Source organism: Lacerta agilis, chromosome 15 (assembly GCF_009819535.1).
Source record: "Lacerta agilis isolate rLacAgi1 chromosome 15, rLacAgi1.pri, whole genome shotgun sequence".
NCBI lineage: Eukaryota > Metazoa > Chordata > Lepidosauria > Squamata > Lacertidae > Lacerta > Lacerta agilis.
In genome coordinates this window covers 1,395,992-1,525,382 of record NC_046326.1, presented here as the reverse complement: position 1 = coordinate 1,525,382, position 129,391 = coordinate 1,395,992, and the positions used below count along the sequence as shown (strand labels likewise).

Below are 129,391 nucleotides of genomic sequence, written 5' to 3'. Positions count from 1 at the left end.
TTCTCGAGAAGCCCCATTTCACATTCAGATCTTCGCTTCATAAAACCATTTAACACATCCTTCTTTCACCAAGTCTTGAATTTCTTATTGGTTTTTAAGCTTATATTCACTTTCAGTGTAACTTAATATATCTCTGTAAGTCCCCCAGTTCTCCTTCATATTTATTTATTTATTTTAGAGCGCAAGCCTCTATGGGGGAATAACCACAATGATGTTTTCCTTTCCAGCAGGTTTTGAAAAGCATATTTTGGTTTTCCAGCATATTTTGAAAGCAAGGCCCTAGAAGAAGTCTGTAGATACTTTAAACAAATAATGCAATATGGGTTTTCTAAAGCTGAAGAAAGTAAGCCAGGAGCCCTCCTGAGGTTGCTGGATTAGACTGCCCATCATCACTGGTAAGGTACGTTTGTCTCAATCATTATTAACTTCCAGGAAGAATGTAAGACCATTCTGGTCTATTCAGCATTTGATGGCTGAAAGATTTAAAAGAGCAACCTTGAAATTATTAGTTATTATGCTAGGTGATGGTTTTAAATTATTTTTGATGTTTTTAGATTTTTTTAAAAAAATTATTATCACTGATGTTTTTTTATAACCTGGGCTCCTTTTGGGGGAGGGTGGGATCTTAAATACATAAATAATCTGGAGGGCCACAGTTTTCCCACCTCCCATTTTAAGTCATGTATTTTCTTTGGATTCAGAAGTAACTGCATGTATATTGTGCAGGACACTGCTGTAATAAACAAAATCTGCTCTTATTCCCTTTTGGGGTACACAGGAGCCCTTGTAGAGTCCTTTACAGGTTCTCCATCGGTAGGACTAAAATAACAGAGGCCAACCAGAGAATATTTAGAAGCAAAGCAGCTAGTAAACGTGATCTTTATTGTTCTGTTGCAACAGGGTGCTTACGAGGCCCAGGCCAGGTAGATAATGTGCCCTCCCCCTTTTTTACCCTGGGGATTTCAAGGCTTGAACTGTGTCTGCATATAAAGACAAAATGGAAAATATAGATATGCAATAGTGCTTTTTAAAAAATACATAGGGGAAAGGATTATTTTAAGTATTTACATTTAAATAATGGTGAGCGATTGTGAATATGCTGACAGAGGCCCCCTTTGGAATCAGAGGCCCAGGCTAAGTGGGCCATATGAACCCCCCCCCCTCTGTTTGGGCCTGCTTACCCCACACACAGGAGAGCAGGGAAGAACCTAGAACAAAGGAGCGCCTGGCCTTATATAGAAATTTGAAATTGCCCACACTGGAGTTCAAGACCACCCCCAGAAGCATCACACATACGTCACAGAAGAAGGCAGTCTCCAACAGATTTCAACAGAAATCTGAGTGCCCTTGTTTACCTTCTGTCTGCCAGTTTACCTGGTAATGCCTTCTCTGATTGCCCTTCCTGGTATGTGTGGCCATTCCTTTGAAATGGTAATCATTTTAATTCTCTCACCACCACCCCTCCTTCCTTGCAGAGAAACATTTTGTCAGTTTTGGAGTGAAAATTGGTTTCAGGGTGTGGAGAACTAGCCCAAAGCCAGGACTAAGCAAGGTAGGGGTTAAATTTTGTGTCAGTTAGAACCCAAAGGGGCGGGCTCAGCCTGGGTATAAAAAACCCCTCCCCATGGTCAGTTGGAGAGAGTTGGTGGGAGAAGTAAGTTGAGCAGGGAGTGAGTCAGGAGTGAGAGCTGGGTCAAGCGTCTGAGGTGTAGCATTGGTGGAAGTTAGCAGCGAGGATAAACAGTTACAGCAGGCAGGTTCCTGTTAGCAGTCTGGTGGGTTGCAGCTGGGGACCGTTTGTCCATTGGTGCAACAGGGTTGAAGTGCCCGCGACATGAAGTGGTGGCAGAGGTGGGATAAAAGATAGATCTAAAGTGTTAGCAAGAAGTGTCAGGATACGAGAAAGATTTAAAGGGTGACGCATTGTGTGAAGTGTGAGGCTTAAAGAGGATTTAAGCAAACTACAATCTAGTCAGAAAGGGGATCGCATACACCTGGAAAGGGAGAGGGGGAATTCAGTGAAGAATTACCTGGCCCTAGGGTGTGATGTGATAGCTCCTAAAGCTGTGAGATTGTGAGAGGATTACAGATATACTTTGCAACTATTTCAGGCAGAAAGGTTTATAGTGAGAGGTCAGGAAAGTACACTGGACAAAGTACACTGAGGTAACTTTAGGCGTGACTTTGGACCTAAGCTAAGGAAACCAAGCCTGAAGAAATAGTTTAACAGAAACATCCTTGATTTAAGTAAAGATATAATACCACCAAATCAATAGAAAATGCCACCTAGGAAGACGAAAACAGCTCTTAGAGACTCACACTTCACACAATGCGTCACCCTTTAAATCTTTTTTGTATCCTGACACTTCTTGCTAACACTATTTCCAGTGTGCTACTTCACACATGTGGCCCATACACTTGTGTACATGTCTGCTTGGTAGATTAATGAACAATTCACACACACACACACACACACACACACATATATATATATATATATATATATATATATATATATATATATACATACATATATATATATACACATATATATAACCTTAATTTGTTTATTTCACTGCAGAGGAAGATACTGATGTCCAATTCTGACCAAAGGACAAGTGGTGGTGGGCAGGGGAGTGAAAGGAAGAAATATCTGGATCTTTCACTTGGAGGCGAAGTGCTACTCAAAGAATTAAGCTGAAAGCACTGGAGCTGGTGGAAACTCACAACAGCAAAGCTTTCCAAGAGTGGGTTAACCATTAAACTAAATAAGCTACAGTATAACACCCCAGTAGAGGAGTTGCTAAGTCTATATAGTTTTGATGAGTGGTGAGATTCCCCCCTCCCCCGATCCACACCAAAACAGATTACCTGGGTACACTAGGCAAGACTTCTCAGGACTTGTCAGAGAACCAGCTTCCTCATACACACGTCATATAAATATGCAGTGGTAGGTCCGTATGAGCAAATGGCATACAGCCCCGCCCCCCGCCCCCCGGGCATCTCAGTCTGTGTTCAGCCTGCGCCCACCCACCTCCCTTACTGACATCCTGCCCAAGGAGTAGCACTGGCTGCTGCTGCCGTCTCCTCCTTAGCACCAGTGTCGTCATTGTAGGGCTCAGCTGGGAAGAGCATTGGGGGAAACCGGAGGGTTGGTTCTGCCTGCCAATGGGCACCAGCCAGCCACCCCTGTAAAATGGCAAGCCAGATCATTGGTGCAACTAGCCCACTAGTATTGATTGTGCTGACCAGCAGATATTCTTCAAGGTTTCGGCTTCCTAAGATTATTTTTGTTGAACATTACATGTTTTCTCACCGTGGTTCTCCATCCTGGAGCTATGGGTCATCCCCTAACCCGGGGCAGGCAACCTTTTCTCTTTCTACAGTGGTGGGTGAGGAAGGAGGGTTGGGCCACCTTCTCTCTCTGGTTACATCCACACGACACATTTAAAGCCCTCTTGTGTCACGTTAACTTAACAACCATAGCTTCCCCCCCAACAATCCTGGGAACTGTAGTTTGTTAAGGTGCTAAAAGTTAAACCCAAAGTACGTCTGAAAACTGGGGCTTTCTCCATCTCATAAACCTCTTCTCCAGCTTTTTAAACCCATAAAAGCTACATGGACAATTCCTGGCATAACCTATTGCAGATTCTTCAGTAGAGAAAGCTGTAGTGGTTAGGTTCTAACATATGAATCATCTGTTGATGGGAGATCATGTAAGATGGTAGGCAGTGTGCATTTCAACTTTAAAATGCCCTCATTATATATATATATATATAAAGGGGGAAAGCATGTAAATGCTGTTAATTATAATTAGCTACATCTACAGCAGCCTCCCCTCTCGATGATTCCACCTTCTATCCTTCCCGATTGTTGGCTCTGCTCGCTGGGTCTGATGTGAGTTGGAATCCAGCAACATCTGCACGCCCCATGTTGGCTACCCCTGTCTACGGATAATTGGGAGCTCTGCATTAGATTGTGACCTGGATTTAACCAGGTTAAATTAAAGGGTTTCCCCATTCAAGAGGGCAAAAAGAGTAGTCTTTGAAGCTTATTACTTGCACCTTTCCTACAATTTTCCCAATTACAGCCTCTTGGCTTGCCACAAAAATTACACCAGAGGAACAATGGCACCTCCTGTCACCTTGACTTTAAAAGAAATATCTTCTGCTGCTCCTTTGTTATTACAAAATCAGTGTCTTCTAATACACACTGTGGGGCTCTTTTCAGAGTCTGTGCTCTATTGTTAGGTGGGGCCTTCCTTAATGTTGAAACATTCATGTGGATGTGAATGTACGGTAGCCTTCAAGATGAAGGACACCAAGAGACAAAGAGACTTCTGTATGTCCCACACAGAGAAAAGCATGGCACCTGCCCACTCCCAAAGTAGCAGTTTATAGAATTAATCTAGAGGAGAGATTCTCAAACTGTAGGAGATGAACTACTGGTGGTCTCTGAGCTCCAGAGTAACACTCAAGAATAACTATACTTGGTCCGCACCCGATTACTGGGTAATTCTTTTCTGACAAAGATTGAGGTCATACTGACCGAGGGCAAGCTGCTGAATTGCCTAATAAGGACCAGGTTCAGGGATCAGGACTGTCAGAACTGCACTGCACAGGTCTTAACAATGCCAGCACTGAAGAATTTTAAAATTTTAATTTTAATCTTCTTCATATTTATTCCACAAGTTAATTGCCCCCTGCAACAAACCTCCCTTTCACATTCCCCTCCCCTGTTACTAAGTTTATTTTTTTTTTTTTTTTATTGCTCAGGTGTTCCGGCTCAGACTAATTAGCCCCCCCCCCCACCTGTCCCTCAGAGGTCCGTCAATGAAGTAAACTCCCTGGTAGATACAAAACGGGAGTATCTTAGTAACCGGAGTGTCTTTGTCCAGCTGCCGTTTATAATCCTTGCTCTCGGCTTCAGGGCTTAAACACCTTATTGCCTGCAGCCCCAGGGTCTCTCTCTCTCTAGATCCCTCACTGTAGCAGTCTGCTAAACCCTTTTAGCAACTCAGTGGCATTCACAATGTTTCAGCCCGCTAGCCCCTCCTGAGTGAAACCCCTAAGACACAAACTAACACCCCGCAGGATAGTTTGGACTCTTCCCTGGGTTCACCTCTTCATGAGCAGTTTATAACCCGCTGGACCCCAAAATTGACGACGACTGACTTATAGCAACAAAACTAGTCTTTATTTTTCTTTATAGAGCATAAGGGTTTCAGAGCATCAACTGTTTAAACGTAGTTTCATAACAGCATAACAGGTTTTCTATTCAGTATAACATATTAAACCTTCGACCTACCCTAACCTACCCACCACTATCCTGGTCTCTTACCCTCTCTCCCTCAGTCACCACTCACTCCCTCTTTCTCCCCCATGACCAACTGCCGCTCCCTCCTTTTAAAGGGCGAACAGTCCCGCCTCCTGAGAGCGAACTGTCACTCAAACAGGCGGAACCTTAACTCATCACACGCTGGGGTTCCTAAGGGCAGATCCGTTACACCCCCCCCCAAAAAAAATTCCTATTGTCCTACATAGTCTTAACTGGTCATATTTTTTTCATCTATGTGTGCATTGTTTTCATTGGCCAAAGTTTATAAGCTGTGTAAACAGCGAGTTTGTGAGGGGGGGTATGCATGCATATGCAGCATGATCTGTGTAAATGAGGAAGATATATGGGGGGGGGGTAAAAGAGGCAGGGGTGTGTGATGGGGAAGGGCATGCCTGTATGCTTGTGAGAGGGGCTTGTGAGATGGAGGGGGGAGAACGCAGACTGTAGTTTCAGAGAAGCACATATGTCTGAAAGATAGATATATATTTGTGGGGGCATATACTTGTGGGGGCAAGGGGGGCAGGCATAAAGGGACATGTACAACATGTGACACAGGCCTCAGCTGTGTGAGCACGTCTGTGATCTGTGGGGATGGAGAGAGGGGGCTGGTCTGCATAGGAGTGTGTCTGCAGGAGTCACCTGTGCAGAAGAAGGTATATGTGGGGTTTGTAATTGGGGGGGGTGAGAGGGAGGGAGGGAGACATGGATGAGCTGTGTGTGAGGGACAGGGATGATATACATGCACGTGTGGAGTTTGTGTATATATTGTTATGAGTGTGTGGGGGGGGGGAGCCATTCTAAATCCTGGATCCAGTGCAGATTCAATTCCTGCAACAGCCATGCTAACTTCCTGGGGAGACAACTGCCCTCTAAATACAGGTTGTTAACGAAGGAAGTGGTTCTGTGCCAGATGGCAAATGGGTGGGTCCTCCTCCCTCAATGTGCTGGTAGTTAGAAAGACAAAGGTCAGCATTTTAGAGTTGAGTTTGTATGTGAGGTAGAAGCTAGTGGCAAGTCTGCAGTCTGGGCAGCAGGGAGACATAGCCATGCCTGATTTCTGCTGGAATCCAGGGCTGTGGCTAAGGGAGAAGCAAGCCCCACTGGGCTGTTAATGTTGGGAGCCTCTCCAACGCAGGCTCAGGTTGTATGTATGTGTAAATAAACCATATGATGATGCCACAGTCTCCACTGCCCCCCATTTCAAGGGCACTGAGCCCTGGGCAGGTGCCTGGAACCCATGGATGCTCCTACTGCTTGGAGACTGGGGTGGTGTGCAAGAATATACTGTACTTTCCCGTGTATTTTGTTGTTGTTCAGTCGTTCAGTCGTGTCCGACTCTTCGTGACCCCATGGACCAGAGCACGCCAGGCACACCTATCCTTCACTGCCTCTCGCAGTTTGGCCAAACTCATGTTAGTAGCTTCAAGAACACTGTCCAACCATCTCATCCTCTGTCGTCCCCTTCTCCTTGTGCCCTCCATCTTTCCCAACATCAGGGTCTTTTCTAGGGATTCTTCTCTTCTCATGAGGTGGCCAAAGTACTGGAGCCTCAACTTCAGGATCTGTCCTTCTAGTGAGTACTCAGGGCTGATTTCTTTGAGAATGGATAGGTTTGATCTTCTTGCAGTCCATGGGACTCTCAAGAGTCTCCTCCAGCACCATAATTCAAAAGCATCAATTCTACGGCGATCAGCCTTCTTTATGGTCCAGCTCTCACTTCCGTACATTACTACTGGGAAAACCATAGCTTTAACTATATGGACCTTTGTCGGCAAGGTGATGTCTTTGCTTTTTAAGATGCTGTCTAGGTTTGTCATTGCTTTTCTCCCAAGAAGCAGGCGTCTTCTAATTTTGTGACTGCTGTCACCATCTGCAGTGATCATGGAACCCAAGAAAGTGAAATCTCTCACTGCCTCCATTTCTTCCCCTTCTATTTGCCAGGAGGTGATGGGACCAGTGGCCATGATCTTAGTTTTTTTGATGTTGAGCTTCAGACCATATTTTGCGCTCTCTTCTTTCACCCTCATTAAAAGGTTCTTTAATTCTTCCTCACTTTCTGCCATCAAGGTAGTATCATCAGCATATCTGAGGTTGTTGATATTTTTTCCGGCAATCTTAATTCCGGCTGGGGATTCATCCAGTCCAGCCTTTCGCATGATGAATTCTGCATATAAGTTAAATAAGCAGGGAGACAATATACAGCCTTGTCGTACTCCTTTCCCAATTTTGAACCAATCAGTTGTTCCATATCCAGTTCTAACTGTAGCTTCTTGTCCCACATAGAGATTTCTCAGGAGGCAAATGAGGTGATCCGGCACTCCCATTTCTTTAAGAATCCCGTGTATTAGACAAGGGTTTTTTACTCCAAAATAGTATTTAAAAACGGGGCTTGTCTAGCACACAGGTAGTACATTGGGAGACCAGGTGATTGGTTGCAGCCGCAAGCTGCAGCTTGTAAGTGGCAATTTGGTGAGTGGTTGCTGAACAACTCCAGACGCACCTGGAAGAAGCGGACCATTTGGATCCCTTTCCAGTCAGGATTCAGGCCTCATCATGGGACTGAAACTGCCTTGGTTGTGCTGGTCAATGATCTCTGGTGGGCTAGGGACAAAGGTGAGAGCTGTTTCCTAGTTCAGCTGGATCTCTCAGCAGCTTTTGACACCATCGACCATAACATCCTTCTGGACCATCTAGAGGGGTTGGGAACTTGGGGCACTGTTATACAGTGGTTCAGTTCCTTCCTCCTGGGCCGTGTTCAGAAAGTGGTGTTGGGGGATGAGTGTTCAGACCCCAGGGCTCTCACTTGTGGGGTGCCTCAGGATTCCATCCTCTCCCCCAGGCTTTTCAACATCTACATGCAGCCGCTGGGAGAGATCATCAGGGGGTTTGGGCTGGGTGTTCAGCAGTATGCGGATGATGCCCAGCTCTACCTCTCGTTTAAATCAGAACCAGTGAAGGCGGTGAAGGTCCTGTGTGAGTGTCTGGAGGCGGTTGGAGGATGGATGGCAGCTAACAGATTGAGGTTGAATCCTGACAAGACAGAAGTACTGTTCTTGGGGGACAGAAGGCAGGCAGGTGTAGAGGACTCCTTGGTCCTGAATGGGGTAACTCACAGCTGTATATGGAGGCGCAGGTTAATTCTGTATCCAGGGCAGCTGTCTACCAGCTCCATCTGGTACGCAGGCTGAGACCCTACCTGCCCGCAGACTGTCTCGCCAGAGTGGTGCATGCTCTCTTGCTTGGATTACTGCAATGCGCTCTATGAGGGGCTACCTTTGAAGGGGACCTGGAAACTACAACTAATCCAGAATGTGGCAGCTAGACTGGTGACTGGGAGCAGCCGCCGAAACCACATAACACCGGTCTTGAAAAGACCTACATTAGCTCCCAGTACGTTTCCGAGCACAATTCAAAGTGTTGGTGTTGACCTTTAAAGCCCTAAATGGCCTCGGTCCAGTATACCTGAAGGAGCGTATCCATCTCCATCGTTCTGCCCAGACACTGAGGTCCCAGTGCCAAGGGCCTTCTGGCAGTTCCCTCGCTGTGAGAAGCCAAGTTACAGAGAACCAGGCAGAGGGCCTTCTCGGTAGTGGCACCCGCCCTGTAAAACGTCCTCCCACCAGATGTCAAAGAGAAAAACAACAACCAGACTTTTAGAAGACATCTGAAAGCAGCCCTGTTTAGGGAAGCTTTTAATGTTTAATATATAATTGTATTTTAACATTCTGTTGGAAGCCACCCAGAGTGACTGGGGAAACCCAGCCGGATGGGTGGGGTATAAATAAATTATTATTGTAGTTGTTGTTGTTGGCTGCGTCAAGGACTGCCTTGGATTGGCTGCTGCTGTGGCAATTGGGTTTCCCCCCCTGGCTTGTGTTTGTGAACGTGCAGACGTTTGTCGGCTTCTGCAACGCCAGCGATTCTGAGCTCTTGTCTTTAGGGTTAGTGATTTTCTGCATCCCCCCCCCAAAAAAGCTCAAGAACCACGGGCAATCTCCCCCCAAAAGCCCAACTCTGCGCAATCCTTCTCAAAAGCAACCCCCCAAAAGCTCAGCAACTCTGGTAATATAGCCATCTCACCATATTTTCTTAAATTATAGCCCCCCCAAATAGGGGGCGTCTTATATATGGGGGTGTCTTATAGACGGAAAAGTACAATACATGCCATGCAAGGGAAAGAGTGTGATGGACAGGCGCTAGGTCTGCTTCTTGGGGACCCAGCAACCACAGTCAGCTTGTGAGTACACACAATTGGGAGTGGGGGGGGGGGGAGGTTAAGTTGAATACCGACAGTGAGCGGTTAGAAAGGACTCTGTGTGGAAGGGCTTGTTTGTGGCTCAGGAGGGACCGGGGACTTTCTTAGTTAAAGGTAGTAACAGGGATCGTCTATGGCAGACAAGGTTTCATCAACCTGTGCGAAATGTTTAGAAATGGGGCAGGAAGTGCTTTAGGGATAGTGTAAAACAAAAGGCATACCAGAAAGAAGTTATCTGTCCACTGACAGGTTGAAAGTGTGCAGAAATATCTTAAACATATTTTCTTTTGTTTATATTTTTTATTAAATTTTCTGTTTTACAATTTCAAATACTCATTTTACATCCTTAAGATATCAATGACTTCCCTTCTTCTCTTTCCATGGTTCATTTTACATATCTTAAATCCCTGTATATTTTACAAAAACTATACCCATCAGTTTTCCATTATTGCATCCATCAAAACTTACTTACACTGTTGAATTTATCTTAACGCTGCCAGCATTTTCAGCTGTACACAATTATTTTCCATATATTCAATACAGTGGTACCTTGGTTCTCAAATTTAATCTGTTCCCAAAGTCGTTTGACTTCCAAAGCGTTCTAAAATCAAGGCATGCTTTCCCATGGAAAGTAATGCAAAATGGATCAATCCATTCCAGACTTTTAAAAACAAACAATTTAACATGAATTTTACTATCTAACGAGACCACTGAACTGGGTTCCACAGTCACAAAAACAAATTAGCCAACAAAGCCCCAAAAACAAAAATGCAAAATAAATAGCAAAAACGAAAGCGCCAAATATAAGCTCCAAATGTCACCTCCATGTTGCGTGGGTGCTCAGGACTCGCCAGCCGACAGACCTCAGCATGGCACTCAGAAGGGAAGCGTAACACTCAAATCGGAAGCACAGCACTCAAAACAAAGCATGTCCAGCTTTTGAAAAAAGTTCGCAAACCAGAACACTTACTTTTGTTTTCCATTTTGGGGGTAACGAAACACGGGCCGCAGTCGTTGCATACATAAATAACCTTTTCTGACTCCTGGGGATTTCAGTCTGAATTACCCCCAACAGAAAGCACTCTGTTTTGGGGGGGGGGAGAGTACTTTAAAACATTTTGTTTCAATTCATTATAGATCATTTCTCAATAGTCTTTTATCCTTTTACATGTCCACCACATATGAAACAATGTTCCCTCTGCATCTTTACCCCTCCAGCACTTACCCTGATTCTGTCTTGTACATCTTAGCAAGCCTACTCAGAGTTAAATACCATCTGTGAATCATTTTCAGGTAGTTCTCCTTCAAAGAATAACATGCTGTAAATTTCAAGTCGCTTTTCCAGAGTTTTTCCCAGAGGTTAAAATCTATATTGTGTCCTATATATATTGCACAGTGTCATTGAGGCTTTAACTAGCTCATCTTTTGTTTCCCATTCTAATAACAGGTTATACATTTTAGACAAAAGTTTCTTTGTTTTGTAGGAGTTCTTTTTTGAGCTGTGAGCTTTGGTCTGAAAAACCATTCTATCTACCGGTAATTTAAACATTTCATGTATTGTAACCAATCTGTAACATGGCTCCTTACGTTTTCCATTGATTTCAGTTTGGGTCCGTCCCCCCTGTAAAGTGCAACAATTCCCTGTAAGTCGCTCATTGTCTATCCATATTAACTTTCTTAAAAGTAACAGCCTCGATAGGAGATAGCCACAAAGGTGTTTTCCTTTCCAGCAGATTTTTATATTTCTCCCAAACTCCCAACCAAGAATATGGTTCATAAAACTTTTATAAATGTTTATCTTCCCATACCAAAGAAATGCATGCCAGATGAATTTTAGGTCATGACCTTGTATGTCCAGGATGTCTGCATTATCCAATGTAATCCATTCTTTTAACCAACACAAACAGGCTGCCTCATAATACATTTGCAGGTCTGGCAGGGCAAAGCCTCCTCTTTCTTTAAATCTATCATAATTTTATGTTTAATTATTGGCTTTTCCCCTGCCAGATAAATTTAGAAATATCCTCCTTCCATTCTTTGAAGCAGCCTGAATTATTTGCAATTGGAATTGATTGGAATAAAAACAGCATCCTGAACAATACATTCATTTTAATGACTGAGATTCTACCATACAGGGAGAACTTCATTCTCTGCCAAATCTCCAACTCTTTCTTAATCTCTTTCCACAGTTTAACAATTATTTTCAAATGAGATTTCTTACTGTCAACCAGATTCCCAAATAACTAAGTTTTTTACCTATTTTCAAACCAGAGTTTTTTCTAACATATTTTTCAACTGATCATCCATGTTTTTAACCAACATTTTGGATTTATCTGAATTTATTTTAAACCCTGCCACTTCTCCAAATCTTTTGATTTTTTCTAATGCTTTGGGAATGCTCTCCAAAGAAATATCTTTAACATCACTGTTAAGAATGTCTGTGTTGTGCCCTTTGAAAAGTAACCACTGAGCTATAACCTGTTTGAGTGTAAACAAATAAAGTTCCTGTTTTGTTTTAAAAGTGTTTCATCCTTCCTTCCTTGGATCCTCTGGTGAGGGCTGAGTGGTCACAGGTTCCCCCTTCACCTAATTCTAACATCTTGCTGCTGCTAAACAAAAATACTACCACAACCACTTAATACAAAAGCTCAGGTGTGGGAATGCAGGCAGGGATTTCTCTTGTAGCCCCTAAAATAGCAGCTGCATTGTGCAGCACCCAGAATAACGTGGAGTGTCTGTTGCAGAGAGGATGTGGAATGTTCGTGTGTAACAGAGAGGGGCAGCTATGTCCATGCGCTGTGCGAATGATGGAAGGGGAAGCCGTGTGCGTGTGTGTGTGCGTGTGTGTGCGTGCGTGTGAGGGAGGGAGGGAGGGACAGTGAAATATACTCAGAGTCAGGTGTGGATTTCATGCTCTTTATTCAGCCCATAGTAGCAAGGAATGGAAGTTCCCCCAAAACGTCTGCTTTATATACACTATTTACACAATGGGGCCCACGTGATTGGCTAATTCCGGGATACTCCTGTATGCCAATCAGGTTGCGGATTCGCTTCCACCTGGAGCTGGATTGGGTGGCTCCTGCAGACCAATCAGACGGCTGCATTTTGGATCCTATTCAACTCAGTACATAACAGACAGCAGAAGATATATGTGAGAGACAGAGGTATGTATGTATGTATGTATGAGAGGATAGGTAGGCAAGTATAGATGCATGGTCAGTGTGAGAGAGACAGGGAAAGTGCGCACATGAGGGTGTGCGTGTGCCTGAGAGATGGAGAAACACAGATGGTGCGTGTGAGAGAAAGGAAGAGAACGTCCATATAGAATGTGAATAGCCAGCAACTAAGGATGGCAAAACTCAGCTGCAGGGGTAGAGAGTCGCAGCACTTAAAACAGAAGCCAAAGAGCTTGGAACCAAGCCTTCCACCTTAAAAGCGTGTCTCTCTCACACAAACAAAGTTTACTGATAAGGCTTGGAAAGGTACAAGAATCCAAGACCTTGAGAACAGTACAAATCATTCCCAACCAAATAACACACTTTATCACAACACATTTTCATTTCAAAATACGGGGGGGGGGGGGAGAGAGAGAGACATGCGGAGTAAAACGTCCTGCTGTGAGTGCACAGTGTGGGTTTTTGTCTTATGCTGTAAAGGGACAGGGAACATATTTGTATTTATTCCCACGTAGGCCATAAAGTATACAAACAAGGGAAAACACACTGAACGAAATACAAGGGAGAATTGCTAGAAGCAAGTTGGAGAATCCCCCCTCTTCCCTCCCTCCTTGTAGACACTGCACTAAGACAGGCCAGTGGCCCATCTTATGCAGGAAAGTCCTCTCCGACTGGCAGCGGCTCCCAAGGGTTTCAGGCAGGGTGACCTTCCTGGCCTTAGCTGAGCTGCTTTCTATGCAAAACGTGCTCTGCCACTGATCTATTAGTCCTTCTCCTGCTGTGCTGGGTAGATCTATAATAGTAGCAGAGCTAATGGTGTTTAGATGTTGTTGGAACAATTTGGTTGCACAGACGTTCCTTGTAAAAACCAGTTTTGCCAGCCCTGTTTTGTGCTTTGCTGAGCAAAGGTTTGGTGAAGCCCCTTATTCACCCTGTTACTCTAGCGCCCAACAAGCAGCTGTGTGTTATGTGCTTGCAAAGTTATGTGCAAGGGACTTAGACAGCTGGGTGGGTCAACACACCTCTCAGTCATATGACACCAGGTGACTGATGGCACAGCCCACCTGTCAAAGTTGGTCCATGGGCCCCAAAAAGGTTCCCCATCCCTGCACTAAACCATTGTTTAGCATTACACCTGAATTAGGCCAATGTGCCTTTAGATGGTGCTGGAATAAGCCACTCTGAAGCCCTACAGGTAACTCCCGACGAAATTAGACATATGGAGGTAGTTTTCATTTCAGGAATTGAATGGTTTCAGCATTTTGAACCTGCACCATTAAGTAGCATGACGTAACACTCAGAACCTGGGCGTAACACTATATTCTTGAATCTTAGGAAGTCTGCTTCGCCTTCACTTTGGAAGAGGTAGTTCTTGTTACCTCAACCTTCTTTTCTTCTTTCTGGTCCATTGCCCTGATTTTGTTGTCCTTCCCATCATACGGCTTAAATTTGTACCACACTGCATTTCAGGTTTTCCCACTGCAGTCTGCCAGAGCTCTATAACTCTTCCTCAATAGTAGCATTTCCTACTCCATCTCTCTCTCTAATAAAGTAAAGAAAGTGTAAGCTGTTCATCCAGGTAGGGTGTTGCATGTGCATAAATTACATATCTAAACAATTTTATGTTCTGTATGAAGGAAACCAGAGCTCCCATCCTAGTTGGGTCTGATGATCCAAGGTCCCTCACGAGCACTGTGTGAGAGACAGAAATAGCAATAGCACTGTAGACTCAAACTAGGGGGTGACCACATCTCTGGTAATGTGTGTAGGATGTAGGGACACATCTAGCCTTGCTTAACAGCACCATTATCTCTAGACAGTTATACCTCCACATACAGAATACCATCATAAACTACTGAAAAGGACCTATGCGTGGGTAGCACATGCAGAAGACACAAATTCCTTTAGTTAAAACATGGCAATGCTTATGTCACACTGCCTGCCTTGATATGATTTAATGTGCAATAAAAATGATAAAAGATACAATTTAGAAACACTGGTAACACATACACACATCTGGCCCTTGTTGAATATTCCCCAACACATTAAATGACACTTGCCTTCTTAAAGTCATACCATAAACTACCTCCCCCCAACCTCCCCAGTAATCAAGATCCAAGTCTTTACTCTGATGCTTGCTCTGCCAGGGCCGAGCTGTTGTACTAGGGCAGCAGCATTACCGGCAATTAACTTTGGAAACAGCTGAATAGCAGGCTCTGAAAAGTTAATGCACTTCTTAAAATTATGACAAAGAAGAAAAAACAAAAGGTTACACGGAGCATGGTGCACATGATAGCTGCCAAAAGCCATTTACTAGAATGAGAGAGAAAGCAGACGCAAGCAAACAGACCTAGCTCTTAACAAGCCGAGATGGCACCATGCCAAATGTGTAGCCATTGGTATTATGGGATAGGATTTTTAGCCCCCCCTGAACTGCTCAACAACAGATAATTTGAGTTAGACAACTAGGTCCAATCCTAACCCTGTCTACTCAGCAGTAAATCCCACTGAATTCAATGGGGTTTAATCACAAGTGTGGTCCAATCCTAACCCTGTCTACTCAGCAGTAAATCCCACTGAATTCAATGGGGTTTAATCACAAGTGTGGTCCAATCCTAACCCTGTCTACTCAGCAGTAAATCCCACTGAATTCAATGGGGTTTAATCACAAGTGTGGTCCAATCCTAACCCTGTCTACTCAGCAGTAAATCCCACTGAATTCAATGGGGTTTAATCACAAGTGTGGTTAAGATTGCAGCCTTTGTGCTTGATCTCAACTGACTGAAGGACTATCTTCAGAACAAATGCTTTAGGAGATGTGGATCAGTTTCCAGGATGGGAGGCTTCCCATCTACCATTTGCTCTCATCAATACAGTGGTACCTCAGGTTACAAACGCTTCAGGTTACAGACTCCACTAACCCATAAATAGTAACTTGGGTTAAGAACTTTGCTTCAGGATGAGAACAGAAATTGCGTGCCGGTGGTGTGGCGGCAGTGGGAGTCCCCATCAGCTAAAGTGGTACCTCAGGTTAAGAACAGTTTCAGGTTAAGAAAGGACCTCCAGAACGAATTACGTTCTTAACCCAAGGTACCATAGTATTTGATTGGGAGCCACCGAGAGTGGCTGGGGAAACCCAGCCAGATGGGTGGGGTATAAATATTTACTACTACTACTACTACTACTACTACTACTACTACTACTACTATAGTGGACTAGGGGGACTAGGGTGGTCCCCTAAATGTTCCTCTGCCACCTCCTTCCCAAAGCCTGGGAAGTTTCTGCCCAGCTTAGGGAGGGAGTCGTAATGCTCATCAGTGCAATGTCCCCCCCCCACACACACCCCATCACTCTTGCAAGCTGGCACCTCTGGCCCTAACTGTTCCCCTACAAAAAAAATCACCACACGCCACTGATGGGAATTGTAGTCAAACAACATCTGGGCCACCATGTTGGCTTTTCCTGCTCTCCTGTTGAATTTATTAAAACCATACTTCACTTTCTCAGATTTGGCAAGAATGACCTCCACCTTTTGGTGCTTTCTGGGGGAGCTCTGAAGTGCTAGAAATGTGTGCTGTTTCAAAACCAAGAAGCTGAGAGTCTTAAGATCTGGCTGCAATATTGTGTGTTGGGTGCAATTCTGTGCTAGTGCTATGCAGGGCCAGAAAAGGATAGAGCCCCTGCTTGAGTGAAGAAGTAGATGCTCCTGGTAGTGAACTTTGCCCTGGGATGTGAGCAGACGTTGTGCGCTGGCGGTGCGGCAGCAGTGGGAGGCTCCATTAGCGAAAGCGCCTCAGGTTAAGAACGGTTTTGGGTTAAGAACGGACCTCCAGAACGAATTAAGTTCGTAACCCGAGGTAGTAGTAGTAATAATAATAATAATAATAATAATAATATTTATTATTTGTACCCCGGCCATCTGGCTGGATTTCCCCAGCTACTCTGGGCGGCTTCCAACAAAAATCAAATACATTAAAATAGCACACATTAAAAGCTTCCCTAAACAGGGCTGCCTTCAGATGTCCTCTAAATGGCTGGTAGTTGTCTATCTCTTTGACATCTGGTGGGAGGGCATTCTGTTGCGCCAGAAGCGGTTTAGTCATGCTGGCCACATGACCTGGAAAGCTGTCTGTGGACAAATGCCGGCTCCCTTGGCCTGAAAGTGAGATGAGCGCCACAATCCCTCCAGGGGTCCTTTACCTTTTACCTTTTATAATGGCAATGGCGCCCACCTGAGAGGTGCTGGAACTGAGTTCTGGTGAGTTCTGGCTGAAAAAAAGCCATGGCTGTAACACTCTCTTTCCCATCTCTGGCATCTTGGAGAGTCACTGCCAGTCAAGAGTATACAATTCCTGGCTGGATGGACAAGTAGTCTGACCTGGTGGAAGGAAGCTTCCTCAGTTCCTCCTAAAATGCCGCAAGAGCAGTGCAACTGCTGCAAAATCAAAGATTCCAGCAAGGACACAAAGTACCATTGCAGTCCATCGCCAGGTACACCCATAACCCTGGATATAATGGGCCTGGATAGAGAAAACCAGAGAAACAACTGAGGAATTTACTAAGTCAGACCATTTGCTCAGTGCTGTCTGTTTTGACAAACAAAAGAAGCATCCTGCTGGTTCAGACCTATGGCCTCTCTAGCCCAGCATCTTGTTATCACAGCAGCCAACCAGATGCCTGTGGGAAACCTGCAAGCAGGACACAAGCACAAGAGCTGTGGAGGGACAGTAGAACCTCCATTCCTACTTTACCATGAGGAGGTAGAGAATCTTGAGACAAGACACCTTGACTTCACCATTCTGTCCTGAGCCTCTCATGCATGGATCTCTTAAAACCTGCACATACAACAGACTCACAAGATCAGCCATCACTTATGAAAGTGAATGATTTCCAGCATTACCAATGTTCAACACTCATTATGGCTAATGGCATATTCTCTGCCAATTTACCTTTTCCCTTATTACTGAAGAACAAAGTCAACACAGCACATTATGTGCTGGATAGGGAAATTTATATAAATAGGAAGGAGGAGCCTCATTTTAGATTAACTTGGTTAAATATTCTCTCAATTAAAAAAAAAAGGCATTTTGCCTGTAACAATTTGTTAAAAATGATAAAACTAAAAAACAACCCAGCAGTGAACGACCAAAGAGAATGGTTAGACCTCATTTGATTTCTGAGCCAAGAAAACAAAATCTCAACTCTTTTAGGGCTGGTCAACTTTTCTGGGGGCTACTAGGTATTCTAGTGCATAATTTCCAAGGTACATGCCAAGAGAAAATTTAAGTTTTAAATGAACTGAAGAATTCTGTGATCCTAAAGTATATCACTCACAGGGGATACCTGTTTTGTCTCTGTAGAATTTAGTATTCTGGACTTGTCTTTAAGTCAGCAACTGTGACTCACACAGAAACCAAGTAAAAACAAAAATAAATAAATAAATAAAAATCCTTCCAGTAGCACCTTAGAGACCAACTAAGTTTGTTCTTGGTATGAGCTTTCGTGTGCATGCACACTTCTTCAGATACCAAGTGCCCATGTTCTACGGGGGTGGGTGGTGGGTGGTGGGTGATACATTACACTCTGAAAAGCAAACCTTTTCCTGTTTCAACATGAAGTAGGCCTGTGAATTGTATTTCAGTGGTGGGAAGTGTGTATCACAGTGAACAGTAGTTTAGGAGGAAACATTTGTCTAAATGAGGGGTGGGGAATGCGTTTCACTCCAAAGGCCACATCTTCTGGGCAACCTTCAGAGGACCACATGAAAGCAGAGGGCGTGGCCAGAGGCAAAAGTGGGTGGAGCCACACATTAACATTTTACCTTTGTGCAGCAGGCTAATTTCTACACACAGGCTCTCTCTTCATCCAGACAAGCATGATCAAAATGCAAGGATGCATTCCAGCCAAGCAAAAATACTTAAGGTGCAAAGCAGGGCCCTGAAGGGCTGAATTTGGCCCCCCAGGCCTGACATTCCCCACCCCTGGTTTTGACACTAGTTGGAGTGATTGGGTCTGATCCTCCAAGCACAGGTATGGAGTTTATGTGCTCTGGCAGAAGAGAGTGTTGGATCAGATGAACAGTCAACTGAACTGAGTATTCTGTTTTCCACAGTAGTTAGCCAGCTGCTCCTGGGAAGCCCAGCCAAAAGGAATCATAGAATCGTAGAGTTGGAAGGGACCCCGAGGGTCATCTGGTCCAATGCCCTGCAATGCAGGAATATCAACTAAAGTACAGACAGATGGCCATCCATATGAAGGCAATGAAGGAATGAAGGCAATGGCTTTTTTGTCATACATGCCTTCCCCTTCTTACAACTAGTATTCAGCGCTATACAGGTGCTGCCTGTGATCATACAGGTTCAAATTAGGCACCAAGGAAGAAGGGGAATGAGCTGCTGAATAAATATAAATTGGGGGCTAGCACTGGGGATAAACAGGAGTCTTGTGCCTTTAATGGCAGGCAAAAATTGAACAAGTAAGCATTTTCTGGCACAGAAATACAAATACGGGAAAAGCTTCACCATGACTGTACTCTTATTTTGTGTTATGCCACACACATCCCAAGGCAGCCTTGTTGTGATTGCAGCACAAAGCACTCTAAAAATTCAAGTCGTCCAATGTTTCAAGAGCGCAATATTCCTGTGAAATATTGAGTTCTGTTGCTCCTTTTCCTTACAAAATTGTGAACAAAACTTTCAGACCTATTGACTAAAGCTTGGTAAGATCACTGAGGGCCACATCCACAGTCCTTCAGAGACTGGATCCAGCCCAGAAACTACGATTTGGTCATTCCTGATCTAGGTAAATAATTTATTCCAGAATTATGAACAATAGAGACATTTTCAGTTTGTTTAAAAAGAGACTCTTCAGAACCAAATACTCAGGTTTTATTTGTGAATATATAGAAATAAAGCATGTTGAAAACTGACCTCCATGCAAAAAATAAAAAGCAGCTTTGGTGTACAATCCAATGACAATAAATATCAAATCTGTCAAAAGCTGGATTGGATTACAGCATAAAACAACAACAACAAAACAATAAATCAAAGAACAATCTAATCTTTTGTGAATGGAATACAGATCAGTTTCGAAGTGTTTAAAAACTTTGGGATTTAAAAAGACACTTAACTTGAAGTACTGTATCCAAGCTTTCATACTGGCAGAGATGGCCAAAATATGAAGCTGCCGCACTCACACCATTGGTCTAACCAGCATATTATTATGGTCTACTCTGACTGGTAGTTCTTCACAATCTCACAGGTGAAATCTTCCTTCTCCAGCACTGTGACCGATGTTGCTTTAACCGGGGATACTGGAGACTGAATTCAGGCTTCTGTGCACGCAAAATTCTCTACAATTCAGCTGTGGCCCATGAAACAAGGTAAAAACAGCTTTGGACACCATTAAGGGTAGCAGAGTGAGAGACAGTAAGACCTCTTGCACAGTTTATTGTATACTGAAAGCCACCATTGTGTGTTTATGCAGCTGCTACTCATTTAAACTGGGTTTGCAATGGAGAGCTTTGTGATGAATTGTACTCAGAAATCCAGTGATTGTAGCCAGGATTGTACCTAGTGATAATTAGTACTTCCTATAACAAGATTCCTCCTGCCAACTGAGCAGTTCGAAAGCACGTCAAAGTGCAAGTAGATAAATAGGTACCGCTCTGGTGGGAAGGTAAACGGCGTTTCCGTGCGCTGCTCAACTTATCAAAGCCAAAAGAAGCTCTTCAAGGCAATGTTGCTGAGTTTAATTTCCTATGGATGACAGAACACTGGAGATTTATGACATCTTCGTAATACTTATTTTATTTGCAAATCTATAAGCAGAGTATAAATATAGGCAAATATCAGGCACTGTTCCAAGATACCAAACCACCAGATCTCCAGAGGCTCTGCACCCCTATGTCTTTAGCCACCTCAGTTATTTCTGCCTGTTTCTTTTTATTATTATTTTTAGTGCAAACTACTCTTTCCATCACTTCCCCCTTAGATCTTCTTTCTATTCTTCTAGCTAGGAATCACCAGTTTCCAAATCTCGATGGTTCTCTCCTGCAAAAATACTCATCTGTACCTGCTGTTTATTATATTTAAGTAAGCCTGATCAAAGTTCACGGGAAGGGGCAGTATTGGAGAATAAAATTTGATAAGGCACTATCAGTAGTGTATTAGATTTAACTAGGCAGAAAGGGTAAATTATTAACCAAACTATGGAATTTAACTGCATGATGAATTCTTGTTTTCTAGATACCAGGATCCAGGAAACTAGAGAAATAAATTATTGTTCAGGAAAAGCCATAAACCTGCATTTGACTGCTAAGTAAAACACTCAGTCTGTTTTTTTAGTGCTAGAAACTAGCCTCTTTTAAAGCAACACCTAAAGCACTGGCTCAGGAAATAATCAGATGGAAAGTGTAAAAAGGTAAAGGTTATTTACCCAGACCGTAAGGTCCAGTCATGGCCAACTCTGGGGTTGTGGCGCTCATCTCGCTTTATTGGCCGAGGGAGCCGGCGTACAGCTTCCCGGTCATGTGGCCAGCATGACTAAGCCACTTCTGGCGAACCAGAGCAGCGCACGGAAAAGCCGTTTACCTTCCCACTGGAGTGGTACCTATTTATCTACTTGCACTTTGACGTGCTTTCAAACTGCTAGGTGGGCAGGAGCAGGGACCAGGCAACGGGAGCTCACCCTGTCGCGGGGATTCGAACCGCCGACCTTCTGATCAGCAAGCCCTAGGCTCAGTGGTTTAACCCACAGAGCCACCCGCGTCCAGTACAGTAACATAGAGTTTCCATTCCGGGCAGCAAAACCCCTTTGCCAAGAAGTATTTTGAGGCAACATATAGCGAAGGAGCTGCCCAGAACTATCTAGATGAATGAGCAAAACTCACAGCTCAATATTCCATTGTCTGTACGACAAAGTCTCTATCAAAACTGGCTTCAGCTAAAAGCCAATCATGGATCCTCTTGAAGTGAGGTATTTTGTATAGAACTGATACACGGCACCCCTGCCTGCCTCCTTTGCAAGGCTTTGGAAGAAGAAATGGTTGTATCCCACCAAACGCAACCTTTCAGTTAAAGGTAACACTGCATCTCTTAAATTCCCCAATGCTTTATAAGCTTCAACTATGCCAACAGTTTAATAGTGTAAAAGTCTGTTCTAGACACATTTATCCTTCTGCTATCATTAGCACCTGAATAATTTCAAAGGCAGGCAAAAGATATATCATTATGCATAGTCTTACAAAGGAGAGCCAGCATGTTTAGAGTCGCCAAGTTTTGCCAAAATGCAACATAAGATGATGATGATGATGATGATAACAATAATAATAATAATAATAATATATTTATACCCCGCCCATCTGGCTGGGTTTCCCTAGCCACTCTGGGCAGCTTCCAACAGAATATAAAAATACAATAGTCTATTAAACATTATAAGCATCCCTAAACAGGGCTGCTTTTAGATGTCTTCTAAACGTTGTTTAATTCTTTATCTCTTTAACATCTGATGGCAGGGCGTTCCACAGGGCAGGCGCCACTACCAAGAAGGCCCTCTGCCTGGTTCCCTGTAACTTGGCTTCTTGCAGCGAGGGAACCACCAGAAGGCCCTCGGCACTGGACCTCAGTGTCCAGCAGAACAATGGGGGTGGAGACGCTCCTTCAGGTATACTGGACCGAGGCCGTTTAGGGCTTTCAAGGTCAGCACCAACACTTTGAATTATGCTTGGAAACATACTGGGAACCAATGTACCCTGTTTCTCCTAAAATAAGACATGGCCATAAAATAAGCCATAGCAGGATTTCTATGCATTTGCGAAATATAAGCCGTTCCCCAAAAATAAGCCATACCCCGAAAATAAGCCATAGTGACATGGTACCTCCCATTAAAACAGCCTGGAGAGGCGTGGCTATGCAGCGTACCGATGCGACATGGTTAAAATAAGACATCCCCTGAAAATAAGCCATACTGTGTTTTGTTGAGCAAAAAAATATATAAGACGGTGTCTTATTTTAGGAGAAACACGGTAGGTCTTTCAAGACCGGTGTTATGTGGTCTCGGCAGCCGCTTCCAGTCACCAGTCTAGCTGCAGCATTCTGGATTAGTTGTAGTTTCCGGGTGACCTTCAAAGGTAGCCCCACATATAGCGCATTGCAGTAGTCCAAGCGAGAGATAACCAAAGCATGCACCACTCTGGCGAGACAGTCCGCAGGCAGGTAGGGTCTGAGCCTGCGCACCAGATGGAGCTGATTAACCTGCGCCTTCATGGACAGCTGTTAGTCCAAAATGACTCCCAGGCTGTGCACCTGGTCCTTCAGGGGCACAGTTACCCCATTCAGGACCAAGGAGTCCTCCACACCTGCCCGCCTCCTGTCCCCCAAGAACAGTCCTTCTGTCTTGTCAGGATTCAACCTCAATCTGTTAGCCGCCATCCATCCTCCAACCGCCTCCAGACACTCACACAGGACCTTCGCCGCCTTCACTGGCTCTGATTTGAAAGAGAGGTAGAGCTGGGTATCATCCGCAAACTGATGAACACCCAGCCCAAACCCCCTGATGATCTCTCCCAGCGGCTGCATGTAGATGTTGAAAAGAATGGGGGAGATGACAGAATATAGAAATATATAGAAATACTTTATTGTCACTGTAAACGTGTGCCCCCCCCCACAATCTCCCAGTCCTTGTTACACTTTGTGTGCTGTCGTACGGCCAACCCCGAACGTCAGCTGCAATGTTGCTGTCTTCCATTCAGCAGCCTCACGGCCCACGGGTAGAAAGAGGGCAGGAGATTAAAAAGGTGCTGGCCAGAGTGTGAGTCATCCCTGAGAATGTTCCTCACTCTTCTGAGGCAACAGTCTCCTGCGATGACGTCTAGCGGAGTCAGGGGACAGCCCATGATGTCGTGTGCTGTCTTCATCACCCTCTTTAGGGACTGTCAAACCAGTGTACCACACTGTAATACAGCATGAAAGACCACTTTCTATCGTGGACCAATAGAAGGAAACGATCAGTTGTTGTCTGACATTGTTCTTTCGCAGGACCCTAAGGAAATGAAGTCTCTGTTGGGCCTTCCTGACCACCTGGGCTGTATTGACCTTCCAAGTAAGGTCTTCACTAAGATGGACTCCCAGGAATTTAAAGGAAGAGACTCTCTCCACACAGCCCCCCCCCCCGCTTTGCTTCCTTTTCCTCCCCTTTTGGCCGCTTCTTTCAGTGCAAGGGGCGGGCCAGTGAGGAGTGGGCGTCACACTTGTCGCTGGCATGACACCCCCTCCTCGCTGGCCCACCCCTCGCGCAGAAAAAAAAGCTGCTGGAAGGGGGAAAAGGCGGCATGCCCCCATTCAGGGCCCGCCTGGTGGGGCGGGGTGGGCAGCCAAAGTGTCACCCCCTCTCCTGGAACCTGGGGCGGGCTGCCCTCCGCCCCTGGTTCTTGCCTTCATTGTTCTGTATCTCTGTCTCGGTGGCAGGAGCTCGAAGAAACAGTGACCAGGATGCGATGGATCTCTTGATATGTCTAGTGCTTTCTGTGGCACCTTGCGATATAGATTTGTTCCAAGGTGGAGAGTGAGCAGCCAATAATGCTCTGCTGTTTTAATAATTCTGCACAACCCTGAGAAGTACAGCTTCTGTACCACACACATAAACCATAAGTGAGCACGCTCTCAATGGCACAGTGATAGAAGGCAAGCAGCAGCTTTTGCGGAAGATGGTTTTTCTTAGAATTCTCAAACAGTACAGTCTCTGCTGCGCCTTCTTCACGAGCCCCCCTATGTTGACACTCCAGGACAGATCCTCCTGTAACTCAATGCCACTTTGTGTCAGTTAGCTTTGGTCTGTTGGTCAGTTAGGCTGCTGCTGCTTAAAGATGTGTTAAGAGACTCACTAATATAGTTTATATAGTTTATAGCTTTTGTTTTGTAACCTGAATATGTACATGAATGAATCTGTCAGTGAATTACTTTATTTTGGTTATTAATCAGATTCATGTGTATCTTTATTTTGAGGGGGATAAAGGGATTGACAATCAAGAAAGGACGAAAGACTCAAACGAGTCAGCAAGCCGTTTGCCACTGTGCAGGTTTAAATAAGGAATGTTTAACTCTGCAACTATATTATATAAACGTTCCCACAAGGGTGATGTCAGCCATGTCCATAAGGAATTGCTTCCTGTGGTTGGTGCAGACCAAGTTCCTCGTCTGTTGATCCAGGCCCAATGAGATCCAGTCCTGCTCATTATAGGAAACTGCCTCCTCTACCCTGTCCAGCTTTTCAGCAGCTCCTTTGTGACTGAGGTAGATGTAGCAGTCGGTCAGCAGCACATAGACAAGCTAGAGGTTCCCCTCCATGTGCCCAGAACTCATGTGGATCATCCAGAACAGCTACTCCTCATTCTCCCAGAAGACATGAAACTTCAGAAGCAACAAGTGGTTATTGTGTACCCTGAACTCAGGAGGGGTGGGTTGTCTCAGAAGGGCTTCCCTGGTTTTCTTCTCATGGCACTGCTTGGAGAAGGGCTGGCCGTCTCCCCTTAGCCTACTGAGGGCCTCCACACTCACTGCCTCAACCTCCTCCTCCTCCTGCAAGTTCATTGCTATGCGTGGCCCAGCTTATGCTCTTCCTCCTTCCTCCTCTTGTCCAGCAGCTTGAGAGCCACCAGGAACATGTGGCAGTTGGCCATCCCCTGCAGTGCCATGGTGGTCACCACCTGCTGCAGGAGCATTTGAATTCTCAATGTAAAAGCAGGAAAAATCCATGGGGGCTGAAACCCCCTCAACTAACAGTGCCAAAGGGTGGCCCCTCTGAGGAGGCCTCCCCTGCCCAGACAGTTCGAAAGGACTGGTTGGGGGTCTTGAGGGAGCTGCTCCACCCACTGGCATCGTCCAGTGAGCCAATCACCTTGCTCAGAGACTGCCCCACCCTCTCCAAGGAGTTGTTCTTCATCTTAGGGATGCACAGCCCCAGCTGGGGAAGGGTAGGGCTCCTCTCACTGCTGACTTCTGGATTGGCCTCCAGGCTGCCTGGCTCCAGCACCTGACTTGTCCCCCTCACCTGCCCCTTGAGTTACAGTCTGGGTCACAGAAGACCTAGGAGTTGCACTGGGGGCCTTTTCCAAAAATAAATTGAATAGTCAAGCTGTTTCTCCCAGGGTTTTGGGGGGGGATGGGGCAGGGGGTAGGGCTTTACAGAAACAAACACAGTTATTTGCGGACAGCAAAGCATAATAGGATTGTGCTTACAAGGGGCCAGCTGAAGCTTAGCTCAAGTCACCCCTTCATAATGAAGCTGCTCTGACTCCTGCTTGCCACACCTGGTTAGAAGACAGGGTAGTAAGAAAGTTTTATATCACACATCCACATGATTTAGATAGTAGGCACATTAGGCAAAGCAGGTATCTTAAAGTATACTTAGGGAGTTGGGTTAGAAACTATATCCACACATGCTTCCACTGAAAGCTTGCTTTCTATCGGCTGAAGGCAGGCACAACTTTGCACTATTGCCTAGCAATAATTAGGGAGCATTAGCTTTTGGGTGGATGCCCACATTATATGCCAAGCAGTAACTTACCCAACATTTCTGGCACTACACTGCCCCCTCTTGTGAAAAACACACTTTATTAATTGTGAAAAGCTAACTAGTCAATGTAGATTTGTAATTTCTTTACTTGAATATTTAGCCTGCTTCAACCCCAAAGCTTGCTGTAACTATACTGGCCGCACAGTGCCAGGATCTTTGGCAATGCATCTGAAATCTGGTTGAAAATATTCTTCATTTCAAAGATTTAACTATGTTAAACAACTCACAATTTACATAGTCAATACAGAGCAACTTGCAAAAACAGGCATTTAGTGGAGACTACATAAAGTTAGTTCAGACAGATAAATATAGAAGGTTTTGTTTTTATTCCAGCCTAACAAAGGAATTTTTACCTTTAACAAAAAGAGAGAAAAGACACATTTCCTTTTAAAGAACATGATAGTATTAAGGTTAAAGTATATAACTATAGGAAAAAACCTTTGAATAATCCAACTGAAAAATCTTTAGATACTTGGGGAATGTCCATGGGTTGTTTTTTTAAAAAAAGTTTTCTAGTATTATAACGACCTATTAAAACTAAAGTAAGACATGTATTAACTGAACATACACAATAACACAAAAATGAAAATTCCAGGCAGCATTCACAAAGTTAAAATAGTTGCCAGCTATTAGCTATTTTGCTGAAATTAGGTTCCCATTTATTACTTGTTACAAACTGCTGAAATTAGAAGAATAGTTGGGTATTCCCTTTGAAGTAAACTTGTATAGGACTGAGGACGCTAACAGCTGCTGCAGAGCTCACGCGTGTGTTAGTGGTCCAACAGGGTGATTCAGGAAGAGATTTCCTCCTCATCTCTGCCTTGGGGGACTGCATTCTCCATGCTCCTGACTGGAGTCAACTGGCTGGAGAAACTATAGGAAGAAGAGCTTTTCACTGAGCTCAATTGCTGGTTCATGGTGTAGAATTTGACCCGAGAGAAAGGCCAACTTGTGAGCATACTTGCAAGGAGCTGGCACTCTGATGGTTCCTGGCCAATTCCAGTATATGTGGCAAAGCTTGAAGGTCAGCCTGTTAAAAAAGGTGGGAGGGAGAGAGGATAATTTTCACCCTCAACAGAATATCAACATTATTCTCTGGAAACTTGTTTTTTTCCCTGTTCTAGAAGGAAGGATTGACCTTTAACAGTGACTGTTGATAAAGCCCTAGGAAAATATACCTGCAGGGTGGATAAAAATCGATGATTTAAAATTTTAAAATTGGATTTTTTAATTTTAATCAGATTTTTTAAAATTTAAATCATATTTTAAAAATATAACACTTTTGGAAGAAAAATCTTTCTAAAGATAGTTTTCTATTTAAGTTACATTATAGTCCAAAGGCTATAAGGATTTGTCCATCAGGAAATAAGGATTTGTTTTAAGTTTTTCATGTGTGCTAAAACTCAGTCTAAGTTTTTTTTAACTGTTTAACCACATTAGTTAACAAACATGGATACATATGCTATAATATTACTGGTTTGGTTAAATAAATTGTCTAAATTGTTATTAAGGAAATGATTATTTTTCTCCTTCCAATAAAGTACAGCAGAAAAATTGTCCAAATATAAACAAATAACTTATTAAACCTCACAATAATTTCATAATTATCTGTCTATGTATTTCTAATAATATAACCAAATGAGTAATTTTTGATATAACTGTAAAAATTTATTATTCCAAAAATGAAACCTTCATATGGTTGTAAATACAGTGATACCTCAGGTTACATACGCTTCAGGTTACAGACTCCGCTAATGCAGAAATAACGCTTCAGGTTAAGAACTTTGCTTCAGGATAAGAACAGAAATTGTGCTCTGGTGGCACAGCGGCAGCGGGAGGTCCCATTAGCTAAAGTGGTGCCTCAGGTTAAGAACAGTTTCAGGTTAAGAACGGACCTCCGGAACGAATTAAGTACTTAACCAGAGGTACCATTGTATTAAGATTATACCAGCAAGAATGAGTCTTTCTGTAAAAAATAATAATGATTTAAATCAAGTCTTACTGAGTAGTGATTTAAATCGATTTGATTTAAATCAAATCCAACCTACATACCTGCACATGGAATTAAAAGCTGCAGGGCTCTGCTTACAATTAAGAAGAAACACAAAGGGAAATGGGAAGGAAAAAGTAATGGGGGAGTAACCCAAACAAAGGACAAGGGAGAAGGTGGCAAAAGCAAGGGAGAAAGAGGGGATATTTTAGGGGCCATTTAAGAGGTTGACTGGAGAAGTTTTCAAAATTAAGAAGTGTCATTAACTATACCAGATAACTACTTTAGGCGCTATGTGGAGCCCCTAGATGCAAGAACCTGTAGTTTGGTTTAATTTGTACAGCGCTTTATCAGAAAGACGCTTTATGTAATATTGTCATTATTCATAGTATTCTGGTGATCATCAAATCAGAGCTTCTCCATAATTAATCCAATTCAGTTCTGGGCAACACCAGTCACTTTGTTGTTGTTGTTGTTCAGTCGTTCAGTCGTGTCCGACTCTTCGTGACCCCATGGACCAGAGCACGCCAGGCACGCCTATCCTTCACTACCTCTCGCAGTTTGGCCAAACTCATGTTAGTAGCTGCAAGAACACTGTCCAACCATCTCATCCTCTGTCGTCCCCTTCTCCTTGTGCCCTCCATCTTTCCCAACATCAGGGTCTTTTCTAGGGAGTCTTCTCTTCTCATGAGGTGGCCAAAGTACTGGAGCCTCAACTTCAGGATCTGTCCTTCTAGTGAGCACTCAGGGCCGATTTCCTTGAGAATGGATAGGTTTGATCTTCTTGCAGTCCATGGGACTCTCAAGAGTCTCCTCCAGCACCATAATTCAAAAGCATCAATTCTTCGGCGATCAGCCTTCTTGATGGTCCAGCTCTCACTTCCGTACATTACTACTGGGAAAACCATAGCTTTAACTATACGGACCTTTGTCGGCAAGGTGATGTCTTTGCTTTTTAAGATGCTGTCTAGGTTTGTCATTGCTTTTCTCCCAAGAAGCAGGCGTCTTCTAATTTCGTGACTGCTGTCACCATCTGCAGTGATCATGGAACCCAAGAAAGTGAAATCTCTCACTGCCTCCATTTCTTCCCCTTCTATTTGCCAGGAGGTGATGGGACCAGTGGCCATGATCTTGGTTTTTTTGATGTTGAGCTGCAGACCATATTTTGCGCTTTCCTCTTTCACCCTCATTAAAAGGTTCTTCAATTCCTCCTCACTTTCTGCCATCAAGGTAGTATCATCAGCATATCTGAGGTTGTTGATATTTTTTCCGGCAATCTTAATTCCGGTTTGGGATTCATCCAGCCCAGACTTTCGCATGATGAATTCTGCATATAAGTTAAATAAGCAGGGAGACAATATACAGCCTTGTCGTACTCCTTTCCCAATTTTGAACCAATCAGTTATTCCATATCCAGTTCTAACTGTAGCTTCTTGTCCCACATAGAGATTTCTCAGGAGACGGATGAGGTGATCTGGCACTCCCATTTCTTTAAGAACTTGCCATAGTTTGCTGTGGTCGACACAGTCAAATGCTTTTGCATAGTCAATGAAGCAGAAGTAGATGTTTTTCTGGAACTCTCTAGCTTTCTCCATAATCCAGCGCATGTTTGCAATTTGGTCTCTGGTTCCTCTGCCCCTTCGAAATCCAGCTTGCACTTCTGGGAGTTCTCGGTCCACGTACTGCTTAAGCCTGCCTTGTAGAATTTTAAGCATAACCTTGCTAGCGTGTGAAATGAGTGCAATTGTGCGGTAGTTAGAGCATTCTTTGGCACTGCCCTTCTTTGGGATTGGGATGTAAACTGATCTTCTCCAATCCTCTGGCCACTGCTGAGTTTTCCAAACTTGTTGGCATATTGAGTGTAGCACCTTAACAGCATCATCTTTTAGGATTTTAAATAGTTCAGCTGGAATATCATCACTTCCACTGGCCTTGTTGTTAGCAAGGCTTTCTAAGGCCCATTTGACTTCACTCTCCAGGATGTCTGGCTCAAGGTCCGCAACCACACTACCTGGGGTGTATGAGACCTCTATATCTTTCTGGTATAGTTCCTCTGTGTATTCTTGCCACCTCTTCTTGATGTCTTCTGCTTCTGTTAGGTCCTTTCCACTTTTGTCCTTAATTGTGGTAATCTTTGTACGAAATGTTCCTTTCATATCTCCAATTTTCTTGAACAGATCTCTGGTTTTTCCCATTCTGTTATTTTCCTCTATTTCTTTGCATTGTTCGTTTAGAAAGGCCCTCTTGTCGTTTAGAAAGGCCCTCCAGTCACTTTATCATAGGGTAAAAAACCTCAGGATCCTGGCCATGGTTAGTTCTATGAATATACTCCTCCACTGCTATCCAATCTGCATTCCAATATCCATAGGTACAGGGAGGAGGACAAGAGAAGCATGTGCAACTAGAGCAGTGTTTTTCAACCTTTTTTGGGCAAGGGCACACTTGTTTTATGAAAAAAATCACGAGGCACACCACCATTAGAAAATGTTAAAAAAATTAACTCTGTGCCTATATTGACTATATATAAAGTAATTCTCTTGAATAAGAATCAAATAAACACAATTTTTCCCACGGCACACCAGGCAACATCCCGCGGCACACTAGTGTGCCACGGAACAGTGGTTGAAAAACACTGAACTAGAGTGCTGTCTTCCAGTTCAATTCCAAGCAAGGAAAGTATTTCTGGAAATGATTCTACAAGGATCTCCGCCAAACTGAGGCTGACAGAGATGTGAAAGAGTAAAATGCAGCGCCAGGTAAGGTACCTGCTGTTCAGGCCGGATGATTAATGTAGGAGCTTCAGTGTTAAGCATTATTGAGCCACCTCTTTTACTCTGATAGCTTGGGGCAGGGGTGGGGAACCTTTCTGACTCCGCAGGCCTGACCCCTATCAGGATCAGCCTCAGCAGCCATATTTGACAGGTGGGTGGGGCTGCCTACCTATCAATGTTACAGTGGCAGGTGCAAGATGGTTTTTGCCCCTTTGTTTTTTGCAAGGGATTCTGTGCAATGACAGTTAAATCCTGCTCTGTTTGGCTACTGGGTGTAGGATTGCACAGTCAATTTAGGATTTAACCCTACCCATCAAATGATATCCTGAATGACACCAGCTGATGGTTAGGTGTGGTTTGGGGAAAATGGCCTCACGGGCCAACCGGAACACCCTGATCCACAGATCAGAGATTCCCCACCCTCAGCTTAGCAGAGTGAAGGTTCAGAAGTCAACTCTGTAATTTCTTATACATTTGTTTTATGTACAAAAATAGGACAACTATTTGGAGTAGGGATTCACAATCAGACAAAATCATGTAATAATATAATAAAGGGAGCAATCAAATCATCCCCATTGACCTAGAGCATCACAAAAAATACAGCCGTAAACAAACCAAAAGAATTTGGCTGGTGCTGAAAGACATTAAAGTTGGCACAAGGTGAGCCCCTGATCTTTCACTCTGGCAAAGCATATCCACACCAACAGCAAGCTAGTCAAAGCCCAAGCCTCCAGATGGGTTATCCTTAGAGTGATTATTTGGCACACTCAACGGTTCACCCTAGTCAGAGGACCATCTCACTATCAGAGCAGCAGTATAACACTTGCAATGGCAAGACATGAGAAAACACCCAATTTCTAATGTTTTAAAAAGAAATGATATAAATATTTATATATTACTTTCTGTACATGTGAACTAAAAGCACACACACACATAAATCCCTAAGAAGAATTAAGAGATTACATCTAAAACATGAAATACACTCACCTCTGCAGGTGGTCAGGACTGAGGTTGGCAGTATTTCTTACACAGACATAGTGAGTTGGGATGCCACAGCCTTGTCGTGCATAATGAGCAATCAAGTAAAAATCCACCCTAAGAATAATTAAAAAGAAAACTCAAACTGCTACCAATATAATTTTTATTTACAAGCAGCACACAAGATAGTCAAGCAAACAAGTAAGTGAGGGACCAACTTGATTCTTCAATCCCTCAAAAAGAATTTGGGAAACAGAGGAGCTTATTCAAAACCATTAGGCCATCTAGATCACAACTGTCTACATTAACTGGCAATACCTCTCCTAGTGTTTACAGAATTTTTTGCAGCCCTACCAAGAAATGCCAGCAGCTGAACCTGGGAGGTTTCACATGCAAACCATGTGCTCTGCTACTGAGCAGCAGCCCTTCCCCAACACCTCCTTGAGGGCACTGTTGGTGCTGACTTTAAAAAGCCCCTTGCCATCAAAAGAGAAGATCCTTACCCATTGATCCCATTGCAAGACTGGTTAATTGTCATGCACAGCCCTTAAGGGAGAGGGAAATCACTGACCAGCGGCCACCACTTCACATGTGCCTGGCCATGTTGTCTGGTTCGCTTGGAGGCATTCAGGTACACTTGAGAACCACTATGCTCTTCAGGTAGCTTGGTTAAACCCAAATTATTTTTTCCCCAGAGGAAAATTTGATATCTAGCCACATAGGCCTAGTAATTTACAACTTGCTGTCACAGCTGCCGATGAACAGCTTTTTATCCTCATCAGGTCAAATTTATGGCTCTTTCCTCTATCAAAAAGGGAAAGAATGCAGAGATGAACACCAGTTTGACTGGCACAGATATCAGGAAGTTAAGGAGACCACCTAAAGATTTTCAACCTACTGAGAAGTTTCATACACAAATCTTTAAGATGTTCAATGAAAAACTCCAGAAAGGATACTGCCAAAGACTGGAAACCTCTGGATTAAAGAGTAAAAGTTGATACTGCGGTACACAATGTAACCTGACTACATAAAGTTCTAGCATGCCACATTTCACCTGATTTATTCTATGGTGGTGGGAGGATAGAATTGGGTTCAGAGGAGGGCACCAAAGACTTTCAAGTGTTGGTTTGGAAAACAAACCCTATGAGGAAAGCTTAAGAGCATTGGAGGGAAGAGAAGACTGGGGGGGGGGGGGCAAAGCATCTTTCAAATACTCCAAGGGCTGTCACACAGAAGATAGTAAAGACTTCTTGGATGCCCCAAAGGAAAGACTCATTTAATGGACTTAAGTTACAGGAGAGTAAATTTTGGTTTAACAGTTTGAGAAAACAGACAAATCATTTCAGCAATGGAACCTACACACAATCATGCTATATACAATGTCAATGAGCAAGAACAAACACATGTTCCTCTCTCCCCTCTTCACAAGTGGCTGGGACAAGAAGCTTGAAAGCTTTGACTTAGTCATGGACTGTTGTGTCATATAGACCAACCAACTCTATTTGACATTAACTGTCTAGTTTCAAACAAGCCAACTTCAAACCAGTTACTGAAGATAGCCTGTTTGACATGAACCACATTTAAGATTAAACACAGTTCCTGGTCTGCATGATATGTGTATAATGAAGGCTAGAAGCAGAAATGTTGCACTAAACTGTGGCAAATCTCTAAATCAATCAACTATAAGTAACAAATTCTTCTTACAGAAAGAGCAGAGTAGCCTGTGAAAATATGGAGAGAAAGGGCTGTGTGACTGCTTTTCACTCACCAATCTCGGCTGGTGATTGTATGGTCTATCACTGTACCCGGAGACGGAGTGGAGAAGTGATCAGTGGCTGCCAAATATATGTTGGCACTGATTTTCTTCTGTACAACCATCACCACCATTTTAGGCTCATAATTCTCAAAAGCTTCGAAGCATTTCTCTAGCTGGGGGATTTCATAGCTCTCCACCATTTTCAGCTGGCTATCCGATACACCATCTCTGTAAACCACAATCTTATCAGGGAGACAGTGGTTCACCTTCAAGAGACCAAACATGTAGGTTAAGATGTTGTAATATATGCAGAGAGACCTGGATGACTCAGGCAAACATCTCCTCTGGGCACTCTAGATACCTCCAGTATACAGACACAAATGCACTGTCTTTATTTGTAACCCTTTCTCCTGTCATTCAAGATAATTAGTGTCATGGCTGACTCTGCAAAAAACTCAAAAAGAGTAAGCTGTATGGAGGCTGTGGAAAGTTACTCCTGTGACTATACCTCTCCATTAAAAAGAATAGCACTTGTTACTCAAGTTTATAGGGCACTACCAACATTCTAGAGAATATTAGCAATACAAACAGGTCCCTGCCCCAAATTTCCAATCTATATTTCAGCAAGGAGTAGCAAATGCAAAGGTAACTAAGGGCAAAATGTGAACAAATGAAGACTTAAGAATTCATTGTCAGATGCACCTCTAATTTTTGAAGACCCTTGGCAGGCTACCATCAGTGGTTTGTCCCCCCCAACATGCATTCCGCCACTTGCTCCATCCAGCTGTGGCACTGCTGAAGCTGCTATTCTCAGCCTCACATGTAATCATGCTTGCCCTGAAGCAGTGGGGTGGGGTGGGGTCACACAAGGGGCACCCGCCAACCTTCCCTTTGCTAGTGGGCTTATTCTAGCGGCAATAGGCTGGGGAGCCAGGTGAACCCCCTACAGCACTGCAATCAGATAAGACCATATGTGTGTGCGGTGAAGACCGGCTGCTACCCCACCCTTTCCCCCTCATGTACAAGTGGGCTTCTACAGAAGCAGTGCTGCAATGGTCCAGGAGCCCACTAAACAAGGGTAGATGGCTTCTCCTATTGATAAGACACTGCACCTGATACCAGTGTGCAGGAAAACCATATTGGTATCTCAGGACCAGCACAAATAAATACTGTTTCTTTTCAGTACAGGAAGCTATTAGGCTGGTCAGGCTTTCCTCAGTATTTCATCCCTGCCAGAAAAGAATTAGTGTTTTCCTCACCTCATGGAACTTCTGCAGGGCACCCACCAAGCAGACCTTCAGGCTATCTACAATTTCTTGATGAGGCAGCTGGAATACTACTCTAGAGTACCATCTTGTCAAAGTGCTGGTGGCAGAAAGAAAAAAAGGAGTAAATGCTAATGTTTAATTCAAGACACAAAGCCTAATTATGAATAATTAGGCCAAACTCTGGCAATTTCTCAGAATTATCAGTGCCCTAACAATACTTCTATAAATTAGTTCTCTCTCCTTACCTTTTAGCAGTTTAATACTCCTGCAATTATATGATTCAATAGCACAAGAAACAACCATCTGAGTAGAACAGCTTGCACATCACTTTAAGACACAGTTAAGCTGAACTAGGGCTTTAAAAGCATTGCTAATGCACAGGAAGAAAATTTTAGCTGCTTTGCTCCTCCCCTGCTCTCAAAGCACTATCCAGAAATAAGCCATGGTTTGACTTAGTGCTCCATCCTACAGGGGCTCATGATCCATGAGTGGCTAGCAAAGAACAAACCTTAGTTATAGCTGCTGCAGTGGTGGTGGAGTAAATCAACTACAATTTTCTTTTTGTCCACTAACATTTTATACATTCACCTTTAAACCATAATTGAGCTTTATGGTGGCTTACAATTACTATTTTATTTTGAATCTCTTTCCATGAGGGATCCTGAAGTGATTTAGAAGATGATAAAAACATATAAAGCAGTTGTATACACAAGGACAGGAACAACTGCATATGTAAAAACAATTAAAGCACACAAACAATATGCCAGACTATCCCTGCAGGAGCTACCCTTCCCCCTGCCTCACCCCGATTTACAGCAACTGGACTTGACACCAGACAGCTGGGTGGGAGGATAAATTCCCAGGCAGGCACATCAGTCTTATGCACTGCCACCAGCAGCAAGAGAGCAGCAGCAGATGAATCAATTCCCATGAGTAGACTATAGTAAGTTGTACTTTAAAAATAATAATTTAAAAAGGTCATACAAAATTCTGCAAAATAAATGTTACCAAACGGGATCTGATGACCAGATATGTGGTCCATGTACAACTACAGATCACTGTCAAACAAAACCAAAATAAATAAACCATAAGTATATGAATGCTAGGAAGGTATTGACCGGTAATATTCATAGCATAGACATAATGGTTAAACAAGACAGGTAGGCAATAATTGTTATTTATTATCTTGCATTACCTACTCCAAAGGAAATGCATCTCAAAGAGACACCTCGCCCCGCAAGTTTAAACATAATGAAACATGAACAGCACACAGTAATCTAAAGCAATACTGACAAAATACTAACTGCAACTAGTATCAGCAGCCAAATGCAAATTCACACCCAAAGCTTTCCTGAATAAACATGTTCACACTGCTCATAAGCACAATGAATTAGAAACAAATCAGTGATCAATGCAATTGGAACATGCCACAGTCAGATGTCAGGCATGCAGTTAAAAAGCAGTGATGTCATAGGTAGGTTTACCATACAGTGGTACCTCGGGTTAAGAACTTAATTCGTTCCAGAGGTCCGTTCTTAACCTGAAACTGTTCTTAACCTGAAGCACCCATAATCTTGCGCCGCCAGAGCACGATTTCTGTTCTTATCCTGAAGCAAAGTTCTTAACCTGAAGCGTTATTTCTGGGTTAGCGGAGTATGTAACCTGAAGCATATGTAACCTGAAGCGTATGTAACCCGAGGTACCACTGTATTTTGAAGAGCCAAAAAGAGGACACCTTTTTGGACTTCTACTTTTAACGACGGATAAATGTAAGGTGACCATTAAAACCTCCAGACTCTTATTCAGCTTCAATTCTGCACCCCAAATCCCCCTCTACCCAGACCCCAACTTCCTTTTAACTCCCACCTACTTTTTGGGCTGGAGTGGCAGAGAGGAGGAAGGGCGGTTCCCTTCTCACCTACCAAAAATGACATCAGTAGCCTTTGAGAAAAAGACATTTACCTAGGATTGCCATATGTCCAGAATTTCCTGGACATAGCCAACAATCAGCAATCGATGAAGCGTCCCAGAAAATCTGGACATATGGCAACCTGTGTCGGCACTGTCGTTTTTGGCAATTTTCCTTAAAAACAGCTCAAAAACTGCCTGGACTTTCACTTTTTGAAATATGGCAATCCTACATTTACCACACTGCATCCAAAACAGGGAGGCAGTGGAGAATGAAATTTCTTTTCCTTTCCAGACTGCTACCACTTGCCATGGCACTGATTATTTGTTGTTGTTCAGTCGTTCAGTCGTGTCCGACTCTTCGTGACCCCATGGACCAGAGCACTCCAGGCACGCCTATCCTTCACTGCCTCTCGCAGTTTGGCCAAACTCATGTTAGTAGCTTCAAGAACACTGTCCAACCATCTCATCCTCTGTCGTCCCCTTCTCCTTGTGCCCTCCATCTTTCCCAACATCAGGGTCTTTTCTAGGGATTCTTCTCTTCTCATGAGGTGGCCAAAGTACTGGAGCCTCAACTTCAGGATCTGTCCTTCTAGTGAGTACTCAGGGCTGATTTCTTTGAGAATGGATAGGTTTGATCTTCTTGCAGTCCATGGGACTCTCAAGAGTCTCCTCCAGCACCATAATTCAAAAGCATCAATTCTTCGGCGATCAGCCTTCTTGATGGTCCAGCTCTCACTTCCGTACATTACTACTGGGAAAACCATAGCTTTAACTATACGGACCTTTGTCGGCAAGGTGATGTCTTTGCTTTTTAAGATGCTGTCTAGGTTTGTCATTGCTTTTCTCCCAAGAAGCAGGCGTCTTCTAATTTTGTGACTGCTGTCACCATCTGCAGTGATCAAGGAACCCAAGAAAGTGAAATCTCTCACTGCCTCCATTTCTTCCCCTTCTATTTGCCAGGAGGTGATGGGACCAGTGGCCATGATCTTAGTTTTTTTGATGTTGAGCTTCAGACCATATTTTGCGCTCTCTTCTTTCACCCTCATTAAAAGGTTCTTTAATTCTTCCTCACTTTCTGCCATCAAGGTAGTATCATCAGCATATCTGAGGTTGTTGATATTTTTTCCGGCAATCTTAATTCCGGTTGGGGATTCATCCAGTCCAGCCTTTCGCATGATGAATTCTGCATATAAGTTAAATAAGCAGGGAGACAATATACAGCCTTGTCGTACTCCTTTCCCAATTTTGAAGCAATCAGTTGTTCCATATCCAGTTCTAACTGTAGCTTCTTGTCCCACATAGAGATTTCTCAGGAGACAAATGAGGTGATCCGGCACTCCCATTTCTTTAAGAACTTGCCATAGTTTGCTGTGGTCGACACAGTCAAATGCTTTTGCATAGTCAATGAAGCAGAAGTAGATGTTTTTCTGGAACTCTCTGGCTTTCTCCATAATCCAGCGCATGTTTGCAATTTGGTCTCTGGTTCCTCTGCCCCTTCGAAATCCAGCTTGCACTTCTGGGAGTTCTCGGTCCACATACTGCTTAAGCCTGCCTTGTAGAATTTTAAGCATAACCTTGCTAGCGTGTGAAATGAGTGCAATTGTGCGGTAGTTGGAGCACTCTTTGGCACTGCCCTTCTTTGGGATTGGGATGTAGACTGATCTTCTCCAATCCTCTGGCCACTGCTGAGTTTTCCAAACTTGCTGGCATATTGAGTGCAGCACCTTAACAGCATCCTCTTTTAAAATTTTGAATAGTTCAGCTGGAATATCATCACTTCCGCTGGCCTTGTTGTTAGCAAGGCTTTCTAAGGCCCATTTGACTTCACTCTCCAGGATGTCTGGCTCAAGGTCAGCAACCACATTACCTGGGGTGTATGAGACCTCCATATCTTTCTGGTATAATTCCTCTGTGTATTCTTGCCACCTCTTCTTGATGTCTTCTGCTTCTGTTAGGTCCTTTCCACTTTTGTCCTTAATTGTGGTAATCTTTGTACGAAATGTTCCTTTCATATCTCCAATTTTCTTGAATAAATCTCTGGTTTTTCCCATTCTGTTATTTTCCTCTATTTCTTTGCATTGCTCGTTTAGAAAGGCCCTCTTGTCTCTCCTTGCTATTCTTTGGAAATCTGCATTCAATTTCCTGTATCTTTCACAATCTCCTTCGCATTTTGCTTGCCTTCTCTCCCCCACTATTTGTAAGGCCTCATTGGACAGCCACTCTGCTTTCTTGCACTCTAGTGTAATACAGGCAAGGTGAGTGGAGACATTAAGAGGGAGACTGGAGCCTTAAAAGCAGTGCTATTTTTCTAGAAAAAGAGGCTGCAACTCACCATGAACACCTCCCTCATTCTCTTACAATGGCGATGGTGCCCACCTGAGTGCTGGCTGAAAAAAAGCCCTGCTTAAGAGGTATGAATTCATACTGGCTTGGAAATGAGTGAAGCTACAGTATTTCCTGATTTCTGAGAAAGTAGTTTTGCTATATCTAAACTTTTCTGAAACACTGGTCAATGGCTCCTCTGGACACAACCGTGAGCACAGTTCTGGAACAGACTTTCATTCCTAGACACCAAAAAGTTAAAGGTCTTTCCAAAGAAACTGTACTTACTGATTGATGCTTGCCACAAAGCCAACCACAGAACGCTTTCCCCTACTGGGGTCATGATACACATCCATGCCAATTGCCATCAACTGTTTCTGGAATGCAATATATATATATATTTATTTTAAAAATCCAGTTGCAGTACAGTAGTTAAAAAGGTAAAGGGACCCCTGACCATTAGGTCCAGTCGCGGCCGAAACTGGGGTTGCGGCGCTCATCTTGCTTTACTGGCCAAGGGAACTGGTGTCCAGCTTCCGGGTCATGTGGCCAGCATGACTAAGCCGCTTCTGGCAAAACCAGAGCAGCGCACGGAAACACCATTTACCTTCCCGCCGGAGCGTTACCTATTTATCTACTTGCACTTTGACGTGCTTTCGAACTGCTAGGTTGCCAGGAGCTGGACTGAGCAATGGGAGCTCACCCCATCGCGGGGATTCGAACCACCAACCTTCTGATTGGCAAGCCCTAGGCTCAGTGGTTTAGACCACAGCGCCACTAAGTTGTCTTAGTTTGCAAGAAATAGACTTAATGGGAAGACTGATCCAAGATAAAGCACCTAGTATGTTTCTTAGTCTGCTTTTGTTGGGAAAAGGTAGAGGGAGTTATAACATCTTCTGCTTTCATAACCAGTTGCATGATCTGCAAGTCTCACTATGGTATGCTTACCAATTCAGTTTTCCCCAAGTAAAAGTAAGTTTTTCTTTAACTTACCAGGGGTATGTCCACACCCCAGAGTTCTCCACCTAGCTTACAATTTATCTGCAGCAGAATTTTCTGCGCTATGCTCCTAAATTTGGCAGGATTGGTTGTAATGGTTCGAGCATTAATAACCTGACGGAAGAAGAACATATTTAGCACCATTAACATTAAGCAAGACATTAACCAATCATCCTTCATCCACCTTCCATTTGCATGCTAACCAGCCTATTTTGTAGAGTTGGAAAGGACCATAAGGGTCATCTATTCCAACTCCCGGCAGTGCAGGAATCTTTTGCCCAAAGATCCTTGAGCTCTTAATCCTAAAGAGTCTCATGTTCTACCAATTGAGCTATCTCAGGAACGACCACCTCCAATAAGCTCCTCTTTATCGTCTTACTTAACTTCAGATTATTCTTAATATGATCTCTAGAACTCAAGGTTTATTTATTTATTTTTTAAACTCTGCTCCCAGCACCTTTCAGCCTGCCTGGAAAAGAAGCTTATGGCCACGGCAGCAGAGCAAAGATCCCAGTATGTGCCTGCTCTGTGGTTTGCTGTCCCCTGCAGGAGACAGGGGAGAGCTGAGTCGGCAAAGTTGGCTTCATGCAGTTTATCATCAGGGCAGATATTTTGAACCAGTTATCACAATGTGGATTTCAAACCGGTTTTCAACAATATATCACCATCCTGAAGATATACTGTACAATGTTTGATCTTGGTGGTTTTCATATGGAAGAGCATTTCACAAGATGGGAGCCAACATGAAGGTCTTGCTCCTCATCACTGTCTGTGACACCTTGCACAGCTGTGGCAATCTGGAACAAGCCCTCAGGTGCTGCACAGTGGGGATAAACATAATAATAGTATAATAATAATAATAATAATAATAATAATAATAATAATAATCACTTATACCCCACCCATCCGGCTGGGCCTCCCCAGCTATTCTGGGTGGCTCCCAACAGAACACTAAAAACACGATAAAAGATCAAACATTAAAAACTTCCCTAAACATATGGAAGAAGGCAGTCCTTAACATACTCTAAACCAAAAACATTTATATTTCTTCTTTCCTCTGCTCCTTTTAGAGTGGTTGCAGGTTAAGTGGGGGAAATATTGAATAAAACGTGATGGAAAACTACACAGAAGCATCCTATTTTATGTGAATGTTGTTGCTTAGCAGTCTCAATGGGCAACGCTTTGTATCCAATCCAGGGCAGCATTGCACAAAAACATTCCCATTTCTGAAAAAGCAATGCAGCATGAAGAAAGAAAGAAAGGAATATTCCCAAAGAAAGGTACTATATGGGAATACAAGAATATTTCATAGATTGTGCAAACCAAGTCCATAAGGGGCCCTACAGTTGCCTTCCTTCCAGGTATATGCAGACCCAAGAGTTGGGTGGATTCTGGATGCACATCTAACCCTCATGCAAGCAAGCCTTCAGGTAGGCATGGGTGCCCAAAGCATTATCAGCATAAGAACTAGTTATGCAGCCAACTATTTGACTTACCTGAGAAGGTATCGGAGATTGTACACAGCACAATTTTTTAATGGCCCCATACAAGTCATCTTTAGTCCCAGTGATAATACAAACTACCAACTGTAGAGTTTCCTTTAAAAAATGGGAGCGGGAGGGACTGGTTAGACTTACAAAAAAAGTAACATTACCACATCAAACACTAGAGCATTAAATGCTATAATCACAGGGAACTGTATCAGAGCTAGTATGGTGTAGTGATTAGTATGTTGGACTAGGACCTGGGAGGTCAGGGTTCAAAGCCCCACTTGCCCATCAAGTTCACTGGGTGACCTTGGGTCAGTCCCTGCCTCTCAGCCTAATTTTCTCACAGAGTTGTTGTAGGGATTAAATGAGGAGAGGGAGAACCATGCACACCACTGAGCTCCTTGGAGAAAAAAGGTGGGGAATAAAAGCAATAAATAAAATAAATAGTAAGAGAGTTAAAATTGTTTACAGGAAATACTCAAGTTGTATAATCATGTTCCAACTGTACAAGCTGTGGAACAGCAGGCTGACTGCTATATTGACCAACGTTTAATGGTATTTATGCAGCACAAAATTTCATCAAGGAACATCAGCATTCACAGTTTTCAATCTGGCTACGACTTTATGGCAAATAAAACACCCATAATATTCTAACCTAGGGTTTTGACAACATGTTCACAATTGAGTATTTACAGTATAAAAAATGGATTTTCAGGGTGCTCTAAATATCTTCCCCAAACCTACAATGCTTAACTATCCATTAACCCTCTGGCCAGCTGCTTCACTTTTATTCAACCAGGACTGCTTCTTTCCAGCCAAATCAGTGTGAAGACATTACTATGCCATGTAGCCAGATGTGACTGTGCAATAAAGTTAGAAAAGCCAAATTAAAGCAAAGCAATTAATAATCCCCTTTCCGAAGAGATGAAAGTGGTTGCCCAATCCCACAAAAAAACTGATAACAGTTTGCTTCCCCCATGTTGGGGCTCAGTATCAATTTTACCTGGCAATTTTGTATTAAGCTAAATACACCCAACATGGTACTACTAGAAAAACAGCCTCTCCATGCAGAGTTCTTCCCAATGTTATGATCACTTTCAGCTCGCCTCATCACAGGCTGCAACTGCTGCTGGTGACAGGCAGGAAACCTCATAACACTGGGCAAGTGTTTTGCATCACTCCAACAAGAAGGCAGAGAACTTGACATGAAGATGTCAATTTCATCAGCAGACTGCTGTGTTCATAATATATAATTCTGCCCTTATTATTATTATTAATAATTAAATTTGTATACCACCCTATACCTGCAGGTTTCAGGGTGGTTCACAGGATACAATCAGAATATAAAACCACAAAATACATAATCAAAATAAAAACAAAACACCACCTCAACAACCCCCAATAACATCTGTCTCCTGTAGAATGTTGACTAGACCATGAAACCACACCCTTTCCCATCATATTCAGGCTACTAGATAACCTGGAATGCTAAAGAAGCTTATTATATAGAAGTTAACTGGATAAATGCCAAGTCAATTTATACTTGGGGTGACAGGATATTATGGAGACATTTGTTGTATATTACAGAGCAACCCAGCAAACTTCATTATATTTAAGCTGGCAGTTTTAGCCAATTATTGTTTCCCATAAGGCTTCAGATAAATGTAGAAGACGTGAGATGCACAGAACTGCACCTACAACCATCAATACACCTACTCATTAGATGTCCACTACTATATCTACAATAAAATGCCCTTTGTTACTATTTCAGCAATACCAGCTAGAAAGTTTCAATACTCAAAACTCCATTAAGAAAATACCTCACTACTTAGTAATGATTTGATAGCTCTGGCGTAAGTCTCTATTCGGTCATCCTTCAATTCATTCCAAGCAGGTGGAGTTATCTGGATACCAAGTGAGCAAGAGATCTTCTGCATCATACTGACCAGTTCACGTGCTTGCTCCATTGTCCGCTTCGGATAAAACAGTGCCCAGTAATGAACTGGAATCTAAGAGTAGAACAGAAGTCAGCATACACAGTGCAACCTCTTCCAACTCAAAAGGATTGATAAACTACAGACTACTCGCAAAACCTCTTATGATCTTATCACTACTAGGTTCAACTATACTCTTCTATCACTAAATAGACCCCAAACAATGGTAGGCAGGAACCTTCCTCTCCATCTCCTGCCAGGAAGTCCACCCATATTTTTCTGCTCTATAAGTAGAAAGACAGGTGGAAAAATTGGTAGATTTCTGCTTGGAGGAGAGCAGGGGTGCCACCCAAGGCAAAATGGCAATTGCTGCCTCCTGCCCCCCTCCATCATCTCCACCATTTCCACTGTCATATCATGCCTCTCTCCACACACTTCTGCCACTGGAAAACACTGGCTCTCCCCGAAAGTGTTGCTGCTTGGCTTCTCCAGCAGGGGTCAGGAATGCCAAGCAATAATGCCATGTGCCAGAACGCCTCCCTCTCACCATTGAGGGGGACATTCTTCCAGTAGCAGAAGCAGTGGGAATGACTGCAGGGAGGAAAGCGGAGAAGAAAAGTGCCATGGTGCATCTGCAACAGCACAACCGGAGAAGGATGCCAACCATTTCAGATCTGTCACGTAAAAATAAAGATAGCTGTGTTAACCTTCTCACTAGTGTGTGGATTCACAGCTCCTTGGGGTGAACAACAGCTAGTGTCCTCTGAATGTCAGTTGAAGAGGGCATTTACAGGCAATTGGTAATCCTTCTAGTTCAGTGGTTTTCAACCATTGTGCCATGGCACCCTGGGGCACCTTGAATGATGAACAGGGGTGCTGTGGGCAACTCTGACCTTCATCCCTCTTTCCTTCCCTCCCTCCTCTGATGCCCTCTCACGTCTCTGCATCCCAAAGGCTTGTGCAGCTGTTTGTTGCAGAGGCCCTGGCTACAAGCTCCCCAGGCAAAAGGTGCCTCTGGGGCTGGCCAGGGGGTACTGGTTGCCAGGAGCTGAGGCAGCCTTGACGTAAGGAAGCAAGTGGATGACGGAGCCCAACCAGCTAGTCCACCAACCCTTGCTGTTGGGAATGGATGGACAAGTGGGAGGCTGGGCAGGGAGGCACTGTGCTGGCCTTTCTTGTGCTTGCTGTGTGCAATGCCTGCCTGGGAGCTGAGTATCTGGCGCTGACAGGAAGCCTTTCCGCCATGCAAGCCCAGAGGTGCCTGCTGCTGCCACTGCTTCCTACCAAGGCGAGTACACCCAAGGCCTCACATTCACCTTTAGCAGTCTCCGTTAAGCCACTAAGGCTAGGGCATCTTCTTCCCAGGCCCCTGTGGAGTGGTATGAGGAGGCACCTCTATTTGAGGCGGGGGGGGGGGCTCACAGACCACGGGCAGCTGCAATAGCTGCCCAGAGGACTCCCAAGGAGAGGGGGGAGGGAAGAGGAGGCTGAGAGAACACTACACAAGGGAGGGTGTTCAAAAAGGGGTGAGGGGCTGCCGGCTCTGCAGGCAAGGCGTGGCATAACTGGGCTTTGAGGCTCAGAGCACGTTTCTCCTTAGGGGAGCTGCAGAAAGAATGTAGTTGGTCAAGGGAGATGTGGACTGAAAAAGGTTGAAAACCTCTGTTCCAGTTCATTAACTCAAAGTCATCTCTGGTCCAGAGGAAGTTATTCTCTCAAATATTCTAGAATGCATTCTGGGAAACAAAGAAGAATGTGGGATCTACTATAACAGTGTGGATTTTGGTCAGTGTCTGAGATTCAACTTACTGCAGAGATGCAGGCTTCTCTGACTACTTCTTTGGACCAGTATAGGTCTTCTGATGTATTGAAGGAAGTATTCTTCAGGTTGATTCTTTCCATGGGGAGAATACGTCCTTTTGTCTAGTACAGAAGATTCCATAAGAGGGAAGCAGGACCAGGGAAACAAATAGGTTGAAGGATAGCATAATATTTCTGCTTAGGTTAGTCACACAAAAGCTTGCATCTGAAGAATTTATCTGTAGCTAGGATAACTTTCTTTAGAAGTATGAATAATACACCACCTGCAGCAATATGCATAAAGAGCAAATGTTTCATGGGCAAGTGACATGAGGGACAGACTGAAGATCACGGTCAGACCATTATCTGGTTAAGCCTGACCGATAGTGGCAAATCCCCTGTGTAAGAGGTGTGGATGGCCTGCCCTCATAGTTTGGATTCGATTGACTGGGTCCTGTTGAAGCCTTGGTCTCCCTATGCAATGACAAGATGAAGCAGGTGATTGACACAATTGCTCCCATCTGACCATGTGCTCCCTTGACCCCTACTGACTGGTTGGGTCCAGAGGTAGCTTAACACTTTGCTGGGTGAGGTACTGGTTCCTACCGCACTGAGAGGCTTTCTGGGGAAGGTGGTGGAGAAGGTCATGGCGGGGCAGCTGCAGGCATTCTTGGAGAACACAGATCATTTAAAACCACTTCATCTGAGTTCAAGCCTGGCCATGGAACTGAGTCAGCCTTGGTTGCCCTGATGGATGACCTTTGCAGAGAGCGGAACAGGGGGAGTGCAACTTTACTCCTGCTTTTGAACTCTTGTCAGCTTTTGATACCATCAGCCATGATAATTGTCCTGGACTGGCTCTGGGGAATGGAGATTTGGGGCACTGTTTTACAGTGGTTCCAATCCTACCTTCAGAAGTGAGTCCAGGGAGTAGCATTGGGAGAATGGCTACATTATGGGTGCTGCAGGGGACTCTTATGCCCAGTGCTATTTAAGATCTACATGAAGCCATGTAGAACATCCTCCCACCAGATGTCAAAGAGAATAACAGCTACCAGACATCTGAAGGCAGCCCTGTTTAGGGAAGCTTTTAATGTTTGATGGATTACTGTATTTTAATATTTTGTTGGAAGCCGCCCAGAGTGAAGCCCAGCCAGATGGGCAGGGTATAAATAATAAATTATTATTATATTATTGGGAGTGGTCACTAGGCGTTTGGGGGTGAGATGCCACCAGTATGCTGATGATACTCAGCTCCCTTTCTCCATAACATGTGAATCAGGAGGCAGTGCAGTTCCCCGAGACACTGCATGGATGCAGTGGTGAAATGGATGAGGAAAAGCAAGCCAAGCTTGAATCCTGGCAAGACAGAAGCACTGTGGGGTGAGTAGCTCCTATGTCTGAGTAACTGGTCAGCTGCCTATCCTGAATGAGACCGCACTCCCCCTGAAGGAGAAGGTTCGCAGTTTGGGGGTGCAGTTTGGGGATCCAGCTCTGTCACTGGAAGCTCAAATAGCCTTTTACCAACTGCAGGTGGTTTGACAGCTATGGCCATTCCTGGACTGGGAAAGCTCTGCCAAGGAAGTTCCTGTGTTGGTTGCTGCAAGACTGGATTACTGCAATGCGCTCTATGTGGGGCTTCCTTTGTGCTTGATCTGGAAGCTGCAGTTGGTGCAGAATGCTGCAGCACGAATGCTGACAGGAGGGAGGTCTTGTCAGCATCTAACGCCTGTGTTCAGAGATCTGCACTGGTTGCCCATTTGCTACAGGACCAAGTTCAAGGTTTTACTATTGGTATATGAAGCCCTTAATAGCTTAGGACCAGTTTACCTACAAGATCACCTTACCCCACACGTGCCCACTCAATTGCTTCAATTGGGACCACTACAAGTACCATGTAATATCCACTGCGCCTTTGTCAGAAGTTGGTCATTTAGCGTGGCAGCACCTACACTTTGGAACTCCCTGCCTATTGAGATCAAGCAGGGCCCTTCACTGTACTCTTCTCAGCATCTGCTAAAAACATTCAAATTTAGACAAGCCTACCCAGATGCTGGGACCCAGGTGGCACTATGGGTTAAACCACAGAGTCTAGGGCTTGCTGATCAGAAGGTCGGCGGTTCGAATCCCTGCCACGGGGTGAGCTCCCGTTGCTCGGTCCCAGCTCCTGCCCACCTAGCAGTTCGAAAGCACGTCATAGTGCAAGTAGATAAATAGGTAACGCTCCAGCGGGAAGGTAAACGGTGTTTCCGTGCGCTGCTCTGGTTCGCCAGAAGTGGCTTTGTCATGCTGGCCACATGACCCGGAAGCTGTCTGCGGACAAACGCTGGCTCCCTTGGCCTATAGAGCGAGATGAGCGCTGCAACCCCAGAGTCGGACACGACTGGACCTAATGGTCAGGGGTCCCTTTACCTTTACCTTTTACCCAGATGCTTAGAACGTTCAGGTAATTTTAATTCATTAGTATTTTAACTACTGTATGTTTTTAAAATATGGCTGTAAATTTGTCTTGATTTTATTTGCTTCATCATTTTGTAAAGTACTTTTGGGTTGCTGTTTTTTCACTCAAGAAGTGTATAAATTTTATGAAATAGTAAATAAATGTCAAACTTATTGTTTATTGGAACCAGTAGAAAAAAAAATGTTCTATGCTTTTCTAAACCATATCAAGGCTGAAGTTACGGATAACCTGAAAAGGGTATCCAATTATTAACTATATTAACACATAATTATATTTCTTCTAAAAGCAGAGCCGTTGCTATGGAGGTCTTGTTTGAATCAGAATTCAGAATGACATCATCAGACAAGACTAACCTAAAGACAGAGGCTCCTCCTTGATTCAATTACCTTATGCGCATCATTGTCCAAATGAAGTCCCCAGCGTGACAATTCATTGTGGGCAGTCTCATTCTTCTCAATTCTGCTCAGAAGCTGTCTCAAACTTAGGTAGTGCTGCTCAGGGCTCAGGTTGATCTGCTGGCTAAGGTCCTAACAAGAGTGACCAAAGTGGTAGGTGGGGATCTGCATGTGCTTCACCATATATTTTAAAGAGATTTAGGCAAATCAACTGCTTGGAAGACCGTGGTTCTTTGCCTTACTTTTTTTCATCACATGTAAGTAATTTTGAACCATTTAATGAGGCTATATTCATATTAGAAGTCACAACCCACCTGCACTGAAAGTTCTGATTCAACAAGAAGGTTCAAATAATGCAGGGGGATACCTTGTAGGACAAGTAAATCATAAACAACTACAAAATTATCTTATTCATGAAGATTTATAGCAGATGAGGGACAGACTGGGACACTATCCTGAAGTAGGAGGATGAAGAAGCTTGTGAAGGAATGGCAAGAGGAGCTATTACACTATTGTTCTAGTTTCACTCATCCAGCAAACCAGCAACTTATATCAGTTTAAAGAAAAAGTGGGCAACCTGTTTTCTGTTGAGAGTCGTATTCTCATGGGCACTAATGTGTTGGCAGACACAAGCTAGTAGTGGGGAGAACCAGAGCCAATGAGGGACCAAGCCACAGGAAAAAACTGCTCTGGATTAACTAAATCAGGAACACAAACTGCCTTGCTTCAATTTTCACGATGATTATATTAGATTATAATTCCCAATCCTATGCAGGTCTATAAAGATGTAAGCTCTGTCAAGTCTGGTGGGGTTACTCTCAAGTAAGTGTACAGAGAATTATTATTTTTTAGTACAAAAACTAATACGGCTCTGTTCTAGAGAGTAGATGAATGTAATTCCTTTCTTACTTTAGTGTGCACCACATACATAGAGCAAGCCTATTAAACTTGTTCTCAGACAGCTTGCAGGGGGAAATTCTCTTCCTCCCCAAACCATACAAACAGGAAAAAGCAAACAATCCATACATTTTTTAAAAAATGTCACCTTCCAAATGTAGCTTTCTGAGGCTACATAGAAAGATGGGGAGATACTGTAAAAAAGTAAGGAAAAATCAGATTGTAAAGAAGGAACAAAGGAATGAACTGTGATGAAATGAAAGAGGCAGCTTCGGGGGGCATGTAAAATGAGGTCTGCATGCAGCCCCCAGGCCACCAACATGACCATGTCTGCTTTCTCCACATAAGGGCATAGCTGAGCTAAAAGAATAAGTGGTAAAATGCACTCTTGGCCACTGCTGCCAAGAGCACTGCTGGATTCAGGATTGCACTCAAGCTGACAAACTGATTTTTAAAGGGGGAGTGCAACCCCAACTGTAGCAGCCCATATACATCTACTTCCCTTGTAAACTTGTTCCCACATTCAGTCAATAATTCCATCTTGTAAATTAAGTTTATTCACCCCACCTGATCCCATTCCATCAGATTCATAGGCTCCATCATCTCGCTAGGATCAGATGAAAGATAGTTTTAATACATTACTGTGCCAGTACACTAGTAACATGGATGATTAGCACCACCTCCAAATACCTCCCTTTCAGGAATGACTGGTGAGAGCCATATACGTACAGTGCTCAGCTGCAATTTATCTTAGCGAAACACCCCTTAAGAATACCATGGCACACCATGTCATAAACTATTGTGACACCAAGATGGGTAGAAGAGGAGTTTCGATTTGATATCCCACTTTATCACTACATGAAGGAGTCTCAAAGCGACTAACATTCTCCTTTCCCTTCCTCCCCCACAACAAACACTCTGAGGTGAGTGGGGCTGAGAGACTTCAAAGAAGTGTGACTAGCCCAAGGTCACCCAGCAGCTGCATGTGGAGGAGCGGAGACGCGAACCCAGTTCACCAGATTACAAATCTACCGCTCTTAACCACTACACCACACTGGCTAAATGGTTTCAAACCATTTAGAGCAGAGCTTTTAAAGCTGACCGAAAGTCCAGAGGTAGCAAGACTTCCGGTCGAGCACCCCATTGCCAGGGCAAATGGTTTACTCCGTGGAGGAAACCTCTGTGCTTTGAAGTTTTAGGGCAGGGGTCTGCAACCTTTAAGACACAAAGAGCCACTTGGACCCGTTTCCAAAGGGGAAAAAAACAACTGGGAGCCGCAAAACCATTGCGACATTTAAAACAAATATAACGCTGCATATATTGTTTCTTACCTTAATGCAATAATAATAAATAACGTATAGGAGCCAATGCAAAGTATAATTAGTAAAAACAACAAGAATAAGTTATTACTTTTTTGCATTGACTCAGGGGCGTACCCAGGATCAAAACTAGGGGGGGGGGCAAGCCATGGTCATTCAGGTTGTGACATTTCAGCACGGAAAGGCGAATGAAACCAAAATTTTAGGGAAATTATATATAATTATAGCAGTGCTTTATTACAGTAGTTATTACAATTATTTGCTTGGTTTTTTAAAAATTTTATTCTAGTTACATGTCTTATACCAGGGGTGGCCAACTCCCAAGAAACTGTGATCTACTTTCAGCAGTGATCTACCCCCGTTTTTTGGGGTTCAGCTCAAAGTTGTTTTGGGGGTGTGTGGTGGGTGGGAGAGAGGGCTTCCCCCTCTAAGATAGGTTGGCAAGCGAACTAATAAAGAAAGAAAAAGGGGGGGTGGGAATGGAAAAGTGGGGTGGAAAAATATAAATTGGGGGTGGGGTGGGGTGGGGAGAATATCTATTAAAAATATGTAGTAGTTTAAAAAATAAAAATAAAGGGGGGAAATCTTTTTCTTCTTTTTCCTTTTTTTGAAAACAAAAACAAAAGGGGAAGAGAAAAGAAAAAGGGGGGATAGAGGGAGAAAAGGGTAATAATAAAAATTCAAATAGAGTGGCTGCAGCAGCTGTGGGGGGTGTTTGTTTGTTTTTCGTTTGTTTGTTTGTTTTAAAAATGGGATTTCTCCCCTTGGATTAAAAAAGGAGGGGAGGAAGAAAAAGAGAGGGGGTGGGAGAGCAAGGCAAAAAGCCAAAAAGCAAAAAACAGGTTGGGGGGGGGAATCACGCCAGGCACTGCAGCGCGCCGGCCTCGGGGCTCCGGGCCCCCGAGCCGCCCTTGGGGCCGTCTTGAGCATGTACACCGCCCGCAGCGAGCGCTGGCGAAGCACCGGCTGGCGGAGGTTTCAGAAGCAGCCTGGACGTTTTCGCCGCCCCCACCCAAAGCAGCTCTACTTCATCCTGTCGGCGACCATCACCGCCCTCCCGTCACGGCGACGCCTGGCCCGCCTGCTCTGCCCTCCGCGCGGCCGCTTTCAAAAGGATGCCGCTCAGAACAGGGGCCGCTCCAATCGCCGCCGCCGCCACCTCCCGCCGCCTTTATTATCCCGACTCTTTTCTCTCTCGATAACTCGCAAAGCCCAGCTCCTTCTTCTCCCCGCCCTAATGCCACCCTCATTGGCATGTTCCCCTCAAACAGGAACAGGCATCCCAGTGGCTCATTGGCCGGACGAAGCATCGCTCTCCCGTGCCCGCCTCCCGCCTTCATCCTCAGTGGCTACCTCGGCGGTAAGGCCCCGGCTCCGAGCCTATGCGCCAAGGCGGGCGATCTGTCCTGCCAATCGGCACGCCGAGGTGGTAAAAGCTCAGCCCTCCCCACACGCTTATTGGTGTGAAGAAGTCGCTTCCTCTCTCTGGGAGTGGTCAAGGTGGACATCAATCTTGGGTCTGTCCTCGGGAACCCCGAGAGGGCTGAGAAAGACCGCCCAGCTGTTCAACGTTGATGCAGATTATTCATGGGTTTTTTGGCCCTTTTTTTTGCCGATAACCATTTAATTATTATTGAAAGGGCATTGAAAGGGGGCATGCCGGAGCCGCGGGAGACCTGTCAGAGAGCCGCATGCGGCTCCGGAGCCGCAGGTTGCTGACCCCCGTTTTAGGGAATCTGTATGAGCGCTGCAGACCCTGTAAAAACTCCAGCAAGAGCGTTCTGGAAGCTTGGAGATCCTGTGGATGTTCCTGGCGACTCCCCTACTCCCCGGTAAACCACCGTAGTGGCTGCCGAGAGCAAGTGGGGTGGAAGTCGTGAACACTGTGGATTCACCGCTAATTTCAATAGCACGAAGCTCCGTGCCCTGTCACTGGGTCTGTGATCGATCTTCCAAAGACAAGGAAACAAGAAGCCACAGAAAAGACTGAGTAGATGCAATTGGCAACTAATTTGAGCTCAATTAGGCTTTGAAAGGGAAGTAAAACAAGGAAGTCATTCCCTTTCTCTGGTGTGCTTTGATCAGCAGCTGCAATAAAGCTGGGAGCTTGGAGTTTTATGAAAAGGAATTTGCATAAGATGGAGGTTGGCCAAAATTTCTTAAATGGCATTAATGCAATTTATTCGGAACAAAAAGCAAAAGTTATAGTTAACAATGTGGTTTCAGAGGAGTTAAGATTGAAAAGGGTACCAGGCAAGGGTGCCCACTCTCCCCTCTTATTTATAACTGTACTGGAGGTCTTGCTGAATTTGATAAAGAATGTTGATGTAAAAGGCATTAGAGTAGGGTCAAAGCAGTACAAATTAAAAGCTTTTGCCGACGATTTGGTTTTGACGCTACAAGAACCAGAGACCAGTGCTGTTAAAGCACTGGATCTCATTCAAGAATTTGGGCAGTTTGCTGGTTTTAAGCTAAACAAGAGTAAAACTAAAGTTGTAGGTAAAAATATCAAAAATGAAGAGTTAACCAGATTGGAAGCAGCCACTGGCTTGAGTTTTGTGAAAAAGGTGAAATACCAAGGTGTAAACTTGACTGCTAAAAATTTGAATTTATATAAGGATAATTACGAAAAGTTGTGGAATGAAATTAAGGATTTAGATATATGGTCAAACCTGAAATTATCTCTGATGGGCCGGATATCAACAGTTAAGATGAATGTGCTACCAAGAATGAAATGTTTCAGCGAATGGAAGAAGGTACTATCTAGGTTTATCTGGCAGGGGAAGAAGCCAAAAATTAAATATAAATTGTTAATGGATATAAAAGAGAAGTGGATTCTCCCTGCCAGAGCTAAAAATTTATTATGAAGCTGCAGCATTTTGCTGGTTGAAAGACTGGTTTACTTTGGAAGATTCAGATCTCTTGGAGTTAGAAGGTTTTGATAATGTGTATAATTATATAATTAGTAAATCGTTGTTCAATGTTTGGATTAGATACAAAGATTTGTTAGAAAGAAAAACACCCTTGTGGATTTCACCGTTGGAGGCTAAGGCCCATAGAAGGTTGAGTACGGAGGCCAAATGGCTAAAATATAGAGATGTCCTGATTGAGCTAGAAGATAAATATATATTAAAGCCATATGTACAGCTTAAAGATAAATTAAATGATTGGCTACAATATCATCAGATTAATGAAGTATTTAAAATGGACATGAAAAATGTTGGTTTTTCATTTGAAAAGTCACGTTTGGAAACAGTTGCTTGATACAAAATCAAAAAAATAAATCAAAAAAATTATCTAAAATGTATAATTTGTTGCTGGAGTGGCACATGAAAGATGAGCAAGTGAAGTCATCGATGACTGACTGGGCAAAATATGTTGGGCATAATATTATGTTCAATGATTGGGAGAGACTGTAGAAAAAAGGTATGAAATTTACTGCTTGTAATCTATTGAAAGAGAATATGCTGAAAATGATGTATAGATGGTATTTAACACCTGTGAAATTGGCAAAAATGCATCATGTATCTGATAATAGCAGCCAGGTTATTAATAGCCAAACACTGGAAAACACAAGAGATGCCTACGATAAATGACTGGCAGATAAAGATGTTTGAATACATGGAACTTGCCGAGACAACTGGAAGGATCCGCGACCTGAAAGAGGAGAAGGTGGAAGAAGACTGGAAGAAATATAGAGTATTTGAAGAAGTATTGTAATATATAATGTATCCTTATGGAAATGCAGATAGGTTTCTGGTAACATATGATTTAATTTTTGGACAGAATCAATTGATTTTCTTTGTATTAAAATTTAAGATTAGAGAAGAGGAACCTGCTATAGGAGATAATTGGACAATGCAGCTCAGAGAGGGGGACTGAGGGAAGTCCCCACACAGTGGAAAATAGCAATGTGATGGATTATGAATATTTTGTGGTTTGTTGTTGTTTTAAAAAATGCAATAAATATCATTAAAAAAAAGAAAGTCCAGAGGTAGCATTATTACAAATTTACAATGGGGTGGAAGGTTCACAGGCTATGAACGACTTGCTCACAAATTTATTGACGGCTGCACGAGTTATTATAGCTAGAAAGTAGAAGGGGCAAGCAGAATATAAAATGGAAGAATGGTATAAATAGGTGTGGGATATAGCCATTAATGATAAATTAACATGTGCTATTAAGGTAAGATGGATAATATGCAGGAGAAATTATTTTGAGGAAATATGGAAGGTATTTGTAGAATTTGTACTGTTAAAATGGAAAGGGGTCAAACCATCGCAAGAGGTGTTGAAATTTTGGGAGGCTAGATAGTTACAATGGAATGGTCTCGGCGGTGGGGTGCACATTTTTATTTATATTTTATTTATTATTATTACTTTGTCAAGAAATAAATAAAAGGAGCAGAGCTTTCCAAACTGTTTGTTGCAACATGTTAGTGTATTGGCTGCAGTGTGTAGATGTGTTGTGCGAATGCTCCCCATGCTCGTCACGGGGCTGGAAAGGGGTTAGTTAAACCTCTGGCTTGCCAGTAAAACTGAATTACTGTGTTGTGAAATGATGTGTGTCTAAAAAGTGTGTCACCAACATGAAAAGTTTGGAAAGCTCTGACTTAGAGGTTTTATTACAATCAAGTGGTATATAAATTTTGTTAAATAAATAAAAAAATCAAATAATGTATCTGCAGAGAAAATAACCACCACCAATTGTTCTGGTTACAGGTAGGTAGCCGTGTTGGTCTGCCATAGTCAAAGCAAAATTAAAAAAATCCTGCCATGTGCATGCACACTTCTTCAGATACACTGAAACAAAAGTCACCAGACCCTTTATATAGTGAGAGGGTGGGGAGGGGTATTACTCAGAAGGGTGGTGGGAATGGGTGATTGGCTGATAGGTGTGGTAAACCTGTTAATGACTGTTAACGACACCACTAATTGGTTAACTTAGCAAAGTGATCTACGATTGTTTTGGATCTGCTAGACAAGCCAAAAATTGTGGTCATCAAATGCCCAACCCCCTGCCATCTTGCTAGAGTCCAATCTCTATCCATCATCAAATGAAAAAAGTAGGAGCACAGTGCTCTGGCTTCTGCTAATGCAGAATAGGAGAGCTCTGAACACTATGCTTTGGGACACTGAACAAAATATCAGATTATGCCCTAAAACCTGGTTTCTGGGTAAGCTTTTGAAGAAATTGGAGACTTGCAAGAAAAATTCAATTGTATACATTGCAGCAAATAATCTCGAACTACCTTCATGACTCTGAAATCTTTCTTCATTTTCTCAGGAATTCCAGTCAGGAAGGTGACCTCTGGCAGCAGTAGGATTTCACCCTTTTGCAGCTGCAGGATAATTAGAGACAATTAATATTAGTATAGCATGCAGGGACAAAACCCAGTCAGATTGTAAGGTTGTGAAGAGGAGGCTGCTGGCTACAGGATAGGTTTAACATACTGTGTTGCTTTCTTGTGAAAATGATTTCTTTTAAAAAATGTATAATCAGTTTTACCTCTTTTTAATTGTATGATTAAATTGGTGTAACTGCCCTGGACTTTATGGTGAATGGCAGATTAGGTATCTTATATATACAGAGCTAAATCAATATTTCCCTATTTTAATTTTCAAAGAATTTGATAGCTCCCAAAGCAACAGTTAAATTTAAAGGCTCAAGGGAGAATTTGATTTAGGTTACAAATGACAAGCATTATCAGGAATGGTATAGTAGCAACCAGGTAATATGTTAGTAAGGGTTGGGTTTACTTCCCTTTTGACAACCTGAGTGGAGTCTAAACACCTCTCAAACTACTGAAAGTCCTTCCCTGTATAAGCTAGTTATCACATGACCTACTTCTGAGAACTGCAGATAGAAAACTTTGTTGTCCCATGACATTGGCACTTGAACTGCCATTAGTGCAAGGTCAACAACTCACCTTCCCTGAAGGATTCTTTCTTTCATTGGGTCTGTGAATCAGAAGTGGCTGGTCGACTTCCCTGATGGTTATTCCATAGTTTTTACTGGAAGAGGAGTATTATGCAGATTATAGAGCAATAGGTTCATTTGAAGCTACCAAATGCAAGTTACAGAAATAACAAACTAAAAATAATTGTCATTAAGCCAGAGGAAAGCAACACAAAGCCAGAGGAAAGCAACACAAAATGAAGATAACAGATGTTTCAACCTTAAGTACTTCCTTTCCTGCTAACACTTCAAGTGTTTAAGCAGCACCTCTTACCTGTAATAGTCTATGAAGGTGATCTCCTTTCCATCAGACATGGTAAAACTGTCCTTTGGCGTCTTGTTCCAGTCAATGTCATCAATACGGTAAGTGTTGTTGTTGTAACGGGTAATTATAATGTTGCCAATTAGCTGCTTTGTACACTCATCTTGAAAGTTCTCTCGATTCTGTAGGTAAATTGCATGCCTTTGGGAAAAGGAATGCACTTTGAGCTGACATATCTAGAGCTGGTGAAGAACTGCAACTGGAAGCATGGTAACTGCTCGCAACTTACGTAAAGGTTATGTTCCAGGGATTGCACCTAAAGCCAAAACTGCATAAGTCATACCTCGTGTTGTGTACGTTCGGGATACGCACTCCCGCACCCCAGAAGTGTTTTCCAGAGTGTGCGGAAGCACGTGTGACCGCCAGATGCGCAGAAGCGCTCAAATTGCGCAACTTCCAGTTTTTCAGGTTTTTTAAACGTGCGTTCGAGTTACGCACGGCGACCTGGAACAGATTGCGTGCGTAACCCGGGGCTCCACTGTATAGCCAAAATGCATTGGGTTCAATGGAGTGGGACTGCCAAAGTCATTTTCCCCAGAACCCTGCACTCTTTCCATTAAAAATTTGTTTGTGCCACACATGTAAAGCTGAATGTGCACAAGTTAAATGTGCGTAAGTTGTGAGCCTACTGTACTGAGCTTGAATCTCACTTCTATCACAAACTTGTGAGGTGGCCTTCAGCAAGCTACTGTATTCTCTCCGAGTCCCCCCAAGTGCATTACGAGACCATAATGACTTACCTTACAGTATTGTAAGGTTTACAACTGGGTAACACATGTGAAGCTCTCTGAAAACTTGCAACTGCTATAAACTAGTATAATCAGGTGAGAATTGTATTTATTTTACAGACGTGACTGAAACCAGTTCCAAAGTATATTCCTACTATGATGTTCTTACACATTTGTAATTATCAACCTCTTTGAAGAGGTTTGTTGTAGATACATAATCTCACACATAAATTATAACACAGATAGAGTAGGAAGAGTTTGGATTTGATATCCCACTTTGTCACTACCCGAAGGAGTCTCAAAGCGGCCAACATTCTCCTTTCCCTTCCTCCCCCACAACAAACACTCTGAGGTGAGTGGGGCTGAGAGACTTCAGAGAAGTGTGACTAGCCCAAGGTCACCCAGCAGCTGCATGTGGAGGAGCGGAGACGCGCATCCGGTTCCCCAGATTACGAGTCTACCGCTCTTAACCACTACACCACACTGGCTGTTTGGTGTGACATCTGAAATGGAATTCTTGATTGGAGGAGAGCCTATTCATGTATGTATGCATGTAGGTGAAAAAGCAGCGTAGTAGGTCGAATCCAGCTCCTGGCAGCTGCATCCAACATCTCACCTTACACTACTGGTCGGCAGATTACAATGCATTATACTTACATATGTAAGCAAGTGTAATGCATTGAGTTTTTATTATGTTAAGAATTGTTGCCATTGTATGAGGCTTGTACTGAATGAGGCTCTTATAAGCATTTCATATATAATTTAGAGTCCCTTTTTGGGCTGACCAGAAGAAGATTCATGAAACAGAGACTGAAATCCGGTTATCTCATTGTTGTAGTTCCTTTGGGACCAAACCAGTGCAAGTATACACATTGAGAGTTTCTCTCATGGACTTATTTCAGGAATATTTTGACTGCTTGGCTTTGAGATACTGAGTAGCCCAATTTCATGCAATGCTTCCCAATATTCAAAATGTCATTCAGAGTTTTAACTCACATGAAATCCAGGACAGAATCATTCCGAATAACCTTGTGTACAACATCAGCCAACAGGAATAGTCCCCCGTCTGTTCTCCGGATACTGGCTGCATAGCCAGGCCATATCTGCAATCTTTAGGGAAATAAATTTAACACAAAACAGGACACTAATTTGTAAAGTTCAATTTCAGCTACGATATCAGCACTTGTATTAGAAATGCACTAAAAGTATACAAGACCAAGGCAGTAAGCAAAATGTGTTGTCAAAAATCCAATGTCAGCCAGTAACATACATGACATTTTAGACTTAATAGTTACTACTTTTACAGATATTTGCTAGCAATAGTGCAATATTTGGCGTTGCACACCACCCCAATCTTCTAGCGGTGTGAGATTCCAGCGACTCCAGGCACTTACCATGTTTCCTTTAGGAAATGAGGCACAGTGAAGACACTGGCATCTTTATGATATATGGTTTATTTGCAGATTATACAAATTGATCCTGCAACTGAGGGGTTCACAAATAAGTTTTGTTTTTCCCATAGCTGTAGCCTTGGATTCAAACAGAAATCTAACGTTGCACTCTCTCTCTCTCTCTCGCTTGCTGCTTTACCTCTAGGTCACATCACTGCAAGCTCTGCTCTCAATTCTGGCTTTTTCTGTTGAGGGAGGAGGCCCTATTCATTTGCTGTCTCAAACCGAGCCCCTTAATCCCCCATCACCACACCAGGAATTTAGCATGGCTATTTCCCAGAATCAGAATGCTTGAATAGCTTTTAACACTTACTGGATCCAGGGAATATTTATTATTATTATTATTATTATTATTATTCCCCAGCCATTCTGGGTGGCTTCAAGCACATATAAAAACATAATAAATAATTAAACATTTAAAAAAAACTTCCCGATACAGGGCTGCCTTGAGATGTCTTCTAAAAGTTGTGTAGTTGTTTATCTCCTTGACATCTGATGGGAGGGCGTTCCGGGGGGGGGGGGGGGAATGCCGATGAGGCAGTGATTAGAGGGGTCTGACACAAACACAAGGATTTATTACTATACAATGGGACACTTCCCACTCACTTATTTCCACATGCACTTTCCCCAAATCTGATCCTGAGGGTTGAGAACCCCAAAACAGATTTAGGGAGCATAGCAGGGAGGAAAGAGAGGAACATCTCTTTGTTTAAGTATAAATCCTTGTGCTGATGGGATGGTTACTTAGAGCTGCACTGGATACCCACATCAATGCCACTGAAAAGAAACAACCTTCGAGGTTTCGACAATATTTTGGCCAATAAACTTCACCGTCTTTTTAACAATACTGTCCCAGAATAAGGCCAAAGGGCATTGCACCATAAATGTACTTTTTGCTTGTAAACCTTTCTGCAAACGTGTGGCTAAGAAACCTTGTAAGAACAGTAGAAAGGGCTACAGCACTGCACTGGCTGCCAATTAGTTTCTGGGCCCAATTCAAGGTGCTGGTGTTGACCTATAAATCCTTACACACCTCAAGACCTTAAGGACTGCCTCTCCCCAACAAACCGGCCCGGATCCTGAGCTTGCCATCTGATGCCCTTCTCTATGTACCTCCTTCCATAGAGCTGTCGTGGCTCAACTGTGGAATGCTCTTCCCCAGAGAAGCTCACCTGGCGCTATCATTGCATGTCTTTAGGCACCAGGCAAAAACAGTCCTCCTTACCCAGGCCTTTAACCATTAAATAATCTATGGCCTGTTAAAGCTGGAGGGGGGAGGATAATTATTATTTCATTATTATGCTGTCTGTAATTATGTTTTTTTACTGATGCTCCTTAAAGTGTGTTAATAAAGGGTGGTATATAAACTGAGTAAATAATAGTAATAAATGATTATGCTTTAGCATGTAAGACTAAAGTTCCTGAGCAAAGTTAGAGTGCAGGAAAAACAGGACTTAACCAATGCATCCATACACCTAAGATTCTCACTTATGTCTACACCAGTGGAGTAAGGCCTTTCATGTTCTCCAAGACCTGACTAGTAAATCTCCAACTTAGATGAAGAAGAATTAGCACGGTGGCTGTGTAGCCAAGGCTGCCAGGCAAACTGAAGAGTTCTGCAAAGCTCTACCAACCCCCTGTCCCTTGGAGTGAGGCATGACTTGAACTGGGAGGAGGTTCTCTCCCATAAAAGGAAGGCACTTCAAGTCTGATTTGCATGGCCTTGCCAAACAAGAGAAAACCATCTGAGGATACCTTCCTCTCTTATAGGAAAACAAGGGAGATCTTTTATCCCTAAGGATTACAATAAGTAGCTGGAGGAAGGCAAGATACAAGTTCAGTTCAGTTCAAATAACAACAATAATTCTCCTATGGCTGCTATAAATGATAGGGTGCCCAGGTAAAAAACAGGAAAAAAACACTTAAGTATACCAACCTATACTGCTGCAGCACAGTAGCACTGGTAGGGTCAAAGAAATTCCTCCCAACAAGTTTCATATCTAAAATTCTCATCACCCTAAAATAGAAAGTCAAGGTAGTAAATTGCAAATAAATTATATAGAAAAGGCTGGTGTTGTTGTTGGAATCCATTTGTCGTGGGAGACAATGGAGTGCACCTCCGGAGGTGAAGTCAAACCACTGCATTAGCAGCATCAAAGTGACCTCCCAGCACAGAAGCTTGGGCAGTGTGTCTGGAGGTCCTGGGCTGCCCAGACAACAAGACCACCTCTTGGCCTTGATGATGGGGTCCAAAGGAAAGCAGAGCAAGACATTTGGCACCAGCTTGGCTGTAGGAATTGCTGGAAGGAGGCGTACAAAGTGCCATCCAACAGTCTTAGGGACTCCATTCCGGATTTGTATAGTCATGGTTACGTTCGCTGCGGGTTGTGAACACGGCAAACCTGGAAGTTTTTACTCCTGGGTTTCGTCACACGCACGTGTGCAGAAGCACTCCACACAGTCTGCGCAGGTCACACATGCGCAGAAGCACGATATCACGCATGCACGATATCGCCACTCGGGATGCAGACTTTTTGGGGTGGAAATGGCACCCCAGAACGAATCATGTCCGCAACCCGAGGTACCACTGTATAGGGTTTACTCCTTAACCTTTTCTTCTCCTGAAGATGTCCTGCAAGGCAGTTTAGGATCAGATTTTTCCTTCTCCTAGATGCAGGTTTCCTCAACCTTTGGCCCTCCAGATGTTTTTGGCCTACAACTCCCGTGATCCCTAGATAGCAGGACCAGTGGTCAGGGATGATGGGAATTGTAGTTTCAAAACATCTGGAGGGCCGAGGCTGAGGAAGCCTGTCCTAGACGGGTTACCTTCCCAGATTGACGAGCCTGATCTGCCTGTCACCTCCCTCTACAGTACATGCAGAAACTGTCTTCTTAACCATTGGACCCACTACTGGTCATGTCCACTAAATCCGCCAGAGCCTGTCTTCACATGCAGGGGAAGTCCCTAACTCATTGAGGATTTGAGACCTATCAGCTACCCTCACTTGGTTTAGCCCAGGGGTCAGCAACCTTTTTCAGCCGTGGGCCGGCCGACCGTCCCTCTGACCATGTGGTGGGCCAGACTATTTTTTTAAAAAATAAAATGAACAAATTCCTATGCCCCACAAATAACCCAGAGATGCATTTTAAATAAAATGACACATTCTACTCATGTAAAAACCACGCTGATTCCCGGACCGTCCGCGGGCTGGATTGAGAAGGCGATTGGGCCGCATCCGGCCCACGGGCCTTAGGTTGCCTACGCCTGGTTTAGCCAGTCAGTTGAAGCGACTTCCTGGAGTGTGGCTGCAGTTACATGCTGACAACATATAGGAGCCACAGGTGAGAGCAAAGTACAAGGTGGGGACCAAAGGTGGAAAAACTACCCCAGAAGGAGCATGATGTGTCCCCCACCAGGGCACCCTTCACTAATACCCCATGGAAAATGTAATCTGTCATTTAAGACCAGGCTAAATTCACCTTTGGTTGAATGCTAACTTTCTAGTACTCCAATCCACAACTGAAAATCACTGCTACAGTTGAAATCAATCTTTTTAATCTTTTCTAACAATTAAGATGTTCTTCCTAATCCCAACAGTATATTAAATTAAGAACCTCAAATTCTATTTCTCTATGTTGCCAAGAGAGATTCCACAGAGAAACCAACAGACATTCTTTACTTCACTTTTCCTCCAGCCACCCTTTACATCTAAGGAGAAACTTACCGTAAGGACAGCTGGTAAGACTTAAAAGAAACGCTACTGATGAGAGGGATTATAGAAGAGCAGCTGAACAATTAGGTAGAGCTTTAACAAACTGTGGTTACCCCAATAATATAGTACAGGATGCGCTCAAACGCGCAAACAATCTAAACAGGAATGACTTACTTGAAGCCCGACCCAATTACAACAAAAACAAAAAATCTACTTGCCTCGTCATGGCAATGGATTTTACACCACTAGCTAGTAATATTAGAAATATCATTAATAAACACTGGCACATCATTGAAGATATCCCTGGCTGTAAAGATCCCCCTCTTTTGGGCCTGAGAAAGAAAAGGTCTCTACGTAACCAATTGGTTAGGACTGATAGTCTCGAACTACCAATTATTAACACAAGAGGCCATTATAGATGTGGAAATTGTAACATGTGCCCCTATAGTCTGCAAGTCAAGGAAATCAAGAGTGAACATATGCACTTTACCTTTAGAATTAATTCTATAATAACTTGCAGTTCAAAAAACATAGTCTATTGCATACAGTGCCCTTGTAATAAGTTATGTATAGGAAGCTTTACATGACCCCTAAAACTACGTATAGGGGAACACAGGTCCAGAATTCAGAATAGAGTGATGGAGGCCCCTTTAACGTCACATTACCTCCAAATGAAGCATAATGACACTGATTTACTGTCCTTTGGGATATGGCAATATATACCAAGGAAGTACAGTAAACAAGATGTTCAAAAAATATTAAGGCAACAATAAACAAGATAGAATTTTATGTTTAAAACATTACAACCAGAGGGACTGAATTCAGATTTCGATCTCTCAGTGTTTATTTAAATACGGAAATTAGCACTGAAATACATATAAGCAACACAGGCATTCCAAGTATTACCAGTATTCCTCTTCTTTCGCTCCTCATACCTCCTCTCCCTTCATTTATGATTAACACCTGTTAGACAACTCCCTATGAAAGAATGTATTTATACTTAGATCCAAACACAGTAACCTTGCTAAGCAAACCTAGTTCTTCAGCTTAAGCCAAGAAAAAGTTTTCTTCATGAATTCTAAGTATTGACTTTTGTATAAATTTTTGTAAAAATTTTGTAGAAAACTTGAAGCCATATATAATGGATGTGTAAGTTTGCATATTTGTAAGCATATTTGTAAGCACCTGAGGGTGAAACTTTCACCTTAAAAAACAAGAAAACTTCGATCTGCGCAACGGAAAAGTTAAAGAAATTATGGGCCAGACACAGGAAAGAACTCGGAGATTCACCATCAAGAAAAGAAGAGGAGGAGGAGGAGAAGGAAGATAAAGATGAGAATATCAATAATTACAGACCTATATAAAAAAACAATTTATTAATCGGGACCAATCTGGCTTTCTTCCGGGAAGGAAAATATCAGATAATGTAAGATTAGTAGTCGACATAGTAGAATATCCAGATATGAACCCAGGCAAACCAGCAGCCTTCGTCCTAATCGATGCAGAAAAAGCATCCGATAATGTCTCTTGGAAATTCTTGCGGAAATTAATGGAAAAATTGGAATTGGGGACTCGCATAATAAAGGCAGTGAGAGCAATATATAATAATCAATCAGCAAATTTAATTATAAATAATGAGGTGACAGATTATTTTCCAATAAAGAAGGGAACAAGGCAGGGATGCCCGCTCTCCCCACTTCTATTTATATTAACCTTAGAGGTATTGAATGAAGTAATAAGGAAGGATGTAGAAATAAAGGGTATAAAATTAGGGGGAAATTCATATAAAATTAGGGCCTTTGCAGATGATATGTTAATAACAGTGGAGGAGCCAATAGATAGCGTACAGAAATTATCCAAAAATTTAGATGAACAAGCGAAAAAAACATTACAAGAGAGGACGGGTCTTCAGTTAGTAAAAAAAGCGAAATATCTAGGAATACAAATCTCAACAAAAAACATAGATCTATTATAATAAATTATGGAGAGAAATTAAAAAATAGATATATGGCAAAGATTAAAATTATCATTCTGGGACAGGATTTCTGCAATAAAAATGATGGTGCTACCCAAAATGTTATTTATGTTCCAAATGTTACCAATAATTAGTAAGTACCAAATAGTTGAAAAATGGAGGAAGGACATTTCACGATTCGTTTGCCAAGGGAAAAAACCTAGGGTAAGATACAAAATATTAACAGATGCAAAAGAAAGGGGGGATTCGGCTTACCAAATTTGAAAATATATTATTATGCAGCTTGTTTTGAATGGATAAGGATTGGGTTATGTTGAGGAATACTGAAATATTAGATATAGAAGGTTGGAATAATAGATTCGGCTGGCACTCTTATTTAATATACAGGAAAACAGCAGTTCACAAAGATTTTTCAAATAATATAATTAGAAGATCTCTCTACAAGGTATGGGCAAATCATCGGTGGCTACTTGAACCAAAAATACCCGGGTGGGTATCTCCAGCAGAAGTTTTAGGAGTTAAAAAGCCAAATATGGAAAAATGCTGGCCAACATATGATGAAGAACAAGGTAAAGTAAGATTAAAACCATATGATGAGGTCAAAAAATATTGCAGTAGTTGGCTCCAATATTACCAGATTACAGATTTATTTAAAGAAGATAAGAAAGGTTTTGAATTAGGTATTTCAAAGTTGCAAAAGATATTGTTAAAATCAGAAAAAAACATTATCAAAAATGTATAATTTATTATTGGTTGTTGTTGTTGTTGTTCAGTCGTTCAGTCGTGTCCGACTCTTCGTGACCCCATGGACCAGAGCACGCCAGGCACGCCTATCCTTCACTGCCTCTCGCATTTTGGCCAAACTCATGTTAGTAGCTTCAAGAACACTGTCCAACCATCTCATCCTCTGTCGTCCCCTTCTCCTTGTGCCCTCCATCTTTCCCAACATCAGGGTCTTTTCTAGGGAGTCTTCTCTTCTCATGAGGTGGCCAAAGTACTGGAGCCTCAACTTCAGGATCTGTCCTTCTAGTGAGCACTCAGGGCTGATTTCTTTAAGAATGGATAGGTTTGATCTTCTTGCAGTCCATGGGACTCTCAAGAGTCTCCTCCAGCACCATAATTCAAAAGCATCAATTCTTCGGCGATCAGCCTTCTTGATGGTCCAGCTCTCACTTCCGTACATTACTACTGGGAAAACCATAGCTTTAACTATACGGACCTTTGTCGGCAAGGTGATGTCTCTGCTTTTTAAGATGCTGTCTAGGTTTGTCATTGCTTTTCTCCCAAGAAGCAGGCGTCTTCTAATTTCATGACTGCTGTCACCATCTGCAGTGATCATGGAACCCAAGAAAGTGAAATTTCTCACTGCCTCCATTTCTTCCCCTTCTATTTGCCAGGTGATGGGACCAGTGACCATGATCTTAGTTTTTTTGATGTTGAGCTTCAGACCATATTTTGCGCTCTCCTCTTTCACCCTCATTAAAAGGTTCTTTAATTCCTCCTCACTTTCTGCCATCAAGGTAGTATCATCAGCATATCTGAGGTTGTTGATATTTTTTCCGGCAATCTTAATTCCGGTTTGGGATTCATCCAGTCCAGCCTTTCGCATGATGAATTCTGCATATAAGTTAAATAAGCAGGGAGACAATATACAGCCTTGTCGTACTCCTTTCCCAATTTTGAACCAATCAGTTGTTCCATATCCAGTTCTAACTGTAGCTTCTTGTCCCACATAGAGATTTCTCAGGAGACAAATGAGGTGATCCGGCACTCCCATTTCTTTAAGAACTTGCCATAGTTTGCTGTGGTCGACACAGTCAAATGCTTTTGCGTAGTCAATGAAGCAGAAGTAGATGTTTTTCTGGAACTCTCTAGCTTTCTCCATAGTTATTATTGGAGTGGGAGTTAATAGATGAAATTATTAAAGAAGCAACAATTAAATGGTCACAAGATCTGCACAAAGTAATTGAGTTAGATAGATGGGAAAAGTTATGGAGCCAAGATATAAATTTTACCGCATGCTATCTGAGAAAATTTAATGAAAAGGTGTCACCGCTGGTACCTTACCCCGGTCAAATTGGCAAGGATTTATAAAAATTACTCTAATATCTGTTGGAGATGCAAAACAGAGGTAGGAACCCTTTTTCACATGTGGTGGGGATGTAAGCCAATAAAACAATTCTGGGTTAAGATTCATGAAGAATTTTTTTTTAAAAAATTCAAAGTCTCAATAGGTAAGAAATCAGAAGCATATCTGCTGGGTTTGATAAATGATATACCTAAAGATAAGAAAAAAATATTTTTGTATGGATCAGCAGCAACTAGATTAGTGATTACAAAATATTGGAAAACTACAACAATTCCAGAATTATCGGAGTGAGACTAAAAGTTATTGAGTTCATGACAATGGCCAGACTCGCATTGGTAAGAGGAAATTCCATTAGGAAAGTAAATAAAGAATGGGAATGTGTAGAATTATATATGGGAAAATATGGGTAAGAGAATTAGTTAATAGTAAATACAAGGAAATTCGAACTGCAAGGTAAAAGAGTAACGACAAGTAAGGAGAATGTACAGTAAGAATTAAACATACAGGTGAAACTCGAAAAATAAGAGTATCGTGGAAAAGTCCACTTATGTAAGCAATTGTTTATCATTAGCTACTGGAGTTTAATATATAAGATAGACTCATGACATGCAAAGCAAGATATGTCAAGCCTTTATTTGTTGTAATTGTGATGATTATGACGTACAGCTGATGAAAACCCCAAAGTTGAAATTGTGAATTTGGGGTTCTCATCAGCTGTACGCCATAATCATCACAATTATAACAAATAAAGGCTTGACATATCTCACTTTGCATTCATGGGTCTATCTCATATATTAGTTTCACCTTTTAAGTTGAATTACTGAAAGAAATGAACCTTTCCATGATATTCTAATTTTTTGAGTTCCACCTTTTTATCTGAGAATAATATGATTGCATATGGGTGAGGGAAGTTGGGAAGAGGGGAAGGGAGGAGCAAAACAAGTAAATTTCAAGTATTGTATTATGTATCACTCAGTAGTTCTTTGAGTGCAAGATTATTTAAATTCATTTGTAATAATTTATATTTTTTCTTTGCTGTTTGCTTTTAATGTTTATTTTGAAATTATTTTCAATAAAGATCATTAAAAAAAAAAAAAGATTTGGTTTGTATTATCAGTGTATATGTATTCAAGTCTTGAGAACTACTGAAGAAGCCCGTAATCTTTCGTGGGAATGTGCTATCTGCAAGCCCCAATCAAAGGGCCCCATTGGGGGCAAATAAACTAAACTACAGGAATGTCTGGGTGAAACAGGTGAAAAACGCCGGCACCCTGTCTCTTCATCTTTATGTACATCTTTATTAACGTCAGTTTGTAATATCAACACCTCACGCTTTCGGAAACCACAGTGAACTTACCTTTGTTGATATCTTCAGGAATTTATTTAAAGGAAATCTAAAGACTGAGTTTAACATCTGGAAGACATACTAGAATTAGATATTTAGATTGTAACAAACATTTGAAAAAAACATACTGCAATTAGATATCAACAGTCTGTTTTCAGATTTGTCAGATTATAAGTCCTTGTGGCTTTTGTATAAGACTTTATATATTTTTCTCACAACTTTGATGACTAATATATGATAAAAAATGTTTAATTGACTTGGAGATTATTGTGTGCTGCCAACGTGTTGCATATATTATACTGTAAAACATATGGCTGGCTGAACAGTTGACATGTTGCCAGAGTGGACAAGGCATATTAATCATTATTTTAATCACAAGAAAAATACTGTTTCAAGTCATTTATTTTAACTTTCTGCCTGGAGAGGTCACTTTAGCACTGCTAACACAGCAAAAACAATGCAGGCAGCAGTAGTTAAGTTATATACAGTGGTACCTCTGGTTGCGAACGGGATCCGTTCCGGAGGCCCGTTCACAACATGAAAAGAGCGCAATCTGAAGCACCGAATCTGCGCATGTGTGCGGCACGATTTGGTACTTCTGCGCATGTGCGAAGTGCTGAACCTAGAAGTAACCCGTTCCAATACTTCCAGGTTCGTATCCTGTGACGAACGCAACCCACAGCAAACACAACCAGAGGTATGACTGTATGCTCAACTTGATTGGTGTAAGTTACCAGTGCTGCGGGTTGCCTACGGTGGTGGGAGAGATCATTGTGTCTCAATGATCAGCTACCACTACTCATGGGAAAACATGGTCACAGACACAACAGTTGACAGCGTCCAGACTGCCAGTTTTGGAAGAGCTGGATGTCCCTCCCTCCCTTGACGAGCTGCTACAGTATTGGTCTCTACAGCCACAGCAGGCCCTGTAACTCTCCAACAGTTTGACTTCACCTCCGAAGGTACTCTCTTCCACTGTCTCCTGAGACAGACGGATTTCCAATTCATGTATGGATACCAGTCAACTACTGTAACGATTACCCATACATAACATCTTTGCATCACATTCAAGGACTGAAACAATGGTGAGAATTCCTAGCTTAAACAGCCACTTACCTCCTGAAAACAACGTTGTAAAATGGAATGCACAGATCTGAACTAGGCTCCAGAATTTTGGTCATCTGAATCGTTACACTAACCTCCACACCATCTGTTCTTCTCTGACACTTCAGATTTACATTCTACGTAAGAAATAAATATATTGATGAGATCATATATACAGATGAGATCACCAAGTCATGACTTTGTACCTTGTCTGCTAGAAGAGCTTCAAAAGCTTTAAAGAAAATATCCAAATGGCAGTTTTCAATGCTTCCAAGTTGCTTATTAAAAAGTACTTTCAGCAAAAGATGTATGATGTGGCAATCTTATGTTACGTCTCAACCACAGCCCTTCTCTTGCTTTGCTCTTCCAAACAGCTCATTTCCATGCTGCTCTAAATGAATGCAAAGTAAAGGCAGACATATTAATTCAACTGCCATTTAAAATTATGTCCCAATGTAACCGTCTTTTGAAGACACACATTACTTTGCTTCATCTTTTGCTCTGTCTTCCCAATGTCTGCTTGGACTGTGCAGAGGGCACCGTGGTATGTTAGTGTCTCTAATGCAGTACTTTTACAAAATCCAGAAGGAAGGAGCTAAATCAGGTCCTTCCCTCTCATACATTCAAGGACATATCAGAAGTAAATCTGGAGTGTACCTTTTATTTTCAGATTCAAAATCCTGAAAAGCCTCCAGAAAACTCACTGCCAACATGTGAGTAGCCAGTGGCAAACTGAAGTTTGATTTTTTTTTTAACTGCATCTGAAAATGTACATAGCCAAATTTCCTTCTACCAAATTTCACTGCCTTCTTTAACAAATGATCATTTTCCTGCAAAAATAGCCTGTTTGCTATTGCAAAGTTACCCACAAAATTCTCAAAAAAAATCTTTGAAAGCCCACTCAGAAAGCATGGAGTGCCTCACATATACCAGTTGTACAAAGTTGCACAGAATGAGTCAGACCATTGGTCCCATCTACCTCAGTACTATCTACAGCGACTGGCAGCTCTCCAGGGTTTCAGACAGGGCTCTCTCCCAGTCCTACCTGGAGAATCCAGAGATATATCCCAGAACATTTTGCATGCAGAACAGCTGCTCTGCCATTAAACTGCAACCCTTTCCCTATTAGACACATGTTACCTGCCAAGCCTTTATCTGGCTTATCCAAACACTGTTAAGGTACCAGTACATAACATGAGTAAAGATTTGATAACAATTATAAAATTGGACATAATACTATTACTGCCAACATATGAATACATTTTGCTACTTCTAAAATTATGATTGGCAAACACTGCACACCTGCCATCTCCAAAGTAATGTCTACAATTCATGATACATGACATTTTGCTGTTTTTACATTTGCACCAGCATGTTCTATATGCTTCCTCAAATTCACTAAATCTTGGGTGCTCAATGAGGCCTGATCCTATTACAATGCTCTACAAGTAACGTTTGACCCAATTGTGGAAGATACTAAATCCCTTTAAAATGTTGAGTCTTCATCCCTGTTATGCCACTTTTCAAAGCTCCTGGCTTCATCTTGCAGCATGCCAATATGCAAAACCATGTTTTGTTTTAATAAACTTTATTAAACAAGAAAATATCTTAAAATACACACAAACATACAGTACAAACATTCTATAAGAAAAAAGAACAAAGAACTTAATTACATATAGATTAAAAAATAGTAAAAGCAAAGAAACTTCCGACTAAACCCATTGTACTATTTTGCATTCAAAATTTTTAACAGTTTCTTATTAATATTTTTCTATATCTTAGTTTAAACCTGTTCTAACACTTCCTTATATCACAAGACTTATTCGATATCTGCCAGGAAACATCACAGTACCCTTTGAGATATTCCTTAATTATTATCCATTCCTTATTAACATCCTGTGTTGGGTTTCCTCTCACTGTCCCAGTTCTACTTGCTAGCTGTAAATACTCTTAATTTGGCTTGTCATTCAATTTTTGAAGGGATGGTATCGCTTTTCCAATTTCTTGCTATAAGAATCCTTGCTGCAGTTGTTGAATACATGAATAATGGTCTAATTTTATTCTTGATTTCTGATGTCATGGTTCCTAATAAAAATGCCTCAGGTCTTTTAGTGAATGGGATTTTAAACATTTTCTTTAACTCATTATAGATGGAGTCCCAGAAACCTTTAATCTTTTTGCAATCCCACCACATATGCATATATGTTCCAATTCCTTTCTTACATCTCCAACATAACTCTGACCTGTTCTTATACATTTTGGCTAACTTTGCTGGTGTCAAGTGCCATCTATTTAACATTTTAATGACATTTTCTCTTAAGCTAATACAGACCGTAAATTTAATATCCATTCTCCACAATTTTTTCCATTGATTCATGTAAATATTATATTCTAGATCCTGGGCCGAGCGTATCCTAGATCCTTTCACTTCCTCCTCCTTTACTTCCCAGTTTAAAAGGAGGTTAATTATACATCTTTGTGATATATTTATTCTTAGCTTGGAGAAGTTCTTTTTCGAATTTAGAGGTCTCATCGGCATTTTTTTTTTTTTTTTGCAAAACCTTGTTTTAGCGGACACAGGTGTCTTAAGCCAACTGAAATCAAAGGTTATAAACAAGTTCAATGGACTGCAGTTGTTGGTTCTGCATTAAGAGAATTAGTTTACCTGACTCACTGCATGCCAGAAACAGTGAGCATCACTCTGCTTTAACCTAGGACAAAACAATTTGTCATGTTTCAGGAATTTAACACAAAAAACTTGTGCACTTTCAACTTCTCAGCTTTGAATTTTGCAAACTTATTAAAGTATAAATTGTTTATGAGCAGATATAAAAATTAACAGTAATCTTTGTGAAAATGACTATTATTATTTAAAATTTCTTGGTTGCTTTTTTTAACCAATGTAACCCAAAGCAACTTGCAATATGTAAACATACATTCAAACTGGCATAAAAGAGAAATATTAATAAAATTCTAAGAAATGATTCTACAGTCATACCTCTGGTTGCGCTTGCTTCAGGTTGCGTTCACCACGGGATACGAATGCGCAGAACCTGGAAGTACCAGAACGGGTTACTTCCGGGTTTGGCGCTTCGGGCATGAGCAGAAGCGCTGAATCACACTACGCACATGCACAGAAGCACCGAATCACGCTGTGCACATGGACATAAGTGCCGAATTATGCTGTGCACATGCGCAGATACAGCGCTTCAGGCTGCGAACGGCTCTCGTTCGCAACCAGAGGTACCACTGTATTTTTAAAAGGTTGGATTAAAACATTCTAACCACTCAAGGCCAGTCAATTAAGAGCCTGACAAAAAGGAAGTTATTTTCCCCTAGTGCTTAAAACATGTAATGATGGGGCCAAACAAGTCTACCTGAAGAGAGCATTTCACAAGCGAGGAGCTTGTCCCGGGGGTTGGAGCCCCGCTACCGCAAAGCGGGGCTCCGGTGAGGCGCGGGAAGAGCGTCCCGCGCCTTGGGCTCCCCGGCGGGCCCACTACGGCTCCGAACCCTTCCCCCGTTCCCCCTGTAAAGGGGGAGTGGGGGTGAAGGGACTACGGAGCCGGGCTATAGGGGAAATGCCCCAACCGGGACGGCGAAGCGGCGGCCGCCGCTCGCGGTGAGCGACAACGTTCTCCCTGCAGAAAGAAAAAAAAAGGAAGCCTGGTGGTCGTGAGTACTGAGATTGGACTTATTTCTGACTTTTTCTGACATTTAACGACCCGGGAGGTATCACGAAAAGGAAGCCTGTTTCCCTCCCTTCGGTGGAAAGAAAATAACTGTATTGACAGACTGTTGCTACAGTGATGGTTACAATGTTTTAACTTTTGACAAGTGAGACTGTTTGAATTTCCCTTCGGGGGTTAAGACAGTGGAAAATATCTCCTTTTGGATTTGTAATTCTTGCGCCCTGGCTCCAGGAAAAATGGCAGCGAAGGCTTGAGACTGAGTGGAAAAGTACTGGCATTAAGAGGGAAAACATTGAAATCTGACACCTATGCCCACTTCAGCCATGCTGGGTTTCGTTTTTGAGTTGGTCCTGGACTCTGGACTAAATGATGAACAAAGGATTATTTTTCTGAGGCTTGAACTGAGCAACCAGAAACTGGTGTTGCTGAACCGGGATATGGCAGAAAAGGTATTTCCCACAGAGGAGACTTTCCAGAATATTGCTGCAATGGAAGAGAACCTTGGCAAAGAGCTAAAGGGGATCATGGAAGAACAGAGCAAAATGGCTTGGCATCTCCGAGAAGATCTACTAACAAAAGAAGAATGGGATGAAGAAACGGAGATGCTGGAAGGTGAAGAATTGTGTACCCTGATGCTTTATGCAAGGATTTCTGTGAACTGTGTCTGGATCTGTGGATGTATAAGAAAAGAGGACAATTCGAGGAGTGGTCTTCAAGTAAGAAGGAAAAGGAAAATGGTTAGAAGTGGGATAGGATGAACTGTATTGTTAGCCTGAAGCCGGTGGGTCAAGTTATTTTTCTTTTAAGCTTTTAAACTAGATAAGGGATATTTCGTTCTATTTCTATATTAGCAGCAGTTTTAGAGAAAGAAGCTGTTTGATATGATTTGATTCAAGAATAATTTGTTAAGATATGAAGGATAATTTGTTAAGATATGTTAATAATTATGTTAAGATATAAAGAATAATATGTTTTGTGATTAACTATACGACCTGAAAATATATTACGAAGCCTCATGCCTAATATGGGTGAGAGAATGGATCTTGCTGGAAAATACAGACATATTGGACTTGGAAGGGTTTAACAACAGGTTTGGGTGGCATGCGTATCTGTGGAGGGAAAAAGTTAAAGTTCATAAAGATTTTTTAACACATGTATTTAAAAAATCCTTGTACGAAGTCTGGGAAAGATATAAAAACTTATTAGAAAGGAAGACGCCAAAATGGTTATCCCCAACAGAGATCCTGACAGTAAAAAAAGTAAATATGGCAGGGATCTGGATTACATATGAAGATCTATTGGTAGATTTAGATAAAGGATGGAAGTTAAAACCTTATGAGGCCGTAATGGATAAAATGACTGGATGGATACAATATCATCAAGTGAATGAAATATTTAAGGAGGACAAAAGAAAAGGCGGCTTTGAAAAAAGCAAATCTAAATTTCAAATGGAGATTGTGGAAGGGAAAGGGAAATTGCTGACCAAAATGTATGACTACTTATTAGAGTGGTACACAAAGGATGAACTTGTGAAAGAGGCCATGATAAAATGGGCGGTGGATTTGGGGTATAACATTCAGTATGATAGATGGCAGAAATTATGGAACCACACCATTAAATTTACGGCATGTACAGTATTAAAAGAGAATTTGATGAAAATGTTATACCGCTGGTACATAACCCCAACCAAATTAGCCAAAATGTATAGAACAGGAAATAAGAAATGTTGGAAGTGTAAGATGAAAGATGGGGACTTCTTCCATATGTGGTGGGGGTGTGAGAAAGTAAAGCAATACTGGGAAGCAATATATAATGAGCTAAAAAAGATGTTGCAATATACCTTTCACAAAATACCCGAAGCCTTTTTATTAGGATTAATGGGAAGTGACATCATAAAGAATGACCAAAAGATATTCCTCTATGCTACTACGGCGGCAAGAATTTTGCTGGCCCAAAAATGGAAAACGCCGGACTTACCTACAATTGAAGAGTGGCGAAACAAATTATTAGAATATTTGGAATTAGCTAGACTAACAGGAAGGATAAGAAACCAGAGAGACCAAAAGGTCACAACAGATTGGAGTAAATTTATTGAGTATTTAAAAAAGTCTGGTAATAAAACGATAACACCAACAGGATTTAACAAAATACTTGCAATGTGAAAATATTCGATAACAGATGTAGATAAGAACAAATTAAGAATGTACATATGGGGAATGAACAATAATTAAAGCGAGAGAATGAGGAGAAGACTGAAAACCAGGGATGGAAGGGAGGGAAGTCACAATACTCGGCAGAGTATAGGGATACATAAAGAAAATATTTGAATACATAATTGTTTGCAATAAGTCACGGAATTATGTTTAATTTTATGTGAATTCGTTGATGTAATTAATAAAAGCAATAAAAACTTTGAAAAAAAATAAATAAATAACTATACGAAGTTGCAATATGATCTGATTTTATACAAGATAAGGACAAAAATATTATTGTAAACAAAAAAAATAAGATTTTTTGAAGAATGTTTAGTTTTGAATTTTGAAGTGAATTTAATTTTAGAGATATGAAGTTATTAAAGTAAATTTGGAATAGGAACCGAAGGAGAGAAAACAGGGGAAGTCATAATGATGATTCGACCAAGGAATTTTTTTTTAAATAAGAAGAAGAATTGTTAGTATGTATGTATTTGTTTAGTCATAGTGGTGGGTAAGTGTTGGGGTTAATGTTGGTGAAGGTGATGGAGTGTTTTGTGTTATGAAAAACTAATAAAATCTTTATTAAAAAAAACAAACATTCTAACCACTCAAGGCCAGTCAATTAAGAGCCTGACAAAAAGGAAGTTATTTTCCCCTAGTGCTTAAAACATGTAATGATGGGGCCAAACAAGTCTACCTGGAGAGAGCATTTCACAAGCGAGGAGCCACCACTGAAACAGGTCTATTCTTGTGTTGCTGCCCTCCAAACCTCCCAAGGAGGCCACACACAAAGAAGGGTCACACATTGTGATTGCAGGGTATGGGCTGGTTCATATGGGAGAGGGGTAGTACTGTATTGGCCCGAATATAAGCCGCACCCTCAAAATTTGAGGAGGGAAAAGAAAAAAAGACATTCCCCTGCGCTCCCGGGCTGCTTCCTGGGAAGGGGGGTAGCTTTGCCAGGGGCCTCCCCTCCTTTATCCCTTATTTCTGTCAGCTCGAGGGAGGCTTTGGAGCAGAAGGTGGGGTGTGAGCCATTGCCCCGTGCTACTGGGTTGCTCTTGGGGCAGCCTTCCTTTTTGCCAGCGGCCTTCCCTTTTGCCCCCCCCCCCCCGCAGCTCCTGGGCTGCTGGGGGGGGGAGGAGGAGCTGTGCTGTTTTGCCAGCAGCCTTCCCTTCCCCCTTTCAGACAGCTCTGGGGAGGCTTGCGATTGGCAGGTGGGCTGCACACCATTGCCCCGTACTCCTAGGCTGCTCTTGTGAGCAGCCTGAAGCCTGGCTTGCAGCCTGCCCGCTGCTCCCAAGCCTCCCTGAAGGCGTCGGGGGAAAGGGAAGATCACAAATATAAGCCACACTTTAACTTTTCAATGTCAGAATTGGGGGGGGGGTCTTATTTTGGGGCCAATACAGTACTTTAAGTATTGAGTACAAAACATCTGACATTAAAAAATCTTGATAGGTTTAATGCTGAAGATGGTAACTAAAAATCTGATGATTACTCAAGATGGCAACCACACCAAGTAAAAAATCTAGCCTTGCTTCATTTTGGAAAAGTGGTCTAGTCCTTAAGTGTATTTTAGTTTCACTGCATGTATTTTAGTTCAAGTAGTAAATGGAAACTTCACCATTCACCTCTAAACTGATAAGATGGTTTGAAAGATGCAGAAGGTGCTCTGAAAAGAAAAGGCGCCTGACAGTCCCCTGTTCCAGAGATGACTTATACAAAATCCTTTCTGTATGTTTTACCTGTGAGCTACATACCCAGCATACACCCAAGTACTCCCCCCCCCCCCGCAACATCTTTTCATTATAACTCTCATGGAAACACACTGCACCTTAAGCTTAACACTGGTCACACATTTTCTCATTTCTGCATCATGCAGCAGCTTCTATATCCTAAGGAAGAGGATTTTTATTGACTATTGTCCCACACAGAAAAACCCACAAAAAGAAAAATGGAAATGTAGGTGGTGGTACATCAGAACTTAAAACATTTTTGGCTCCTGTATCAGGCCTTACCTCAGGCAACTTTATAGGCAAGTAGAGAATAGAGCCATCAAATGCTGTAACCTCTCCCGTCACTGATTTATGCTCCTTCAACATCCCAAAACGCATACTCTTACATTCTACACTGGGGCTGGAAGACAAGAATGTAGAAGAGAAACGAGGAGTCACAGTATATGGAGCTCACAAAATTTCCTCACTAGTGTCAGGATCGTGTGGAAGCCTCCCACGAGTAAATGCACTGGTGAAATATACTCGGAGTCAAGTGTGGATTTCATGCTCTTTATTCAGCTCATTGTAGCAAGGAATGCAGTTTCCCCAAAACATCTGCTTTATATACACTATTTACACAATGGGCCCCACATGATTTGGCTAATTCCAGGATACTCCTGTATGCCAATCAGGTTGTGGATTCACTTCCACCTGGAGCTGGATTGGGTGGCTCCTGCAGACCAATCAGACTGCTGCATTCTGGATCCTATTGTTTTAGGACCAATCAGACTGCTGCATTCTGAATCCTATTGTTCTAGGACCAATCAGACTGCTGAAATTTGGATCCTATTCATCTCAGTACATAATACCTGGCCAGGCTGGCTGTGTCTGAGCAGTCTTTATTATGTACATATATACAAGCTGGAGCTCAGTTCTCATGCATCCGACCCATCACTCTCAGTTGCCGGCAATGCGGACTTACGGGACCGCCTCCAGCAAAGCAGCCTGGGTAAGGTGACACGCCTACATTGCTCCCTTCTTTTCCACTCCCTCCATTCAGTTGCAGAGGGTATGGTGACTGCCTCTCCATCCGTTCCTGAGCTACTGCTCAGCTGGCGGTGCTGACCCTCTCAGGTGGCATCCGGGACTCCCTCCTCCACCTGACTGTCTTCCCTTAACCCTTTCTCTTCCCTCTCTCCTCTTTCCACAGTCCCTTCGTAGCTCCACTCTGCCCCCTCCCTCTGCTCCAGGCCTCTTTCTGACAGCCCTGTGACAACTAGGGAGAAGAATGTGTATTCCCATTCCTCCTGGCCAAGACATTTAAAAACCAGAACTCATAGAATGATCAATCAAGTTTGAAGAACATCTGAACACATGAAAGTCAGTAGAAAAGATTCCAGCAAATTTTAATAAATCATGTACCGGGGAGAAACTACCCAATGTCACTGAGATGACAGACACAATTCTATTCTACAAGTAGAGCAACAATCTTTACTGTTATGCTGTCTAGTGCATTCTTCAGATCTGTAATTTATTTATACACTTCTGTTTCAAGAAAGTGTTTGATTTGATTTCAAAAATATTCTGTTACAGTTTAAATGCCTTATATTCTCTAGTCAGCATATTCCGGGGGGGGGCATTTTTAAAGGCAAATAAGGATGGGAAAGATGCTGATTAATGAGTCATTGGAAAAACCCTCACCCTAGTATAACTTAAGCTGGTTTATACTTTTCAGTCTGCAATTCTAAACATGCTAACCAGGGAGTGAGCATCACTAAGTGGAGCCTCACTTCTGAGTAAACATGCATAGAATTGCTCTGTATATTTCATGTCCCCAATAGTATATTTTTATATATTAACCAAGTTACACATTACACTTTATGTTGTTAAGCAGCAGAATATTTACAGGTTTGGTAAGTATCACATTTATTTCCATTTATCCCAAAACTTCTGTTCCTCATCCCACATCCTCCAGAAGCCCATGGGAAACACAAATATAGCTTTGAAATTTCCAGAATTTTTACACCTCTAGTTTCATCTCTCACACAGTGTGGATGGGGGCTAATCTGCTCCTCACCCAAAACTTCGGATGAGTAGCAACAGCATTTGCAACAAAAGCCTGCTGCCATATAAAAAAAAAATAAGTGAATGGGATGCTGGTTAACAGTTACAGTTTACAGAACAGTCACACACTCATAAGTTTAAGACAGGAGTATCACAAATTCTACTACAAGCTTACATGGCTCGTAACTCTCCCTTCAGGGACAAACCACTTTCATCTTTTTAAGCTTCCATGTGTTGGTGGGGGTAGGAACACAAGAACACAAGAAAATTCAAATCCAGTTTAGAATTGTAACATGAAGAATCCTGAGAACCAATCAATAAATGTCACATAGCCTACTTTTTGAGAACAGTGGCATTATAGGCATATAAAAAGGGGGGGAGGACAGATTTATGGCTACTTCCAAGTACCTTGTCTGTAGACAAATAAAACCAACAATCCTTCAGTAGCTCAGAGGAACGGTGAAAAATTACTACCTGAAGGTCACGTGATATTGGTACACAGCTTCATTTTGACAATGGATTTTTATCAGGTTTAAAGCCAAGGGAACAGGTACTCCTTTTGAGCCTTGCTTCATTAGCGGTTCTCTAGAAGGATGAAAGCATACTTGAAATAATTTACATGCTTAATTTAAGAGATAGGAGCAGTTCGCTTGTTCCGAAACTGACTGGTGATAAAGAACAATCCCTAGTTTGGAAGACAACCAACGTATGCTTACTTTTAAGGGGAAAGCAGCTGACATCCTCATCACAGCAGAAGGGGAAGTGAATGAGTCCAAGGCTCATGGCAGCTGCTTCCTGCTCATACATATCATGCTACACCAGGGTTTCATGTAATGTATAAACATGGCCAGCCCATATGATAAATTAAGTGTCCACTTAGTAAACATTCTTAAGAGCTAAGAAGTAAATTGCACAAGTTCAATTCAACTTTCTCCCAAGGAACTGTACAGAGGACAATACACTCATAACTTATGCAGGGGCTATGTTCCAAGGATCACGCCTAAAGCCAAAATCACGTATGGTCAAAACACACTGGGTTCAATGGTGGGTGGGACTGCCAAAGTCTTTTTTCTCAGATACCCGCCCACTTTCTGCCCCTTTATTTTTATTTTTCCCAAGCACATAAAGTTAAGTGCACATAAATTGTGGGCTTACTGTAGTAACAACTGAAATGCTAAAAGCCAGAATGACAGATAATATTGTTAAAATTTTAAAGTCAGATTTTCATTATTTATTTGACTGATTTAATTAACCATTAAGACAAATGAATATGCAGCATTACATTTCTAGAACACCTAGCAGAATCTAAACTGAAGATAGAACACGCTTCTGTCCAATAAAAGAGGTTCTGCAACCAACACAAGAAACAAACTTTGATATCTTCTGCATAAAACTGTTGTTCTGAAGAGAGACACACATCTGTAGACAAACGTTTAGATGCTGCATTTCCAGCAAGAACTTTAAATGCACCCAGCAGTAGATTGATGATTAAAGAGGGAGAGGAAGTAGACAAGGAAGATTCTATTGATACGATCAGCCATCATACATTTTTAGTATCAGCTTTCACTTACTTTTTCTCCATAAGCTGGTTAGAAACTTCTGAAGAAATCTCTGATCTAGGAGGTTCTACTGGTGCTTTCTGCAGAACTCCTGCACTTACAGATGGGTCTCCACAGGCCTTGCCAAATCCCAAACCTGCTCTTCCAAGACCAACAAAAGGAATTTCACTTTCCACAAGACCAGGTACCTTGAATAAACTTAAAAGAGAATAAAAAGAAATACAAAGCACAATATGATTTCCTTATCAGCTTTCAAACAGCATGCGAGATGGCTTTAAAGTAAAGCTCAGAGTCTAACATATTTTACAATGGAAAGTCCCCTGACTCAACACCAGTGAAGTGCAGTGCAGTACATTGTTTAGATGCAGAAGACTTGTGTTCCATTTCCCATCACCCAGAGTTCACTGGACAGTTTGGGCAAGTCACACTCAGTCTGGCTACCACACAGAGCTGTTCTATGGACAAATGAGGTAGGAATTGTACAACACAGTCTGCACTGAAGTAGAATAGAAATAGTCTCTAATAATCTGGAATTGTTATACTCTGTCTGTCCATTTGTCCCTCAAATCAGCAGCCTCCAGGGCTACAAGGCTACAGGATTTTCTGGCATGCATGAAGTACGTACAGTGGTACCTTGGTTCTCAAACTTAATCCATTCCGGGAGTCCGTTCGACTCCTGAAACAGTTTGAAAACCAAGGCACGGCTTCCATTTGGCTGCAGGAGCTTATTGCACTCAATTGGAAGCCGAATTGGACGTTTGGCTTCTGAAAAACGTTCGCAAAATGGAACATTCCCGGGTTTGCGGCGTTCAGGAGCCGATTTGTTTGACAACTAAGCTGTATGGGAACCAAGGTACCACTGTATCTTATTTTTCCTTTCCCTCCCTCCCTGCTTCCTATAAATTCTATTACTGATACAAAATACCTTTTACTTATGGTTACTAATCTAAGCAATACATACATCATTTCATATTTGTAATAATTATGACACATACATGCCGGCACAACTTGTTAATTTATTCAGAAATGTCAGAGTGTTTATTGTTCTTTTTATTTTCATGTAAGTGTTGCAGTTATGTGCTCTAACATAAATATATATCTCAATGCAACTATGTTACACAGTTTAAAGATGAAAGTGAATAAAAACTAAGTTAGAAAAAAGCAGTATGATTTATGATCAATGGTTCTCATAATAAAATCTGTGGCATTTCACCACATCTATATAAAAGAGGCACTGATCAGATCCACATCATCTTTCAACTGAAACTAATGAAATAAACTAATTGCTTTGAACTTTTACTTGAAAACTGATACCTAGATCATTGAGCTCATTTCACTTGAGCCTGAAAGATATACAAATCTAATGGATCATCATTGAATAGTTACTGGCTGACTAAATGAAGCATGTCATTTTTGCCCAAGGTAGGAAAAGTGGCATTTCTGGTATCATGTATATCTTTAAGAAACACATTTGTAGTGGACATCTTAAAAAGCTAAAAAAAATACTGGATACGCATACATAGATATGGAGAATTTTGAAATTTACTTTGAACTGAAATCAGAAATCTTCCTGCTTGGACTTATGGATGTACAATTAGAAAAGGACTATGGAACTATGTTTTAATATATGATTACAGCAGCGAGACTATATGCACAGAAATTCATCATTACCAACAATGCTTGTTAAAATTAATGGACTTAGTTGAGATGGCAAAACTGACATGTTTAATTAGAGGAAAGTCCTTGTTAACATGTACTAAAGAATAGAAATCTCTCTTTTTGTGTCTCTATCTCTTTTTCTTTTTTTGCATCATGTTTTAATCTTACTTAGATTAAAGGTGGACAAAAAAGATAACTGATATTAAGTTTTGTATTTCTCTTTATAAACTCTATAAAATTTAAACTTTATCATATTTACTTAAATAAATAAACAAACACACACACATCTGTTCACCAACATTTGCCAACTTTTTAATCCAGGCTTTCAGTGCTGATTGTTCCATTGATTTCTTTTCTGCTGTGGATTGTCATTGTATTTTTGCAATTTTGTGTTTTAATGTAAGTTTGGATATGTGTGTGTGCGCGCACACATGTATCCCTCTGTACCACCCTAAGATTTTTATAATGAAGAGGTGTATATAAATAATTTTAATAAATTTCTATATTCACCTCAGGATCACTTTACTCACCTGCCACGTCCCAGAAGCAGCCTTTCCACCTTGTTGTCTCCAGCTGGCTCTCCTCTAAACTCTCCATGCTGTGCTGGCGAGTCCACTTTGGGTTTGATATTGATGTCACCCAAAATGCCTCTGCCTAAATAAGAGTATAAAAAACAAGATCAAAAGTTATTCTTACAGGTTTAGATACTACCCAAGGACAAAGATTACTGAAGTATAAGTGAGAAGCTCCTATGTGATAAGGCTAACTTACCCAAAGTAAGCTTTGGGGCTGTCTCAAAACCAAGTCCCCAGAACCATTATGAGCTTTGAGGAGGGTTAGGTTGTATGCAGAGACCCATCTAGTCCCTGGATCCAACAAATGTTAAAATCTATGAAAAATTGCTGGAATAGCCAGGCTGGCTTCCTGGTGAAGTAATCAGCCATTACGGTAACAAAGGGCTCTGTGCCAGATGACAAATGGGTGGGGCTCCCCCCCCCCACTCACAATTAGTTAGAAAGACAAAGACTGGAGTAGAGAGTTGTGGTTATGTGAGCCAGAAGCTGGAAGCAATGAAGCAGGCTGGGAAACCAGAGAGCCAGAGTCATACCTGATTTCTGCTTGAATCCTAAGGTTGTGGCTATGAGAGAAGCAAGGCCTTCATGCAGAGTTAATGCTGTGAACCCCTCCATCGTAGGCTCAGGTTGTGTATTTGTGTAAATAAACCATATACTATAAATACACCACATTCTCTGCTGTCCCTCATTCCAAAGAGAGCCAGTGTGGTGTAGTGGTTAAGAGCGGTGGACTCGTAATCTGGTGAACCGGGATTGCTTCCCTTCTCCTCCACATGCAGCTGCTGGGTGACCTTGAGCCAGTCACACTTCTCTGAAGTCTCTCAGCCTTACTCACCTCAGAGTGTTTGTTGTGGGGGAGGAAGGGAAAGGAGATTGTTAGCCGCTTTGAGACTCCTTAAGGGGAGTGAAAGGCAGGATATCAAGTCCAAACTCCTCCTCCTCTTCTTCTTCAAAGGAACACACAAACCTTGGGTAAATGCCTGAAACCACCCTAATGTGAAAACACTGGCATCTCACACTGCTCAGGGATTGGAGTGGTACGCAACATTATTGTTACAGGTGTAGGTACTACCCAAGGACACACATTACTGAAGTACAAGAAAGAAGTTCCTATGTGATAGGTCTAACTTACCCAAAACAGGCTTTGGAGCACTCTCAAAACCAAGTCCCCGGAACATGGAACGCAGAGTTGGGGTAGATGTGGAATGCTCCTAAAATAGAATGGAGGACAGACTCTACCCATTATACCTACTGGTTAAGCATAAGGCCAACTGGAACAACTGCCAATGATAATACACTCTTGAAAATTTAACTAGAGTTTTGCAAACAAAGGAAATTTCTGCATCTAGGCTGCAAACCTGAAACTAAGCTAGAAGTTTCTCAACAACAATTTTATTATTTGTATGCTGCCTATATGTTGCCCCAGCCCAGAGGAATAGTAAAAACACAATAAAACATCAAACATCAAAACTCTGCCTCAAACAGGCCCAAGCAGCAGCATAAGCTCTCTGCCCAACACAAAGAATTAGTTCCATGAGCATCTAACTATAGCATTCAGAAAACAGCTAGTTTTCTAGCCGTGTTTTATTTAAGGTTCTTCTTGAATGTATTCCTAAAATACAAATTTTAATTAATTTATTTTTACAGACACACAATACAAATACAAAAGAAAACGCCCATTATTCTAAAAATAAATAAAAATAAATCTCCCTTTCTGAATGAGGTAGGAAAATCTAGCCAGTTTTAAAAGATTCAATTTTACACTTGACAATGTATCCTTGGACAATGCTTCTACACTAGAACCCTTTAGTTTTACTGAAACCTTGCTTTTCCACATTTCTCTAAAATGTTCCACACTGCAGTTGAATATAACATGTAGGCCTGTGCAACGTATTAAAACATCGTCCGGGGCCAGAGCACAACGGTGCCTTCATCCAGATGGTGGGGAATTGCCTGCTCCTTACTTGCCATCTCCACTGCCTCCTTCCTCCCTGTGCCAGGTACTGGCAGGAGCAGCGGTGGCTTTACTCAGGAACCTTGCAGAGCCAGTGCTGCTTGTTTCTCCCTCCATTTTTCAACATCATGCTGTATCACTATATTGCTATGCTTAACTGGTGAGACATCGCAATGTTGAAAAGCTGGTATCATCCAGCCCTAATAGCACCATACTATTCAGTAATCACCTAGGCCAGGCATAGGCAACCTTCGGCTCTCCAGATGTTTCGGACTACAATTCCCATCATCCCTGACCACTGGTCCTGTTAGCTAGGGATCATGGGAGTTGTAGGCCAAAACATCTGGAGAGCCGAAGGTTCCCTATGCCTGACCTAGGCTGTAGTGAGATCCTTCTAGAACATGACTCACAAGTAGTGCTGGGCAATATCTGGTTTTCAACATCACAATATATCACCAGCTAAATATCATGATATCACGATATATCACGAAATATATCTGGTGACAATATGCCCCAGTGGTGGTGGAGGGTGTACCGTGATTCCCTGCAGCAGAAGAAGGCCTTGCTGAGCCTCCCCACGGCAGCAGAGGGTCCCGCCATACCTCCCTGCAGTGGTGTGCTGCGCTTTACATTTATGGAGGGCCTTAAAATGCAAGGAAATAGTAGATTTAATAAAAATAGTAAATAAACTTCCATACACTATATTTAATATATTTTCAACTAATTTATGAGTAGTTTAAGTGATCTACTTAGTCAGGTTGCATCTGCTTCCCACTCAGAGGTCTAAGTGGAATCCCTACATGCATAAGCCCCACTGAGTTCAACTAAACTTACTTCTACTTTCCTGGGAGTAAGCCCCATTGAATTCAATAGGGCTTGCTTGTGAGTTGACACACATTTGCTTTCACTGCTTACTGAAAAACACCCTCCCCATCATTCTCACATGGTACCCAACCTCCCATTTCAGCCTAAGGCAGCCAGCAAAATCTTCTCCCCTCCATCCCGCCCCCCCCCAAGCCCTCATCTCACCAATCTCTCCCTTTTTATTAAAGGGAGGGAAAGTAAGCAAGCAAGCAAAAAGATACAGTGGAACCTCATGTTACGGACAAGATCCGTTTGGGAGGCCCATCCGTATCACGGAACTGACGCAAGCAGAAATGCTGCATCTACACATGCGCAATTTAGCGTTTCTGCACATGCGCGAGCAGCGAAACCCGGAAGTAACCCGTTCTGGTACTTCTGGGTTGCCACAGGATGCAACATGAAAACATGGAACCTGAAGCAGACACAACATGAGGTATGACTGTAGTCTCCTTTAAATAAAATAAAAAGCACCTTCCTTTTTAATATGGAGGAAATATAGGGGGAACCAATAACATAAATACCACCAGAAAAAAACTCTTGCCCTCTTTTTTTCACAGGTGAAGGAAGAAAAGTGCTTTTCAGTTCTTTGTTTACTGTGTCTCTCTAGCCATTGGAGGTTCCTCCTGGATTGTTTGCAGGCTCTGCATACTTAGCTGAGCTCTAAGTGGAAAGCTACCTGGAAGTTGAAAGAGTTTGCTACTTTGTGTGAGGGCTTATCTTCATTTCTTATCGATGAGGAGGGAGAGAGCCTTGTTGAAACACTTATCACAATTGTACCTTGGAAATTGAAAAGAATCCGTTCCGGAAGTCCATTCAACTTCCAAAACGTTTGAAAACCAAAGCACAGCTTCTGATTAGCTGCAGGAAGCTCCTGCAGCCAATCAGAAGCCCTGCCAGACGTTCGGCTTCCAAAAATAGTTTGCAAACCAGAAGTGTCACTTCTGGGTTTGCAACGTTCGGGAGCCAAAATGTTTGGGAACTAAGCTGTTTGACTTCCAAGGTACAACTGTACCAATATTCAACAATATGGAGATTTATTGCACAGCCCTACTCAAGTTCCATTCAGTGAAGGTCCCTGACAACTTCAGTTGAAAAGTTCATTGCTTGTAGGTTCACTCCATTTTATTTCTTCTTGATTATCCCAACTGGGAGGGCCTGGTGCTGAATGGCCTCCTCATTCTTCCTTGAGTACTCTCAGAACTGCCCTCAAATCAGTTTTGTTTGGGTGGAGAGACTTTAACTAATAATTTCTCCCATTTTAATATAGCTGTGCATTTATCTATCTTACTTTAATATAAAATGAGAGGAAATCAGTATTTAATGCTACCCACTGGAACAGTACTGCAATTGCATTTTATTACCCAAGTGGGGGAACAGGACAGGAAAGACTGCAATTAGCTAGCAACCATGTCATCCAGATATTCTTCCACTTTATTTTAATTGAAATATTTTCAATAATATATATATAAAAGATAAAAAGTAGTGAGCAATCAAAGTATGGCAATTCCAGAATAAAGGGGTAGTGGGAAGCTAACTTAACAGAAAAAATCCTGTCTTTTAAAATCATTTTCCTTTTCTCGTGTTCTAAGTGATGACTGAGCAATAGCTATTAATATGCAGGACACACAGCACAACTCGCTATAGAGAAGAAACATTCCTCCTATCAGTTATAGTGAACCCAAGTATGCCATGTAACATCTCCCTGTACAGCATTGTGTACCAAAAGAACAAGGGATCTAGTTTTAGCATGAACCTGCAGGTACTGGCCAACCACTTTCCAGCAAAATATCACTGCTGGCGATTATAAAGGTTGCATATTTACCTGCTGCAAATGTCCTGGTTGTTTCTGTACCATCTCGAATACTCTTTGCATCCTACCAGCTGAAGGAATAGACCTTCCTCTACTGTATACATTATCTTCAATCGTAAGTAGCTGTGGCGGAGATTCAGGCACATGGCCACTCTGAGGCATGTGGAAAGATGCACCACCCCGAAATGGGGGTCTTGTGGGATACATGATGCTGTTTTGAGGGGGGGGGAAACACAGATTTCAGAAGTATATAGCAAGAGTCTCTCTATAGTGATCCCAGTTCACCATGTCAAATTAAGTCGGAAACAAGACTACAAAGATGCCCTGGAGCCATCTACCAAGACTAGCACAATCCACCTCTACCACCATCAACCTTGCCAAACCCCCCAACCCTAGGTCTCCTATCACTCTTCTTAAATACTGAAGACCTTTGCAAGAATTAGTTTCTCATCATTCTTCAATGTACTTCCCACTCCCCGCCCCCATGAACACCTCCCTCCCTCATAGAATAATGCAGAAGAAAATGGCCCACACAGACCAACAACGGCCTAAGCACCAACAATGGTAGACCTTAATGAGCGCAGATACACCAGACTTAAAACTGGTTAAACAACCATTCCCTCTCCCCATAGAGCCCTCAGATACAGTTCAGTGACTGGCTAATGTGTTTGAAGACACTGTTCTAAGAGAACCCTCTCCATATTCACCAGCCGAGCAGCGCAGCCGAGCGAGGCGGTTGGGGGGGGGGGAGGCGGCGGCGGCAGCGGCAGCGAGACCAACTCGCCCTCCTCGCGCAGCCGAAATCTCACGCACGCGCGCGCCATCACCAGACACGCCTTCGCGCCTTTATAGCACGTTGCCGGCCCCGCCCCTCGCCCCGCGTTGGCCCATTTCCCAGTCACTTTAACGGGATCGCACTCCTATTGGGAAAGAAGCTGCAACCGGACTTCTTTCCCCCTCCACTTAGGAGCCGCCCAAGTTCCCAAATCAAAGGGTGGGGCAGGGAATAAGAAAGTCCCATCACGTCCGGCGCCAGTTTGAACTTAGTCATTAAGAAATACGTCAAGTTGTTCATTAGGACTTGCTCTCCAGAATGGTTATTAGGAGTCCGTCCGTAGGGCGCGGTCAATTTTAAGGGCGACTTCCTAATAAGGTTCCAAGCAGCCGTTGGGATTTGATTTTGAACTGAAGTCCCGCCTCTCTGCTTGCACGAGGGGGTGGGGAAGCCTTGCTCTGGGCGAGGGGCCTGGCAGGTTCTGAAGCCCTTGGCACCTGCCGGCTTTATTGCCATGGCAATAATTGAACAAGTTATATTGATACATGGGCGTACCCAAGAGGGGGCAGCTGCCCCCCCCAGCAAAAATGATCGGCGTCATGCTGAGGAAGAAGCGGGGTGGGAGGAGAGGAGCGGAGAAAAGGGGGAGGCAGTGGAGGAGGAGGAGGAGGCTGCTGTCCCCGCCGCCCGAGTTCCTCCCCCCCACCCTTGCCCAAGGCAGCTCCTGTCCCGGAGCCGAAGGAGGGGCGCCTGTCGTGCGCACACAGCGGCGGGCTGCGGTGGGGACGGCTCTGCTCAGGCTTCGCTCTTCCCTCTCGCGCCTCCCTCCCTCCCTCCCCTCCCGGCCGTCTCTCTCTCTCTCTCTCTCTCTCTCTCTCTCTCTCTCGCCGTTGCCCCTCCCTCGGGTGCCTTCGTGCCTTCGCCGCTTCCCCTTCTCGCCCTTTTTCTCTCCCCTCGCTCCTCATATTCCCTTCCTTTCGCGCTGCCGGTCTCCTTCAGCCTCCTCCTGATTCTCCTTCGATTTCTGCCCCTTTCCTGCTCCTCTTTGCGTCCTTTCCATTTCTTCTACCCGTTTTTCGCGGGAAACCCCGTTATTCCAAGCTGTTTCCCGCTGCTCTCCCGGTTTGCTGAAATCCCTTAAAATTCCTGATTTTAAGGGATTTTAAGCTCCTCTCCAAGAAGCTACAGTTAGAACTGGATATGGAACAACTGATTGGTTCAAAATTGGGAAAGGAGTACGACAAGGCTGTATATTGTCTCCCTGCTTATTTAACTTATATGCAGAATTCATCATGCGAAAGGCTGGACTGGATGAATCCCAAACCGGAATTAAGATTGCTGGAAAAAATATCAACAACCTCAGATATGCTGATGATACTACCTTGATGGCAGAAAGTGAGGAGGAATTAAAGAACCTTTTAATGAGGGTGAAAGAGGAGAGCGCAAAATATGGTCTGAAGCTCAACATCAAAAAAACTAAGATCATGGCCACTGGTCCCATCACCTCCTGGCAAATAGAAGGGGAAGAAATGGAGGCAGTGAGAGATTTCACTTTCTTGGGTTCCATGATCACTGCAGACGGTGACAGCAGTCACGAAATTAGAAGACGCCTGCTTCTTGGGAGAAAAGCAATGACAAACCTAGACAGCATCTTAAAAAGCAGAGACATCACCTTGCCGACAAAGGTCCTTATAGTTAAAGCTATGGTTTTCCCAGTAGTAATGTACGGAAGTGAGAGCTGGACCATAAAGAAGGCTGATCGCCGAAGAATTGATGCTTTTGAATTATGGTGCTGGAGGAGACTCTTGAGAGTCCCATGGACTGCAAGAAGATCAAACCTATCCATTCTCAAAGAAATCAGCCCTGAGTGCTCACTAGAAGGACAGATCCTGAAGTTGAGGCTCCAGTACTTTGGCCACCTCATGAGAAGAGAAGACTCCCTAGAAAAGACCCTGATGTTGGGAGAGATGGAGGGCACAAGGAGAAGGGGACGACAGAGGATGAGATGGTTGGACAGTGTTCTCGAAGCTACTAACATGAGTCTGGCCAAACTGCGAGAGGCAGTGAAGGATAGGCGTGCCTGGCGTGCTCTGGTCCATGGGGTCACGAAGAGTCGGACACGACTGAACGACTGAACAACAACAAAAGCTCCTCTCCCTCCAGTCTCTCTCCGATTTGTGCCTCGGACGATCCCACCTCCCCACACTTTTCGCTCGCTCCCCCTCCCTCCTTCCCCGAGGAGCCTTCCCTGCGGCACTCACTTTGCATGAGAAAGGTGATTACTTTCCAATCATTCGGAACGCCTTTCAAAAGAAAAGCGGGGGTGTGCGGGGGGGGGGGGGAGAGAGAAGCGCTGGAAAGACCCTGGAGGTCCTCCCTCGATCAGTGCTGATTTTTTAAAAAAAGTTTCTTTTTTTCGTCTCTCCTCTCTTAAACATCTCCCCCACCATCAATCTCTCTCTCGCTCTGCTCTCTCAAAACTTTTCATACTCTCTCTGCCTTTCCTCCCTGCCCAGTCTTACTCCTGCTCCTCCTCATTTGTTGTAACAAACAAGTTTCTGGTTTGGGTTTTTTAAGTTGCTTTTGAAACCTCAGAGCCATATTTTGTTGTTGTTCAGGAGTTCAAAAGCATGGTTCTCATGCACCCCCTTTTTTTCCATACAACACTATTTTGAGGTGAGGTAGGCTGAGAGATAGTGACTGGCCAACAGCCTTCTGGGGATTTTCGTGGCTGAGTGGGCAATTGAATTCCTCTCTGGAACACCTATGTCACCTCTAAGAGATGCTGCTCTCTTAACTTTTCTTAATTTCTAAAACGGATTCGGGAGGAAATTAAACTTCTTTTGGTAAATGCAGGAGGCAAGCTTTGGGATGGCACACAATTGTTCATTGAGGTTATTATCGTTTTGTTTTTATTCTTTTACAAATGGGACCTGGTTGCAGTGCCCTCTCCTCCTGCATGAATTTGCCTAATCCTTTTATTGTCTTCAGCCTGTCGTCTGCTGCCCCTTCATTCCCTTTTCCCATCTCCTTGGCCCCCAGGCAGAGACCCAGAAAGGGGACCCAGTCAATGACACTTCCCTTGGCTACTGCTTTCTGAAAGCAGTAAGGAAGCTTTCTTTGGCGAAAACTGGGGTGGTGGTGACAATCAATGGGGCTTGTGCATTTCATGGAATTGTAGAGTTGGTCCAAGTACCCCCCTGCAATGAAGAAATCTTTTATTCAGCATGGGGCTCAAACCCACAAGCCTGAGATTGAAAGTCTCCTACTCTACCAGCTGAGCTGTTCCCCTGAGGGCTAGTGCAGGACATTTTGCTGCCTGAGGCCAAGGATGAGAGTTCACCCTTCCCATTCTATGCATTTAATAATTTGTTAGGTTTCTATCTCATCTTTCCCTCCCCATACATTTCTCTTTCCCCCATTATCTGTGCAACAGGCCTATAGAAAAGGTTAGGCCATGGGTAGGCAAACTAAGGTCCAGGGGCTGGATCTGGCCCAATCGCCTTGTAAATCTGGCCCACAGACGGTCCGGGAATCAGCGTGTTTTTACATGAGTAGAATGTGTCCTTAAAATGCATCTCTATGTTATTTGGGGGGCCTGCCTGGTGTTTTTACATGAGTAGAATGTGTGCTTTTATTTAAAATGCATCTCTGGGTTATTTGTGGGGCATAGGAATTAGTTGATTTTTTTTATTTTCTATAGTCTGGCCCCCCACAAGGTCTCAGGGACAGTTTGCTGCTGAAAAGGTTTGCTGACCCCTGGGTTAGGCTAAGAGACTGGGTCTATGAGTGGCTTTGAACACTGCTCATCTTGATCCTCTAACCACTAGACCACACTACAGAGGCCCACCAGACTGGCAGATGAAACTTCACTGCTAACAAAACAGAGTCCATTGCTGCAACAGGTTGGCCTAGTGGGCACAGGGCAGGCTGCATGGCACTCACAGCTCTGTGGAGCAGGCAGGGAAGGAGCATCACTGCTTATTTCACAGTTGAGTATGGCAATGCTCTCTGTGCCAAATAAATAAGCTTTTACTCATTCATCCTTTTCCTTCTAAAGAGCTTTTTATCTCCCAAGGCTTTATTAACCTCTGCTGTTTGCACCCCGAAAAGTCTGTAAGTAGAGCACTGCTTCTGTGCACCATGGGAGGCAATGGAAACCGAGGCTCCGGCACCTCTGAGCCAAGTGCAGAGCGCCTCTTCCTCCCAACCGCCAGCAACCCCCACAGCAAAACCTGGGATCGGCGGGGCGACGGGGGGATATTCTTAGACGTTGGCTGGGTCCCCGTCTGTTGGCTGCTTCTCCGTTGGGAGTCAAGAAGAGAAACCGGGGCACCTCTGAGCATGTGCAGAGTGCATTTCTGTTCCCGCTAGGCAGTAAGTTCACAGCAAGACCCAAATGATGATGGTGGTGGTGTGAATGTAAACCTCGCGGGCAGGGCCTCAGAATGACGAGATATCCACTCTACCGACCGAGCAGAAACACGGCCCATGTTTTTTTCGGGGGGGGGGGGGTCAGCATCTCTCCTGCACGTGTCAAGATTCACGGGGTAGCTAAAGGCAGTTTGGATATGTATGAAGCCTCTTTTTTTTCAAGCAAATCATTGTAATAACAACCGTAATAAAGCACTGCTATAATTATATATAATTTTCTTAAAATTTTGGTTTCATTCACCTTTTCCGTGCTGAAATGTCACAACCTGAACAAGCATGGCTTGCCCCCCCCCCCCTAGTTTTGATCCTGGGTACGCCCCTGTATTGATATATCAGATTCAGTAGAATTTGTTTCTCTCCTTTGAGCCTAAGAGACGGTTTGGTCTTCTTGCTCCAAACACACACTCTTTCGTAGCAATGCATAAATCATTAGTACATAGCTTCCTGTCTTCATAAATTCCTCAGAACAGTCTGCTTGAAGTCTTCACACTCCCATGTTCTCAGTCAACAAAACAAGGAACAGACAGACAGACCTACCAACTCTCGCCCACTCTTCTTAGGCAGACAAGACTTTTAAAGGCAGTTAACAAGTTAACAAAGCAATAATTCAGCGTTTCTGTGACCTTGATTGGAATTACCATTGCAGCTTTTATACTATATCAGGGGTCAGCAAACTTTTTTCAGCAGTCCACTGTCCCTCAGACTTCGTGTGGGGCTGGACAATATTTTTAAGAAAAAAACCCGAACGAATTCCTATGCCCCACAAATAACCCAGAGATGCATTTTAAATAAAAGGGCACACTCTACTCATGTAAAAACACGCTGATTCCCAGACTGCTCACGGGTTGGATTTAGAAGGCGATTGGGCCAGAATCTGGTCCCCTGGGCTTAATTTGCCTACCCATGGTGTATATATTTTCTTTTCCCCAGTATAATTTTTTTTTTTGTAAAATACATTTCCTAAAACAGTACAAATACCAACATGCTCTATATGGGGCTGCCCTTGAAGATGATCCAGAAGCTGCAGCAAATGGGGAAAAAAATGGTGAGAGGGACAGCCTGATGGCACCATGTGTCATCCTGAAAGCACTGCCCTGGCTGTCAGTGAACTACCGGGTCTTACCACTAGCATACAAAGCCATAAACTGCTTTATGTAGGCCTACTATACTTAAAAGAGCACCTCTCTAAATATTGACCATCTTGGGCCCTTAAATCAACAAGGGTGGAACTGTTGGTACTGCTGCCTCCAGGTGCTGTCCAATGGGCACTGACCTGCAATGGGGCCATTGGGGTAATAGTTCTCTGTTATAGAATGCCGCCCTTGTGAGTTGTATCTGGCTTCTTCATTATTTATATTCAGAAAGAAATTCTAAGCATTCCTGTTCACCCAAACATTTGATGACTGAAATATATTCTTCCTAACAATCTTGAAATAATTTCCTGTGAGTTTATGTGACTGTTCAAGGGCCATTGCCGGGGGGGGGGGGGGCAGGAGGGCAGCTGCCCCCCTAGATCAATCAAAATCAATACAAATCTGAGGTTCTGACCCCCCCAACAAAAGCATGACCTGCCAACAAAAATCCTGGTTACACCCACACTACATCTGTAATTGTTTTTGTTTTGCATTGGTTTTCTGTTTTGTTAATTCATTTGATTTGTATGCCGCTTTTCCACAAAAAACCATGCTCAAAGTGGCTTAAAACAAACAAGAATGCATTTCAATTAAGGAGCTTGTGGATGCAATCTCAGAGCCTTTGTCTGTGATCTTTGAGAAATCTTAGAGAACAGGTACGGTCCCTGCAGAATGGAGGCGGGCAAATGTCCTCATCTTCAAAAAGGTGAAAAAAGAAGACCCAGGTGAGCTTGATATCGATACCAGGAAAGGTCCTAGAACAGATAATTCAACAGTTGGTCTATGAGCAGTTAGAAAAGGATGCTGTGAATATTAAAACCCAGCATGGGTTTCTCAAAAATAAGTCATATCAGACAAATCTCATTTCTTTTTTCCATGGAGTTACATGGATCAGGGGAATGCTGTGGACGTAGAGTATTTTGATGTCAGTAAAGCTTTTGATGTTCATGTGAGGAAGCTGGTAAAATGTGGGGTGAACGAGGTAACTGTTAGGTGGATTTGCAGCTGGTTGATTGACTGAACTCAAAGAGCACTCGTTAATGGTTCTTGGGGGGAAAGTGACAAGTGGGGTGCCACATGGTTCTGTCCTGGACCCATTGTTGTTCAACATCTTCATAAACGACTTGGATGAAGGAATTGAGGGGGTGCTCAATAGGGACAAATATAAGGTTCTGCACTTAGGCAGGAAGAAACGGATGTACAAATATAAGGTGGGGGGACACCTGGCTTACTAGCAATACATGTGAAAAGGATCTAGGGGTCTTAGTGGACCACAAGCTTAACATAAGTCAACAGTGTGATGCAGCTGCAAAAAAGCTAATGCTATTCCAGGCTGCATCAACAGAAGTATAGTGTCCAGATCAAGGGAAATTGAAGTCCCACTCTCTTCTGCCTTGATTAGACCACACCAGGAATACCGTGTCCAATTTTGGGCACCACAATTTAAGAAGGATGTTGACAAGCTGGAATGTGTGCAGAGGAGGGCAACCAAGATGATCAAGGGTCTGGAAACTAAGCCCTATGAGGAACGGTTGAGGGAGCTGGGTATGTTTAGCCTGGAAAAGAGGAGACTTTTGATGTTCAAATATGTAAAGGACTGTCACATGGAAGAGGGAACAAGTCCCCCCCCCCAGTGCTCTGGAGGGTAGGAGTCCAGCCAAGGGCTTCAAGTTACAATAAAGGAGATTCTGACTAAGCATCAGGAAAAGCTTTCTGACAGTAAGACCTGTTCAGCAGTGGAACGGAGTCCTTCAGGAGGTGGACTCTCCTTTATTAGAGTTTTTAAATTAGAGGTTGAATGGCCATATGTCATAGATACCTTAGCTGAGATTCCTGCATTGCAGGGGGTTGGACTAGATGACCCATGGGGTTCCCTCCAACTCTACAATTCTATGATTCTATGATTCTCTAATTCTCTCCTATATATGTTAGAAGGGGGACTGTCTTTTTTCAAAAGCTTTCTGCAACATCACAACCTGTGTCACATGTGTTTTTAAGCCTTATGCTTTTTGCTCCAAAGCTGCTTTTTTAAAGATAAATAAATATTATTTTATTTACAACATGTTGTTGTTGTTGTTGTTCAGTCGTTCAGTCGTGTCCGACTCTTCGTGACCCCATGGACCAGAGCACGCCAGGCACGCCTATCCTTCACTGCCTCTCGCAGTTTGGCCAAACTCATGTTAGTAGCTTCAAGAACACTGTCCAACCATCTCATCCTCTGTCGTCTCACTGCCTCCATTTCTTCCCCTTCTATTTGCCAGGAGGTGATGGGACCAGTGGCCATGATCTTAGTTTTTTTGATGTTGAGCTTCAGACCATATTTTGCGCTCTCTTCTTTCACCCTCATTAAAAGGTTCTTTAATTCTTCCTCACTTTCTGCCATCAAGGTTGTATCATCAGCATATCTGAGGTTGTTGATATTTTTTCCGGCAATCTTAATTCCGGTTGGGGATTCATCCAGTCCAGCCTTTCACATGATGAATTCTGCATATAAGTTAAATAAGCAGGGAGACAATATACAGCCTTGTCGTACTCCTTTCCCAATTTTGAACCAATCAGTTGTTCCATATCCAGTTCTAACTGTAGTCCACAACAACTTATACATACATACAAACAAACAAACCCACCACCATTGACAATTTAATTATCAAAATTAAACTCCTATCCCCTTACACAAAGAAAATGTAACATATTTGTTTACATCCTTGTTTACTTCTTGTGTGCTGTTTCTTTTATTTGTGATTATTACAAATTTTCCTAATTATGACTTTTAAAACCGCAAAGTCGCCTATAGAAATAAATCAAAACAAGTCCAGGTGTATATTTGTGGACACTGTTTGGTAAAGTATTATCTGCATTTCCCCCATTCTTTTTTGAATTCTTGTCTAGGTTGTCCCCTAATTGTCTCTGTTAATCTGGTCAGTTCAGTATAATCTAATAATTTATCCCGACATTCCTTTTTTATTGGCACAAATTCTTTTTTCCAATTTCCAAGCCTGTGGCATACAGGAATATTTTCCGATCCTCTTTTGCTATAGGCCTACCTCTGTCTGTTATTCCTATTGGAAAGCTTCTGTATTTTTCACAAAATTATATTTAAACTTTTTTTTTAAGCTCATCATATACTATATCCCAGAAGCTTTTGATTTTTTCACAGGTCCACCAGATATGTATAAGTGTCCCTTCTGCTTTACCGCACCTCCAACACAGGTTTGCTTTTGTTTTATACATTTTAGCTATATTGGCAGGTGTTAAGTACCATCTATAAAACATCTTGATTAAATTTTCCCTTAGCGCTAAGGCAAAGCTTCTTTAAATATATATATATATTAAGAGTTTACTAATGCAACTTTTAATTGATTAATGCAGCAAGATATCTACTCTTACTCCAGAAGCCAATACACGTTTACTAAGAAATAAGTACTCCTGACTCCCACGAGACCTATTTACCTGGGCGGAAATAGCATGAAACTTCATAGGAATTACTTCTGCGTAATTGCGCTATTCATCAACCAATATTTCTCTCAGTCGAACAATCTGCGCCTAACTCCAATGGAGAGAGGTAAGCAAAGTAACTTGGATACCTGCGCCCGCAAGGAACCCAGGAGTCCTGCTCCGGCCATAGTGGTGCATTTTGCAAAAGCTGCCTGCCGGGCTGTCGTTTGCACACGCGACTTCCCGTTGGCATTGACAATAGCAAGCAGATTTCCAGACCGACCTGCTTTGAGTCTCGCCGTCATCATGCTGTGCCTGTGCCCAAGGAAGGAGGCGGCGGCTGAGGTAGGAAAGGTTCCCAGGCGGCGAGTTCGTCGGCGGCCGCGGAGGACGGCGGTCGGGTGAGTCGGGCTGGCCGCGTCTCTCTCCCCTTCGGCTCCGCCGCCAGGGCCGCATTCAGCACCACGGCCAGCGACGCGGCGGGCGGCCCGAAAGGCACAGGGCGCGGGCGAGGAGACCTGCCCCTCGCCTTTCCTTCGGGTCCCACACAGCGGACGACAGGAGGAGAAGGAGGCCCGGCCGTGAGGTAGATTCAGTCCTGGGCACCGGCCTCCCACATTCAGGGGCAGATTCCAAGGGCCCGGCAGCAGCACGACGCCATAACTGCACCCAGAGCTCATCAGGCCCTGAGAGAGAACCTGACCCGCTACTAGGCAAGGCTGGACGACATGGCATTGGACTAATAGGAACGAATAAAGAGCTACCCTATTCCGAGCCAGATCATTGGTCTAGCTCACTAGCTCAGCGTTGCCTACCCAGCCCTGGAGCTCTGCCAGCCCTGCCTGGGGACGCCACAAGGGACTGCACCACAGGACTTCCGCCTCTGTTTTTTAAAATAATTTTTTATTGGTTTTACAAGTTAATTTTACATTCACACATAAAATAGAATCAAAAAGTGTAGAATTCTCCGAATTCTTGGACTTCCTTCCTCCCCTCTGTGGAGTCTGCTAATCACTGTCGGAGGAAGAGGAGTGGGGGGGGGAGCGCACTGCCCCCAGTGGGATGCCATCGCAGCTGCCCCCCTGCCCGCGCTGGGCACCATGCCCCGCAGGCAACGCAGCACGCCCCCAGGATGAGCGCCACGCCCCCGCCTGCTCTCCGCCCCCCCCCCCCCGTGCCAGAGCATGAAGTTCCACCAGGGCTGCTAATAACCATTTTCCACTGCATACCATATCGTCCTTTATTTATCCTTAAAACTCTATATCCATGGTTCTTTTCATATTGCTGTGGGAATGTTTAGGAGTGTGGATGAGTATATATTATTTATATATCTCAATCCCAGCTTGTGTGAGCAAGCTCCAAACTTAGCAGAGTTTACATTCCCTTTTAAAACACAGCAGAAAAACGTTTGCATAGGCTTGCTTAAGCCAGCTATATTCCTGGTATATTCCCCTTGTTCCCTCTTAAAAGTAGAAAGACACAATACTGATTATAAGATATAAAAGGAGTTTACTTACAGACATCCAAGAATTACAGTACATGCTTCAAGGAGGCAGACAAACTTAGATAAATGTATTTACATGCAGTGAAGCTGCTTCCATGAGGGAACAGGCTTCACCTCTGCTTCTCTCAGCTGCAGGCTGAGAGAGAGCATGCTGCTTCTTCAAAGGATGAGGCAAAATGGAGCACTTAAATCTTTCCTTCCTTTCTGCCTTTTGCTGAAAGGTCTGGGAATTCTTTGCTTTAGAAGCATAATTACAGTCACCTCTCCTAGAGTTGCGTTCTTGAGAATCCAAGCTTTCTCTGCATTCCTCTCTTAAGTGGCTGATTAATTCATTAAAAGTCAGATCTTTTGTGTGATCCATTAGGCTTCTAAATGAAGAAAATGCTGGTCCTAGCGATGCTAGCAAGAAAGTCACCTTAGTCACTTCATTAAGAGCTTCAGGAGTGAGAGCAATTCTTTGCACAATCTCTGAAAAACTCTTAACATGCTCTGTGAACTGCTCTCTGGAGTTCATCTTTAACTTGAGCAATTTATCTAGCAAATGCCTGTAGGAGTTCTGTGTAGATGCTCCATAAATCCGCTCAATGTCTTTTAAAATCTGGGATGCATCATCCTCAATGTTTATTAAGGATAGATGCTCATCGCGAAGTGCACTTAAAATTATGTGCTTGGCTTCGCTATTCTTCCTTTCCCAGGCTTCAATTTTGGCTAAATCTTCTTCTTTATCTCCTGTAGGCTTTTCATCTTTTATAGCCTGCAGAACGTTCCTTGCACTCAGATATACCATTAAGCGTTGCTTCCAGTGCACAAAATTATGGTCGTTCAGCAGCATATAGTTTGGCCTTGCTTCACTATCAAAAGCTAGACTAGCCATCTTAAAATTCAAAAAGTTGAAAAAATTTCAAAAATCCAAAAATTTGTCAAAAATTCCAAAAACAAAAACTCAAAAATGCTCAAAAATACAAAAAACTCAAATAAATCTTCACTGCCTCTGAGTACTGTAAACTCTGAGGGAGGGGAGGGGGATTAATCCCTTTTCAGCACAGTAACAAAAGAACAAAGACAAAGAAAACATGTGCTCACCAGGAAGTACTTTCAAAAATCTAACTCAACTCAAAAATACAATCCAATGCAATCCTTCAAAAATACACAAAAATATGCAATTCTGGGGCCCATAACCCTTTGTGGGAATGTTTAGGAGTGTGGATGAGTATATATTATTTATATATATCAATCCCAGCTTGTGTGAGCAAGCTCCAAACTTAGCAGAGTTTACATTCCCTTTTAAAACACAGCAGAAAAACGTTTGCATAGGCTTGCTTAAGCCAGCTATATTCCTGGTATATTCCCCTTGTTCCCTCTTAAAAGTAGAAAGACACAATACTGATTATAAGATATAAAAGGAGTTTACTTACAGACATCCATGAGTTACAGTACATGCCTCCTTGAAGCATGTACTGTAACTCATGGATGTCTGTAAGTAAACTCCTTTTATATCTTATAATCAGTATTGTGTCTTTCTACTTTTAAGAGGGAACAAGGGGAATATACCAGGAATATAGCTGGCTTAAGCAAGCCTATGCAAACGTTTTTCTGCTGTGTTTTAAAAGGGAATGTAAACTCTGCTAAGTTTGGAGCTTGCTCACACAAGCTGGGATTGAGATATATAAATAATATATACTCATCCACACTCCTAAACATTCCCACAATTGCAAATGTTATTTCAGTCCTGCTAATGTTTACAGTGTTCTCCTAAGTAAGTTACAAAATTTTCACAGTCCTTGTTAAATTTGTTATCATTCTGGTTCCTGATTTTTCAGTCATTTTAGTCATCTCAGCATAGTCTATCAATTTTGTTGTCCACTCTTCTCTTGTAGGTGTTTTGTCTTCCTTCCATCTGGGCTAAGAGTATCTGGGCTGCCATCATCACATAAATGAATAGTCTTTTATACTCCCTTACTAAGAGTCAAATACCATCTATACATCATCTTCATATAATTTTATTTCAATGTACTGCTTGCCGTAAATTTTAAATCCTCTCTCCACAGCTTCTCCCATTAAGAGTTGAATATTGTATCCAAAATCTCTTGCCCATTGTATCATTACTGATTTAACCTCTTCATTCTAACATCTTATACATTTTAGACAGTGTTTTACTTTATTTTTCAACAATTCCTTTTCAAACCTTCAATTTCATTACTGAAATCATTTATTTTATCCTTTTTAAATACATCATTTAATTTATGGTATTGTAATCAGTATGTTAATGACTCTCTTATATCTTCAAAATTTGTTAGTTTCAATTGGTTCTATACCTCCTTTAACAGCTATTTATATGTTGCCCATTTATTTTTTGCACTCAACTTTTTCAATGATATTGCTTCTAGTGGTGTTTTTTGCTCTAACACATTTTTATATTTCTCCCATACACCATAAATTGATTTTCTTATCAAATGTGTTAAAAATCCATTATGTACTTTTACCTTTTCACACAATAGATATGCATGCCAACTAAATCTATTATCATGACCTTCCAAAACTAGAACATCCATATTTTCTAATGCTATCCATTCTCGAAGCCAGCAGAGGCAGGGCGCCTCATAGTATAACCTCAGATATGGCAGGGAGAAGCCACTTCTTGGTTTCGTCCCCTGCCAGATAAATTTAGAAATATCTTTCTGCCATTCTTTAATGTGATCTGTCCCACTGATAACAGGTATTGATTGGAATAAAAACAGCATTCTTGGTAATACATTAATTTTTATAACCAATATTCTTCCCCATATGCGTGCAGGTCTCAGACCAGTTCACAAGATAAAATTACAGTTTAAAAACACAAAATACATAATCAAAATATAAACAGAAATAGCTGAATAACCCCCAAAACACTTAAAAACAATTAAAACAATTTTATTTAAAAAATACAATTAAAAAGCAGTTTAAAAGAATGTAAACAGAACTCTCTGCTGGGCAGCAGGAGTCCTTTTGTAGTCTGTCAGGTGCCCTAGGCCTGGTGGAAAGAGGCAGGAGCAGGACCCACAAACTCTCAGCAGCTATTGCCATACAGAAGTTCCTCAATGGCAAGGGAGTATGCCCTTTATTCCTAAGGCTCATCGTTCTGAATTAATGCTTTTGCCTAATGTCTTGTAAGCATATTTTCCACCCCAGGCCTTTTTTGACCCCCTTTCAACCCCAGGATATTTACTTAGCCCCTTGCACAGTCCCATCAAGGTAAAGGTAAAAGACCCCTGGATGGTTAGGTCCAGTCAAAGGCAACTATGGGGTGCAGCGCTCCTCTCACTTCAGGCCAAGGGAGCCGGCGTTTGTCCACAGACAGCTTTCTGGGTCATGTGCAGGGCCGTCTCAGCCATAGGGGCTTGTGGCGTGGCGCGCCAGGGCGCCAGGCCCCCCTGCGAGCCCGCCGGCATACCGGGCTCCCCCTCCCCAACCCGCCCCCGCTCCCGGGCGGGCGGGCACTCGCGCGCCGGTGGGCGGGCGGGCTACAAGCCGGCCGCCCTCGCCTCCCGGAGCCCCAGCTAGAGCGCTGGAGCAGCGCGGGGCTTTGCGTGCCCTTCCAGCACTCCAGCTGGGGGTCCAGGAGGCGAGGGCGACCGGCTTGCAGCCCGCCCGCCCGCTCCAACGCCACGCCCCTCATCCCCCGCTCACCCACCCCCCCTCCTGAGGGGCGGCCAGCGCGGGAGGGAGGCGGGCGGAGAGGCGGCAGGGGCACGGGGGGGGGGGGCGCCAGAGGGATCTTTGAACCAGGGCGCCGGATAGGCTTAAGACAGCCCTGGTCATGTGGCCAACATGACTAAACTGCTTCTGGCACACAGAAACACAATTTACCTTCCTGCTGCAGTGGTACCTATTTATCTACTCACACTGGTCTGCTTTTGAACTGCTATGACCGAAAAAAGTGATATTACCACTGAGCTACAGCCTTTCCCCATACTGGAGGTGGGAGGTTGAGGATGAGTAAGAATTGCTGACCTATAGAGACCAGAAAGTTCATAGCAGAGGTGGGACTGTAATGGGAGGACTTCCTGATTCATAGCTCCTTAGTCACTACACGGCACCAGCTTTGTCTCTCCTTGGCTAAAATGTGACTTCATTACTTGGTTTTGTGATCTTGTGACAATCCAAAATGCTGATACAATGGCTGCAGTTTTTCCTTTCTAATTCATTTATATCCCTTGTTGTCTTCCCCCTTTTTAATTTTCTTAATGTAGTTCAGCTTGTAGTCTGGCTGCCTGAAACACAGAAGAGATGTTGCTAGGGGAAGTCTCCAAAGACCTTCTGACTCGGCCACTGACCCGGAATGAAGTGTTTGCTGTCCTCCTTCGCCTGACCGTCTTTGGGGCTGCCACCTACTTCAGCATCAAGTGGGTATCAGATGCCTTGGACCCGACCCGTAAGCAAAGGATACAACTAAAGAAAAAGGTACGTACATAAAACTTACCAACAAAGTGCACTGTGCACGCGCACCAATTGGGCTATAATTTTGGAATCCTAAAATGGTCACCGATCTTGATCACTGATATTCTGCTGTGGTGAATACATCATATGTCCTTCCATAGCGGCACATCGGGGGGGGGGGTGTCTCCTATGCATGGCACAATTTAGCACAATTTAGCACCACTGTAGCATTCAATGACAGGCTGATCTATCTTTCTCTTTTTTTCTTGTTTCTTTGTCTCTGCTCATCTTTCAATAACAAATGGACAGTAGCCTCCAGTCTTTTGGGGTCCGGGGTCACTTTTACAATGTAAGGAACTGTTGCAGGCACAAAAAATACACATTTCACACTGATACCGACACCCACATGCAAACCAAATAAAACACAGGCAAAAGAAGGCAAGGGCCCCAACCAACCTTCCTCCTGGTCTTATTTTTTGTTGTTTTGGTTTTAACTGAGATTTTGTACACAACGTAGATATATTTTTATATGAGTTTACAGTTGTGGTTCAGTTGTTCAGTCGTGTCCGACTCTTCGTGACCCCATGGACCAGAGCACGCCAGGCACGCCTATCCTTCACTGCCTTTACAGTAGATAAATATACAGTAGTTAAATATAAATACTAGATAGCTAACATTAAAAAAAAACTGTGTGAGAGGGGGCTTTGGTGGTAATCCTGCTGCAGGTCCCATGACTAAACTATCCTAAGCACAGAGAGGAGCAGAGGTTGACTGCTGGTATCATTCCCAGCAGAATGAGACTGAAGCTCAGGGGTGGGGAAGGCCTTGCCACAGACAGAGAGCCTGCAAGGTACAAAATAAAAAGCAATTTTGGAAACCAGTGACAAAGCCAAATGCTGGCAAAAGAGACCCAAACTTTCAAGCTCATTAGTTGTCTGCATGAGTGGAGATTTACTGGAACTCTAGGGATAATATCTGTTTCAGCCCTCTCTGCCCAAACAACAGCAGAACACCAATGAGAAAGCCACCAGTTCCAGTCCTGTGGACTCTTGGTAGGTCTTGTACTGGATGTGCAAACACAGGACAGTCACCTTGACTGCATTCGTGCAATGCATCTGGTCTTGTCTACAGTGATCCAAGACTATTAGTTCCAAGTGGTAAAACACCAGGACTGGATGGATTTCCTATTGTGTGCTATCAGATTTATATAGTTCCAGTTACAGGTGGGTAGCCGTGTTGGTCTGCCATAGTCAAAACAAAATAAATTTTTTTGAAGAAGTGTGCATGCACACGAAAGCTCATACCAAGAACAAATTTAGTTGGTCTCTAAGGTGCTACTGGAATTTTTTTTTAATTTTGTTTAGATTTATATAGATTTACTGGTACCAAAACTTCATCCATTGTATGGAGAGATATTTGATAAGGGTATCCTATGTAAGGTATTTACTCAAACTTATATTACAATTATACCCAAACCAGATAAAGATCATACCAGTTGTGCGAACTATCAACCCGTATCATTGATTAATGTCGATACAAATATTTTAACAGTGACCGTAACAAATAGAAATCAGCAACTAATAATGATATAACTCAGTTAGTAACAGTTAATATAAACAAAAATAATCAATGATGTTTCTCAAGATACCGATGAGTCATTAAACCTTACCCTTTGGGGAAGGGTGAATGCTCTCAAAATGAACATTATTCCCAGATTTATTTATATTCTGAGAGGACTTCCAGTTTTTATATCTGGATCATATTTCCAAAATATAAACTTGCTGTTTAGGAAATGTATTTGGGGTTCAAATGTACCGAGAATATCATTGCAGAAAATGGAATTACAAATTAAGGAAGGTGGATTTGGTATTCCCAATCTGGAAGTATACCATCATGCTTATTCATTGACAAGTATCAAACATTGGAGACCCGCTGATGGTTTTAATCTCCTGAGTTGGGCGGTATATACCAAGTATACATATATAACAGCTTTGGTTGGATGGACAGTATTAGGATCAAAATATATGAAAGTTCAAATGACTCTTGAAGCAATTAAGTAAAAAAGATATGGACTATATTAGCTAATAAAATTAAATTTGATCCATTTCCACATGCAGGGGAAAATCAGACTTTAATAATTGGAAGAAAATGGTAATGTGGAAAAACTGGATGGCAACCTTGGATCAACTGACAGATGAGGAAGATGCTCTGAGAGAAAAATACCATCTGCCAGATGGCAATACCTTGGGTTAAGAACTTAATTCGTTCCGGAGGTCCGTTCTTAACCTGAAACTGTTCTTAACCTGAAGCACCACTTTAGCTAATGGGGCCTCCCGCTGCACCACCAGAACACGATTTCTGTTCTCATCCCAAAGCAAAGTTCTTAACCTGAAGTGTTATTTCTGGGTTAGCGGAGTCTGTAACCTGAAGTGTATGTACAGGGGCGTAGCAAGGGGGCCCCCGCCCCGAGTTCCAGGGGAGGGGGATGACACTTTGGCTGGGCTCCTGACCCCGCCCCGCCGGGCGGGCGGGCCCCAAACGGGGGCATGTCGCCTTTTCCCCCTTCCAGCGGCTATTTTTCAGTGCGAGGGGCGGGCCAGCGAGGAGGGGACGTCACGCTTGTCGCTGGCTTGTCCCTTTTCCACCGCTTTTTCCCCCTTCAGCGGCATCCACGTGTGTCATGATGTCACGACGATGTCACGGACACACACGTCGTGCTCCTCCCCCAGGGGGGTGCCTCTGCGCTGCCGCCACCCCCGGCAGCGCAGAGGCTTGCTAAGCCCCTGCGTATGTAACCTGAAGCGTATGTAACCTGAGGTACCACTGTACTTCCAGCTGCATCTTTTAGTAACTTTATTTGGTCTGGTGGTATTCTCAGCATCTGAGACACCCGAAATTTTGGAGCAATTGGATAATTAATTTGAAACGAAAAAGCCAGCAATTACTCTTTATAGATATTTATTATCAACAAATAAGTTTGATATGCAGAATTTAAGAAATGATTGGAATAAAGAATTGGAATGTTCACGATTACCTAGACAGTGGGAAAATATATTTGATTTGGTATCAGACATATTGATGGATCTTAAACTAAAACTTATACTACAGAAAATACTATTTAGAATCTATTGGACTCCCTTATGTTTGTATAAAGGGTAAAGGGACCTCTGACCATTAGGTCCAGTCACAGATGACTCTGGGGTTGCGGCGCTCATCTCGCTTTACTGGCCGAGGGAGCCGGCGTACAGCTTCCGGGTCATGTGGCCAGCATGACTAAGCCAACTAGAGCAGCGCACGGAAACGCCGTTTACCTTCCCGCTGGAGTGATACCTATTTATCTACTTGCACTTTGACGTGCTTTCGAACTGCTAGGTTGGCAGGTGCAGGGACCGAGCAACGGGAGCTCACCCCATCGGGGGCATTCGAACTGCCGACCTTCTGATTGGCAAGCCCTAGACTCTGCAGTTTAACCCACAGTGCCACCCTCATCCTCCCCCCCCCCCTTTTTGGTATAAGGAGTATCTAATGTAGCTCTTTGTTGGAGATTTAATATGGATGATGCTTCTTTGAACCATTTACTATGTCCCACACTTACTAAATTTTGGAAGAAAGTGCTGGACTATATAAACAAGACACTGTGGAAAATGTTAAGATGCTCTTGAACTATATATTCCCATTGTATGGAAATTGGCAACAGGACTGAGAAAATGGATTCTACATGCCCTAATGGTGGCCAAGATACAGATGAACTGGAAGAATAGCGATACAATTCCCCTAATCAATGGCTTGAAAACACGACAACATTGGCAACAAATGAACAGACACACACTTTCTTTGAATAAATATAATATTTGGAATGAGTTTACACATAATATATTAGATTACTGACAATTATATGTGTATTAAGATAAGAAGAATACAGCCAGATGGGAGGGGTATAAATAATAAATTATTATTATGTAACAATATTTTTTCTTTTCCTTTTTTCATTCTCATTCACTTCTTTCTTTATTCCTTTTCCTCACTCATTTTATAAATGAAATTCTTCTTCTAAAAGTGCCAAGTGCAAGTCATGACAATAGCAGAGTCCTATCTTAAATCTCTGAGATAAAGGGAGGATTGCAACTCTGGGCCTCTTTGTTTTGTCGGCAGGCGGAACGCTTGATGAAGCAGATTGGAGTGGAAGGAGTGAAGCTGGCAGAGCATGAGATGATCATTGCCACTCACCTGGTGGTTCCAAAGGATATCAAGGTAGGTGGGCAGGCTGCTGCTCCTCTTGACCAAATGCAAAAGAGTTCTGAGTGATAAAGTCACTAGCTCTCTAATCTGCTGAAGAAAAACAGACAGAAAAAAGTTGCACCAATCTTAGTTCTGAAATGAGATTGTGTGGGTTCACACCAGAATTAGTAATTCAGATCTGGAACTTTAGTACTTTGCAGCACATCAATATAGACCATTGGGTCTTCGACTGGTGGGTTAGGACCGACTCTCAGGTCATGATGGGTCACAACAGCAGCACAACCACCAGTCCAAATACCACTACAAATGGCAAACAATTAAGATATGGGCCCCATATGTCTGTTTGGGTCAAAGGTGGATCCAGTTCTTTGCTGATGTAGACAATCCTTTAAATCAAGAATAGATAGAAAAGGTCCCTACCCCAAGGAGCTTAGTCTAAATGCTGATAATGGAGGAAAGACACAGTGACAGAATGAATAGGAAAGCCAAGGATAACAGGAAAATAGAGCAGTTGCATTTAGATTCAAATTTCTAACCTTGGAATTTGCAATGCGAATGTTTTGAATCCAATTAATCTTGTCAGGTAGTGCAGAGTCCCTTCGTTATCTGCCAACTGCTCACAGCTTGTCCCACCTACAGGTAACTTGGAAGGACATTGCAGGCCTGGATGAGATGGTCAGCGAACTCCAGGACACTGTGATCCTCCCATTCCAGCGGCGACATTTGTTGCAGCACTCCAGGCTCTGCCAGCCCCCAAGAGGTATTTACTTTGGAACAAAGGGCAATTTTTACTAGTCATTTAACATAATTTTTGAGACTTAAGGAAAGTTTCCTTCCTTTTAAAATCTGCATTTTTTAGCCAAACCCGACATATCAAATAAGTTATTATTGTGAGAGGGTCAGTTTGCTAACTGTTGACCACTTAAGAAAATTGCTGGGTATGTACAAGTGATTCCCCATTTACCCAGGAATCCCCCAAACAGACATATGGGCCCCCACTTTTCTGGGCCCCCACTTGCAAAAGCAAAATTGTGTAAAATGGCCTGCCATTCCTTCATCTCCCACAAGCCAGAGGGAAGGCAGAGCTTCCACAGCTGACACACACAGGGAGGGATGGCGGGACTTGGTTAACAGCTGCTCCCCGTTCCCAGGGACTACTTCTGGGACTGCACATGCACACAAACAGAACGTACATCAATGCAGAATTGCCTCAGCCAGTTGGGCAGCAGCAAGAGCAGCAAGGACAACTCAGAAAGTGCAAAGGGAATAAACAGCCCCTGTCCTCACTTTCTTCCACTTGGATGTGGAACCAGCTTTGAATATAATGAACAAGAGTAAATTATGTCCATTCCAAGTTACAGGGAACCAGGCAGAGGGCCTTTTGGTAGTGGCACCCGCCCTGTGGAACACCCTCCCACCAGATGTCAAAGAGAAAAACAACTACCAGACTTTTAGAAGACATCTGAAAGCAGCCCTGTTTAGGGAAGCTTTTAATGTTTAATAGATTATTGTATTTTAACATTCTGTTGGAAGCCGCCCAGAGTGGCTGGGGAAACCCAGCCAGATGGGCGGGGTATAAATAATAAATTATTATAACAATATTATTATTTTCAATGGGTGCACTCTGAATATAACTTATATGGACACACCTCCAATACACTGTCAAACTACAGTGCATAGAAGGATAGGGGTGGGCTAAATTTTTCTTGGTGGGACATACGTTGTGCCCATTGTCCCTTTCCTAAAATGGTTACTGTAGTTAGAATATGAGCTGTTAGTGCAGTGCACGCAGGCACAAATGTGTCTGCAGAGGTTTCCCTGAAGCCTGCAAGGTCCCTTTCCTTGCTATGCTGGAGTTAGGCTTGAAAGAAGCATTCTGTTATAGACAATAGAAGGCTTTTTCCAAGGGGGGGTGGGTGTCAACTCTCCCTCTCCTGTTCTGAAACGCCCACCTCACAAAACACATTTTGGCACCTGAGACAAACCACTAAATAGTGTCCCCCTCCCCGATAGAAAAGAAAGGGTGAATGAAGATCTACATCAGGATCTGCTGCCCCTGAGATGGTCACCTCACCTTGCCTGATGGGTGGGTCAACCCTGCCAGTTAGGCTTGGAGTCAAGCCTAATGGTTGTGTGTGGAGCGAGACGAGAGATCTTCCTGGAGATGGCAGCCGGGGAGGAATGCTTATCTTTTGCCTCCCCAGCTGCCCTCTGCAGGAAGACCACTCTCTAACTAGGCTGGGGTGGGGTGGGGAGAGAAGCACATTTTTCAAGGTGCATGATTGTGGTATGTACAATGCCCACAAGTTTCTCTAATTTGCACATCTGCCCATGAGCCCCAAAGGGCTGGCAATCTTTGAATTAGAAAATTGTTTCTGGTGGGTTTTATAATACAATCAGAAAGTGGGGGTGAACTTCTCACATAAAAAAAGGAGGCAGACTGTGAACCTGTGCTTATGGGTTTTTCCTTGCTACCAGGTGTCCTACTCTATGGCCCTCCGGGTTGTGGGAAAACCCTTCTTGCCAAAGCAACAGCCCAGGCATCAGGATGCAGGTTCATAAACCTGCAAGCATCTACGCTGACGGACAAATGGTATGGAGAGTCACAGAAGCTCACAGCTGCCATTTTCTCACTGGCAACCAAGCTTCAGCCCTGCATCATTTTCATAGATGAAATAGGTAATGTTCGTATCCCTTTCTCCCAGATCCCAACATCAGCATCCTCTGCCATGGTTGCCTCTCCTTACTCTTAAGTCTTTCCTAGATCTCTTATTCACTTTCAGTCTCTCAGCCAATTCCTCCTTCCCTTCCTTTCTTGAACATATAATATAAAGGTAATAATTGCTATGTCATATCAGGCTAAAGAGCCACCTGGTCCAGTGTTTTGTTTCTTCTAACAACCACTGGTTAGATGGCTCTAATAATGCACAAACATCCTGTGAAGGTAAGGAAAAGGAGTAAAAGACCCTCTTGCTCCTTCTCTACCCAGTCAGTCACGGTGCTCTGCAGGTGAGGGCCTCCTGCAGAGACCACCTTCTCCAGTGGTTCAGTCTGCTGAATATAGGAATCAGGCCTCTAATGTTGCGGCTCCTACCCTTTGGAATTCCCTCCTGTTAAATATTAGATAGGCACAGACTATCCATGTTTTCAGACTATCCATGTTTTCAAGGCCTACTGAAGACTACACTTGATCTTAGCCAAAAGGCCAAGAAGCTGTTGATTGTATGAAGCTTATCTTACTATACTGTGGGCTGTATAAACAAGCCAGGGATCAATTAATTAAAATTTTAATGGCAAATTTACCTGGGAATTCTGAAAACGTCTATCTCAAGTATCTTCTCGAAGATATGACAAATTATTATTATTTGTTCTATACATTTTTGCTAATTTCACTGGTGTTAGGTACCGTCTATACATAATTTTCATTATATTTTCTTTTAATGAGCTACAAGCAATAAAATTTATTCCATCTTTCAACAATCTTACCCAATCTTCTAACATTATATTATGCCCAATATCTTTTGCCCAGTGTGTCATTACAGATAAATTTTGTTGTTATTTTTTTCCATTTCTTAAAAATACTTACACCACTTATAATTGGTGACTGAAATAAAAATATCATTTTGGGTAGCACATTCATTTTAATCGCTGATATTCTCCCCCATAAATATAAATTAATTCTTCCCCACACTTCTAAATCTCTTTTGATTCCATTCCAAACTGTGTGTAATTGTCTTTAAATAAATTTATATTTTTAGATGTTAACCAGACTCCTAAATATTTTACCTTTTTTACCACCTCTGTACCTATTTTGCATTGCAGTTCATCTTTTACATGTTCTTCCATATTTTTAACAAGCATTTTGTTTTCTTTTTGTTTAATTTAAATCCTGCTACCTGTCCAAATTGTTCCATTCACTCCTACTTCTACTAGAAGCACTACTATCCAGTGCTTCTGCTGCACTGGATAACGGTTCTACTATTATAACTAGATCATCTGCAAAGGCTTTTAATTTATATTCTTTTTCAACCAACATTGTTTCCTTTTACCTCTTCAGATTTTTTCATATTTCTCAACAAAACTTCCAAAACAGTTATAAACAATAATAGTGAAAGAGGGCAACCTTGTCTAGTACCTTTTGTAATTTCAAAATTGTCAGTTAGTACATTATTCACAATTAATCTAGCTTTTTGATCTGTATATATTGCTTTGATCCCATTGATAAACAATTGTCTCATTTCCATTAGTTCCAATTTTTAAATGTAAAGTTCCAAGAAATATTATCAAAGGCTTTCTCAGCATCTATAAATAATAATGCAGCTTGCTTATCATTCCTTTTGACAGATATTCTATTATATCTACTATATTCCTTACATTATCTTTCATCTGTTATCCAGGAAGAAAGCCTGCTTGGTCTTCATGTATCCTATATTTTAGAACTCCATTCTATTTGCTAAGATGATTGCAAACATCTTATAATCATTATTTAACGGTGAGATAGGCCTATAATTTTTAACCTAGAATAGAATAGAATAGAATAGAATTTTATTTACGGCCATAGGCCCATACAAATAAAACACATAGATAACAACTTGTGCAAGTGAGAACAACAGTCGTTAAAACACCACAGTAACAATAAAATACAATAAAATAGGATGGCATACTAAGCCTTAGCTAGCTTGTAGTGCTCCTTGGCGTCGCTTTTGGGTAAGGACAGCGACCAGGAACCTTGCCACTTTCAGGGTCGTATGAGCGTCCTTATCCTGCAAGATTTTTGCGAGATGGAATTCTGGTGGGGTGCCCTCTAGTTTCTGTATGATTGATCCCAGCAAATTTGCCCGTAGCCCGTTGAAGAAGGGGCAAGCGAACATAATGTGCTGGAGAGACTCCAGTGTCTCCTTATCACATTCGCACATGGCAGAGGTCTGGCCCTTTGAGAATCTATGTCTCAGGATGTTAGAGGGAAAAACATTGAACCTCGCTTTGGTGAAGGCCAGTCTATGGACCACAGTCGAAAGGGAGGAGAGGTATGATGGAACGCAATAAGTTAAGGTGATACCTATGTTCTGAGGCGAACAAACACCTCCCCCCAGCATATAATTTCGCTGTAGATCGACGTCATCCAGTCTTTGGCGGATCAGTCTTTGAGCAGTAATTTGATCTAGTTTAAGGGAATCTGAAGGAGAGATTCCATAACTCAGGAGTTTAGCATGGATTCTACTAGTCCAAAGGCTAGAGAATTCATCTCGCCATAAGCATTGGACAAGGTAGTGGCTTGGTAATCTATGCCACAATGTTAACCAATAATTGAAGACTTGCTTCCACAGGCAAGTTTCTAAGGATGTAATCTTCAATTCTAAGCGAATGGCTGCATTGCTTACACACAGGGGGAGCATAAGGAGCCGGCGTAGGAATTGATTTTGCAGCGTCTCAAGAGGGGCAAGGTCTGTCATCGCAGCCCAAAGCGGGGCAGCATAAGCAAGCACGGCTACCACTTTTGTCTTGAACACCTTTATGGCCGACGGAACATGCAAAGCTCCATCCGAGAAAAAGAATCGGAGGAGTGCGTACGATAGAGTTTTGGCCTTGTTAAGTAGGTGTTGAATTTGAGCTTTCCACCCCAAATTGTATTGAAAAACAACTCCTAGGTATTGGAATTTTAGGACTTGCTCTATTTTTGCTCCGCCAAGCTTCCATTTGTATAATCTCCGACTTCTGGAGAAAATCAGAATCTTGGATTTAGCATGATTAATAGTTAATTGGTTGAGTTGACAATATGTGGCAAAGATCTTCAAGGCCCTGGTTAGTCCAACACGTGAGTAGGATAGAATTACCGCATCGTCCGCATATAGAAGGAGTGGGCAGCGGTAGTCCGCTAGTCTAGGCGCGTGTGTACTTGGAGATGAATTAACTAGGGGTGCTCGCATGTCACTGATGAATAGGCTAAATAGACAGGGAGCCAATATACATCCTTGGCGAACTCCCTTGTTTATTGGTATCAAATTTGTGAGGTCGCCCGCAGGAGTAAGTCTCACTCTGGCAAAGGTACCTTCGTGGAGCTGACTTATAAGCCATAAGAGTCTTCTATCAATACCCTGTTTCGCAAGTTTCTCCCATAGGATATTCCTAGGTACGCTGTCAAAGGCTGCCTTTAAGTCTAAAAAAGCGGCACAGAGGTATCCCCGGGGAGGGGAGGAGTACTTCCGTGCAAGATGATAAAGAACTATCGCATGGTCGGTTGTGGAGCGTTTAGTTCTAAACCCTGCTTGTTCATGGCCAATCTGATTAGTCTCATCTACCCATCGCGATAGTTTAGTCAGCAAGAAGCGGGCATAAATTTTCCCTATGATTGAAAGGAGGCTGATGTTACGGTAGTTTTCCGGCTCTGTTGGAGGTCCTTTTTTATGAATTGGTACTATAATGGCCTCCTTCCATATTTTGGGGATAAGGCCGGAAGCGTTGATTGCATCAAAGGTTTTGGCCAAGATGCCAGCCCACCATTTTGGGTGTAGTTTAATGGCCTCAGCAGGGATCAGATCGGACCCTGGGGCTTTACCCGGTTTCAGCTGAGCTATTAGCTTGGCTATTTCATCAGAATCAGTGGGAGGCCAAATAGGTAAGTGGGTAAACAGATGCATCAGGTGGGCAGAGGGAGCCTCTGCCTGTGAGAAGCATTTCTTCAGGAACAATTCCCATGTCGGTGCAGGGATAACTGCCCTTGGGTATTTCCTCGCCCTTCTGTTGATCAAGGACCAGAATTCCCTGGATCTATGCGGTTTTGAAGCAGTAATCAAAGCCTGCCAGCGCTTGTGTTGCCACTCACGTTTGGCCATTTTCTGTGTGCGTTTGTAAGCTAGCTTGGCTTGTGCATAACTAGCTGGCAGGGTAGATGCACCAGAGATCTTATATGCATTATATATGGCACGAAGGTGCTGTCTTGCTTGTTTGCACTGAGAATTATACCAGGGGGCACCGTGAATATATTCATTTCGGTTTATTATTTGGGGTGGTAACCTGAAGAAGGCCGTGAGATCGATCGTAAGATGATGGAAGCTTCTCAGCACTATGCTATGCTCATCCATGGCAGAGCCTGTCTTGAGATGGAGCCCACAAATCTCTTTTTGAAAGAATTCCTGATACCTTTGAGCTTGGGCCTCCGACCATTTGATTCCTCTTACTTGGAGAGTTGCGTTGGTTACCATCTGGGTCGCATGACTCTGAGCCTCCGACTGCCAGTTCAGGGAAAGCTTGGCTACAAGGGGAAGATGATCACTAGATTGTACATTCTCGATCTTAAAGGCGGAAATGCACTTAAGTAGATCCCTGGAAACCAAAAGGTAATCGAGGACGCTGTTTGATTTAACACCCAGGTGGGTAAAATCCCCCGGAATGTCAGGGAGGCATGTGCCATTTAAGGGGACTAGATTTAAACGGATGGCCATTTGATAGAGGAGTACTCCGGCCTCATTTACTCTATGGTCTTTAGAAGTTCTCCTCATGATATGCTCCTGATCATAATTATCAAGGTTTGGAGTAACCCACCATTTGGCTTTAGTCAGCGAGTCCCAGTTTGCTGCTGTGCGGGCGTTAAAGTCACCACCTATTATGGCCGGGGTATTAGGAAACTTAACATAGCATGAGAGCAAATGCTCTTCTAGCGAGTCCCATTTAGAGCCAAGTTTGGGGGAAGAACCCCCCGGTGGGAAGTAGACGTTTGTAACTAGTAGTGAAATCTTATCCCCCGCGATCAGCCCGGTAAGGGCGTAGGGAGGCAAGGCCTGTACTAGAGTAAATTTTGAATGTAACTTGAGGGAGATACCTATTATTAGGCCCCCTTTAGGGCGGCCTCCTTTCAGGGAGGGGCAGGCAGGGAGTTCTAGAAGCTCAAAGCCATTTAAAACGATTTTCTCCTCTTCCCACGTTTCTTGGAACAAGATGATATGAAACAGGTTAATATACTCCAAGAATTCTGGATCAAGTTTTTTTCCCCTCCAGCCTGCAATATTCCAGCTGAGGACTGATAGGGGCGAGTTCCTGTTGCGTCCAATTCGCTGTCATTTCAGGGAGAGATGTGTGTCCTTAGGGGGCAGGGCAGGCCCCACAAAAAAGTCAGTTATTTTACTTTGCAGGGCTGGCACCTGCAAGGGGTACCTAGTCTTGAAGTTGGTAGTAAGGTGTTCTGACTGGTGCAGCAGGACGGGTCTCCTGCGGGCTAGCCCATGGGAGGACACTTCGGTGGGAAACTCCACTGGATTTGCTAAGACTGCCCCTCCGCGAGGTCTAAAGATCGCCGATGAAACCAGTTGATTTATATGTCCGGCCGGGTCTTCAATCCAATCCGGGCCATTTTTTGATGTAGGTGCAACACTCCCCTGTCCTGATGCTGGCGAAGGTACTGGGGATGTTTGGCATACTGGTGTCATTTGTATGTCGGGTCTTTGCCGCTCAGGGGAATATGAGGACTCCAGTTCCGGCATTGATGAATTAGTTGGTAAGGAATTGTTAAGATGGAAGGAGCTCTGGGCTACACTCTTCAGTGGGGAGCTCTTAGGGGGCGAGTCAAAATTTATCAAGAGTGGAGATGAGGAGCCTACTTGTGAGACAAAACCTGGGTCTGCCAAGCACCGGTGGGTTTTGCCCTCAAGTGGGAGAGGCAGAGGTTTAGGAGCCGAACTAAGGTAAGGAAGACTTCCAGCTTCCATAAAACATGGCTCCGAAGAGCTGACAGGGTTATCCTGAGAAGTGAGCAGGACTTTTCCGTTCTTCCGGACGTGTATGAACTGTTGATTAAGTACTTCTAGTCTATCAATTATTTCTTGTTGTTCCCTCGGTGGGAGGTCGCCAAAGGCGGCTAAAAGCTCTCTTTCCTCCGGCGGAGTCATAAGATTACTTACGCCGGTGGGTTTCTTTAGAGCTCGTGAGGGCGTAGAGTAAGTCCAGCTTCGGTGCAGATGGATATCCTCCGGCTGAGGAGGCTCGATGTCCCGAGGTATTCCCGACCTCTCCGACAGAGTCTGCTCCTTGCCGTGGCCGGCGAGTAGAAGGGGGTGGATCTTACTGTCCATAAAAACTCTCGTTGCGGTAATATCATACCTAGCCAAGAGCGATTTCTGCCTGATGATAACTGAGGGGATCCTTGGAGAGTAAAACGCAAGCATCACTTTCTGTGGCCTGAAGTGCTGGTTCAAGGGTAATACTGCAATAAGATCGCATTGTGTGGTCTCTATGTTTAGGAGATTGCTTAGGTGCTTTTTGACCCCACCCAGAGTGAGCCACCTTGCTGACCCTGCCCAGATGGTTAGGCAGATTTTCTTGGGTTGCAGGGACAGTGCTTGATGTTTCAGTGCAGGATTTGGTCTATATTTAGGAATCACATTTCCTTTTTTGGTTGAGGGTAAGGTTCTCTGGAACTTCAATTCCCCCGTATCTACAGTTGGCTTAGACTTTAGCCAGAAGTTATCAATTTTCTGCTCAAGGTTACATAGCTGGGAGGATAGCACATCAATCTTCTTGAATATACAGTTAAGGGTTCTGACCACAAGATGGAGATGTTCATGTTGTTCTTGTCTTGCGGAGTCCTCAGTTCCGGTGTCTTGTACCACCTTCAGTGGGACACTCTCTCCTCCCGGCTTGCCGTTTGCAGTTTTAATCTGAGGTGAAAACAATTCCTCTGGTGTTGACGTTGTTTCTGAGGACATTAGTGGGTAGAAACGGTTCTGAGTTTCCACCATGTAACAGTGTTCAGTGGGGCCACTCCATTTGCCAGACACGGGGGGGTCGGTTTTTGGTTGTTTGGCTCTTGGGGAGGGCAAAGCCTCATCACAATCCCTTAGGCGTTTGCCTTGACCCATCATTTTGAGTCGTTTAAAATAGCGGTAATAAAAAGGTAAAAAGGTAAAAAGGTAATAAAAAGTAATAAAAGGAAAAAACTCTCGGCAACTGGGCGTGAGCTGGCGGAAAACCAGAGAGTCAGAAGCTGCTGCCAAGGCTGCCGGAGAATACAATTATCTGCTCATTAAAACTGATTTACGATGCTGGCTTCACAATTATCGGCAGAGTGAACTCCTAACGTGAACTCCAACACCCTGGTACAATCTTCAGAACAAAAACTTGAAAGGCTGGGAGCCACAGCACAAATTTAGGGAGGATTCAAAAGGAACTCCGGCAAGTGCGTCTTACCTCAGCGCCATCTTGTTTTGCTCTATTATTCTATTATATCTACTATATTCCTTACATTATCTTTCATCTGTTATCCAGGAAGAAAGCCTGCTTGGTCTTCATGTATCCTATATTTTAGAACTCCATTCTATTTGCTAAGATGATTGCAAACATCTTATAATCATTATTTAACGGTGAGATAGGCCTATAATTTTTAACCTAGGTTAAGTCTGTCTCCTGTTTAGGTATCAATGTGATAAATGCTTCTTTCCATGTACCTGGGATAGCTCCCTTTTCAAGAATATTGTTCACCAGATCCCTCAAAGGTGACAATAAAATTTCACTTAATTTTTTATAATATTTTGCCGTGAATCCATCTGGTCCTGGTGCCTTTCCTGTTTTAAGTCCTTCATTGCTGCTTGTATGTCTTCTGATGTTAATGGTTGATTCAGTCAGACATTTTTCTCCACTGGGATTTTTTGCACATTTTCCTTCTTTAAATACTCTTCAATTCTGTCTATATTTTCTTTTCCAGCCTTATATAAATGTCTATAAAAAATTTAAAGGTCTAATTTCCTTTGGCTTTTCAATTATCTTGTCCTCAATTTTGATCTTATTAATTATATTCTGGGACTGTCTTTTCTTTAGCTGCCAGGCTACTAACTTTCCTGGTTTATTTGCAAATTCAATTTTTTTTCTGTCTCATCATTTTTATTTTCCATTCTACCTCCTGATTAATCACCAACTGCAAATTGTGTTTGTAACATCTTAATATTTTGTTTAATCTTTACATCACCCAGTTTTTTAATTAATAGCTTTTCATTCTGTTATTTGATTTAATAATCCTGGTTTTTTCTTTTCTCTTAATTTTTTCTGAAAGCTATTTTGTTATATAAAAAACCCTTATTACAGCTTTACTTGCGTCCCATACTGTATTAATTTTTGTCTCTTCATTCAAATTGAGTTCAAAATAATCTTTTAATACTTTTTGTGCCTTTTCATTTATATTCTCATCATCCAATAAACCTTCATCCAATCTCCATCTAAATGTTGTTTCATTCAATCCTCTTATTTCTAAAAGGATTGGATTGTGGTCTGACAAAGTTTTCAGTTGAATTTCTACTTTATTTGTCCTTGGTGTTAATTCACTGGATATCCAAACACGCCTACCCATGATCTAGAAGGAGGAAGGGGTGTAGCTCAGTGGTTGGAGTCTATGATTTTTCTAGCACAAACACTTCTTCTAAATAAATATACCCAGTGTAGCTAAAACCAGCAGATACCACTGCTTATAAACCACTGCTTGTAAACCTCAGATTTCACCAGGCTTTAGGAGAAATCAATGGTTCCAAGTGTCCTGCTTACATAGTTGGGCCAACTGATGGTGTAAGGAAGCAAGACACCCATTGAAGCAGAAGACAAAAAAACAAGACAGAAACCTGTATCTCCCATCTCCTTAATTGCAACTGGAAGTATTAGCAAGAACTGCTGAAAAACTAGCAAAATGTCCACCAAATGCTAGGGATTAATATGGGGTGCAGCAGTGAACAAGGGTTGCTTATTGCTCACCTCTCCATACTCGCATCCATTCTTGATCACCCAGTTGTACATCTCTTAATCATGCCAGTCTTTACCACTTTCCTTATGGTGAAGTATGTTGGTTGCTAGGTATGGAAACTGGTCAGAATGGAGGCTGGTGAATATTGGTGTAATGGCTGTTGATGTCATAGAATCATCGAGTTGGAAGAGACCCCAAGGGCCATCCAGTCCAACCCCCTGCCAAGCAGGAAACACCATCAAAGCATTTCTGACAGATGGCTGTCAAGCCTCCACTTAAAGACCTCCAAAGAAGGAGACTCCACCACACTCCTTGGCAGCAAATTCCACTCATCAAAAGCACTCACAAAAGCACTCATCACTCCCCTAAACCAGGACAGAGTAGGCTTCCTCTCTGTGGTTCCTAAGAGAGGGATTGGGGTGATTCTGTCCAATATTAAAGGTGGCATAAGGATATAAGAAGAGTCCTTCCTGCTCAGGCCAAAGGCTCACCTGTTCCAGGACTCACCTGTTCTCACAGGGGCTCACCAGATGCCCATGTGACGCCTGCAGGTGGATTCTGAGTGCAACAGCATCTGCCCCACCTGCAATTCCTAGCAACTAGTATTCGAAGACATATTGCAGCAGAGGTACTGCATAGCCATCATACCTAGCAGCCACTGGTAGCAGGTTCCCCATTCAATTGATCATGTTCTTATCCCTCTTGCTCTTGCCAGCAGCAATTCATAAGAGGGCAGAGAGATCTGCAAACATGTAGGACCTTCCAAATGAAATCACTGATGACCTAGAAAGAACCAGAATTCTACCGCATTTCAGCATTCTTTAAAATATCAATGAAAATGTTGCCAAGATATCAGTTTAAGAGATGAGTGTCAAAACAGACACCAGCACAGGGAAATGGACAGAAGCCCAGTCCTTTTGCTGAACTGTTCTTTTTCTCCCTCCTGTCAGATGCCTTCTTGAGGAACCGCTCCAAAGCTGACCATGAAGCCACTGCCATGATGAAAGCAGAGTTTATGAGCCTTTGGGATGGTCTGGAGACTGGAACCAATTGCCAGGTACCACCACTTAGCTCAGATGATGCAAACAAGCCAGGGGCACCAGTGCTCCTCCCTCCTTCCCTCCTGTTATACATTTGCCTCTTCTAAGGTGATGCCTGCTACATGCATGGGTCACCTAAAAAGTATGCTCTCTCTTTAATTTTTTTTTGAAAAGAGTACAGGTGTTCCTTCCACTTACACTGGGGTTATATGCTGGGCCCCTGTGTGCAGAAGCAAAAATTGCATAAGTGGGGAGCACCCTTAAACACTCTTTAAATGCCCTCTCTGCCACACTCTCTCCAATCCAGACCAAAAATACTGTATCTAAAAATATCCACAACTAGAGTTGAAGCTCCAGCCAGCTGGAGCCTGGAGGATGCATGGAAAAGTGGTGGCTGCAGTGGCTGCTGTGCTACCCCACATGTCAGCTGCTAGCCACAGAGGCTGAGCCGCCCAAACAAAGCCACACTGCGCCTCCAGTGCCTTTGGGGCTTCCCCCATCCTCACTGAAGTCCTCTTCAGGCTCTGGGGTGGGACTTCTTACAAGCCACAAAGACTCTCCAGCTCTCTCCAGCCATTTCCAGGTTTGAATCTAATTACTTGTTTATTTCTTTATTTCTGGGCAGTGCGTGAAGACATGTTTGCACATGAGTCAATCACAGGCAAGTGGGGGACACCTGCAGCAAGTTTAACTTGAAGTGTTGTTGTTGTTCAGTCGTTCAGTCGTGTCCGACTCTTCGTGATCCCATGGACCATAGCACGCCAGGCACACCTATCCTTCACTGCCTCTCGCAGTTTGAAGTAGACCCACTTAAATAATTGGACCTGTGACTTAACCTCAAGAGGTCTACTCTGAGTATGAGTAACATTGCTTTATTCATATAGTTTTATTCATATGCAATCATACGCAAATTTAACTGATCAGTTAAAATACAAGATCAATCAATGACCATCATGTTCCAATTGTGTTTCAGGTAATGGTGCTAGGAGCAACCAACAGACCGCAGGATGTAGATCCAGCCATCCTGAGGAGAATGCCAACTACCTTCCAGATTGGCCTGCCTGTAAGCAAACCTTCCCTTCCAATAAATCCAGCTCATACCTGCTCCATGTCCACCTCTGCTCTTGCACAGTGAGCTTTCCAGTTCAATATTGATTGGGTTGTGCTTGAGGAAGGTGCCAGAGAAATCACTGCATAACAGCCAGAACACAATTAAGAATTGCTTCCTGGTTTAAGTGCTAGAAAACAAAGCAAATAAACATGTGGTCTGGGAATGGTATTGAAGAACAGAGTAAAAGTCCCTCCAGTAAAAAAAAAACCCCAAAACATTTAAATTAACTTTTCCAAATGATCAGTGCCCCCACCAGGAGATGCAACAGCCATACAAAAGATTGCTTAAGACTGCAATTCTATGTAAGTATCAACATAGGTCAGTATGAGGCTTTATAAGAGTTCAGGAAGTGAAATCCAGAATGCAAAAGGAGGGAAAGGCGCAGCTCCATTTTACTGAGGTACAATGCTTCATCCACAACAGAGGATACAATTCCTGTTCAAAGATGGCTCATTGCAACCTAATGTACACCTTCAAGAAAGGGGAGTGGCTGGTCCTCCCATATTCAGGCAGAGCAGAAGTGAGTCTTTTCCAACCAGTCCAAGGCAATGCTTGACCACTGAAGCAGGCAGAAAATTTTGCAGTGCAGGCAGGCCTTCAAAGTCTTATCTTCTATAGATCTTCTTGTCTTCTTATGCTAGAATCTTCTATCTCCTGTGCTTGCAAAAACTGGCTGATATACGTGCATTGTTTATTTAGCTTGTCATAGCAACTACCCAGCTGGTATGATGCCTGAATAAAATGTCCTTTTTATGCTCTTCCTCTGATTTTTTTTAGATTGATAATAGCTTTATTTAGATTTAGATTTAACAATTTCACAAAAAATTAAAAACATTTTGCAAAAACAAATACAAAGGAATAACAAACAAAAAAGGGAAAGAAACTAACAACAACCACAAAAAAGAGTGTGTACTCACATAGATAACTTCTTCCAATGCAAAGGAGATACAAACAAAAGAAACAAAAAGCAATACTTAATTCTGATTACACCTTATTCAACTTATTTATCTTTCCTATATTCCTCCTTGCATTGCTACAGTTCCATACAAATAGTCTAAACAGTGACTTCCACCTTCCAAACAGTACTTCACTTCAAACTCATCCTTCCGTCTGTTTTATATCCTCACCCATTGTGATCTTTACTTCTTCCTGACACACACCCTTTCAAATTCTTCCAAATCCGCATGGCCTTTCTGAATGTACTTCAAATACTGTATCAGCTCAGCATTCTGTTCTAGACACACTGTTGCATATTCCGCCCATATTTTATGTTTTTGTTAATTGCAAGCACAAGCATAAAGCTCTGCACAGATGAAGAGCAAAAGCTTTGCTCATGTCGGGATGGCTGGGCCAGGCCTTCACCTCTACACAATTACTTGAGAGTAAAAAGACCCATTAAACACAGTGGAGACTTTCTTCTGAGTCAACATGCACAGGATTGCACTGTTAGTAGATGCATGTATACCTTAACTGGCTTTCAACCCATTACACGACTGGTTCCTGCTTCACAAGGCATGAGGTTCATGTACCTTTTCCTTCACAAGCCATGACTCAGCTGTTCACCAAAGCTGCCCATTATGTGCAAACTCAGGAATATGATTAATGAAATATACTCGGAGTCAAGTGTCCAGGGTGTTAAGCTATAAAGTCCGCTGGCATTGCCGCCTTCTCTCACACCCAGGAGGAAATGCCGTTTCTGAGATCACAATCTGCTGCAATACATACCAGTACACTTCCTACTTTAAAACTATTGGTTTATTCATATGCAAAATGAAGCAATTTACTCCAATATTCAATCAAAATATCATCAACTAGGATTGATTTAATTCAGGGGGTGGAGAAAGTGTGGCCTTCCCAGATGCGGCTGAACTACTGACTACTGGGGCTGATGGAGCTGTAGTCCAGTATCTGGGGGCCACAGGTTACAACTAGGTAAGCCCTGGAAAGTGCTCTGAACCCATGGAAGCACTATACAAGTCCAGATCACTCTCCTGTCAGATACAATACATTGCTGGAGATGTAATTTGATTTATCCCCAAAGCATAGCTGTCAACTTTTCCCTTTTCTTGTGAGGAATCCTATTCGGAATAAGGGAATTTCCCTTTAAAAAAAGGGAAAAGTTGACAGCTATGCCCCAAAGACCTCCCTCTTAATTCCTATCCTGCCTTTCTTCCATCATGAAACCCACTGTGGCACACATGGGCTTCCAAGTAGTTTTCCATCCAGGCACAGACCAGACCCAGACCTGTTTAGCTTCGGTAAGATTGCTGTATCATGTGCCTTGGCCAGTTCTTATGTCCACCTCCAGATCAAAGCATACAGTGGTACCTCTGGTTAAGTACTTAATTCGTTCCGGAGGTCCGTTCTTAACCTGAAACTGTTCTTAACCTGAAGCACCCATAATCTTGCGCCACCAGAGCACGATTTCTGTTCTTATTCTGAAGCAAAGTTCTTAACCTGAAGCGTTATTTCTGGGTTAGCGGAGTATGTAACCTGAAGCATATGTAACCCGAGGTACCACTGTACCAGTCTCATTCTCTTCTGCTGTTTCTTCCCTGTTAGACACAAAGGCAGCGGCAGGATATTCTGAAGCTCATTCTTGCTGGAGAAAATGTGAGTTTCCCTTTCTCCCTGCCATGTTTTTTTTTTCCAATTGCAGCCTGACTAGGGGAAGGTGGGCTAATTTTAAAGTGCAGGAGTTCATTGTGATGAACCCCACAGATATGCTCTTGGAAAGTCCAAAAATGCAAGCAGCTGTTAATTCATATCTACACATGTATGCAAACATGCCCTCCCCCAAATCAGCAGCATAGCATAACACCATATTTATTAGGATCAGCCAAGTCATAGACAGATTCAAGGCTGTGCAGCTGCCAGTACTACCACAGAGTTGCCTAGGGAGCATGTGTGACCCTCCACATTTAACCCAGAGGGGATCCTTTGCCTTTGAAGCAGGTGAGCAATGCTGTGAACTTGAAAGAGATGGCTGAGAAAACAAAAGGTTACTCAGGAAGTGACTTGCGGGAATTGTGCCGGGATGCTGCCATGTATCGTGTGCGTGATTATGTCCGAAAGCAACAAATGAAGCAGATTGCTTGGATGCTCCATGATACAGACAGTGGGGAAGAAAGGTACGAGCTCCACTCAACTCCTATTCCTCTTTGCTTCTAACTTTTCATAGTTCTGGGTCTGTTTCTCAGTCTCATTTGCCCTGCTCATTTTAACAGAGAAAGCCCTGAATGAAAGATGGGTTTTTGTCATGCATACTTACCTAGGTCTTGATATCTTTATCAGATGCACTTCTCTGGGTTTCCCCACCCAGAGCTGAGTCATTAGCAGAGTGAGTCCTTCCTTGGTGGCCTCCCACTTATGGAATGCAGGCTTCAGAGAGGCTGACCTGGCACCTATGAGGTAGTTTTCTGTGTGCCAGGTAAAGCCTTTGGCTGCATATACCAGTACACCATGCATTTAAAGCTCCTCCTCCCCCCCCCCCAATCTTGGGAACTATGGTTTACCCGTCACAGAGCTACCATTCCCAGTATCTTACCAAACTAGTTCCCAAGATTAGGAGAGGAGCTTTAAATGCATGTTATGTATGTAGCCTTTGTTCTCTCAGATCCCTTAATTTTAATACTGTACATACCGGTACATCTATCTGGAATGTCAAAACCTTGCACATCCCCTTACTGTTTTTATATTCATTTTAAATTGTTTTAGCTGCTGTGCTTATCCAAGTTTTAGTGTTTTATTGTGTACAGTTTTGAATTTTATCTGTATACTTACAAAAGAACTTAAATTATACAAATAGAATGAATTAGTAAGCAGAAGGTTCTGGGCTCAAATTATTTGGGCCATGGACTTTCAAAAGTATGAAAATATGGGTTAATCTCCAATTGTCCAAATGAAATCCATACATCTATGCAATGGAGGAGGGCTAAATTGCAGAAGACTGAAAAGGTGATCCCCCTTTTAAAATTTATTTATTGATACTTATTCAAAAATATACAAAAGTTCACACCCATTATGAAGTATATTTTTTATAACACACTATAAAACAGCTACTTAATCTAATCTTTTTAAAAGTCTCAATGACTGGGTTATGGTCTGCAAATGTCTTTGGTAAGATGTTGACTTTATACACCTCTGTCGTCAACATTTTAGACAACCAAGCCATGTCCAATCTCGATTGTGATCTATATCTTTCATGTCTGTAAATTCTTTAGCATCTCCATCTACAAGTTCTAACTTCTCAATCAATTTTTAAAAAGAATTGGGCTGTTTGCCTTGTGAACTTGTAATCTTTTTCTCTGAAATCCTATCCTTTGTAGGGGAGACAACTCCATGCCAATCTCCTATAAGGCACCAGTTCTCATATGGATAATCCATCAGTTGATAAAAAGCTGGTTTCTTTTCATTTGTGACATATTTATGAAAAGGTACTTTAAATTAACATATGGTAACTGTTTATAGGGCTCTTTTCAACATTACATTTAGCAATGCAGGAGCAGTTCCTATATAAAAGTTGCTTCCTGTGGAAATCTGAGGCCATGTAGGAGAAGCCTATGCTGCAGTTCCTTCTCATGCTACTGTTATTCCTCCGTAGATCTGGAGGGAACCAGGAGTTGTGTTAGGATCCGTACAACAAACCTGCAAGTTGGGCAATATTGGAAACATAGAAAATGGTCCGAAATCCAGTCAGATTTTTTATCCATCTAGCTCTGTTGTGTTTACAGTGCACAGTGACCATGGCAGCAGCATTTTAGACAGGTGTCTTTTACAGCTTGGGACTGAACTGGGGATCTTTTGCAGGCAAAGCATAGGCACTACTGAGCTAGGGCTCTCCCCACTATTATCATACAGGGCAAGAGGACCTGCGCTTTAGCCCAGGGAGGGGGGAACTGTGCCCCCCTCCAGATGTTGTTGGATTCAAATTCCCACCAGCATGACCAATAAGGATGATGGAGGCCAGCTTCTAGAGACACACGTTTCTTATTCCTCCTACAACACCTCCATTAATAACCAGGCAATGTTAGAAGGGGCCCCAAGTTTAGTGGTGGAGTCCATTATTACCATTGAGCTTGGAATGGTGCTGCTGAAATGAGTCCAATGGTCATTTCAGCTCTGCCATTCTATAACATTTATTTCTATTTAAATAGATTTCAGAAACAGTTTACAAAAAGCAAAACAGAACCCAAGTCACAGCACATCAAGAAACAATAGAGGTGCCATAGGTTAATGGTAAAGCACACATGCTTTGCATGTGAGAAGTCCCAGGTTCAACACTTGGCACCGGCAATTAAAAGGATCAGGTGACAGGAGATGACAACCATCTCTCTCTGCCTGGGACCTTGGAGAGTTGCTGCCAGTCAGAGTAAATGATACTCAGCTAGACAAATATTCTGACATGGTAGGAGGCACCTTCCTATGTTCCTAAATCAAGGCAATTTGAAACCAAAAAATGTAAAATAAAAATAATCTATAACCAACAGATTCAATAAACATGGGAAAAACACTGAAGATACAATGGAAGATAACTGCAGGCATTTTAGGGAGCAAAGAACTGTGGGCAGCGACAAAAGAACCAACAGGCAGTTGACTTATTTGTTTTGCATCCAGTGACCTGGAAGAGGAACGCTTGCGGCCACTGACCCAGCTTGACTTGTTGTTTGCCCTAGAGAAGATGGAGGAGTCCAAGGGTGCGTCAACTGCTGTGCCGACACTAGAAGAACCAGCTTTGGACTAAGCTGCTGGACCATGTAGCTGAGAGACTGGAGACCATCAACTTAGAATAGGGTGCCCAGAGGTTAGGTTGACTGTTCACTGTATTTTTACTAAACTGGAGGCAAAGGTTGTATATGTATATGTGTGAGATGATAGATTAGATAGATAGTCTCAGAACACAGGCTCAGCACTTAGGAGGAAAGGTGAAAGGGAAGGGAATCTGGGTCAAGCACACCCACCTTGGGTGGAGTGGGACATAACAGACACTTGTAGGAATGGAGAAACTCATGTCAAAAGAAAGAGGTCAGTGCAGTTAACATTTGTTGGGGGGGAATGTCACAGGTTTTCTAGAGGTTGTAAGATGTGGGGAGCAGTGTAATGTAAGTGAGAAAGGACAACCACCAGTACAACACAATTTGGAGCTATTTATTATTATTGTGTAAGTGAGTACATTAATACATTAAAACATAAAATCCAGCAATCGACTGAAATACAGATTAAAATCAGATTAAAATCAACGTAAATCAGAATAGGGAAAGCCACTTGTATTGTTCTGCCAAGTGGTAAGGAAAATGTTATTACAGGTTACTGAATGCAGATGTGCAGCAAAATGGTTGCCTCTAAGTGTTCACTGGCTACAAAATGCAATGGGATGTACAGAAAATGATAAATGACCCTAGAACATTTAATTTTATTATTTTAAAAGGATTTCTAAACCACTTAATATTTATAATATGTAAGCAGTAAAGCAACACAGGCCAACCTGATTTGTCCAGGAGACACACACATTATGACATCACAACCAGAAAGACTCTAGCTGCTTCCAGAGTTCTAGAGCGAGGAGCAAAAAGGTCATGAAAAGGAGGTATTTACCGCCAGCAGTGACTACTGGTAGGTGGTATCAAGGAGACGGCAGCTGGAGACTTTTTGTGCCCAAAAACTTGACCGCAAGCTATCCTTGGCTGAGACATCAAAAGACACATACATCAGTGCTGAAAGGAAACACTATCTGTAAGTAATCATCATCCTACTCCTTCAGCCCATACCACTCGTCTTCCCAGGCACATGTGATGGACAGAAAGGACACCTAACAGCTCCTGCTCATCTAATGACCAACATCCAACTAGAGATTCTAAAGAAGCAACCTACCCCTAAAAGGAGAGCTTGTCTTTATCCCTCCTACTCAACTGGCTGCAGGGTACATCTTACCATAATAGACTCTTAAATCACAAAATGACTGTCTGGCAGAGGTATATCAACAGCATCATGAGAGATGGGATTTGCTGGGATGCAGCAGTTGTCTCTATAGCTCAACAGCAACTCCTAGGTGCCCACCGAAGTGGCATATTGACCAGAGTGACCAAGCCAGAGATCCAAGCTCTTCTTAGTAGGAACAGAGACATCCTCCTCACACAAGGGTTGACCCTTGGTGGGCTCAAGTGTCTGGTCATACGTGACAACCTCTATACTGATGCCCATCAATACACCATGGATCTCCGGACCAAGCTGTATGGGGACAATGGAGACAGCCGCACCCATGCCATCACTGTGGTCATGGTCAACCCTGTATGCCTAATACTCATTGGCCGGAAAGGGGTTCAGGGAGGAACCATGAATATGAAGGCTCTTCAGACTGCATGGTATATCAAAGACAACTTGCATCATTAAATGTGTCCTATGGGTGATCAGCACATACCTCCTTTACCATTGCAACTTCCAAATAGTGACAGCTTCCTTTTTCTCTTGAGGCATTCTTGAAAGGAAAAGCGCCAACAACTTCTGGAAGAGGAGCAGAAGCCCCACAGAAGTGCTGGTGAAATGGTGGGGGTCTAGGTGGGCCAAAGCAGGCAATCACCAAGAATCTAGCACAGCTAGAGGTGGAACTAGAACAACAACACTAAACACATCTATAAATTTAAAGCTGAAGACAGATAGCTTAGAATATTCTGTAACCTTTCATCCCAGGTTTGCAGTGGGAGAAAGGATTCTTACTGCAAAATGCTAACCGCTGATTTTGTTATGCCCAATTAGGTTCTTTTAATTTGTTTAGGTGTTTTAACCTAGATGAGACCCAGTGTGCTCCAGGTAAGGCACAAATAAACCTCAGACAACCAATATCGGATTACTCTATAATAGTGTATTATTGATTAACAAGTAACAAGTCAAGACAGGGAATATACGCACACACATCCATGCATACACATCCATACACACCTGTCTTCACTGGACTCATCAGATCCAGTAAGAGCTTGGGTGACCAGACAGCAGGATCCTGTCTGCGTCTGGCACACAACTTTGGGGAGACGAAAATGAATAAAAGAAGTAGCTGTTCGCATACAATCTTCTGAATAATTGAAAGCAAAGAAACAGATATCTCAAGTGACGGTGGTGCAGTAATGGCATCTGACTTGAATTTGGTAGATCTGGCAGGAAGTGGAAGAGCTAGCTAAACAGGTGCTGAAC

General features: G+C 42.8%; 2 protein-coding genes across 2 annotated transcripts; one reads left to right on the top strand and one right to left on the bottom strand.

The window, feature by feature from the left end:
- Window positions 1–26,647: 26,647 nt before the first annotated feature.
- Window positions 26,648–102,458, bottom strand: PIWIL2 (piwi like RNA-mediated gene silencing 2). Its single transcript, XM_033171473.1, has 24 exons — window positions 102,448–102,458; window positions 88,097–88,099; window positions 87,417–87,615; window positions 83,909–83,987; window positions 82,732–82,855; window positions 80,555–80,740; window positions 79,458–79,568; window positions 77,223–77,340; window positions 69,330–69,454; window positions 61,028–61,108; window positions 58,637–58,750; window positions 56,865–57,053; window positions 56,562–56,646; window positions 55,884–55,973; window positions 48,407–48,547; window positions 45,569–45,682; window positions 43,646–43,834; window positions 41,832–41,933; window positions 40,330–40,449; window positions 39,625–39,713; window positions 35,095–35,200; window positions 33,848–34,101; window positions 32,089–32,196; window positions 26,648–27,370 (listed from the first exon to the last, which is right to left on the bottom strand). The coding sequence occupies exons 3-24, from the start codon at window positions 87,609–87,611 to the stop codon at window positions 27,214–27,216; spliced, it is 2,877 nt and encodes a 958-aa protein (XP_033027364.1). The 5' UTR covers window positions 87,612–87,615; window positions 88,097–88,099; window positions 102,448–102,458; the 3' UTR covers window positions 26,648–27,213.
- Window positions 97,447–127,230, top strand: LOC117059708 (ATPase family AAA domain-containing protein 1-A-like). Its single transcript, XM_033171472.1, has 10 exons — window positions 97,447–97,526; window positions 102,915–103,125; window positions 107,254–107,352; window positions 107,980–108,100; window positions 109,819–110,019; window positions 120,007–120,113; window positions 121,070–121,159; window positions 123,770–123,820; window positions 124,163–124,338; window positions 126,824–127,230. The coding sequence occupies exons 2-10, from the start codon at window positions 102,952–102,954 to the stop codon at window positions 126,948–126,950; spliced, it is 1,146 nt and encodes a 381-aa protein (XP_033027363.1). The 5' UTR covers window positions 97,447–97,526; window positions 102,915–102,951; the 3' UTR covers window positions 126,951–127,230.
- The last annotated feature ends 2,161 nt before the right edge of the window (window positions 127,231–129,391 follow it).

Excerpts from the sequence above, each read along its gene's own strand:
- PIWIL2 (XM_033171473.1), bottom strand. The coding sequence starts at position 87,611 with ATGTATCCCACAAGACCCCCATTTCGGGGTGGTGCATCTTTCCACATG. Across the intron at positions 43,835-45,568 it reads GAGAAGCCTGCATCTCTGCA|ATTCCAGTTCATTACTGGGC; the intron begins GTAAGTTGAATC and ends TTCTACTCTTAG. Across the intron at positions 40,450-41,831 it reads AATCTCCGATACCTTCTCAG|GTTATTAATGCTCGAACCAT; the intron begins GTAAGTCAAATA and ends TTCTTCCGTCAG.
- LOC117059708 (XM_033171472.1), top strand. The coding sequence starts at position 102,952 with ATGTTGCTAGGGGAAGTCTCCAAAGACCTTCTGACTCGGCCACTGACC. Across the intron at positions 121,160-123,769 it reads CCTTCCAGATTGGCCTGCCT|ACACAAAGGCAGCGGCAGGA; the intron begins GTAAGCAAACCT and ends CTTCCCTGTTAG. Across the intron at positions 123,821-124,162 it reads TCATTCTTGCTGGAGAAAAT|GTGAGCAATGCTGTGAACTT; the intron begins GTGAGTTTCCCT and ends CCTTTGAAGCAG.